This window comes from Rhamphochromis longiceps, linkage group LG7 (genome assembly GCF_057381845.1).
Source record: "Rhamphochromis longiceps isolate RC_006_pf linkage group LG7, R_longiceps_female_GT1.1, whole genome shotgun sequence".
NCBI lineage: Eukaryota > Metazoa > Chordata > Actinopteri > Cichliformes > Cichlidae > Rhamphochromis > Rhamphochromis longiceps.
The window spans coordinates 36,418,165-36,535,395 of NC_140563.1; the positions used below are offsets into that span (position 1 = coordinate 36,418,165).

Here is a 117,231-nt window from a genome sequence, read left to right on the forward strand (position 1 = left end):
TTTGATTTAATCCCTCTTACTTCAGCTGATTTGAGCAAGAGGAGAAAGAGGGATGGAGGGAAGGGAAAAGCCTATTACCCAAGCTCCTCTGCTCTCAACTATCTAAATGCTAACGATGTGAGGGGGCGAGAGAGAGGAGGGAGGGAGGGAGTGTAGGAAAATGATGATAGGAGGAAGACACCGAGGGGAAATGGAAACGAGAGTGCGGACGTGTTGGCAGGAGAGGACAAGACGCAGCAGAGGGGGGCTAATCTGCTGTAGTACTGGGTCTCCGGGATCAGTTTGGTTATTTTGAAAGCAGGTTAGCTGAGGAGAGAGACCAGTGTCCTGTGTCCTGACCTTTCATCTCTGGGGTCAAACCACCTGTTCTCGGCTGTTTACTTTCACTCGAGCAGTTTTGACACAGCAACACTAAGAATCTCCCGCCGTGTCTGTGCTCATTTTTACCTGCTTTCACTTTTCTATTGATTAAAACACCGGGGGAGCACGTGTGCGTGCCGCACTGAATCACATCTTATATGTGTCTGATTCGCTTTGGCTGGTGTAGTTGGTTGGAAAACACTGGGGTAAAAGCTGCGGGTCACCTTGAACTGAGTAATGTCTGTTTCGATCTGGTTCTCTGTAGCGCACCGAGGGACCAGAGTCATTTTCAGATTATGTCGTTATGAGTTTCCACTCCTTGCTCCCTGCCTCCTGGACAATTGTTTTCTTAGTTAGGCTTCTTGATACAGTACCCAGAGGCCCCTAAAAACAACTGAGTCAATATTTGGCAATAGCTTGAAATGATGATTATGGTTTGGCACGACCACACCGATGCAGTGTTTGTGCGCTGAGCTTTAATTGGACTACAAATTCTCCAAAGAGTGTGCGTGCAATTCCAGTGTTCCCCGTCTATAATTTCACTTTTAGTGAACTTTGCAATCATGCAGCGGTAGGTAGCGAATCACCTGCGTGTCACAAATTAATTGCCATACAAGTTCACACGGCAGCTCAGCTAATTTACAAGATGACATGAGGAAGAGAAACACGGTGCCACGTGCCACTCTTTCAACTCGAACAATCATTTTGATTTGTTTTCACTGTCTGGCACTCAGCATTTCAATTCATCTGGAATACACAAGAACAATGGGAGGAATTTGCTCGAAAACACACACACCCGTTTCACATCTCCCCGAGAAGCACTTATTCTGTGCATAACAACTCTACCCCTCAGATACTCCTCTTTCAAAAAAATAATAAAAAAATCCCATTTGATTTCACATTGTCCAATGAAACAGTGGAGGGTGAGAGGCAAGTGAACAATCAATCTTTGTAATGTGATCCATGGATTGAGCGTGGTGAGTAAATGTTTGCACAGGCATCCATCCAAGCCTGCAGTCAAACGAATTTTGCAGAAAAGGAATCTATCCAGGGCAGGCCTCTCTCTTTATCTCTCTCCTGCCCGACAGCAGCAGGGTATCAAGCACATTATATTCCAGCGCTCTGTGCATTTTTCATATAGGCTCGCCTTTTATGTTTTATGTACGCCAGCTCAGGGGAGAACAGCTGTGTGGGCGCCACATCCTCTGTAAGTTTAGAGGGAGAGAGAGAGAACTCATTTCAGTGGGAGAAGTGGAGCAGAATGCCAAACGCAGCAAGCGCAGTACCTGCGAACAAACAGGAGCTGCAGACCAAGGCCTGCCTCAACTATTACATTACCATAATACACGGAAACAACACCTCGCATGCTGTTACTGCAGTAATTTGAAAACAGATTGACAAGATTTACAAGTTCTCAGCTTATCTTCACCGTGACCTCTGTGACCTCCATCTTCGCTGTCAACTTTTGGAGTAAACTTGTGTGTTCGAGGCTTATTTGCAGACTTTTCCAGGATAATCTGGTATTACATATACAAAAGTAAATAGATTTTTCTTTTTTATCATATTGCATTTGATTCTTTGAAACTATATACAGACCCCTTCCCCCCGTCCCCCCCAAAAAAGAAGAGGAAAAAACATATACGGTAGTGTGATTTTATAATTGACCCTACTTGCTCTTCCATGCAGACTTGATAAATCCCCTCCGGCTCAGAGAATAATGCACTGCTTATATGGAAGAGCTCACTACAAGTCTTTGAGAGATTAAGCTGCATTGGAAATTAGTTTCTGTGCTGTCTGTACAAAATGTTAACATTTTTGTTTGCCGCTAATGCCAATCTGCTCCCAGTAAACAAAAGAAAAAATAAAATGAGACAAACATTGTATGTAAATAAGTCTGAAATGCAGAAGTTTTGAGGTTTCTAATATTATTTAGATTAAAAGATTGATTAAACAGTACAGTGGAGTATATTTGTATATCGATTATGTGTTGCCCAGCCCTGAGTACGGCATATCGATTATAATATGTCACAAAAATCTCTATTTTTTTAACAGTATTTTGAAGGTGAGGAAAACTAATTAATAGAGACTCGGACCCTGTGGTAAGGTCTTTTGTGGAATATTTTTGCCTCAGTTAAGCTTCAGAGTGGTCAAACCTCAGTGCCTCTCACAGACTGAGCTCCTCTGCTGGAGGCAGGAGGTGAAATCTTTCCTGTTTAGAGGTACACACTGCCACCCAGTGTTATCGGGTCTAAGGCAGGAAGAGCTGAAGTCCACTGAAGTTTGTCCAGTGTGCTACTCGTTGCTTCGGCTTGAGCCATCTCTGCTTTTATGTTCCCATTTAGCCCACCAACACTGACTGTGTGATGCTTATGTAGAGTGCATTTAAAAAGCTTCTAAATTAAACATCATACTTTGTTAGTTTTCTTAACGGATGTATTAACTCGTTGTCAAAAATGTTCATCACACATGAAGCGGCCTGCCAAGTCATGACAAGAATATACGACTCCATCATGGTTTAATCTTATAATGGGAATGTTGCAAGGTTGCTTCACATCATTTCATCAGTCTTTGCTTTCTTTTGGATAAAAGAAACAAGGTGACCTTTAGGAAGCAGTCATGAGTTTAGACAGTATAAGGAAAAATGTGGCTTAGCAGTTGCTGAAGCATTTAATTACCTCCATCTAATATTGTTTGGCAATTTGATTGTTATTAGGTGCTGATTGTTTTTGTTGGAAAACTAAAATATATGTGGATGTATGGATTATAGTGATATTAGAGGAGTACAGAATTAAAAGTAGGTCAGAAAAATGAAGAATAGTAAGTAATTATTTTTCAACCACATGATTTTGATTTTTCTTTGTTTTGGCTTCTCCTACATATAACTCAAGTCTACCCTGCTGACACAGGGCTTGTGGCAGGTTCGTCCATCACAGGATAAGATATTTAAATTTCAGTGTGCACAGTATCGCAGAGGTTGTTGATCAGTTTTTAAAATGCGCGTTCCATTTTATTTTCTGAATTTTTCTATGAGTGAATTATCAGCTCAATGCCTGGTCCTCATTTCATTCCATGTTACGGCCCTGGGCCTTGGAGAGAGTGAGACTACCCTTTTGTGTTTATGCAAATCTAAGTGTGCTAGGACTCGTGGATGACTGGCTGCTGGGAGTCCTGTGCCAGCCTTCTTTTATGCAGATCACAGTGTGCCAGACCTTGCGGACGATTGGCTGCCCTGGAGATCCCATGACACTCCGAGACCAATTGACTGGCTGATTGTCTGCACCTGGGAGTATAAAAAGGCTGAAGAGTCTTCACACTGTGGGGGATTGTTGTGCTGATGTGAATGTGCAGTGGCCTTCTTGTCTGCCTAATAGTTGAACTGTGTTTGTAACCTAATATACAGCTAACCTTAGTTTTATTAGACTCTTGTGTTTGCTGCCCACTTTAGTTAACCCTTAGCTTTTACTCTTGCCTGTTCTTTTCTTTGTGTATTAATTGTTTCCCCAGTGGTCTGTTGAACAGCCCCGTCGGTTTTCAGTAGTGATGGGCAGATGAAGCCCCATGAAGCACTGAAGCTTTTCATCCAATTGGTTCACCCCAACGCGAAGCTTCATGAAGCTTCATTTTCTCTAGCAGGACACCTACTGGACGTAAAAATAATAGCTGGCATGAATTTGAAGAGTGTGGCATTTTGCACACAGCCTGTAAATGTCAACAACAAAAGGAGTGTGTAAAACATGTATATTGTAGTGATGGCAGTATACTGTGTATATTTATAGTGGCAGTATGGGAAATGATTATTTGGAAATGCTTGAAATGGAAATGATCATTTACTGTGAGGTGAGGTGTGGTTGGGGTGTGGACAGTAGTTGTGCTTTTGTAACGTTGAGGTATGGACAGCTACACACTGTTCACATTTTATTCTGTAAAAACTACATTTTCACTGCTTTTATGACCTTTTTAGTGGGGAGAACATAGCTAGGATTTAATGATTTAACAAATCTTTTGAATCCTTTGTCCTCCACAATGCTAAATAGCTGGGAGTCCTCAATCACCATGCTGACCAGGTCTTCATCTATTTGAGATTGTTCTCCTGAGGAAAGACAATAAAGATAAAGCACAAATATAAATATCACACACGTAACTTATAACAGTTGTATAATATTGTTATATCATTTAGTAACATTACTGCATGCTATATTATCATGGCATTTGATGGCTCACCTGGTCTTGCTCCACAATCGGTGTCCCCCTTATTCTCATGCAAAGCTCTGTAGTGCCTAAGCATGGATGAGGTGTTGTTGTTGTCATATCCCAGCTCCCTGGCACATAGCAAACACTTCACCTTGTACAAAAGTCAAGACAGCTCAACATAAATTGTATTGCACCATCAGTATCATGAAAATACATCTTCTGTAGAAATTTACATACCTTGTTGGGAGGAATAAGATCAAAATGTTCCCACACAGGGGAGGACATCCTCCTCTTCTTAGCTGGCTCCATTCTCTCCTGACTTTCTCTCCTCACTCTCATAAACCTCCAAACGGTCTCCAAACTCTCACTAACCGCAACTCTCCATCAAACACCCACATTTTTGAATGAAGTCTGAGGGGTTTATATCGCTGTCATATCTCGCGGCAAAGTTCGAACCACTTCATGAACCAGTCACGTGGTACAGCCGGGCAGCGAGGCTTCGGACGTCATCATTTTCAGCTCCTCCCATAAATGAAGCAAGCCTCGATACGCGCTTCGCGGAAACGCCCCCTCCATTACTCGACACACGCTCCGAAGCCTCGATACAGAACGTCCCATCACTAGTTTTCAGTTTGTTTGTAATAAAACCCCTTATTTACTCTGATTTTGTGAGAGGGCTTGTGTATGTTTATCCCCTCCTGTCGCCTAGCAGAGGGGGTCGTAACATTCCAACTGATTAAAGTCGTTATTTACGTATTTATGTTCAGTCATGACGTTTCTGGCAATTCTGAGTTGATGTTGTAACTGTCTATCACTGTTGCATTCAAACATAAAACAACTGATGCCCCAATGGGTATATAAATAGCTGGAAACAAGTTGAAATACTTTATTCTGACTGGATCAGACAGTGAAATTATTCTTTATGGAAAAATATAATGACTGCTGTCTAGTCATGTTATTAATCCAAAGCCGTTTTCATTTGCTCATCAGTGTTATTCCTGAGATATATTGGCATAAACTACATAAATATCCATATATCAATAAGAGGATCCTCTGTACAGTGAGGTCTATAGCAATTCTCCTGTGCAGTGCGTCAGACAAACTATGCTCTGCTTTCAGTTTTTTTCTGTTTGTGCTGCACCAGCCTATGTTTGACGCCTCAGTTTGTATTGTAACAACTTGCCAGCTGTTTTTGTAGTCATATATCTGCCCATTCACTTCTACATCCAGCACATTTTTTTGTCATAACAGTTCACTCACTGCTCTGTGTGGCTGCCTGCTAATAGTGACACAGTGGATGAGGAACCACCTCAATGACCCCTAGTGGTCAATTATTAAATCGCTTACCAAACGTCTCTAGTCTTATACTTTTGCCTTATACTTTTGTTTATTTTTATTTGAAGAAAACAGTGCTACTAGGATCAAATGTAACATTTCCAGACAAGTTTTTAAAAAAAAACATTTATTTACACCTGCTACTTTTCATTTTGGATAAAGTCTGCAGGATGCTGATGTGGCTCTCTGTAATTTATAATTGATCACATTTCTTTGTACTGTGATACATCAAACTAGCTAATGTTAGCCCTATCTAGACACTTCAAGTACTTGTGTGGACTATTTGGATCCTAATTGATTCTTTTGTTCACCTTAATCCCCATCGGCATGAAGCTGAACCTCCATTATTGGCTAAGAAAAGGAGAGACTGAGAAATGGGCAGATAGAGCATGAAGAGAGATAGTTAGGGATGAGGAAAGATAACGAGGAGGACAAAGTACCCTGTAGGATTAGCAAAAAGGGTGGATAATAGGGAGCAAGTCTGGCTGCAGATAGAATAGCCTATCAAGTGAGAGTGAAAATGGGGGAAGGATTGGAAATGAGCGAATCATATGCTGTAACTTATCCTCCCAGTTCACCAGAGACCAAAGACACTTTGGTTTCAGCTGCAGGAAGCCCGAAGCCCAGGTAGCCTCGGGGAGATGGAGGGGTATTTTTTCACACATGAGAGGGTCTTAGCTGTACCTAACTGGCCACATTGGCCACCAGTCTTGTACACTGGTCCCAGCTTGGTGCTTTGTCAATGTGCTGTGACTAATCCAGGAGGGGTTCCACATTTTCTCTCACCCTAATTAAAAGAGGATTAGGTGAGGTGGAGCTCTAGACCACTGCAACATGCACAGCCACCATCCCTTAGTTTTCCCCAGGATAATTGCACTTTGCCTGGGTTTTCTGTGCATGCCACCACCTGAACTCAACAACCAGCTCTGTCACTAAAATGATTGGTGTTAATACTGAAGGAGCTTACAAATAAGGATTGATCCAAAAGAAAAAAAATACACTAGCACTTCGTCAACTGGTGTCTACATATGGTCTATACGCTCTAAATCTGCTCCAATTTTGTATTTCATTACTGACTGTAAAATTTAATCCTGATGGCTTTATCTTCATTTGTGCATGTTCTGTAGGGATCTGTAAAGGGATTTAAAATACCGTGGCCTATTAATTTTTCCTCAAAATACCGTTTTCTTTGATAATTATTAATTCTGATTTAGAGCAAAAGAAAAGAAAAAAATCCCAGTTTTGATGCATTCACATCCTTCAACATTTCATTATTGAACTCGTAGGTGTAGCAGTGTTAAAATGAATATAAAGATAATAAAATAAAGTAAGCAAACTTCAGTGCCAAATTCAGGATTAACTGCATAAAGATAATGATTCTTTCAGCCACAGATTATATCAGAAGTGTTCTGTGGATAAAACCTTTTCCAATTATTTGGTGGCTTGTGCAGTCTAGTCTTTTTTTTTATTTGTTTGTGTTTTGTTTTTTTTAGGATTTATTTTTGCCTTTTAATATTATTATAACATAAAAATAGAGCTTACAGGAAAGGACTCAAACCTGGGCCCCTGCAATAGTCTTTTGGTACATAGGTAGTCTTCCAGCCTACAGAGACTGACCAACTCTCATGTTTAGTATTCAACAGGTTTTTATGGTTGCTTTTTTTTTTAACCTGTAAATCAATCTCATGTCATTTTGAAGCATGTCTTACTTTCTAAAATGCCTCTGGAGGCAACAGTAACAAGTAGAGAGGAGGCTTACTGGAGAAGTTGTAATCAGGTATTTACAGATGTGCCCTTGGCAGAAATGTTCTCCATTGATGAAAGAACAATGCCAAAACACTGGAACACTTGAACCACGTCAGGTGGAGGACTCTAAATAGCTAAATAGCTAAACAGGTGTGCCTTTATCAGGTACACCTGTTTAGCTGCTTGATAACTGCTGCTTGGGCTTACAGAGAATGATCCAAACAATAGAAGATTGAAAAAACACTGCCTGGTTTGATGACTGTCGATTTTTACTGCAACAGTTGGGTGTTGGATCAGAACTTCGTGTAAACAGCATACAAGTATGGATCCATCCTGTCTTGTATCAACAATTCAGGCTGCTGGTGGTTTAAATGGTATGGCAGACTTTGGGCCACTTTTTATCAATTGAGCATTATTTAGACACCACAGCCTGCCTAAGTATTGGTGTTGACCACGTCAGTTCCTTTCAAACCACAGTGTACACATTTTCTGATGGTTGTTCCCAGAAGGATAACACAAAGCTACTGCAGTCAAATAGCAGATCTTAACCTAATAGAGCATCTTTGGGATTTTATGGAACAGGAGATTCACATGCACAGCCAACAAATCTGCCGCAACTGTGTGACGCTATCATGTCAACGTGGAATGAAATCTCTGACTGCTGTCGCATAAATTCACTGAAAATATTTCATTGCCTGGGTTATTAATAGAAGCTACTTTCAGTTGTTAGCATTACCCTCGACAGTAGCCTGTAAATAGCAGGTTAATTTAAATAGGCTCCAGCTGCCACACTGAGTAGACCAGGGGTGTCAAACTCAAATACACAGTGGGCCAAAATTTAAAACTGGAACAAAGTCGCGAGCTAACGTTAATATTTATTGAAAAAAAAATCTTCCTCCAGATTTAAGAATGAATCTTTTCTTATGGACTCAAATAAGTTTTGCTGGAAAACTGAATATGGAACAAGCAAAGCTTAATACTAAACAATATTAGCTGTATAATACCAGTAGGCCAGCTCTAACAGTAATTTGGTATGGCTTCGCGGGCCAAATGTAATTAGGCTGCGGGCCAAATTTGGCCCACGGGCCAGAGTTTGACACCTATGGAGTAGACTGTTACTTCCACTACATTTTTTGTATGTGAGGAAGCCATAAGAAAGTCAACCTTGCTGATCTTTCTTTAACCTCATGAGGCGGTGCAGACTACATAATGTTTTTAAGCTCATTTGCAGTTGAATTGTCTGACAAGGTCTATTGGTGTATCAGACCATCTTAAATAAAAAATGTGAGCTCCAAGCACTGAGCTCAATGTCTCACTTAAAGGTTCTGCCATTTTTTTTAAATATTCAACTCATCTCATCTCAGCTTCAGATGCCAACACCTACATGCACATTTTTAAGTCAAGCACATATTTGTGACATCATTAATGCTATATATTAGGCTTCAAAATGTAAGCAAACAGTATAATATTGGAAATACAGTATAAATATTGGGTCAAATATGCTTTGGACTCAAAAGTTAAGTATTAGCTTTTGGTGGTCACAGGATACTTTGATCTGTGTGAAAGTCTAGAATATGAGAAATTTTTTTGTTTCAAACCAGAGGCGATGCTTATACATCTAGTATAAATATCTCCCCATCGAACTGAACACATTCAGTTTGACTTGACATGTTTTGTTTCTTTTAATGAGACTTCAGTAGGGATAAGAATGACAAAGTCAGGACAGATCAATCAAATTAGTTTTACAAGTCTTGAGCCACTCCTCACATCTTTATATTTTGCTTCCAAGGACCTATAATTTGTTGTAATTTTTTTCTTATTTATTCCTATTAATTTTTAAGCAATGTTTTTTCAGACTCTAAAATGTTTCTTTTGAAATTAAACCAGTAGAAAACAAAAGAAAAAGTGTCGGGCATAAAATACTTTCTACAGCAGATAAACACAATCTGAAGGTCTTACAGAAGGGCATTAGGGAAAAGATTGTATCGGTATGCCAAATTGCACAAGAACTCGACCAAATATTAGCAGGTCTTATTGAGTGATGAATCCAAACTTGACATTTTTGGTTCAGATCATTGTTGACATGTACATAAGAGGTCAGGAAAGAGGTGCAATAGTGAGCGTCTACATCAATCTGTAAAACGCAAAGAGGTCCTGTGATGTAATTCATTTAAAGCCTATGGTGTTTGGGGACCTTGATAAAATTGATAGTATTGAATGCAGAAAAGTACTCTTAGATTTTGATCCACTATGCAATGCCTTCATTTTTTTCAGTGCGACAGTCCCAAACACATTGTCAGTGCAGTGAAAACATACCTGGATAGAAGAAACTCACAATGGAAGTCGATGATGGATTGGCCTCCCCAGAGCGCGGAACTCAACATTACTGGCATCATCTTGACAGAAAAATTTAAAAAAGGAAGTCAACATCCAAAGGAGAGCTCTGAATGTCCAAGAAACTAGGAGAACTATTCCTGAAGACCACTTAGAGAAAATACTGGAAAGCTTTCCTGAGAAAGTTCACACTGTGAAGAATGACTGTGGTCACACCAAATATTGACTTTCAAGGTAATTAGAACAAACTGTGTTCACCTTATACTCTGTTTGTTTTGCCGCATATATTTAAACATTTCTTAGCAAAACATTAAGAAATGAGAAGTGACTCCAGACGTTTGTATAGCATGAACAATAGTGAACTGAATATGAAACTTCCTCGTTCTCTTCTCCGGGTGGTTTTTCCAATGTTTTCTACAGTTATGGGGTCTTCCAGGACGTGGGATGGAGCTGGTCTCAGCCACGCCCCCTTGCGTCAGATTACTGCAAGTAAAAACTTGGGTAAACGTCACCTCGCACTAACTGGCTGTCGCCCATAGTGAATCAATATATCGCTATCATTTCCTGCTGTCACTGTTAGTTATTTATTATTTGGCCGGGACTATGGCTGACGACAACGAAGATGCTGAAATGAAACGAGCCCGAAGTCGCGAACGGCAGTTAGGTAACGGCTGCTTAATTTTCTACGCCTTTTACTGATAGCTGGACAGAGATGGCTTCATAAAGTCAGTGAACTTTGGCCCAGCCGAGTTATTTGGCTTTTTCTTTAAGTCGGCACTTAGCTGAAAGTTTTACTTTTAGATTAGCGTGAAATTTCTAATTAAATGTTGGTAGAAGTACATATTTTTTTTAGTGATCATTACTTAAAAAACGAGCTAGCTAGCTCTGACCGTTAATAAGCCGTTAATAAGTTCCACTCACACCTTAACCGTCCAGTAATGTTTTACAAGACAGTAGCGTTCAAGAAACAGTATTAAACCACGTAACATACATGTTAATTACTGTAAAAAAAAACACAAAAAAAATTATTGTAAGTTAAGTATAAGCCGTTCATGGCATTCTGACTTCTAATTTTGTCTGTTGAATGGATTGACAGAAGTAGAGAGCTGATTTCTTAATTTGTTTGCGTTACATGTTTCAGGTTATCAACAAATTTTCAGATTAGATAAAGAAAACCACAGCAAACGCAAAATGCACTTTCCATTTATGTATTAAGGGGGAAAAGCCATCCAAACCCTACCTGTCCTATGTAAAAAAGGAATTGCCACCTAAACCTAGTAACTGATTGTGCCACTCTTAGAATCAAGAACTGCAGTCAGGTGTTTGGATGACTGGCCACATGTGTTTCACACAAAAAAAGCCTTTTTGTTCAGCATTGTGTTTTTTCCTTGGCACTCTTGCTGATATCCTTCTTATTGTTGATTCATGAATACTGTTCGTTAGATGTTGTTTTATATTCTGTTGTGACCTCGTAGATGAATCGTTGATGTGCTCTTCCAGTAAATTTGGTAGGCAGCCTCTTCTTGGGAAGATTTATTAACATTACAAGTTCTCTCCATTCATTGATAGCGTCTTTCAAAATGGTTTGCTGGAGTACCAAAGCTTTAGAAATGGAGCACTTTCCAGAGTGATAGATTGTCAATCACTTTGTTTCTTTAGATTGTGGCATGTTGCATTGTTTTTTTGTTTTTTTTTTTAGATCTTTTAGCTTACCTGCTTTGTCAGACAGGTTCTGTTTAAGGGATTTCTTGATTCAACTATTTGAAAGGCTGAAAGGGGGCAATTACTTTTTCACATAGGGCCAAATAGATTAGGATTTTTCCCTTCCATTTTACCTTTGAAAAATAAAATAAATAAAAATAAAATCTAAAATATAATTTCTTAGCATCTAGAAGAATATACATGCAGATATGTCCAAATATACAAGATTCACTATGCATTAATATATTCTCATAGTTGGTACAAACCAGTTGAAATCATGCTGTCTGTCTTCTTTCCCCAGCTTTGGAGAACCCAAACACTGACATTGGCTTTTGTGGCAGGATTCTGGTTGGGCTCTCCCTCATTTTCCTGCTGATTACTCTGCCCATCTCCATATGGATGTGTATTGTGGTCAGCTACTTAAATTACAGTGCTATTTGTTTTATTTTAGAAACACCTTTTAAAAGCTGGTGACGCATGGTTGTTTACCATTCACCCAGATAAAATGCATCTTTACTTTACAGGAAAACTCATTTCTTTTTAAAAGTAGCATGCATAAGAATACCTCCATATCTAGCTGCAAGAAAAAGAAATTACTCATACTTACTTACATATTATATATGACCTTGGGGTTGTTTTTCTCTGTATACAGATTGTGAAGGAGTACCAGCGAGCTATTATTTTTCGCCTGGGGCGCCTTTTGTCAGGAGGAGCCAAAGGACCAGGTAAGAAGTCATGTTTTATTTCTTTTTCTCTTTTTATTACACCATCGTGTTTTTTTTTAAATAGTCATCTAAATATACAGTTCCTTTATTGAAATGTTAGTAGTCTTTAACTCATAGATAATATATTTTTCATGCTCAGCTGTGGTTGCATGGATCATCATTCAAATGTCCTGACATTTCTTTGCAAATGTCAGTTGTTGGACATTTGTTTAAGTGTTTCAGTGGCTCACTTTTAGCTACCGTAATACAGAGCTGCTTCAAATGGGCGGGAGGAGAACAAGCACTAGTCAGTGTCCTGTTACCAGCGATTTAGATTGTCCGTTATTTTAGATGCAGTCAATAAATTTAATATTGATTACTGCTTTTATTGGCAGACTTAATGACATCAGTTGCTATCAGCTGAGCTTTAAATTGGAGGGTTTTTTTTCTTGCATTAAATTCAGACAAACAGTGTAGGAAACTTACCCATCGTCACACAGCTGACCACAGTCACTGGACTGATTGACCTAAACATAATTTTTTCATATATGATGTGTATTGTTGAGTTACATTTTTTTCCACCCTTTGTTTTGTAGAGCACACCAGTTGTTTGGTTGCGGTTACTTTACTACAAAAACCTCTAATTCTATCAGTCTGCAAGGGAGCGCAAAAAGTTACATAATGTATATCCAAGTGTCATTACAGTGTGGTTGTTAAAATGCCGACGTGAAGAAAGTACTGATTAGATGTATGATCCGTTTTGTTCATATAGCAAAGTATTGGGCAAATTATGCACCCTGATGATGGCACCAGATGACAAAAAGAGTCATGAAATCACAGAAGCAATTGCTGTTGATTCTCGGGGCATATTAATGCGTGTACCAAATTTCATGGAAATCCACTTAATGTTTTTTTAAACAACTCGACTCAAAGTCGCAGAAGCCAACTTCATTTTGGGGGATCACAGAAACATTACCATGCATCATCTGGTAACCAAATGTAGTGCCAATTCCTCCAGTAAATCCTGAGGATTTCTCATTTGGGGGGGGGGGCACGTAATGTGTGTTACTTACTATTTTGTGACAGTCCATAGTGTAGTTTTTGAGACACTGATTGACAGTCCAATATTTGTGTTGTTAAAACCATGAAAAAAAAAAACCATAGGAAGAATCAAAGAGAAGCATGGGGGCAGTGGGTCCTGTTGTGTTGTGTTTACAAGAGCGTTTTCTTCCTGCTGTTGGGCAGAATGACACAAGGCATGTCATAGCTAAAAATTAAAATGTGATTTTTTTGGTAGGCTTTATAGCAACAAGACCACAGACAAAGTGGGCATGGGTGCAGGTTCACTCAGGCCCCACACAGGGGCCCGAGGGAACCTGCACCCACAGAGCTGTTCAAGCGCTACAGCATATTTTTCTGAATGCCTTATCCATGCGATCAGTTATGTAACTTGTGTTTTGAATGGCAGCAGATTTGTTAGAAGCATAGAAGTAAAAAATACAGACTCCCACGAGGTACAATTTGCATACACCTCACAACTCACTGTCTCTTTATCTTTGATTTCTTGTTGTACTAGATCTAAAAACCAAGCAGTGTCCTCTCAAAATGCTGAAACGTGGCTCCTCAGAGAGCCCCGGGCTTGAGTTTATGACAACATGGGGTTAATAATAGCACCTGCAACCTGCAACTCTTGGCTTCTCTATCTACGGGCTCACAAAGAAAGTGTCACGGAAAAGAGGGACCCAGGCGCGGTTCTTGCTCACAGAAACACAGTGCGTTTATTTACAGTGAAACAGATAAGTCCAACAATCCATTCAAAAGTGCAATTTTCCAATCGTGCTCGTCCCTTGCTCCCAGTGCGTTCCGTGTAGTAACTCCCTTAGTGTGTGTGCTCCCCAACTCGCTTCTCCGCTCGCCCCTCCTGGAGGAAGAAGGAAAATCCAGCGTTAGCCACACGCTAGCCGAATAACACACTCACACTGCTCGCACAGACTATACCAGTTCGGAGTAATAATCCCACGTCGACTGTCGCCGCGAGTCCAGGTTAAATACCCCTTTCTAGCCTGGAGGAATGATTACCAACCACTGGTCAGGTAATCAGCTGCAGGTGGGCCGGCAACAGCGAAGAGGGACTCCCAATGACGACAGTCGCCAGGACACGCCTCTCCCACGGCGCGCACTTCCGTAAACAACCCCGAGGGCCAGGGAGGGAGAAGCAAACATATATACAGAAAACATAAACACAAGCAGGGTCGTCCGGAAAGGGCCGTCCGACCGTGACAGAAAGTTTACTGTAAAATCTTTCATTCTGCCTGAAACTGAGATTTTTATCGATAAACATGCTTATGTGCATCACAAGATGTTTTTCAGACTGTATTAGACCAACTGGGACCTTTTTACTTGTCTGACTGAGAGTGCTTCAGATTTCATGGTGGAAGTGGCACGGGGAGACTGTTGTTATCATCATTGCCCCTCCTGAACAGATGTCTGTGATCTCACCATTTAAATTTACAATATCTTGACAGGAATGGCATCCAACCACTCTCTATCCGGTGTGGTGTTAATGTTTGCTAAATGATTGCACACCTAGCACATGTCTATTTCACTACTATTGTTTGATGCACTAATTCAATCATAGTGACTTGAAACAGGCTAATGAAAGCTGCAAATATCCACGGCTTTGCCTTGCTGTCAGTACAGCTGCAGTCTCATAAAGCGAGAGCTTGACTTGGCCTCCTGCCAGGATCTCATTCATCCTGGTCTTTTCAAACATTTGTGAGGAAGCTTCCTCATTATTGTGTTTACTGTAGCGTTAGTCTTTGTTGAAACTATTTGCATTCTTGTGATTTCACAGGCTTGTTCTTCGTCTTGCCGTGCACTGACAGTTTTATTAATGTGGACATGCGCACCGTCACCTTTAACATCCCACCACAAGAGGTACGACATGCACCCTTCCAGTTACATTAAGCAGATCACTTTCACTGGAATTCAGCTCATGTAATAATAACTGTGCGTAGTTATTTTATTTGTAGTTTTTTAGCTTATTACACAGTATTGTGTAAACACTGTTCTTCTCTCAGGTTTTGACCAGAGACTCTGTGGCAGTGTGTGTTGATGCCCTGGTCTACTACCGGGTCCAGAATCCTACTCTGGCCGTGGCTAATGTCAGTAATGCAGATGCTGCTACGCAGCTTTTGGCCCAAACCACCCTGAGGAATGTTCTGAGTAACAAGAACCTGGCAGAGATTCTGTCTGACTGTGAACACATTGCACATTTTATGCAGGTAAACTCCTTCAGCTTTTCTCTTAGCTGTAACTGTGACCCCAAAACATGCAAGAAATAATTATATACTTCCAAAATTTACTTCTTTTTTTTTTTTTTTTTTTTACATCGTTTACATTGTCCAATAAGCCTTTGAGCTGTCACTCTAAGGGTGTGTCCAAGGGTATGACCTTACACATTTGTTATATGTGGTATATCCAAAAGGTATTCCCTCATCTCTGTGAAGTCCTTCTGTCTCTATTGGCTCATTGTTAAGGCATTTTGAGATGCCATCTTGCTCTGAGCCTTGTTTACCAGGTGCATAATGCAGCTGTCACCCGAACTGTGTGTTACTGTTAAACTAACAAACTGCTGTAAACTGAGTGAAGCTTAGCTAATCCCATGTTTCTATGACGAGTCCAGCTTTTAGTTTGCTTTAGAATTTAATTATTTATTTTTTCCATTAAACTTTTACTTCCAGTTTATGCTGAGCTGCTGTAAATGATTAAATATTTATTTCTAATTCAGAGTCACAGAGACAGTGATCAGGAGGTACTTCAGGAAGTGGACAAATGTCTGTGACCACACCTCTTACTCGCTGAATTCAGCAATGCCGTTGGATTGTTTAGCTGGGTTTGGCCTGCGCCTCTTACGTCCACTTAAGGGAAATCTCACTGGTTCAGCTTAACAAGACATTTTGGACAATTCTATGCTTCCAACTTTGTAGGAATAGCCTGGGGAAAGACCTTTTTTGTTACATACTGTGCCCTAGTATACAAAGCAAAGTCCACAAAGGCATGGTTGGATGAATTTTGTGTTGAAGAAGCTGACTGAAAGTCCACTGAATACCACTGGGATGAACTAGAATGGAGTTTGTGAGCCAGGCCCCTTTGTCTAACACTGGTGTCTGACCTTACAAATGCTCTTCTGGATGAATGGGCAAAAATTCCCATCTTTGTAGCAGTAACAGCTTCCACTCTCAGAAGAGTTGTATAATCATAGTATGATCAACAATGACCAATAGACACTTTTTCATGAATTCTTTTGCTCATAAAATGTAAAAATAGACATGCAGTGTGTGACAGTGTGTAGATGTAAAATGTGTGTCTGTTTCTCTGCTTTGTGAGAGAAACGTGTCACCACTGTCAGCTCCATCTGCTGGACAGTTCTGAAAAATGTAAAACTTTGAAAGATGAGGGACATCCTTCTCATTCATTTAAAAACTTTGCGATAAAATCTATTGTTGTTGAGGGTTTTTTAAACATACGTTCTATTTTTACAGATGTGGTACTACAAACGGTATATTGCATGGCTGTCTCCTCAGGTCACTCTGGACAATGCCACAGATGACTGGGGAATCAAAGTGGAGCGGGTGGAGATCAAAGATGTGAAACTGCCCCCTCAGCTACTGAGAGCCATGGCATCTGAGGCTGAGGCCACCCGTGAGGCCCGAGCCAAGGTAAGGCGGTTCTACATCTCCATATCACTGTCTAAACACAAGTCTTTTAAGGGAAATGTCTTCGAGGACCATCTGAGAGACGAAATGCTGCAAATTAGCAGCAACTGAATTTCAAAATAAGATCAAGTGGATTGTCTGGCCATTCATTTCCTAATGTGTGGGAAACACTGACCTATTTTGAAAGTATTCAAATAGCACTCAGCTTTTTGCCTTCCAGTTTCCTGTGTCCTTCTTTTGCATTTATCGATTGTTGTTATTTTTCTACACTTCAATTTCATAAAAAGGAGAAAAAAGTAACATTGGGAGATTTATGTAGTTTGTAAGGTTACATACTGGTCTAATCCTTTTAAACAATAGGTTATTGGAGATTTTAAAAATTGGTTTAAAGGAGATTTACAAATAAAACAAGAAATCTATCGCAACCCAGAAAAAAGGAATTCTGCAAGATTTTGTAATAAGAATAGTCGTAACTGTGGGTGTAGAGGCTTCTTCCACTGGGCTGTGAGATCAAGGCGCTCTTTTCATTTTCTTCCCTCCTGTTTCTCCTCTTAAGGTGATCGCAGCAGAGGGGGAGATGAGCGCATCGCGGGCGTTGAAGGAGGCGTCCCTGGTGATTGCAGAGTCTCCGTCAGCCCTGCAGCTGCGCTACCTTCAGACCCTGAACACCATCGCTGAAGAGAAGAACTCCACCATCATTCTGGCACTTCCACTGGAGATTTTGCCGAAATTCGTCAATACATGAGAAAGTGTCTAAAAAAAAGAAAAGAAATGCACATACTCCCAGCATGCATCACTGAGCACATATACATGTGTAATCAACTTCATTGCCTCACCGTCATTACATCTGACAGCAGCCAGCTTATTTTCACATAGGTTTAATTTATAACTTCTTTTTATTTTTTTCCAACTTTATAATCAAAGAAAAAAAGTGACACAATCTAGGGTATCATCTCCTAGCCCACAGGCCTTCTTTGAGAATTTACCCTTTATTACAAACCTGTGAAATTTAGCATATTCTCTGTTTATCAGAGCTGGAGTTGAATATTTGCTTTGCCTCAGGTGCTCTGGCAGCTGAGCGGGTAGCTTGAGCCAGCAGTGGCAATGCCCCGCAGTCATCTTGGTGTGTTTGCCAATAAATGACCACTGATTCAATATATTATATAACATATATATAATAATATGTAGTATGAGTTTTTAGTCTTAGCATAACCTTTAACTTGAAGTTTTATTTATTTAATTGAGTTTTCTTTAGTTTTTGTTTTAAGTTGTTTATTTATTTATTTATTTGCAAGTTTGTTCATTTAAAGCTTCAGAAAGTGTCCAAGTATCAGGAAGCTGAAAAAATGAGTTATAATTGATCATATTCTTTCTTTCAGCGTGTAAATATTTAAACATGTTTGAATTTATATATTGTGAAAATGACACGTTCTGTTTTAATCTGTTGTTCTGCTTTCCTACTTTTAACATAAGTGTTTGGACTGTTTGACCAAGAAGTGATTTTTGCCTACAGCCACATGTTGTTGTTGCCACACAGAAGATTTCTTTGTTAGGAAAGGGAAAGGTTGTTCGATTTTACTTTAGTAAGTCGTATAGGTTTCTGTTGTGGTAACAATAGTGACATTTAGGGAATTTTGATACATATGGAAACACAACCAGTGGACAACACTGTGCTGCTGTGTTCTCTAAAGACTGTTTGATTGATTGTTGTCCAGTTTACCAGTTTTCATTGTAATTTAAATGAATTTGTTTCTGTAAAAAAAAACCTCAGACACATGAATAACTTTTTGAAGTTTCGTTCAGGATTAATGCCTGTGTTTGCTTTGTTGTTGTTTGTAGCACACATTCTTTTGTGCAGTATGATTTGATATGATTTTATTTTGAGTTAAGTGTATATGACTAAATAAATCTGAAAGCATGTTTGTGTTGATTTTTTTTCTTTCAGGTCAGTGTGAGAAGTTAAGTGTTTGTAAAAGCAGAGGCAGAAAACAGCTGGTATATTTTAATTTGGTTTATTGAATTGATTACAGGAAACCTTAGAAATTGCCACAGAAAGTGGAGCTAATAAAGAAGCAAAGCAGTGGTTTTCCACTAAAAGACACCGCAGCAGAACACAAGCTTCCTGGGTTAGAATCTGTGGCATTATTTTAAAATAAATATAACATCTAAAGGTACAAAAACATCAATAAAGACAGTACCCTTTAAAAAACAAGCTTACTGTAAGCTCAAGGAAATCATTCTAAGGCATTGGTTGTATTGCTTTTTATAAGCTGTTTTCTTGGCAGTAGCTTTTGTAATATTGCAGGAAAACCAAACTTTAAACTGTCTTCTTTTATGTTTGTTATATTTTGCTAGTAAACAGGTTTTTATTGTCAAACATGGGAAAATCGCCTTGAATGAGAGTCGTAGTTTGAGGCTATATGTAGTGCAAATCCTAAAGGAAAGCCTGTGTATCTGTTGAAGTTCTATTTGTACTGGATGATTTCACTGGTTTCAAGGCACAACAGTAGCATTTGAGACAAAGTGAAAAAAAAAACAGTGATTCGTTAAAAAAAGAAAAGGGCACGTGTAGCTTAAAAAAAAAGATCTTGCTACACGGTGACAGGTCGGGGCAGAGAGGTGGGAACAAGGGAATGTTCAGATGTTCAGTTCAGCCATAGCGCGCTCCAGAGGGTCGGTGGTCCAGTAGTCGTAGTCCCAGCCCAGGAACCAGCCAGTGAACGTGGGCGGCTCGAAGCCCTGCTTGATTTTGACAATGGGCGTCCTCGGGTCTCTCTTGGCCGGATCTGTCTCGATGTAACGGACCGCTGAGGAAGACGAGTTTGAATTAGTACAAGGATTAAAAGGGTAGCAGAAGATGCTTTATGCTTTGACTCTTGGTGACACTGCTGCTCTAGTTATGGGGCACTTTGCTGTTAATGCATGTATCAGTAATTATGATGTCTTTTAAATAAATACATTCTGTTTTTTGATTAAGTTTTAATTTTTTTTATCTAATGATTGATGTTGTGTTAGATAATTTGCAATGCCAGCTGTATTTCTCGTCTCCTATTCCACATGGCATTGTTCTTTCTCCTCATATTTGCTCACCAGATGCCATAGCTTCAGTCTTCTCCTCCTCTTGGGCCTCATTTCCAATCCAGACAAACACCTAAGAATAAAAAAAACCCCAAATAAATAAAGGTTTATTGTGGAGTTTATTCTTTTTGTGGGCACTGATTCTGCTCTGAATGCATATAGTACAGCAAAGGCAGTCAGCTTGTTTTTTACCTGCTCCCAGGTGTCCAAGATCATGACATCATCAGTGGCAAGGTCATCTTGGGTCATCTCACCTGGTACCTCCTCAATCTAAGAAGAAGAAGACGGATTTAAGGGGGCTTTATTTTTATGTACACGTAACGACAAATAAAGACACAGTGCACTGTTTTCAGCAGGTACTTTGAAATATTCTTGACATCCTGCACATGCTCGTGCAATACCAAAGACTTGAAAACTCGAGTCAGAATAGGACAAAACCAATCCAGCAGGAGAAGAAAACGTACTATAAAGTTTCCAGTCTTATTGGAACAAGCAAAGAGACGGGGTGGATGAGCATCCATCTTGTCCTTGAGTCTAGTGGAGGTGCGATACTCCGTCTTTCCACCCAGAGCCTCCCAGAACTGATCTGTAAAACGACAGAAACACTTCAAGCTATTACAACCATCAGAATTTGTAAGAGGGCAAAGCAATAGTTTGACATTTGGGTAACTCTGTTCCTTTTTTGTTGGTACAAAGCCAAATCAGGTTTTTAGTTTAGCATAAAACCTGGAAGTAAGCCTGGTTCTGTCTAATGGGGAAGAAAACAAAATGCTTGGTTTACATTATCAGGTTATCGCTATTTTTAACTGAGGTAACTGCTAGAAGTATCTGTTAGTGGACAGATGTTCCAGTGATTTCACTGTCATCACACACAAATTCCTCTATTTGCACTGGGAGGCAGTGGGATAAGAGATGTGCATGTGGGAAAATGTGTTCTGAAAATTTCAGGTCAGCCAGTCTGACACTTAAATCCCATTTCTCCCCAATCCTGGCTCTCGCTTCAAATTCCAACACATCATCTTGACCATGCTTTCATGCCTATATGCACTGAGTTGCTGCCGTGTGATTGGTTGATTAAATATCTGCATTAACAACCAGTTGAATAGGTGTACCTAATAAAGTGTCTGGTAAGTGCAATTGCAGTGTTTCCCCACACATAGACTTTAGTTGGGCAACCTTATTTTGCTATTTATTCATTTTATTTTGCCCATGTGGAAACTGGTGGTTTTCGTCAAGTGAGCAGTGGTTTACAGGTGAGATAAGAGCACTGAAAATGTCAGTGCTGTTACATCACCTGCCATAGACCAAAAAAAAAAAATACCTGTAAACATATATAAAGAATGAAACAAACCAGGAGCTAAAAGCTTAATGGACCTGCTGAGGTGTTTGCAATATTGTGTAGTTTTTGTTACAATTATTCTTGCCCTTCCAGCTATACAGCTATTTAATCAATTTTTAATATACAAAATTATTGTTAGAGCACCTTTAAGGGTAAAATAAAGCAAAATAAAACAAAGTGTAAATGTAAATTTGCAACCAGCATCTGTGAAACAGCAGGTACCTGCACAGTACAGCATCAATTTTGAATAGAAAATCTTTTCAACCATCAGAAATAAAATGGTGAATTTCTCGTTTGTCTTTTGCGAGGCCCCATCCGAGGCCAGTCCTCAAAAGCAGGGTGTTTATGAAAAATTGAATCTGTTATGTTGTAGCCTGAGGTGTTTTTATATGTGAACCTGTTAGCAGGGAGTTTCTTCTTCTTGAGCTTGGAAAGCAAATAGCAAGACTTCTGACAACATCAGAAGGGGTGATGCAATCAAGTCTGCTTTGTTTCAATATGGATGAACATAAGCGCTTAGCCGAAATACAAAAAGGGAGCTATTTAGCCTCGCATTAAAGCGCTATTTTAACAGCCAGACCACACTTTGTAGCTGACACAGATACAGTTCTGAGTATGTTAACAGCTGTTGGGTTTCAGCTTGACTTAAATGCAGCAAAAAAATTAAATAAAGGAGAGAAAATGATAGTGGAGGTAACTGTGTTTATCCTGTTTCCTCACCGCTCTCTCCTCCCTCGGACAGCTCGGAGACAGACACGCCCAGGATGTCACACAGCTGCTGAGCTCCCTGCTTCTCTGTGTCGCTGGCACCCACTCCCACCCACAGGAAGGAGTTGCCGGGGGTCACCAGAATAAAAGCATCATTGGAGTTTAGGTTTGATGCCTGCACGTCAAGCTGCATAGAAACAGAGATATTGCAAGTTATCATGAGGAGCTGTTGTACGTTGACCTTCTTAAGTGTTGGTGGTTTTTCATTTTTACCAATATTCATGCTAGCATAATGCTTTATTTGACATTTTATGCCCTCTAACACCAATTCGAGAGGATATTTTAAAGGAAAGGACATCGGTGTTTTCCATTCTTACTATGCATTTTTCCCTTTTCCTCTTAAATACCCTTCAACCATTTACTGAATACTTAAAAAAAACTTCAAGTATGAAGTGCTTCTGCTTTCCTTTAAAACCTCTAATTGTTACTTCATTGTTAATGGACAGTGCTTATTAGATTAGAAAACAAATATTTCAGAAATCTGTTAGAAACTGTTTTGCAAAAGAGAGAAGAAAAAAATTAAATAATCGAGGAATGATTAAATTCAGGTAATGAATGAGACGTTTCCTCTCACCTCCACAGCTCGTGTGTGTCCTGCAGAGTTGGAGCGCACCTGGAAGAGTCGAGTCTCAGCTGGAGCGGACTGACCTCCTTCTCTGGACGTTCCTCCCTTGTACACAATCATGGGCTTTCCTCCAAACAGACTCATCAAATGGGCCGGCTCTTTCCCCTGCACCACCCTCACCTGATACACAAATACCGAATTTAAATCTCTGCATCTAATGAAGTTGTTGTCACAGCAATTCATATCGAAAAATACCTCATGCATTTTGATGTTACAAGCGGTGCTACCAAATCACTGCAGACACATCCTCCCTAATTGTGTCCTGTGAAATATGCATCAACAAGGTGTGGAAAAAAAGTCTGCAGCAGTTCCCACCACTGACGCAAGATGGCAGCACAGAGCCAAATCATGCCGTACCCTGAGGTGAGAGTGAGATCTGTGATATTAGTAACCACGGTGAAGATAAGGTATGTCGAAAACAGTCTGCGGTTTTTTGTAATAAACAGTCATAACTCTGAGGTGTTGCAGTCAGTGGTTCCTCTAATTCAGTAAGCACTGCACATTACACTAATCCTGAGCTTGCTGGGGCAAACAGAGAAGAGATAAATATTTACTGATGAGTTTACAGGGAGAAACTATTTGTATTACATGAAGTTTAACATAGAAAGCCAACATGCTTTTTTATGTTCTGCTGTTCCTTCAAATATTTGACATTTGATGCTTTTGGCTTGCTGCAGTTGCTGATAGATTAAAGTTGAGTTCATAGACTGTATATACAAGTGTGAAAATTCCTTAATGCTTATAAATGCATTCTATTTAATGGTCAGAAGGGGGCAACTTCTCTTAGTGAAAAAAGCCTCTAAAATCTATGAGAAACCAGCACTGCTCCTCAATTTGGATCCACTGGGACTTTGCTATGACCTGAGTAGAAACTTTCCTGACAAGGTTTTGGACAGCGTAGCAAGTCTTACTTAACATAACATAATGCTCATTATCATTATTAATGTAGCATATGCATCTCGTGATTGACAAGTCCCTGCAATGGGAGCGATTTCTCAAATGAGACAGAGGTGAAAGAAAAGCTCAAACTCTGGCTTCAGGCCAGAACTTGACCAACAGGTGACATCACGCTTGCTATGCTCATCCTTAAGTACAGCCTGTGATTCAGTTTAGTTTGACAGATGAGCAAATGCAAAAAGTGTTTGGTAATTGCAAGATGAGGAATCAGGAACATGAGGACAAATAACTGGGACTGCTGCTGATTCCTACACACAAATTCAAACACATACAGAGTCGTGCCACAACACACGGACAATAAGAAGGCCGTACATGCACACGCGAGGAGTGAGCAGTGAATGACCAAAGACTCGTATGAGTTCAGAGCCACTCATGAATATTTAGGCCTCACAGACAGGCTAAGGCATCATAATGTTGGTGTGACATCAGTTCAGGACAAAGGAAAAAAGTAGTGTGGCTTATTTATGCTAGCAGACCGAGCTGGCGACAGAGAAGGAGGGAGCCTCCCATGAAACTCCACAGTGGAATGTCCTGTTTGTGTTTCAACGAGTCGTTTTCATTTGAAATTCACTTTAGCTCATTATTACAGTCACTAAACCTGAAAGGACTTCTCAAAAATGAATAACACAATACCCTCCAGTAATTATAAAGAATGGGAGAATCGAGAGAATATGTCCTTGTTGCTTCTATTTTTGCTGTGGCTCTGGACACGAAACACATGAGTCCCTTAGTGAAGATGAGGAGCAGGGAAGGAATGAAGGAAAAATACCTGAGTGGTTATAGGAGCGCCAACAACCTGAGGAGATAGAAAAGGCCAGAAACCAAGCAAGTGAGGAAATGAGCAGCAGCACGGAAACCATGAGGAAGAGGGAACACAGTGAAAGGATGTAAAAGTCAGACAGGACGTGCTAAGGAAGCCAGACGTGAGCAGAGTCGTTGATGACAGGGAAGATCAAATAATATATAAGCATATGGAAAAAAAACCCAGAAGCACGCTAAAAGAACAATATGTTGTACCTGCACAGGACCGCCGCCGAGTTCTTCATCCAGCTGTGCGCCGAGGATCGCAGAAGCCCCAATTTCATCCTGACTGGAGTCCGCTCCCTGCCTGGAAAACAAGATGAGTTTATCAGCTCAGCATTCAAACATAACAAGAGGAACTGACTTGGACACAGCATATGCTTACAGCCCAACCAATAAGATTTATGACTGTGATTAATCTAATATATATCAACTTTGTGTCTCTCGCTGAACTTTCTGAACTTCACACCTTCTCAATCTTTCCTCCGCGTACTTTTCACAGTGAAACAAAAGTGCAAAACTGAACTATGATTTGTTTATTTCCAGTGACTATTACATTAAATTCAGTGCTACCAAAAAGAAAATATATCCCCCTTTTTATAGTATTGAATGACTGATACTTAAATTTGTGGCAACAAGTTTAAGCTCCAGTGACTGAACTAGCTCTGAAAGGGGGATGCGATGAGTGCAAAATAACAACTTCATAATGTATAAATTTCTGTGTGAAATCCCTTTGTGCTTTACAAATGTAATGTACCTACAAATTTATTTCTGACTCCTCAGCCTCGATGTTTGCTTATGAATCAGTAAATCTGATCAGACCCTGCTAATTATCTAAAAAAAATAATACTCCAGCTCCACGCCGGCTGCTTATATTTTAGTGCTATAGTCTGATGACAGGTAACTTCACGATACAGACTCTAATTATGGTTCCACAGTCTTGACAAATTTATGTCTCACCACATGTAGATGATGTGTCCCTGGCGCCCTCCATGAGAGTAGTTGTAAAGGATGATGTAGCTGTCTCCTCCATAGAACTGTCCATAAGTGGATGGATCCACTGGGACTTTGTCAGATCCCTCTGTACGCCAGATCTAAGAGGGGGGAAAAGAATAACATGGAAAACGTAAAATTAAAAAAAATCACATTTAGTAGGCTGTAGATTTCAAGGTGCACCTGCTCCCCCTACTGGAATGGAAAGTAATGACACACACAGGCAGCACTGAAAGCAAATCTGACACATAATCACAAGCTGAATGACAAACCCCCACCTGTTTCTCTCCGCTGCCATCGTCCACCATGCCATGCTGGGCGGCCATGGCGGAGGATTCATGTAGGGTGGCGGCATCGAAAGGCACCTTCTCAATCTTTGCGATGCTGTTAGCGATGTAGGCCACACCCAGGCCCACAGTCTCATCTTTATCGCGCCAGTCTTTGAAGAACTGCTTGAAGAGCGGCGTCTCGCCCATCTCAGGCAGGATCTGGACCTGTGTGTGTTTGGGGTAACCCATCTTCTTGATGAATTCGTCTGCTGCCTTCATCGCTGCTTTCCGCTCTTCCATGTTGGCGTCTTTGCCTGAAGAGAAAAGACATTAAATACTGGAGAACGAAATGGAGAAATGTTACTGAAAATCAAAAAAGGAGGCCAGAAATTATTTCTAAACCTGGGTGAGAAAGGTCATTTGGTGCATTGACTTCAGCACTAATATAAATATTACAAAAGAGTTCTGAAAGTTGAAGAGTTGGTAACGAGAAGGTAAATAGTTTAACTTTTGTGAAATGCACGTATTTGCGCTTTTGCTAAGAACGATATGAGACAGCTGTGTTGTCTGCAAGAGTGGAAAAAAGCAGCTCAGCCAAGAGCCATTTCTTGAGTCCGCTGCACCACCCTGCACTGACCTTTCCAGAGAAAGATCTTTCCATCAGAGCCGTGGTCCAGGATAAAGCAGTCACCAGACTCCAGGGTGCTCTGAGCGAAAGGGTTCTCTGCTGCCACGAGAGTAATCGACATGGCTCCGGTAGCATTGGACACCTGCAGGGGAGGATGGGAAGGAGGATGAAGGAGCTGCCAAGCAGGGAAAAGTACCGCTTTTCAGGAGATTGAAAGGCTGCTGTAGACGCTGCTTCCTCTTGATCTTTTAAGCCAGGCAAATATGAGCAAGGGTTTTATAAAAGATACGTCTCTTAATTGATGTCAGCTGGCAATTTTACTCTATGAATCTTAGAAATATGACGCTCAGTACTTTATATTTTAACTGATGAATGATCACAAAAAAGGGGCTGCAGTAGGAAACATTTTGGGGGTTAGTTTAGAAAAATTTTATATTTTTCTAAAATAACCCACAAAATGTTTCCTACTCTCTAACACATTATAGTTTTACCTTAATTATTACCTAAATGTGTATTCCTGATAGGGAGTTTGTATTTTTGGACTATATCGATTTACACTTACTAGTCACTTTATTAGGTACACTTTCCTTTTACTGGTTTGGACACTCTTTCAGCAAGGTACTGGAAACATTCCTCAGAGATTTATTGGCAGATAGATTGGTATGACAGCATCCCATGATGGTGACTGTGGAGGTACAGTGAGGCCTGCCCAAGAAACCACTTTGAGATGATTTGAGCTTTCTGACATGGGATGTTACCTTACTTGAAGCTGTCATCAGTTGATGTGTACACTAGTAATAAAGAATTGTCAGCAATATATCTCAGGTATACTGTGGCTTTGTGGTGTGACCTTCTGCTGCTCTAGCCCACCTGCTTCAAGATTTGACATATTGTCTCTTCAGAGATGCTCTTTTGCATACTTTGTTGTGCTTATTTGAGTAACTGTTGCCTTTCTCTCAGCACAAACATTATCCCTTATTCAGACCACTCTCTGTAAACTATAGAGATGGTTGAGTGGAAAAATCACCCCAGATCAGCAGTTTCTGAAATACTCGTACAAACCCGCCATATTTAAAGTTTAAAGTCACTTAAATCTTTTTTCTTTCTCATTCTGATGCTTCAGCAGGTCGTCTTAATCATGTCTACCTGCCTAGATGCATGCAGCTGCTGTCTGGATTGCCTGATTACTTGTGTTAATAAGCAGTTGAATAGGTGTACCTAATAAAGTGTGAGTGTATATATGTGCAAAATTAACAAAACATTTACTACATTTTTTTTAATCTACTTTATTTTTAGTACTTTGGGTGCATCGTTCTGGAACTAAACTAAAACGTTTGTGGTCACTTGTAAATTGTTGTTGTTCACAATGAATCATGAATATATTAATTCATCATAAATAACTTTATTATCCTTTTATAATGAGGTTTCTGTATTGGTGTTCAGAGGCCCATTTCTAGCAACCAACATTTTTTATGTTGAAGAAGCCACATAATCAGCCTGTGCACAAACACAGGAACAAAAACTTTCCTTGCTCATGTGCCAGGCACGTTTCTAAGTGAGTGAACGCCATGTTTGTTTCTGTGTTGTTGCTTTTTTCTTAACAAATCCATGCTCTGACCTTGTAGAGTTTAGCCCTCATCCTGTTTGAAGCATCAGCTTTGATGTCATCCGAGTCTCCAGCTGGTAGATCTGGTTTGGGACCTAACACCTGAGGACAGAGGCAGAGATTTTAATAAAAAAGCGACGCCTGAAGACCTCAATTTGATCTCATAATGCACTGATCGCACCTCTATCATCTTCTCTCTCTCCACCCCCTCATCACAGACATAAACTCGAGACCTCCCACTGCGCTCATTATCACGGATCCCCTTGGCAACCTGAGTAGCCTTCAGCTTCTCAAAGCGGTTGCTCTGGGAGCCACACCACTGGTAAATCTCCTGTGGGGTGAAAGGAAAGACAGTGGATTGAATGAAGAAGAGCTTTTACAAGTCATTTTTTAAGATAAGATCTATGTATAAGATTTACATCTCCCAGGTCCAGGATGAAACAGTCTCCCGTGTTGAAGCTGTCCCAGCTGACCGGCACCTCCGTTGCCCTGACCACGCGGCGTCCTTTAATCTGGAGCACTCGCTGCACCGACACCTCATTGGTGACAACGTGCTTGAAACCAGATGCCACGCCTCCTTTCTGCAATATGAGCGTCGCATTTAAAAGTGAAATAAAATAAATAAATGAAAGTAAAGTCACTCCAACTGTAAATAATAAAATGTTTTTTTGAGCCCTGTTCTCTCTGCAAATTTACTGCCCTCTTGACACATCTGTGGCAAAAACGTACATACACATAGAAACTGTATAGAAAAATCCTCATATATCAATATTTCACTTACACAGCTTGAACCCTTATCAAAATGATCAAATCTTCTATTTTTGCACCTTACAGTATACTATGGAGCCAACTACGGGGATTTGTTTCTATGCATGTGAAACATCTAAATTTACAGCAGATGTTTCATGTAACAGTGAACGAATAAAGGAACTGAGATTCTGTTTCAAAATATGTGATAAATATAAAGTATTTCTTTACATGAGCCTGGTTTTAAAAGCATCAAAAACATAAAGGAAACACACCCCTCTAATCATTTATCATATCGTTAGCTTCATAGCATAATTGCCTAAGTCATTTGACTAAGTCAATGACTTAGGCACTTATGCTATGAAGCTAACGATATTCCTCTTAGGTAAATTCAAATGTTTCTGCTAGTTCAACAGTGACATCTTACCATGTATTTGATTCCAGACTTGAAGTAGCCCAGAAAGGTTTTGGACTCGTGTCCCTGCACCTCACGGTACTGGATGGGTTTCCCCCCGAGGAAATCGTCCATTTGGACCGTAAAGATGGCTGCTGAGCCGCTCTCATCCTGGGTGCAGAAATCACCTGTGCGAGAGAAACCAAAGAAGGGATCCATCTTAAATCCAGCCCTCACAGTTCTGCTGAAAAATAACCCAGTTAGCCATATTTTGTGTCTGACCAGTTCTCCCAGTGAGGACTTCAGTCAGTTAGGAGATCAATATGTAAGAGCAGCAGCGGGTCACATTAATACATGTAACATTGTTTTATTTATGGGCACACAGTGTAGTCCATCAGCATGTGGGTGGATTACATCACATCCTGCTTATTGGTAAACTGTCTGTGCCAAGATCAATCAAGCTTACGAAAACAAAATAAAATTAATAATCTGACTCAGCAGTGTAAATAATGCGTTACCTAGTAATACCCATTTCCCATTATTAATACCAACACACACAGCACAGATACAAACAGTGACAACTAACTGGGATTTGAAATTGGAAATGAAAATGTTTGGTGATTAAGATGATTATCTTACCAGAACATCAATGTTGGTTTGGACACATCCAATACACAATTATAACTTTTGCCCTGTCTCCCTCATGTGCAATGTGCACACAGACAGGGCAATTTTCCCCATTTTCCCTATTTAACAAAGTATTTTATTCTATTAGTACAGTATTGTTTTCTATTTGTATAGTACTTATTCTATTGTATATAGTATTCTTTCTATTTTGTATAGTATGTTATTCTGTTTATCTTATTCTATTCTATTGTTTTTCTCTTTTTCTCTTAATTTTTTACTGCTCTTGTATTTTCTGCCGTGACCAAAAATTTCCCACGTGTGGGACTACTAAAGGTTTATCTTATCTTATCTTATCTTATCTTATCTTATCTTATCTTATCTTATCTTATCTCCCAATTTTAATCAAATAAAGAAGTATATAGTATATAATTAATTTAGTTTTCTCTGTAAAGCTCCTAGTGCTTTAAAATTTTCCCTTGACATAAAGGTTTTTTTTATTTTAAACCGTCATAAATAGTTATACATTAAACTGTATTGGGTAAGTCGTTGGTGAAATAATCTACAAACTTTTGCATGCACGGTTTAAATTTTCAGCACTTCAATGTAAGACATTATGTTGCATTACTGGCAGCACTTCCTCCTCTTTCCTCTGCTTTTTTCCCCCTTTCCTCCCTCTCGGTTTTGGGTTTGCATGTGTGAGTGTTATTGTGCATCTGGGAATGACACCGACTGGTCATCTCTCCAAAACACCCGCTGGCTTTTCACTTCACACTCAGCCAAACAGATCGGCATCCTAAATGATAGTGCGCAATAGTAAATGGTTATACCAAACTCCTGTAAAAATACAAGAGTTTGCACAGCAAATTCTTTGTGAATACTGGTAAAGGTGTGTTTTTTACAATATGATCTGTGATTGATTTTTATTGCTGTGGATGGAGATGTAGAGCTTTATCGTAAAATCATAAAATCTCTATGAATATTATGTATAATAGGAGCTAATTGTGTTAGAAAAGGGAAACCTGTAATCTATACAGCAAAGTCTTCTTTCGTTATGTAAATGTTATATTACCTAGTGGCAGATAACAGCTGACACAACCAGCTGCCAGTACAGTGCTGTACTGTAATTTAACAGGCAAATTCTCATAGCATGCAGTCAGGCTACGTTTTAGTTCTCACTTCCAGGTATTTCAATTTCCAGGAATTTATTTTCCTTTGCACCTGTGCACCAGGTCTTCACGTGGTATTCAAAACCAATTATCTGCAGGGTGGCTCCACCTGTCACATTCTTCTTTGGCTGACCTGCCTCTCACCTTATTTGCTCTTCCTACTTCAGCTCTCCACTCTGGCCAAGATTGCCTGGACTCCTGTGCTCACCTTCTCACTAACATCAGGCTGACCTCCTCTACAAAAACCACGAATCATTTTAAATATGCAATAAAGTAAAATAATTTTCATAATAATCCTGTTTATGAGTTCAAACTCATGTTCACTAATACTTTAGCTTAAAAGGTCATCTTTTACACTAATCAGCTTTTTTAGGGATCTCCATACTTCATTTGTCACTGAGAGTATCTACATTTAGGTTTTAAATGCATGAAAAAAACATCTACTATTAAACACCAACCCTCATTCATTTCACAATCTGATAGAAATGATACAGCTTATTATCTGATAAAACTGTTTGCCAATGAGCCATGTGGCTTTCTGTTGCTTTATGGCACATGACTCACTGTCCTGACTAGTTTCAGCCTCTCCACTGCAGCAGCAACAACGGGCAAAATTATTTTCCAGGGCCTTCATCCTCGTACTGTTCCTCATCTGCTTTGCAAGTCAAAGAAGATCACACTGGAAAACTGAGATCATCTTTATTTTTTGCCACATCACAATGGAAACAAATACAAAAAGGCATGTCTCCCATGTGCTACTAGGGGTTTTGTGCTCAGCCTCAGTGTGACCTGTGATATTCGTGGTTTACTTTCACATTTGAATAATCCAAAAGAAAGAACAGCACTGTATGGTATCCCTTCCAGTTATAATGGTCAACTCTGAGTAATAACCCAGAGATCATTTCCCTTTCACGGCACTCACCCAACCAGAAGTGGAGGTCGTACTGCAGGCTCCCGGAGCGCTGTTTGATAGTATTGAGGATGAGGTAAGCATCTCCGGTGTAAAATCCCCCGCGCAGGTTCTCAGGGACAGGCACCAGGTCAAAGTTCTCCACCCTCCACACCTGGAGGCCTGGCTGCTGTCCAGCTCGCTCAAATTCTGGGTGGTGCGCTGCCATCCTGCATTCAGGGAAGTCACAGACCTTAAGTTAAGGGCTTTTGCTACTGCACAGGCCAAAAACAAATGCAGGTCAATGAGCTAAACAATAAACTTAGTTGGTCAAAAGGCTACTGCACCAATAAAACTTGCAGAGGTTGTAATAACTTTACAAAGTGAAGCAGACACTGCCCACATGAGAGCTATAAAAGCCACTCCCCTTAAAGCTCAGTGGTTGCCATGAATATAAAGATAAAGCTTTGTTCTAGTTAAGTATTAATACAGAGCAGAGTGATTCATCCACTGTGCTCAGGGTATTTCCTCTAGAGAGCAGCAAGAGGAAGCCATGGCAGTTATGACTCATTGTTATCATCATAAACTGTTAGTGATGGTTGGCAATAGAAACACTTCTGTGTTTCTGTATAACTGTCTATTTGTATATCCTGCAACCAGGGGTTTAAAAAAGCCTTTAAATGTGTCTTTAGATAACTACATAGTGGACAAATCTGCTCAGAGACATCTGTCCAATCATAAACACACACACAGACACACACATAGACCCATTCATTCATGTCTGACATAATGCCACCCACAAACAGTTTCAAGTAGGTGCCTGTGCTACACTAGATTACTGCCTACTGCCTTCTGGAACGCCTGAGCGGATGTCTCAGATGCTAAAATGAGAGCGGGGCATCCTGTTTAAAAAAAGAAAAGTGGTTAAAATTTGAATAGTTTTTCACTTTTTGCAGCTGTTATGTTGTTTGGGTAAAAAATTCTAATGCCAACAACACAATTCATACCACGACGAGGCAATAATTTAAACAAAATTATGCTACAAATTCTGCAGTAAAGATCAACAGCCCACACAGTCACAGCATCCTATACCAGCTGCTTGTTACGACATAAACACTACAGAGGTAACATTTTTTCTGCAGTGGAGTGGAGTAGTGCTCTAACCCAAACTACAATATCAAGTTTAGATGTTATAAAACTGTATAAACTAGAGTTCATGCAGTTCAAAACAAACACAGAACCTAGTTTTCCACAGGAATGCTGCTCGTGTACTGCCTTTCAATTTGCATGCACACTGAAGCAAGAATCGGCCATTCTTCTAGGCAGGCGCCTGCCCACAAACATGGCAGGAATCTGTTATTGACCCGGGAAGAGGAAAGTGGCTCCGAATTCATGCAACCAAGCCAACAAACGTGGGGCTTCTTTCCCCCCCATCTGTGCTCTCTTCTTATGTCAAACTCAGTGCACATTACTTTGTAGCTAAGGAATGGTTTGAGATGGAAAAGCAGGCGGATAATTTCACAGTGAAACACATGCAGTCAAAACAGAAGCTTCCTGGAGTCATACGAGGCCAGGCACCACCTGACCTTCCATAACTACACACAGGTTTGGCTGGACGGGAAAGATCTGAAGCCATGAGGCGATGCCATCACAGCATTATACACAGTCCTTGTAGATTTCCCCTTGTGAGAAGCTTGACGGTCACAAAAACCATAAATGATGCTTCTTTAGCCACATAAGAAGAATTAACTAACGATACCAATGTTGAATAGCCAGTTTCTGAAAGCTTCAACACACATTAGTGGCTTGGGTCATAAAGTTCTCATATGTTTTATTTGATAAAAAACAGTGTAGAGAGTTTTCATAACAATTTCACAACAAAAGTGACCCAGAAACTATTTCTAATTTGGATTTTATCTGTCTTGGATCACCACATGGGCTAACCTCAGTCTTTCTACTTAAGCTGTCAAACACGAGCCAGCCAAATTTCCTACTGAATTCCTGTTTAGATCTATTGCTGTGGTCTGGAACATCAAAATGACACAGTTCAGCCTTTACATAACCAAACTTTTGAGTTCAGTAGTTTCTGTAATGCTGTTGTTCAGGCTATATAGTGAGAGTGTATATCATCAGTACCTTTTGAATTCGTTCTTGCTTTCTTTCCATAAATATCATAGGAAAAGCTGAAGGTTTGCAACTTTTTTGGAGAGCTAGATGAGAGTTTCAGAGAGCTACCACTTCCATGTAGCATGTTGTATCCTGGCCTAGCATGATAATTTAAAGCAATGGAAGAAGCTAGCGTAGCTCTGACGAAATTAAAAATGCAGGGCGTTGTAACTTCCTAATGTCTTATTCCCACACTGAGGTTTTCCTGTACCCCCAGAGGCTGTAACACCCCCTCTAAGACCTCAAATTTCTCTTTTAACACTTTCCCAGTGTTTCATAAACTTATTATAGCACAAAGCCAAGCGTGTCTCTTTTCTTTATGCTAAGCAGCTAATCATCACCTTGCTGCCAGTTCATCTAAAGGTTGAAAAAGAAGAAAAAAAGTGATATTTCCCTCCCCAAAAAAAGTTTGGTTATTTCTTAGAGCTATTTTTATTATATCAGTGAGCCCAGATAGCATCCTCAAAACACACCTGATGATTCATATTTTTCAATTATGTATTTTCAAAAGTCATCTAAGTGCAGAAGCAAGCACATCCTCCCAAGATGGCTACTTCCTGGCAACTAGCAAAACACTGTAGTGACATACAATAACACTGTGCTCTCATGCAGCTGGTAATAAATCTGGTGCAATGCTACAGCATTTCTTTAATGAAACCAACATACCCAGAAATCTGCAAACAGCTTCACTTTAATTTGAAATCAAGCGGTAAAGGGAATATTTTTACCCCAAGCTGGCCATTACACAATCATTTAATATTCTCATGTAGAGGGTGCAAGTTTTATGAGCGGTTACCTCCTAAATCACATTCTCAAAAACATACCTGAAAACAAAGCTAGGTTTCCTTAACAACTGAAGGGTTTTCATTTAGTAGCTGCTGAGTAGGCTAACTTCCCTCTTAAACATACCACTTGTGGAAAAGACAGTATCACTTCTGTGCAGCTTCATATTCTGAAGATGATCATCTCTGTGGCACTAAATAAACATGACTGGCTGTGACTGTGATCTTCTCCTCTGATGGAGAAAAATGTTCTGTCTTGTCTCCTGCACATCAGAGCTCTTTCATCCTAGAGTTAGGTACGATCCCTGACTTAATAAAGCAAACATCAGAGGGGATACACTCAGCATCTGAGCAACCTTTGAAGAATCAAAGCCAGTAATGGTGAAAAAAAGAAGACGAAAACTTACACGGGGAAAAGGTTAGAGAATGAAGTTTAAGGCACAATAAGACTCTTACAAATACAAATGTTTTTGCTTGTATGAGGGGCAGCAGCTGACTAAAACAGTCATTTACTATTCAGGGTTGCTTCACACTGGATAAAGTGACTCAAGGAACGGTGGTTTGTTGACTCAACACAGCCTAAATAGAACCGGTCACATGACCTGTGGTCAGTCACGGGCATGCTGAAGAAGGGAGGCGTCTGCCACCAGCCGCACACTGGCATCCAGTCAGTTTGTACCCCCTCATCTGTGGACCCACCCACCACCCCTTCGCCTCCTAACAAACAGGGAATGAGAGCTCATTCCAGCTCCAGTTATCTGATCCCCTCCCCCAATCCTCACCAACCTCTCTTTTGTGTCTGCCTTCGCTCGAGGCCCGAGTGAAAACTCGAAACTTGTGCAGGTCACAGCATTGGATTCATATGACAAGAAATAAACTGTTACATAAGCCCTTGTGATTTGTCTGCTGGTGTCCATTCTTCAAAAACAAACTCAAAATAGCGTTATCTGGAAAATCTTGATTCTTGGGGGCCATGGCAGCATATCATTCCTGAGTTTCTCCCAAATAAAACAATATTCCTCCTTCAGGAATGGTGTGTGTGTGTGTGTGTGTGTGTGTGTGTGTGTGTGTGTGTGTGTGTGTGTGTGGGGGGGGGGGTATTTCTGGTGACTCATTTCCTCCATGCATGCCACTTTCAGCCTCTTCAGGGCTGCTGAGCTGCCATGTAGCTTGTTCAGGACACATCAGATAATGCTCTGTACAGACTCTGTAATAGCCACTCTGCTTCCCTACCATCTGTTGACACTGTGTAAGACAAGGAGAATCAAAATGGCTGTTTATGACTTTGTAAATAATCTCCCTGATTTATGGATGGCTGTCAAATGATATGAGAAACTTATTTCAGGAACAATCAATATGTGAGTAGCCATAGCTGAAAAACTCTGTAACCACTTCTCTTCTCATGTAATGTGCAGAAAGTTTTAAAGATGGGATTTCACTCTGTATGTGCGCATATGAAGTGAGTTCTCCAGTGAGTAATTAAGTAACAAGTAATGTGTTACACATTACTTTCTTTTTCAATTATGGCCCCAAACAATGCAATTTTACACTTTTAAACAGGAACATTCCTGATATTGTGTGGTCAATTTCACAGTAACAAAACTACAGTAAAATGTTTGCTTTATGTATCAGTTATAGAGAAGTCATTATGATTGTGGTTGCACTGCTGCCTCAGGAACTTGGCAGTTTGCAATCATTCGTTCATCTGTGCACTTAAAGTACCCAAAGACAACATGAGGCAGAAAGCTGAAGTTAAAAAGTAAGCTGACCGTTATATTGATGATCCTACAAACATAATTACATCCACCATGAAATCATTCAAAGCTAATAATTGGAGAGTTAGAGGAAGAACTACGAGAACTTTGCATGTTTAAAAAAATCAGAAGCCATTGTGAGCTACACATAAGACTTACAAGAAGTCAATGCTGCTTAATGGGACAAGACTGGCTTCTGGGGCTTGAGGTGTATTCACATATATTCATATACAATGATGATCACTTTCACAAGTCTAATTTAAATGGCATTTAAAATAAAATATTTTATAAAATTACCTAGATCTAAACTTAACTTTAACTTGTGGTTGAAGGCAGCCTAGATATCCCTAGTCGTGTTTGATTCATTTGACAGTCAAATCATAAAATAAAATTTTGCGGTGACTGAATGCCAAACATCCATCCATAGCCACCATAGCAATGCTTTACAACATTGACACACAATCTCAACTTTGTAAAGAATGGGACAATAGTCAATACTAGACTGCATGACCACAAGAGGCAGCTGGTCAGGAAATGGATATTTAAAAAACACAAGACATGCTCTCATTTTTCATGCAGAGTCAATCTGCCAGGTTGTCTGAACTTAGCAGCTTACAGCTCTCTTGGCCTTTTCTGACATAAAAGGTTGTCTTTTTCTATTGGTTTTGAGCCTCAACAATGCAGACTGAGTGCCAAATTATAATAATAAAACTGCTATTGAAATTATTTTACTTTAATCCTACTGAATGGGGCTGCCCGGAATGTGTAATTTCTATTAAATCTCACAGGACCTTTATTTTACACAGGTAAAATATCCACTCCTGCTTATCTTAACAGTGTTATTAATTGTTAATTGAGTTCATGTTTGCAATGAGTTATAAGTATCAGACACTTTCAGTGGTTGGGGCACTCTTACTTTGACGGGCGCTGCAGATTTAGCATACAAAAATGCTCTGCTATAAAGACACACAGTACTCTCATTAAAGTAAGATTCTGTTAAAAGTTTGATATACAATATAAAATTTCTAGTGCTGTCAACGTTAACGGGCTCGCTCCATGCGAGGGCTGCATGGCATCAGCTCGTTAATGCGTTAGCGCCGTGTAGCAACTCGCATGGGGCGATCTGCGTTAACTCGCTAACGGAGATTTGCCGCGTTAATGCGGTTATGGCGTTAACGTCATTTTAGCGAGATTAAGGCTGACAACACTAATAATTTCACAATGAAATGATTTCTGAGTACAAATAAAATGTTTATGATCTATTGCACAAATAAGACTGTACAAAGATTAACATTAGCCTGTTTTATCCATTCCAAAACCAGTTTTCATGTGTGTTTGGGAGCAATTGTCCTGTTGGAACATCCAACTGTGACCACGTTTCAATTGTCTAGCTGTTGATTTGAGGTGAAGTTGAAGAATTTAGAGGTAATCTTCTTTCTTCATCATTCCTTCCATTTCCTGCAATGTACCAACACCACTGACAGCAAAACAGCCCCACTGGTGATGCTACCACCACCATGCTTGACAACTGGTACCGTGTTCTTGAAATCCTCACTTTTACTCTTCCAACCATACCTCTTGTCATTGTGGCCAGATAGCTCAAAATTTCTCTTATCTGAACATAAAACTTTTTTACAGAAGGCATGTGGCTCGTCCATGTGGGCAGCTGCAAGTTTCAATGGAGCTTGAAGCTGTCGATTTTGGAGCAGGGGCTTCTTTCTTGGTTGGCCCCTGGTCAGTCCATGGCGATGTAAAACTCGTCTCACAGTGGACAGTAATGGTGGTGTACCAGCAGTTTCCAGTTCATGGCAGGCTTGAACCTGCCATGAACTGGTGAGTCCTGAGTTATTCGTGAACATCTGAACTAATTTCCTTTCATCTGACGGTGACAGTTTGGGTCTTCTTCCAGACATCAGCAAAGTGGTGACACATCCGAGTAACTTGTACTTACATACAATTGTTTGAACTGATGATCTTGGAATTTGTAGTTCTTTAGAAATAACTCCAAGAGACTTTCCCAACTTGTGTAAATCTACAATGCTCTGTTTTAGATCTTCACTGAGTTCCTTGGACTTTCCCATTGTTCTGAGTATTGGTCAATCCAGCCAGAATTTTTGCCAGAAGCTTGTTGATGGCTACCAAAAACATCTGGTCAAGGTGGAACTCACTAAGGGACATTTAGCCAAATATAGTGAGCGTAAATACATATTTGAACCTGTATATATATACTTTTGACTCTGTGTGCAGTAAAGAAATCCAAAATAAATTCCAACTTGTGCACCCAATTCTTGTTTTTGAATGGTATTAAAGATGTATGCTGTACAATCATTCCACCCTGGAAAAAGAACAGTTCAAAGACATCATTGAAAGCCCAATATTACCATAACATTCATGCCCGGGATAAGTGTATGTAAACTTCTGACCACAACTTGGTATGCACTCATTCTTGTTGTTCCCCAGATGAGCCCTAAAGAAAGCATGCACACTGTTGTTTAAGGCGTATAAATTTGAAGTAGGGTGTAGTTCAGACACCACTTAATCTCTGGAGTGAGGAGCTGACTCAGTTCTTTCTAACTTCTGCACACATCATACAGTCTGATGAACTCAGTATATGCTCGCTACAACTGTCACGAAGAGGATGTTGTGACGGATCTGCTCATAACTGTTTCGTCATTTCTGTGGCAACCACAGCACAGTAACTAGTGTTTAGGACAGACGGGTACACTCAGTTTAGTCCACGGGTGATACATAACCCATTTTAATCTAAGACCAGTAAAACTTTTTGTATAATACTGCGTTTGTGTGTAGTGATATTAGCTACACCACACCATGAATAACGGTGCACTTTATTAATAAAACTCAAATTGTTAAATGATTTCTGTAATTTTCATGCTTTGCAACAACCAACCTTTGGTCATATGTTCGACACTCCAGCTTTAGGATACAAAACTGCTAGGTAGAATCTCACAGTTTCTACCATAGATCCTGAAAAACAGCATGTTTCTATAGTAACATGTTGTTTGGGTTTTTGCATCACATCATGAAAGTCACTCTAAATACAGTCAGACAGAGTGTGACGTCAGTTTTCATCCACACTGCATTTTCAGGAAACATTTCAGGTTTCCGTCGACTTGTCCTTATATGGCAACACTGCCTTGCATTATAGCTAATTAAAAGCTAAGTTTAGCACTTTTTCTATTTATTAGATAAGAAGAATATTGGTTAAAGTATAACAAAAACCGTAATTTCACCCTGTAGGTTAGTCTCTCTCTGTTAAACCTATAATCCAGACAGAACTAACGGGCGTTAAATAACGCATCAAATTACCATCCTGCAATCTGTGCGTCAGGCTACATATTTTCTTCGAATAACGTGGGTTAATAACACAAACCTTACCTGAACGCGGAGGTTGTGATCTGGGTCTATAACGTACGGACGGGTGTGGACCTGAGCTGCAGCAGGAGCACAGAGTCGGTAGTTCAGCAGAGCGCAAAGCAGCTTTTTATGGTCTGGCCCGGGACTCACTATATGACACACCCTCTCCGCCTGTCTGCTGCACCGCCTGCTGCATATCTGTCTGTCTATGTATAATGTAGCTGGGACAAGATGCACAGAATAACCGGTACAAGTAATAGCTGCTTACATATTTAGGGGTTCAGTACTGGCTTGGCTATTTTAATATTTTAATTTATTTTAATATTATTTATGAAAGAAAAAGAAAAAAACAACAACAACAGCTTACAAAGGTGTTTTTGTTTGGTTGATTGGTTTTGTGTGCCTGTATGTGAGACAGTTTATTTTTATTGTATTTTTATTTATCTTTTGCTACGGGTATTATAATAGAATCTCTGCCATAACTGTAACTTCCGGCCACGACTCACTCTTCGTTCAGGAGAGGGCTTCTTAAACAACACTGCCCCTGTCTGGTACTACTATACTACCATACTATTACCTATTCTACTAATAAAAGCTCATCAATGGCCCTCTTGTGGCCTAAAAAGCAAAGAGCAGGCTAGTTTTTAGTCCCCTAACTGGCATACTCAGACAAAGGTTGTTTGAGTGACTGAGCAAGAAAGGTGGTTGGCTGGGCAGTTAGTTTAACTTTTGAGTGATGTTTAACAATAACAAACAGACCTTAGAAATTTCCCTTACTATTGTTAATATTATTATTCTTATTGTTATTATTTACTATTCTAGGGGATATTTAGACACAGTTTATGTTGAATAAATGTTGTGATAATGAGTGCCTGTAAATAAAGCATGATTGCTTCTCGTTCACACTATCTAATATGATGAACATAGTTTAGCATCAAGGCAGCATAAAAATGTGCATCAGCCAAAAAGTGTCACATTTCACAGCAAAATCTCCAGTGTTAAATTAACACTGGAGAGTGTCTATATGGGTCCACACCTCTGAGTGTTAAATACAACACTGTTGAGTGTTAAATTAACACTTTTGACAGTGTTATATGTTTAAAAGTAACCTAGTCAGTTTTGAAGATTAACAAAGACTAACACTGAGCAGTGCTGATTTTCTAACACTGGAAAATAACTCAAAATGTTAGAAATATTCCAGTGTTAGAAAATCAGCACTGCTCAGTGTTTGTGGATGATTCTTAAAAATAGACTTACATGAAACTTTGGCTGCCAGCTGGTCCGTGCAAAATCAGAGGCATTCACAAGGGGTGTCCATTACTCCCATCTGCTGTCCTTAACCTCCCCAGTTAAACTTTCTTTGTCTCCTGCTTTCTGATGAGAAGGTCAAGCAAACAGATGCACTTTCGCTGATAATAACTGAGATGGGGTTTTAACTGGAAATGTCTAATACCGGGCTTGAAAACACTGACAGGTAAAGTGGGTCAGAAAGAATTGTCTTGCAAAGAACTGACAGCTTCACTAAGTCTAAGATATTATATTTGGCAGTAGTGTCTCTCTCCAGCTGAACAAGCATTTAGAAACAAAATATTCATTTCAATCTCTTTCTTCTTCAGGCTTGTCTTTTGATGGTATTTCTTGCGTTCCTGAATTAGCACAGATAACGGAATGGTGCATTTCTATTTTCTTCGGTAGGCATACTTCCCCTGAAGAAGATAAAGGATCTCAAGGATCCATGTAGGTGGTGAAACGATCTCTTTGCCATCTGAAGGCCTGTGTGTTTGCAGTGCTAACAGACACTGGTTCCTTTACAGTACGCATAACTTACTGAAAAAATAAAGGAAGAGGCAAAGAGAAAGAGCTTGTTTTGAAATTTTGACTGCAGTAAAATTTGCTGTGAAAAAGAAATTTTGAAATACATTAGTCAAGACACATAAAAAAAACATTTATAAAAGTAGAAGCAGGGTACTGTCAATATATCAATGTCCAACACCTCTGCACCTCTGCATCTAAATAATTACATTTACTGGTTCCTCATGCTTCCATGCATCCATCCATCCTCTTCCACAAAAGCAGTGATTAATTAGTTGCTAATCCGAAGGTCACCTTTCACCTGACTGTTTCTCTGTCTGATTTGGCCTGCGGTAACCGGGTTTCCTACTTTAGGTGGGACTGTAAAGCAGTCTGCCACATTAACTGCATGTCCTCGTTCACTACATCTTCTGAGGCACTCCTATTTTCCTGTATATCCACTTTTCTTCTTCTGTATATGTCCAGAACATCTCAACCATATCTCGCTAACCTCATCTCCAAACCTGCATTCCCTCTGAACCACTCATTTCTAATCCTGTCCATTCCAATAACTTCCAGTAAAAATCTTAGCATTTTTAAAATCTGCCTCATACCTTTTTGCAAACATCACACATGGACAGCTCTTGCTACCATCTTTCTTTCCTTTCTCTACCTCCCCTTTCATTCTTGCTCAGGTCTTATGTCTAAACTGTGATTCCCTCACTGAGACTGTAAGTCATATTTTCAGGAAATGTACATATATATTGACACAAGTTGTGGCAACACACATTCAGAGTAATCGTATTGGGAAGTGATTTATTATTATTATTTTCATAAGATTCAACCTGCATGCTGATTTGATTCAGATTTGGTCATCCTTGTAACGGAGTACAAGGAACTACAAGAACTATTAATACTTCCTTAAGGTTTGTATCGAGTTGCAGTATTAATGCAGAATACGTTTATACCCTCTTCATCCAGATGTGAGTACGCGCGTGCCCGTGCATCTACTTTGCTGTGTGCGCGCGCATTATAAAGACCTTTTAGTTCACGTGCGGAAGAGACTGTGGTGCGGGGTGGGGAAGAAATGACTTGTGGGATGCGAAGTAGCCGGCGGCAAGAGAGGCAGAGGAGGTTGATTGACACACAGAGAAACGTCAGGGAGCGTAGCGGGAAATAAAATAAGGAGAGTTATAAAACATCCAGCTTTACGGTTAATTTAAAGCCTCGCAGACATTTCGATCTGCGCACACAAACAGCGGATACCGAGCGGAAGAAAAAAAAAGTTCAGATCCCACGAATCAGCGCGTGGGAGTGGGAAGCAGGATCGTGACTGACTGAGGCAAGCTCCACTGTCTGTCTCGTTATGGCAGGTAATTGACTTTAACCGTTACACATAAAATAATATGGACGGGCTTGAGTCTTTACAGCGAGACCCCGCTCCTAGGAGCTCTTAGCTGCGGTAACTGCGAGATTTCGCAGTCGAGTATCGGTTTAGCTAACGGTAGCTAGCTAGTGCTAGCGTTAGCTAGCCAGCTAACTCAAGTGTCATCCTCCATCTGGCCTGCCCTTACCGGCTAATGCTAGCTAGCTAGCTAGCTGGCTGTTTACCGGCCCGGGACCATTTTCGTAAGCTAACTGTGCACGCCGTATATGCTAGCTATCCCCAAAACCTCAGTGCTCAGATTTTTAGTCTAAGGTTGATTTTTTTTTTTATTTCGAGAAGATTAAACAAATGCCCAGAAGGGCAAATTTTGCCTAGCATGCCGTAATTGGCTTCGCTCGAACTTTGACATTACCCACATGCAGGCTAGCCCTCCAGGCCCTGCTGCAGACTGAACAGTTTTTGCGTAAAATGAGTTAAAAGTCATCAGGCTTGTTTTTTTTAACACGCGCATGCTCGAGCGGAAAAACGAAGAAAAAAAAAAAAAAAACAACCTCAAAGCGAAAGAAATAAAAGCACTATGATCTAAACCATGACTCTGGCAGAAATGGGTTTATTTAGCGCAGTGTTGATTTTCAGTTCATTCATCAGCTCAGTAGTTGTTTGAAATCGTGTTGGCCTTTAGCTCCCCCCGTAGCCAGACGGGACTGATCTTTGTCTTGCAGAAAGTGCAGGCACTGTGAAGCTATTACATTTTGTCCAGATCAGTACTTTTATGATTCAGTCCAGAATGTATGTGTGTGTGTGTGTGTGTGTGTGTGTGTGTGTGTGTGTGTGTGTGTGTGATGAATCCGTGGTGACTCATAGATGTCCTTCATTTTTCTTCAAAGCGCGTGTGTTTCAATGTTGTTAAAGACAAATCGGACCAGTTTCCACTTAACCAATAAGAGAAACGATCATCTGTGGAAAATATGCCAAACATTTTTGTTGTGCAATGAGCTATGCTGATGGAGAACCTGTTGAGGCAAGTGATTAGAAGTTATTATTGAATCAGACAGCAAGTTTTGTCTTGTTGATATAGATTTTAAAAATAAGAGACGGCATTAGGAGACCATCTGCCTCCTCAATTGACCAGGCCTAAAATAAAGAATGTGTAATTACTTTCACATCCAGACCATTTGCAGTTTAGTTGGTATTTGTGAGATTTGAACCAGACTCTGTATCTCAAAGTGAGAAACCACTACCAACTAATCATGGCTTAGATCTAGCATGTTTATATTTATTTAAAAATCGCCGGTTTCTACTTGTTGCTTAATGTGCCTGTGACCCAACAGTAATATCTTTATGTTAATGTTAGTTTGGAGAAAAAATTACATTTTTGTCTGTTTTCTTTGAGGCTAGAATTGCAGAAGTTGTGAGAGGATATGTGCACATCTGTGACCACACGCATTTTGCAAGAACCCTGTCTCTTTTAATTTCTAACATCTTATCAATTATCCCTTGCTGTCACAGGCAGCAGGGGACACTCAAATGATAAGTTTTCTTAGGAACTTGTTTACATTGTTCAGAATGTGAAATGTTATGTAATAAACCTGCCACCACCCAGAACTAAATATTTATAATTGTATTTCTGTAGGTCCTGGAGGTGACATGCAGTGGTGCTTCTCTCAGGTGAAAGGAGCAATCGATGATGACGTAGCTGAGGGTAAGTGATTTGATTAATTCAGACTAATGGATATTGCACAATTTAGCCATAGTGGGGTATGCCTTGGTGAAAATTCAGACATTTTTTTCTGTTTCCTGTTGGCAGCATTATGCAAAATCTACCAGAGAGTGAGTCTGAGGCTAAGGCAGAATCGACAAAATATTGGTGCTGATGCAAATCCCGGTTTTTCTTTTCATAATTCAGTCATACTAGAAGCTTGTGAACAGACATTCCAAGCAGCTGTGGCCCCAGGCTTTTAGGAGACCACCAGGAGCTGACAAACTTTCCTCCTTTAACCAATCAATCTAGGGATGTGCAATGATATTTCTGTAAGAAACCTCCCCAAAGGGGCCCCACATGGGGGTGGGGGGTGCAGAGTACACCAGCTGTTTCAGAAACCGTTACATTGAACTCATCTAATGTTGCTCCTTTCCTGCTCAGACATGTGTGATGTAGTGATTGTAAAGTCTGATCGGACTGTTTGCCATGGTAAAGGACTGTGCTTTTTAAGTGCCCTTCTAGTTTCCACTGAAGAGATGCAACCCAAACACTTGATGCTGCTCCTGCTTTACATTAAAGGCTTTCCATTGGTGAGTCACTGGAAAGCTCTTTTTGAAAAAGGCAATGCAGACATTTAGGTTGCTGCTGGAAACTCGCTACTGGGTCCTTCTGTACCTTCTGTACATGGATCAGCCACTAGATTTGGAGGTTTTAGCATTTTCAAGAGGAATGCTTAAAAAAAAAAAAAGGAGCTGAGTCAGGCGTTTGGATAATTACCTGCTGATAATGCAGGGCCACTTGTGCTGTTCCATGCACTCTGTTCTTGGTTGCTCATTGTGGGAGTATCGTACTTTTCGGGAAAATTGGAAAACGGGACCTCCAGATGGCTGATGGACAAAAGCTCAGAGGCTGAAAGGATAAATCAATAGCTGTGAACCACTATCAGATGCTGTAGAGTGGTTTGCACCTCTGTTAGATGGGATTTTTGGTTAATTATATCATATTATAATCTTAATTTTTGTTAAATAATTTTGGTGATGTAGTTATATGGAAGGTGAGCATCAATATTTGTATTTAATTAACTGGTAAGTGAGTGAGCATTTAAAAATATATATTTAAGTCCGTCTTTCTTTATTGCCCCCAGTATTTTGCGAGAGCGCTGTAGTGTTACATATTGTTGAGCTTGTGGGTAACTTTTGTATCTAAAGAGTTCGTGGATTGTTGCAGTCTTTAAACTGTGTGGTAAGACTCAACAGCAATGGACTCCTATAAACAAGTCATTGATGTCAGCAAAGTAGGGGAAGGCCATAAAAAGATATGAAAACACTTCAGCTCATATTTACAGCTTTTAAAAAAAAAAAATTATTTGAAGGAGGAAATTATGGGCAAATGTGGAAGTCAAAACAAGATGGAAGAGCAACATGACTGCATGTTTCCTTTTCCAAATGGAAATATTATTGCACAGGCAGGAGTTGCAGGAAGGTTTAGCTGAGAGATGGGTGGACTGTACAGCACTGGTGATATGAACTATGGGCCATCATATAGAAATACAAGAAGAGTTTTCTAGCACAAACTCTAAAGGCACGTTCGAAGGAAAAAAGGAGCAGGATTTGATTAAAAGAGCACTTAGTCAGATGTTAGGCATGTGGATGGAAATATTCTGTTTTGAGGTGGGAGGTCAGTCTGAGCTTGTTTTGCAGGCAATGGTGGAGGAAACAACTAAATAATAAGCTTATTGTGGAAATAACCTGTAACGTGACATGGCTATCACAGATATGAAAATGATGGATAATGAAAGTCAATATATATCCACACTGTATGCAGTGAAGTGAGAAATGTACTGTCTTTACTGACAGAACATGTGAAAGGATTGGGAGCTGTCAGACTGCTACAGAGTTCCACGTGAAGCATGTTGCCATTCTCTAGATGCCAGGTACATGACCATGCCTGAAGTTTTGCAACAAAAAACATACAGAGAATACCATAGTACTGATATAGTTATTTCACTGCTTTACAAGTAGCAGCATGCCCAAGCTTTTCAGGTCATTTCAAGCCACATTCTAACCTTATTTTAGGATTTGGCATTTGTATTTTTGATGTCTTTACTTTAAAAATTAACCAAATACAGTCTGTCAGAATGATTTGCTTGGATATATTAATCCTTACTCTAGGCCTCAGGGACTGTGTCGTTAACAATGACCACTCGCTGCAATTTCTTGGAGCATTGTCTTTCTGCTCCAGTGGGCAACAAAGGGTTAAACAACTGTCTATGTGTGAGTGAGCTTCAGTGTATAAAGCAGCATACTGCTGCTGGGGGGGAAAGTGTAATTCTGTCAGAGTAAGAGGGAAAGAAAAGATGAAAACTAGGTTAGCAATCGTTTTCATTCTGCCCGACGTGCTGTGACATCCTCCTGCATCTTCAGGGCCACTTGCCTGTCTCCTCTCTGATTCTCACAAAGATAAATCCAGGGTTAGTTGAGAATAACTAAGTGGTTTCCTGGTGTACTTTCTGAGTAGTAGAGGGGCACATCTGTCTTGGTACGCCACTTTCAAAATGTTAAAATTGCACATGTAATCTTATGTCCTTTTTATTTTATTTTTTTGCAGCGGACATTATATCTACAGTTGAATTTAACCACACAGGGGAGCTGCTGGCCACAGGAGACAAGGGTGGACGCGTAGTCATCTTCCAACAGGAAATCGAGGTACAGCTGCGTCGTGGTTAACTTCTGCCTAGTTTGATTCCCACACATTTTAGAAAAGGTCATCCTCTGAATTTGGTGACACAAAGTCAGAACAATTATTCTAGTTTTTGGAAGCATGTCTGTAAACAAACAATAGTGGGCTTTATTTAAAAGATGGTTTTGTCTGTTTTCATACAAAAAACCCTTTAAACAAATTTACTCATCTCTGGTTCTCAACAGAACAAAAATCAGCCTCAGTTCCGGAGCGAGTACAATGTTTACAGCACTTTTCAGAGCCACGAGCCAGAGTTTGACTACTTGAAGAGTTTGGAAATAGAAGAGAAAATCAACAAGATTCGCTGGCTTCCTCAGAAGAATGCTGCTCAGTTCCTGTTGTCAACTAATGGTAAAATTCTCTCTTTAATTAAGCTGATGATCAGATATTTAACAACAGTCTGCAGTGAGTTTAATTTTGAATACAGGCATTAAAGAGAAATGAGTGACTCATAGACCCCGTCACACTTGACTCAGATGTGAAGAGAACTAGATATTAAAACATAATATTATAATTTCCTCCACAAGATGGTGAAATTAATGAATCTGCTTGTTAGTTAAGAGTAGTACTTTGTCTATCATAAAATTGCTACCTGACTCTTGTGAAACCACCATCGCATGTATGTAGACACCATACACTTGCATTTTATAGACGGCTCTGAGCAAAAAGTTCATTATTTATAGCACCAGGTGAAAAGGCAACTTTTTCAGAGTACAAACAGTTTAAGAAAGTCTGCTGTATATTGACTACATGAAGACCTGAATTGCTTTAAAAAATCTCATAAATCTATAAGAAAATAACATTTCCATTTAGTGTGCCCGACAGTTGGTAATGTCATTTAAAATGTCTTTTTTTTTTTCCACAGATAAAACGATTAAATTGTGGAAAATCAGTGAACGAGACAAGAGGCCAGAGGGCTACAATCTCAAAGAGGAGGATGGGCGCTACAAGGACCCTAACACTATCACATCTTTGCGGGTCAGTTCTCAAATCAACCACTGGCTGGTTCAAGGGTGTGGTTAGTCAGACAAACCAGTAGTTCTTTGGAAGCAAAACTTTTAAAACCTGGGTGTGTCAGAAGTTGGGAAGGGCTACTGGTTTGTCATCCTTTGCTGTTGCTGATGGTAAAAATGACTGTTATTACTAATCCGGGCTGTCTTTTTAGAACCTTGTGTAACCTGTTATTGCAAAGCTAAGACTGTGTTCTGTGTTCCTGTATAAAGATATGATGGTGCTTCTTATTTTCATCTAGCTAATAGCTTGATGTTGTTTCAAATCTGTGAAGAGCTTTGAGCCAGCTAACTCTCACTGCCTTTTCTCATCACAGGTACCAGTTTTAAAACCCATGGACCTCATGGTGGAAGCCAGTCCACGGAGGGTGTTTGCCAACGCTCACACCTACCATATCAACTCTGTCTCAGTCAACAGCGACAACGAGACCTACCTGTCTGCAGACGACCTCCGCATCAACCTCTGGCACCTCGAGATCACTGACCGCAGCTTCAGTATCCTTAGATGCATGCGGGCATGTTTGTCTGTGCACCTGACTTGTGCATTAACCTGTCTGTCATCAGCTTGACGTTTTTGTCCAACTGGGGGTGAACAGTGAACATAAAAGCATCATTATTCCTACACCTCAGCACAAACCGGCAGAAAGGTTCTGCCTCACTCACTCTACTGTGGCTGGTTTGCGTGTGTGCTCTCACCTCTGACACAGAACAGAAAAGATGGGGACTGAGATGTAACCTGGTCCATTGTTTTCTAAAGTCTTGCATGGAAAAACATAGCTGTAGCCATGTCCAGTGGCTAATATGACTGTCCTTTGTGGGTCTTCAGTGCAATGGGAAAACGGAAAAGACAAACCAAGAAATCTTGTAGTTCCATGAAAAAAACATTTCAGGACCTACATTGGGTCACACTGTCCTGCAATGGCTCTGCAGAGGTCCCAGAGGGATAGTTCCTGCAGTTCCAGCATGCACACATGCAAGGTACAGGTTGCCCTGAAATGGCCCATTAACTCTTGTGGTAGTAAACCAACTGTAATCGCCCAGTTTGAAAGTCACTTCAGCTTCTTTTGGTAGGTGTCAGAGTATGAAAGACGTTATCCCTCCTTACCCGCATGCTCCTCAGATATTGTTGACATTAAACCGGCTAACATGGAGGAACTTACAGAGGTGATCACAGCAGCAGAGTTCCACCCTCATCAATGTAACACCTTCGTTTACAGCAGCAGCAAAGGAACCATCCGACTGTGTGACATGAGGGTTTCAGCTCTATGTGACAAGCACTCAAAGTGTGAGTACCTACTCATCATACTTTTATATGTCCCTTCTTCTACCCTGACAGGCAGATTAAGTACTGGATTTGTTATGCAAAGCACTTTCATGTCACAGTAGACCTTTTGGTGAACACTGCAGTTGGACTTTTTTCATCTTTCTGTCATCCAGTGTTTGAGGAACCAGAAGATCCAAGTAATCGCTCCTTTTTCTCTGAGATCATATCATCAATCTCAGATGTTAAATTTAGCCACAACGGACGCTACATGATGACTAGAGACTACTTGTCTGTAAAGATTTGGGACCTGAATATGGAAACCAGGCCTGTGGAGACATATCAGGTGAGAATGACAAATAGAAACTAGTGTGTGGTGTCAGGTTTACTACACAGTTATGAACAGTTATGAAACGACTGGCAGTAGGTTCATACACTGATGCCCTGGTTGCCACAGAATCTTCAAATTGTGGCGATTAATTTGTTAATAACTTTGTGATTTTGCTGCTAATATTTTACTATCAAAATGATTACAGATCATTTATTGTCATTATTTTGCATAGGAAATAATAGCATATAGATTTTTTTCATTACTGGAATGTAATAATCTCAGGTGGGCGCTTACTGTTTGCTATGTCTCTCAGCTAGAAAAGGCTATAGGCATATTTTAGGAAATGTGATTGAGAGGTGATGCATGGAAAGAGGAAGGAGGATTGACACCTAATATTGTCTGATAGTGTCCACAGCCTGTTAAACTCTGGTTTTCATATTTACTCATTTGATTTTAATGTACTTTTAGTTTTTATTTTATTATATGCAGTGGTAATTCATGTCACAGTTGGACAGTGGCCATTCTTTTTTCTTTTTTTTTTTGCCCAGTCATTCCTGGTAATGTAATATAGTGGCCACTAGGGGGAACCCAACCCTGAAAGATAGGGTTACAGATAATGACAGGCATTTTAGATGTTCTTTTTCACAGATTCAAGCACCTTCTGCTACTTTATGAGGGTGCAGGAGATTTTGAATATTGGAGGTTTGTCTTTTGGAAGTCTCATTTAAAAATTTCTTATCATCATGTTTCTGCCCCCCCCCCCCCCCCCCCCCCCCCACCCCCCACCCACAAAAATCATTACAGGTCCATGAGTACCTGAGAAGCAAGCTGTGCTCGCTATATGAGAATGACTGCATCTTTGACAAGTTTGAATGCTGCTGGAATGGCAATGACAGGTAAAAGGTTTGAGACACACAGGGGGTAAATGCAATAATAACACTAGGAAATTACATAATCTTTCAGGTAGCACTTTGTTTATTGCTGTCATGATTTTAAAGATTACACCCTGCAAGTTTTTTTCCCCCCACTCTTTCTTTTTGGTTGGTGCACTGCACATTTGGCCTCGATCCATCAAACCCTGTTTGTGTAGCACCTTTCATTCAGGTTCAAAGTGCTTCACAGATATCTGCCAAAGCTGATAAGACAGAACAAATATATAGTAAAACTAATAATATGCAATGATAAGCAATTAAAGATAAATTAAAAAAAAAAAATCAAAGAAATGTAATAAAAATGACTTAAGTGCATAGAGATTGCATAATTTAATATATTTGAATGAAGAAACATGAATGGAAAGTACAGCTAGATAAAATGCAGTAAAAAGATAAAAATGATAAAAGGTAGGAAAAATAATATGCTATAATCATTGGATATAAATAAAATAAACCAACGCAATGGTACATAAAAATAAAAAGCTTTCAAAGAACAAGTGATAAAATGATTATTAACCCTTGAACACTAAGGTGCGGTTTTTGTAACACCATCACTGATGTTTTCTGTAAAAATATATTAAATATATACACAATGGATGGGATTTGTTTGTTGCTTTAAAGCTGATTGACTTTTCAGCCTCCGGTTGCCTATGTAACCCTATAACATATTTATTACCATGTCATGTGTCAGTCAGAAGTAGTCTTTATCCATTGGTAGACGATTCAGTGACTTGCCAGGTTCTGCCCACTTTGTATAGCCAGTGGTCATTTCACCCATAAGCCTGGTTGAAGTTATCCTTAACTTTCTTATGATTTCTGGCAACCACGTACCTGGGAATCACTTCTGATGTGTAAGCAGTTTTAGAGTTGTCCTCTAATTGCCCATCACTTGTAAACTAGTGGTGCACAAAGTTTAAACTTTATTTTCTAATGGACATTGTTTTTGGATAACTTGATTTGATGACTCTCACTTTTCCCACGTCTCCCCACCTACTCTGGGCAGTGTGGTGATGACCGGCTCATATAACAACTTCTTCAGGATGTTCGATCGCGGCCACAGACGGGACGTGACATTGGAGGCGTCCCGTGAAAACAGCAAGCCCATGCAGGTCCTGAAGCCCCGCAAGGTGTGCACAGGCGGCAAACGCAAAAAGGATGAAATCAGCGTGGATAGTTTGGACTTCAATAAGAAGATCCTGCACACTGCCTGGCATCCCCAGGACAACATCATTGCAGTGGCAACGACCAACAACCTCTACATATTCCAGGATAAAGTGAACTAATTGCAGGGTGAGCTTGTCACATCTGGCGCGGGTGATGTCATTTGTAACCACCCGCAGCCTCACAGCCTCATCCAGGGCCATCTGTGGTGGTAATGCCAACAACCAGCATCCCTGTCCGGCCCTACTGAGTGACCAGACTTTGCCACTAGATGTGGACAGAGGAGGACTTGCTTTTGCCCATCATCAGTCTGTCTGTGGCAGAGTGATGCCTGCCTTGTTGTTAAGTGATGTTGTGCCAATTTCTTTCTCTTCATCATCTTTTTTTTTTTTTCTTTTGCCAACCCGCCTGCCCTTTACTTTTCTAATGTGGGTGAAACAAGTTTAATTTCCTTAAATTTCTGAATACAGACACACTTATTTTTATAAATACCCCGTCCCCTAAAATGGTAGAAAATGAAAAACACCTAGTTTGTCCCATTATTATCCTGTGCCATTGTAGTGTTTACTTTTCTAAGAAAAGTTTGACCTTTGTTTTGTGTACACTTTTTTTTTTTTTTCACAAATTCATCAGTTCTGCTGTCTGTTTTTGAGTGTCTTCACATTTCCTTTTTTTCATTAAACCATACATTCATCACAACTTGCTGCTCATCTTGGACACATCCAGGATTTTGAGAAGTACAGTGGTTTTTTCTTTTTTTTTTCTTTTTTTTGCTGCTTTCTGGGGGTTGTTTTTTTGTTTTGTTTTTTGTTGTCCGCTCAGATTTGGTCCAGTGAGATTTTTGTTCTGCTTGCTGTTTGTCACTGTGCCTCAAGCTCTGGTTGGCCAAACAGGCCCAAACTCAGTAAGAGCTCCTCCTTTTTTTTTGTTTTTTTTTTCTTGTTTTTCTCCCCCTTGGGTGTGTGTGAGTGTATCGTGATATTTTTGTGCATCGGCTCCTCTTCCTCCTGTTTTGTTTTTTTCTTTTTTTTTCTTTTTTTGTTTTCTCTTGTCTTCAATAATAGTCAGGTATCAGAGAAGGCCTATTCAAAGATAATTATGATGGTCATATTTATATTAAAAAGGTTAAAGAGTCAACAGGTTTGTTCCGTCCTATTTTGTGAGATGAAGCCTAACCTCGAAACGTGACTTTTTTTTTTTTTTTTGAGGGGGGGATGGCTTTTTACCCCCCCAATCCTGTACCACAACATTCAGCTCAAGCTGCACTTCACAACAGGGAAGAACATCTAATTTGATACTGGACTTTGTTGCTGCACCAACTCAAGTATTTGGATGTCTGTGATGTGAGACTGCAATTTTTTTTTTTTTTTTAAAGAAAAGATTTGAGGCATTACAGTGTTTAAACTACTGCAGACATAACTGATACTGTAACTGTGATGGTGCAATGAGCCTCACAGAAGATCTGCAGCACTTGGATGTCTCCACACCCTATTTAAAAAGTGGACACTTAAGAGTATATTGATGCCTCTAGTAATGTATAACTACAATTTTAATCAATGACAGTGGGGGGTGGGGGGGAATAAAGGAACTACTTTTTGCATCCTTGTGAATGCTTGGTTGTTGGTGGGATCTCATCACTGCTCAACTGATGTTATGCTAAGCGTTACAGCTGGATTATCACAGCATTGTTGTTGACCTCATTAAACTCCTTCAGTTGGTAAGGGGACTTTTTTTTTCTTTTTAAAGCTGTTGCCCCATCATTCACCGTGCAAGACGTACGTGCAGTTGCGATTAAGGGAATACTTGATGAACGTGATAAAATTCAGCCGCTGAAAGTTTATTGAAATCAGCTGAAAGGGTGTCCACTTGCTGAAAGCCGGTAATAAACATTCATCTGGCTCGTGGCTTGACCGCGTGTGTACGTGGGGGCATACACGTCCCGTCCTGCATGGCAAACGCAGAGCCCGTGAGCAACAAATCCCGATGCTTAAAAAAAAAGAGAGAGAATTTAAAAAAAAAAAATACTTCGGATCTTCTGTTTTCCAATTATTGATGCACGTAATATCCTGAGCTTTTGTTTTGTTTTTTTCCGCCTCGTTATGTCGACTCGCCCTCTCTTCTCGCTTATCAACGGGAGGCTGTGATGTCATCACCCAGCTTCCCGGAGAGAGGGAGGGAGCGAAGGCGTGAGCGGGCTCGCGGGGAGACTGGCTGCTTCCAGACCAGCTAACGCTCGAAAACAAGCGACAGCTGTGCTGTAGCTTAGCTAGCTGCTGTCCCCCTCAACCCCCATCTTAAAGAAAAAAAAAAAACAAAAGGAAAAAAAAGAAGCACACGACTCGGGTCTATTCTCTTATTACAACTCTGAATGTGTGCAGCTAAAACACTGCGCCTTTTGCACTGACTCGAGCCTTTTATGCAACCCATCCTGCTCGCCAGGCACGACGATGTCCGACGCTAACACTACTTCTACAGACAACAACGGAGACTCGGGGCTAAACGGTAAGCTAAATCCTAACCAAACTGCTCAACTGTGACAGCTACCCGGTTTATATTCTTTCTAAAATAATTTCTGGATGTTTTTATAGTAGGTTTATTGCAGGGCTAACCAGTAATTTTGTATGCTTATGTATTTTTTTTCACGGCGAAGCTGCCTACAAGGGGACGGTTTACAGAACGGTATGTTCCGTGTGTTTATTGACACTGTTTGGGCCAATGGTGTTTTAGTTGTACGCGCGATTGACAGGATCCTAAGCCAATCAGCGATTGGTAGGTAGAACGTAGACGTGGGGTTTAAGCTTTGTCAACAAGGCTAGATCGAAAAAGTTCAAAGTGGCAAAAATGGGGAAATGCATTTTGGTAATTTAACCTGAATCGTTCGTGTCGTGGAAAGTAGCAAAAATAAATTTAGAAGACTTAAGTACTGTCTTTAAGATTTTCGTTTGCTTGGATTTTTGAGGTTACTTCTGTCGTTCATGTAACTTTTTTCCCGTCGACATAAGTTTTTGTTGATAAGCGGAATTAAAACTTAATATTCTTTCCTTTTTTTTCCCCCTCTGGTTTTCATCTGCTTTAATTTATTCTGCCAAATAAATGTCTGTTTAAACATTTGCACTTTGTTTTTTTTTTCTAAACTTTAGTTTCGTAGTTTATTAACTAAGTCCATTGGTATTTATAGAAAGATATGAAATAAATATTTTACTTAAGACCATTGTTTGCATTGAAATCAGAATACTTTATTAATCCCAAGGGCGAATTGTTTTGTTACAGATGTTCATTTATACAAATATGGAAAATCTCTAAATATATAAAAAAAAATTCCAAAAAATACCCAAAAAAAATTAAGTAAAACTAATGTTAAATTAAAATTAAATGTCCCAAAGTTAAACTAATGTTATGTACAGTATAGATGTGATATTATAAGTGGAAAAACACCTAGGTTTCATCAGGAGCATTTATAAAGTTTGATTTCCTGTGTTTGAATGAGTCTTTTGCTGAACTTGCCTCTATGGCTCTCCATCTTGTGCCTAACAGCTACAAGGGTGTGAAGGATTGTCCAGTATTGACCGCAACTTGGCTAGCATCCCTCTGTCTAAAACATGCCCTTAAAGGTGGTGTGATTAGAACGCTGACACTCCGGCTTACTTACTTGAGGGGGGGCTCTGCCTAGACAGCTTTTCTGATTCAAGTTTTACAACATAAATAGCATGCAATGACTTGGCATGCCATTTTTGGCCACAACGACAAGGGGACAGACCTTATACACATGACGAAAGAAATTGGTTGGGGAGGTGAGGAGTATGATACAAGAGGCAGCATGTAAGAACACAGAGGCTGCTTAATTTTAAGCCAAAGTCTGCTGGATAGGAAACAAACTTTCCAGCTGGTTTTCACACACACACATCATTTTGAACAACCAGTGGAGATTAGCTGCTTCTAAAAAAGGCTAGAAAATTGCCAGTTTTTGGTCACTGGATGGTAAATGTATTCCACCCGAGTTCATGGCAGACATTTTTAATATATATATTAGAGATGGCACGATACCACTTTTTTATGTCCGATACCGATACCGATATCATAAATTTGGATATCTGCCGATACCGATATGAATCCGATAGTGTTTTTTAACCAACAAAACTGTTTTTTAAATTATCTTGCTGCATTTTGCAAGTTCATACTCAAGTTTAAAACAACAACTACACTAAAGCTATTCTGTTATACCTGTATACAAAAAAAATATTTCATAGTTCAGCAATACTGATCAATCTAATAAACTTAAACCTACACCATCCTCCCTATTCTGGTATTTTAAAGAGTACTTAGTGTAAATATTAAGCAACCTAACTAATAGGGTTCCAACTCCCAGCAACAACAAAAATAAATAAATAAAAAATAGGGAACCACCCCTCACGCTCCACCTCATGATGCTTAATTGACGTAATCAACCTTAATTTGATGCAGTGCGAAAAAAAATGCACAGAAATCAATTATTTTTCAAGAAATATTAAATGGATTCAACATCTTTCTTCAACAAAATTGCAGACTGCACAGATGGTACCTTCCCAAAGTAAAGAGTACTATAGCTTACTAGGGTGTATATATATTAGACTTAATAGTCACTATATACAGTAATTGACTTCTATTCATTTTACATCAAATTAAAACTTTGGGTGTCAGATAATTATTTATTAAAAGCTCGACATTTTAAATGAGAATAAGAAAGAAAAGTATGTCTTTGTGCCCCCTTTTCCCTGTTAATGCCCTATCGGCCCCCCTGGCTAAACTTTGCAAGATCCGCCCCTGCACAGTTACCAGCCGTCAGCTACGTAGAAAAAGATCCTGGAGTAGAAAGTAAGATTAAATAAATTCTAACAACAGCTTATCAAGCTTAAACGTTCTGCTGTTGTTCAGCCGCTGGTTTCCTCTTTCTGGTGCAAAGTGGGCCAAAAACAAAGACGGACTCGCGACAGAAAAGCCGATCAGCTGATCATTAAGCAGTTTCATGATTGAAGTAGCAGCCGGAGAGCGAGAGGCAGTCGCTCGTTAAGCTTAACGCAGGAATGCTTTACAAACATTCAGAGATGGACTTACACACTTGCTTTACTTCTCTCGGGGATAACTTTGTCGGAGATGAAATGCCGGGTTGCTAGCGAAGCTCCACATGCTATCCAGACCACCGACAGGTCCCGCATGCCACAGCTGCTCTATCACGTGATGCATACTGCTCCGACGTGCTAACGTTCTGAGGTGAGTTACGGCGTGTTGCAAGTTTTGTGAGGTGCTTTCGTGATATTTAATGGATCGGATTACATTTTTTATTTTTCTCCGATATCCGATCCAGTAATTTAGGTCAGTATCGGACCGATACCGATACGTAATATCGGATCGGTCCATCTCTAATATATATGAAACAGCCTGTTGAATATCATCTGCCCAAATTAGAAGATCAAAAAGAAAAAAATGTGGATCTTAGTGCATGTACTGTTTGTGTTGTCACAGAAAAACCTGTGACACACCTATAAGGACAGCTAGCCCTTGTGCTTATCACAAGGGAGAGGCCAGCAGTGCACTTTGTAATCTGATTCTTTTTAGGTGTTTTCTCACTCACACCAGTGTCATAAATATAGTTATGTAATCCCAGGGGTCTTGAGTCCCAACATGCGACCATGGATAAGCTTTAGCCTTAACATCATGTCTCACCCCTATGAACCCCACCAACAGCTGATGGCTGGGCTGGGCCAGAATGTTCGGATGCATCAGCACCATGGTAACGTGGTTTTAGTCCACAGAGTGGAGACAATGGCCTGTCAACAGCAGCTTGGCTTGCAGTCCACCGTGTAATCTGCAGGATGAGTGTGAGTGCTGAGTCGAGGCCTGTTAAGAGGGGGGGGAGGGGTGTGTGTGTGTGTGTGTGTGTGTGGGGGGGGCTGCACCCTTTGCTTTTAACTGACCTGTTGTCTATGAAATTCTATGCCACATGGTGTTTACATACTGTAATGGTAATATTTATGAGGACTTCTCCTCCTTTTTTTTTTTTTTTTTTTTTTTTTTTTTTTTTTGGTGGAGTAGGAGGAGAAAGTGTTTTAAAGCTGCGTAAAGATTCCCCCCACCCCCTTCTCAAAATTCTAGACTTGGGTAATCTGCCCCCCTCTAAATTTGTAACTCATCTCTGACATGCTGTACTCTTTAGTTACCAGTTCATGTCAGACATCACGTACAAATGGGGACAGCGTCATATATCACAGCCACAGCACATACTGTACACTAGGTGCTCTTTCACCACAGGGCTGTGAAAATGACATTACTTTTTAACTTCTTCAACTGCCAGTTTTGGGCGCCCAGCTTGTCTCTTTCCAGGAAATTCCCCTCAGGAAGTGATTGTTGACATGCTCTGTCTTTGTTGTCTTGCATGTTTTTGCTTGGATTTCCTAGTAAAGGCCGCTTTACCTTAATCAGAGGGAATGCTGTGGCTTTGTCACACCCTGTACCAGCCATAAAACAAAAGGCAAATATTGTGACAGGTCGTGGCAGGATAACAACAGGTGCAATTTATCATCTGAATAACCAGTCAGATGCCAGCTGAGAGTAATGTCTTCCAAGGCTCCAGCTAAAACTTTGCCGCTTTCCCTAGTAGTTCAAGGAATCTGTCACCCTGTGGGTGGCAAAGAGACTTCTGTTGTCATAACAGACATAAATCGGTCAAATTCTGACTAATGTATGTAGACATGCAAAACTCAAAGATTAAAAAAAAAGAAAAGAATAAATAATAATAATCAGTGGCTTTAAAGACTTCCCCGTGTCTATGGGGAAAGGCCTCCCAGACCTGACGTATAAGCACTTTCCTGATGACTTGATGGACTCAAATGGTCATTTCAGGTCACACTTGTTGTAAGTTTTGGTCACTCACAGCCCTGGACCTCGTTCAGACATCTCTATTTAAATTATTATAATAATATCTTTTTGATGATGGTTACTTGTTCTACACTTTTACTTAGTACATATGGGAAAAAATGTTATGTCATTATAAAACCATTCTTTGCGTATGTTACTGTGCTTTCCATATTATCATGATTGTGGAGATAAATTATGATTTGAACAGGTTCTACAGGCTTATAGAGTGGGAAATTTGAAAGCTTACAGTTGATTCACTTCCTCTTTTTAAAAATGTAGATGATGAAAAATTAAAGCCATCGATAACTCCACAGTTTCGATAACCATCGAAACTGTGGAGGAGAAGGGAAACAGTTTTCCCTTCTCCTCAGGTTAAGAGCCTTGGTGTCATCCTGGACAGTTCGCTTTCCTATAAATCTCACATCAATAATCTCACCCGTTCTGCAATTCTCTTTTGCATGGTCTCCCCCAAAAATCCCTCCATAAGCTTCAACTGGTTCAGAACTCTGCTGCTCGCACTATCACCAGAACCCCCTCCTACCAGCATATCACCCCTGTTCTTCAGGAACTTCACTGGCTCCCTGTGAAATTCCGGATAATTTTCAAACTTCTTCTGCTCACCTTCAAGGCCATTCATAACCTCGCTCCTCCTTTCTGACCTGTTAACCACCACCTGTTCTGCCCGTTCACTTCGTTCTTCTTCTTCTATCCAGCTTGCTGTACCTTCCTTCCGCCTCACCACCATGGGAAGCAGAGCTTTCAGCTGCTCTGCTCCCAGGCTGTGGAACTCTCTGCCCCCAGAAATAAGAAACACTGGTTCTCTCCCCCAGTTTAAATCCCAACTCAAAACTCATCTGTTCAAATCTGCATATTCACTGTGAATCCACTGTTTGTTAATTTTATCTTGTGCTTTTATTTTATTGTTCTTATTCTGCAATTGTTTTACTAAGTGTTTTATCCTATTGTAAAGTGTCCTTGGGTGACTTGAAAGGCACTCATAAATAAAATGTATTATTATTAGAACTGTATTTAATATGAGATTTCCTTTTAACAACTCTCATTTTTCTATATGAGGCTAATTAGGAGAGAGTTGATAGCTGTATGCTTCTATCAACACACAGTGAGTTGGTAACAAATAGTGTTTACGGTTTAGAACAAAACATAAATTTTTAATGGATAAAAAATGTTCTGGGGCATTAGGTATACCCATATATGATATATACTTTTATGGCTTGAATGCAATTCAAGCCCACACCAGACTTCCAGGTTTTTCCTGCAACTGTAACTTGAGAGCAGGTGAACTACCCCCATCCCATTTGAACAAAACTTCAACTATCCATTGTTGTTTATCTCTCTACGAGCAAAAAAAATTTGACAGTGGTCTGCTCTTTTTTTCTCTCCTGCTCTCTATTGTGTGGTCAGACCTGCTGAGCTGTTTCCTCATGGAGAGCCTGCTTGAGGTTCCTCTTTAGCTCTGTGCAAGCCAGTAACGGGTATAAACAAGTTTACTTAGAACCAGCAACAACTCGAAACTCATTACTGGGCACGGCAGTGAGTTTCAAAGCCTAAGAATGCTTAACTTTAATCAGGATAGTTAATGACCTATCCCGCACAGCTCTAGGATCTGGCCTGTTAACTGCAACCCATCAAGGTTTAGGGTTGGGTTTTATTTCATTCACAAGCTAAAAAGGCACATTGTTGGAAATTTACATTTTAAACATGTCCTGTCATTGTGTCTGGTTCGTTTGTTTGTTTTAAAGTCTGTAATTATTTTATAAAAAGTGGTGGATGTTAACTTTTTAAAAAACAATTTGGTTAACTGTTTGATAACCTGAATACTTGTTTTCAAGTCCATGCACAGGGAAGCATGTGCACGCGTCTCCCTTTTTGAAAAGCAATGCAAAATTTAATCTAATCTTTAGCTTAACACATGTCCATAGAGTCAACTGGATTTCTAAAAATAGAAGCTGGCTCATGTTTATACAAGAAGATTTAAGATAACAATGGTTCTCTTATCACAATATAAACAATCTTTTTGTTTGTAATTCTAATAGAAAGAAAAGATCCAAGAATATTTTACTGTTATTTTTTTGCAAATAAGTAAAAGACCAACAAATGGAAAGTAAATGGTGTTTCTTGAACTATAACTTTGGCCATTTAAACTCAAAGTTCTTGTAAATTCAGAAGCCGCTAGTTTTCTATCTGCTTGTTGCAAGAACACATTTTATGAGAGATTACAGTTAGCCTAGCAGCAAAACTCTTCTCTGTTTGAGTGAAGATGTTTTAAAATGAAGCTTTAACTCACATCAGAAAGAAACAAATACTGAATAATATTTCTGTGTTTTCTCCCTCAGGGTCCTGGGTGGAGTTGGAGATGAACAGAAATCACCAAGCCCAGTCATTGTCAACAGTTGACTCTGTTTCGGGCCTGCTGCCGCTCCCTCAGGTGGAGGAAGAGGAGGCCATAGTGGGAGGCTTGGAGCATGTCCCATCCTCTTCTTCAATCCACAACGGAGACATGGAAAAGATCCTTTTGGATGCCCAGCATGAATCAAGCCGCAGCAACTCGTCCTGTGACAGGTACTTTTATGAACAAACATCGCTCAAGCTCCTCCGTATATCTCTAACCTATTCAGTTTATTCTTAACAACAAAGTTTCATTTTTAGTGCAAATATTAAAACTTTCAGAATAAAACCAGCTTAGTTGCAAAGCTTCCTGTATTCCCAGATCTGTTTGACATTAAACACAGATTAGGACACGGGAGTTTAATCACGATCAAGAGTCAAGAAAGTCATTGGTTCATAAAGGCCTGTATTTATAGAAGATTTAGTCACATGAGGAAGTTGATTCCTCTCCAGCTTTTTCCTGTGATTTTTCTCTCAGTGTAAAGCTACATGCTTCAGAAATGCAGATTTAAAAAAATAAAAGAAAATTATTTTTTGCTAAAGCCATATGAATTGCTAAAATAAATTTATGCATATTTATGTTCTTATTACGTATTATTCTTAGAAGTTAAAAACTGGAAACAGTTATCTTAAATTGCACAATTGAAGCCCTTTTTACACTAACCTAACAGGCAGCATGTATTAGCAAGTCAAATGCCTCTGAAGTAATACTGGGTTTTGGCTATGATGACCTTATTTTCACCTGATTCTTACCAGTGACATGCTATGACAGGGAATAGTACTCGATGAAGTGTTAGCTCACTGTGCTAACAGCCTATCAGATGTGATATCTTCAGGGCACAGTGTAAACACACCTGTCACCTGACTAGCATGATGGTGTTAAACCAGAAACTATGCTGCACTTTTTTTTTTTTTTCTTCTATTGTTTTTCCTGGCATATATTTATTTACAAAACCAGCTTTTATCTGTGCATTTTGGTGTGAAAACCCTACAACCCTTGAGAAAATTGCTTTTAGGCTCCATTAAGACTTTGTGCAACATAAAAACTCTTACAAGGTGTTAAATACTGGGCAGTTTGCTTCTAAAAGCTCGTTGGGAGCGGCTTCTCTGTCACAATAAATCAGATTCAATTCAGAGTTGAAAGGGTCTCAGTCGACTTGCTTCTTCTTTCCTTAGCAGACTTCACAATTTATCTGGCATGTAAGCAACAAACTGACCCTTTGCCCCACAGCCACATCGTGTGCTTGTGTGTAATGCTCAAAACTGTGATAAAAGGGACCTTATCAGTCCGCTGTCAGCAAGTCACCTGAGCACGATTTCAGATATTTGAGCTGAGAGCAGTGTATCAGCAAACCGCTCAGAAATGATCAGGGACACAAGCACTTGACATATATTTTGTCATAACACTCTCAGAGCAAGGCTGGTGTCATTTTGCTCAGAGGCAATTAGGCAAGTGTTTTCTTTACTTATCTTTCTGAGATGCTTTGCACACATTTCATCAGAGGGGTCAGAGTGAAGGAAGAGCAGCACTTTAAAGGACTTCTAACTCATAGCCAATAAATACAAGCTACAAGTTGGCATTTTAATCCTGTTATTCATATTAAGTGATTCATTTGTTTAATATTTCACAGATCCATGATGACGATGCATTTATAGTGCTTGTGGTACGGCAAGGCGGATGTGCTGTGGAATAGGCTTTAGTGGTATTTGTTTATAGATTGTGTGAAGTACACTTTAATATTGCAATACCACCCAAACCTGGGGGCTTTTTTTCTACCCCAAGGTTAAAATAATATAGGGAGCCTTCATTTTTGGATTTTGTTGTCTTGGGTCATACGATCCAGTCCAGCCTAGTGTTGCAATGTAAACTAATGCATAAAGACTGTGTATTGCTGTGTGTCAGATCAATTTGATAAGGATCCGCCAGCTGGTACTGGTACAATAAATGCTGATATTAAAGTAATATTTTTTCTGTATGTAGAACACATTACCACAGCATATATGCGCTTTTGTACTGCTTTGATAACTGGTGACGCAAAAACATGTACATCACTTGTTCACTTTAAAGTTACATGAGGGAATTGTCAAGTTGTTGTTGTTGTTGTTGTTGTTGTTGTTGTTGTTATTATTATTATTATTATTATTATTATTATTATTATTATTATTATATTTTTTTTTTTTTTAAAACCACAGCCCCCCACGACCTCACTCTCCCCAGGATGAGGGTCAGATCATCTTTGACGCGGAAAGAAGAGACAGCCAGGTAAGACGTAAGCATATGTATGCCTATCATATGCTTCATCAGTCTGTTGCCATGGCAGCTTCAACCACTGGCCCTGGAGGGGGATGACAGCCGTTGCCTGCCTTTAGTTTCCATGGAGATGGCTGCCACACCCAGTGTGTATTTCTGTATCGTCTGCACAGCCTGTCATCAGCATTATAGTTTTACTTATGTGTTTTCCTGGTGTCAGACATCTGAAAACATGGCGTGCACATGCTCAAATATTCCAAACAAGTCTCGTTTGTCCTGACAGACAGGTTGTGAGGGTCCTAAAGGCTGCAGGCTTTTATTGCTAAACTACATGTTTTTATGCCTTTAGTCTGAAGAGGATGTCTTGGACAAGGAGAAGGACATGGACATCTTGATGAAGGACGCAGATTGGGTTGCAGACTGGTCTAGTCGACCGGAAAACATTCCCCCCAAGTAAGTCTGAACTCTGTAAACATCAGCCTTCTGCGTGCAAATGATCATGCTCAGCTGCTTGTTTGTGCAGAGAAAGGAAATGATCATTATGGTAATAAAGTCACTCTAAAGAACAAATACGAAGCCAGCTGCTATAAGGTGTCAGCTCTGATGCTGGAATAAAAACTATATATTACTTAAACCCTTGAAAACCTAAAGGTTTCTGTAATGTATCTCAGATAAATGTGCACGACATCTGTGATACAACCTAAGATCTCATGCATACATGACACATCTCTTTTAATTGGTACCAGCTTCGAAAATGCTGTGGGATTAAAACTAGTTGATTAATCACTTAGTTTTCTTCACATCACAGTGTTTTTCAAATTGCTACTTTTCTCCAACACGCGAGGTGTTTTAAGGTGTGCAGGTATAAAACAAAGAAAAGGTGCAAACTCTTACCCAGAAAGAGCTTGCTTGCTTCATATGTGACTGAAAGTTATGTTTACAGCTATATTTACCTTTTATTGAGAGGCATTAGGTTATGAAGCAACTGTTCTGCATCTATAATGCGTGTGTTTTTAAACAGGGAATTTCATTTCCGGCACCCCCGACGCTCAGTAACGCTCAGTATGAGGAAGACTGGGGCCATGAAGAAAGGAGGCATTTTCTCTGCCGAGTTCCTCAAAGTCTTCATCCCCTCGCTGCTGCTATCACACATCCTCGCTCTGGGGCTGGGGTAAGAATCAAACACCACAGATCACCTGTGCAGCGTGTGTTATGTCTAAAGCAAGACTGACAGTAGTTAGTGAAATTTGCTCAACTGATTTATTGATTTATTTTTTTAAATGTATGTCAAAAAAGGATAAAATCTTAAAAAAAAAAAAAACATGTTGTTGTACATAACCCCAGCAGGGGGAGCTGTATAACCACAGACGAACATCAGCTGCAACCACTCTTTTGTATGTTGGCAGAACAGCTGCAGACTAAAAGGCTGCACACCTGCTGCTTCATAGTGACACTCCCAGGGGTTCCATGTGATAACACATGGTACAATAATCTTGGCTCCCCAGTCAGACACAATCATTACACAGCATTAATACTTCAGACATCATTTGCTGAACATGATGTGGTATTCAGTGGGAGATATTAACGAACCAATCATATTGGGGGGGGGGGGAATATGTCTGCTGGGCATTTGCATTCAAACTAAAGGGTTGGTTTTAGAGCGAAATGTATCCAATGCAAAACAGTATTTAGCATTAAATCTGCAGATTAAGCAGTCATTGTGGCTTGGCAGTCTCCAGGAGTTGCTTTGGGAAGTTGTTTAAAGCAGTAACTAAGTAACGTTATTATAATGGGACCCTTGAAAGCTATAGTTCTAGCACTGTCATCTACCTTCCCCATAGAGTTCAATTCAGTTTGACTTATGTAACACCAGTAGTTTTCAGTCTCGTGTGCAGCTGCTTGTTTCATATAAACTGGCTCTCCCAAGTTTGGAACCACTGGTTTAATGTCCACTTACTTTCAATGGATTCATTGAAAGGTGAGAGAGTAATTGAGGTACCCCTACCTCAGATCAGGCTTTAGGCACCTTGCCTAGCTCATTGATTAAACCACCACACCCAGTCGTGTTTAACGTCATTTACCTTCTTTTCAGGGTCTACATTGGCAAGAGGCTGACCATGCCACCCACCAGCTCTTTATGAGAATGAACATGAAGAAAAGTGCCTCAGAAGTGGGCAAGCGTCAGAGGAAGTTTTTCTGTCGTGAGAAGAATGCTTGTCTCTCCTTCCTGTCCTGCTTGCCCCTATTACCCCTCCTAAACCCTGAGATATGACATGTTCTCAGGCAAAGTGCATCCTCTTCCTCCTCAGCCTCCCCTCCTTCCTGCCTCTTGTTTTGTTTTTGTTTTTTTCTTGATCTACTGTTCTTACTGTCTGTTGATACTCCCCCTACTCTTGACCTCCCCAATATCTTTCACTAATTTGCATAAACTTTTCAGAAATGAAGGTCATATTTCCTTTTCCTCATCAGTTGGAATGTTTATAATGCATGGGTTTCCAGGGAGGGTTGCAGCATCAAACCAAACTCTTCTTCTACACATGCTGTTTTAGTCCCCTTTTGACTAACTGACAAGGAGGGAGGACTGTTATAGAACTGACCAGAGATTGTGCCACCTGCAGGTGTAGCCCAGTACTCGACCTTGGAAGCAAATTCAGACTTGGCTACGCAAACTAAAAATGTGACCATGCCTTTTTCAGAGTAGCCATTTTATTTAGATTATTATTTTTTTTTTTAAAATAATTTATTTTGTAATGATGGTGGTTTACTGAGAAGTTTTAAATAATGAAAGGCGTTTCCACAGTGGCCAACCCATACCGCAAGCTCTCATGAAATTCACTGGAGGAGTCTGGCTCTGTCTGCCGTTAGATTTATGTGACAATATGCAGTTATGTGCATACGATTGCATATTTTGCTTGGTGACAGGAACTGGAATACAGGTTGTAGATGGAAAGGCAGGCAGCGCGTCCCATTCGGTGTGTACACGAACAGTATTTTACATACACCAATATGGTTGGGTAACAGTGGTGTATGTTTCAGGAAAGGTTCATCTGTCTGTCCAAACTGTGAGCGTCCAAGTTGTCCTTTCAGTGAGCCTCCTGGTTTCTGTGGAGCATAACTGATCATTTCCTGCATGTGTGGTGTTTTTTTTTTTTTGTTTTTTTTTTTAACTCTAGACTGGGCTGGACTTTACGCGATTATAGTTTCAAATTAGTGCACGCGTTGTATTGTTCAAAGGTTCGATACCAAAAGGCCTAAAAGTGAGATTTTGATTTGAGATTAAAAAAGAAGTTAGATATTTTCTTTGAGAACATTTTTGAGTGTTTAGAGGATATCTCATGAAACAAGTTACTTTTATACATGGAAATTTACTTCCAAAGATTTTAGAGCCATTAAGGAAAATGATACAGCCAGCCGTGCTTCCTGACACTCCAACAGGTTTGCCAAAACAAAAAACGAGGAGAATTAACTTGACGCTGCAGATGAAGGGATCAATTTGGATAGGCAGAAGGTACCCAGTGGTTCTCAATCTATCTCTCTTTCGTGATGCTGCAGCAGCTTCTGACTGACTGGAGGAAAGTTTGTGTAAACACAGGCTCTAATGTTAGGACGGCTGTAGCATGCATGGAAAACTTTATCTCTGAAGCTGATCAGTTTGTCTGAGCCAACCTGGGTCCAGATGACTTGAAGTCAGTTAGCGTTTCTGCAGAGTTGATTTGGAGTCGATATGCACTCCACCTGCAGTAAATGTTTTTTATTTTGTAATTATTTTTAGTCATCGAGGAGTAAGCTGAGTGCTTTTAAGTTTTCTTCCCCTTATCCACTTGCTCCGAGTCTACTCTGTTGATGTTCGCGTATCAGCATATAGCACCACAATGAGTTCCTGTAAGTCGCCACACAACACGTTTGCTTTAGCTTGACCGTTTCTTCCCGTTTATGACACAAAGTCAAGCATAAATGCAAAATGTTAACAAGGACTTGTTCCCTTTTCAAAAATGAATTTCATTGTGAAATTTTACGGTACAAAAGAATAACATACAAAATCTTTAAAGGATACGGGGACAGTAAAATTTGACTCCTCATCATGCATACAAGCTGATTCAAAGACTGGCTAAGAACCACTTGCGGGGTGTGGATGTTCTCGTTTCAGCCACAGAGATACTAATGTTTTTCTTTCTGCCTATGTTTGTATGTGCAGCATTTGAAAGTGGTAATCCTTCTCTCCTGTGTAGTTTGTTTTTGAAATGTTTTTGTTTTTTTTCTCCTCTCTTGGTGTTGGACAAAGATTGTGAACGCACAGGAGTCATGTTGGACCTGGATCATGATTTAAAGTGTGAAAACAAAAGACCTCCATTGTTGATGGCAGGGCCTAATGTGAATAGAAATGGAAGGAGCTGAAAGACTCGTGGTATGAAAGTGTTTATTGTAATGCTACATTTGCTTTAATCTCTTTTTCCCCCACTACATTGGAGAAGATAATGGACATTTTCGTCATTAAAGATTACCTGAATGAAGCAATATGATTGTATTGTACTTTTTCTTTATCTTGAAAGTTGACAACCTGAAGTTTAAATTTTATTTTCGGAAAGAGGAACCACCTTGCAGTTCTTACAAACCTCAATTGAATATTCAGATAATTTTCAACTGCTTTGTTTTGATGTTGGCTTTGCAATATTTAAATTAATCTTTTGAAGCTGTTTAAAGTAGTCTAATCACCCAGTCACATGGCAGCAACCTACTGCATTTAGCCTGTACATATGATCAGGACCTGCTGAAGTATAAACTGAGGATCAGACTGGGGAAGACAGGCGATTTAAGTAACTTAAACCAGATGGGCTGGTCACAGTATCTCTGAAACTACTGAGCTATTGAACAGTTTTTACAACCAAGGCAGGTAGAAGGGCATATCTGAATGCACAATGTATTGAACCTTGAAGTGGATAGACTACAAAAAATCTATACCAGAAGTTTGGAAAAATGTTGGCTGGTTTGAGTCTTGATCTCTGCTGTGATGTTTGGATGGAAGGGTCAAAATATAGCGTAAACAACATGAAAACGTGGACCTGCCTTGAAGTTTCAGGTGTAATGGTGTGATGCTATAATACCAGCCTTGGTATTTGGTGAGCATCATGTAAATGTCACGTCTTACCTGAGTATTGTTGCCGACCATTTCCATCCCTTTATGACCACAGTTTTCCCATCTTTTGATGGCTGCTTTTAGAAGGATAACGCAACAAAACTCACGTAATCTCAAGTTGTTGAACATGACTATGAGCTCACTTTACCCAAATGGCCTCCGCAGCCATCAGATCTCAATCCAATTGCGCTGCGGGACTGTTTTGATCACGCGGACTGGGAAATGTTTCACGTGGCCGCCAGAGACATTGATGAATACACAGACTCAGTCTGTGGATTTATCAGGAAATGCGTGGAAGATGTCGTCCCATCCAGAACAGTCAAATCCTTCCCAAATCAAAAACCCTGGATTAACGGAGATGTTCGCGCGGCACTGGCGGCACGGAGCACCGCCTTTGCCTCCGCGAACACATCGGACTACAAACACGCACATTACCAACTCCGGAAGACGATCAAAGCAGCCAAACGTGAGTACAGGGACAGGGTGGAGCAACAGTTTGACAAACCTCGGAGTATGTGGCAGGGACTAAACACGATCACAGACTTTAGAGGGAAAACCAGCACACCGCAGACCACGGCCTCTCTGTGTGAGGATCTAAACGTATTCTACGCTAGATTCGACACAGCGAACACCATGAGACCGGACAGTGTGCGCACCGCGGATGACGTCAGTGCGCACACTGTGTCTGAGGAGGATGTGCGGAAGTGCTTCAGGAAGGTGAACGCACGCAAAGCTACTGGTCCGGACGGGATTCCCGGCCGCGTCCTCAGGTCATGCGCGGCTCAGCTGGCTGGAGTGTTCACGCACATCTTCAACCTTTCCCTCTCTCTGTCTGTAGTCCCAGCCTGCTTCAAAATGGCCACCATCGTCCCTGTACCCAAATCCTCCACCATCTCCTCATTGAACGACTGGCGACCTGTAGCCCTGACCCCCATCGTAAGCAAATGCTTCGAGAAGCTGGTCAGGGACTTCATCTGCTCTGCACTACCCGACTCACTGGACCCTCTACAGTTTGCATACCGCCACAACAGGTCCACTGATGATGCCATAGCCCTGACACTACATACTGCCCTGTCACACCTGGAGAAGAGAGACACGTATGTGAGAATGCTGTTTGTAGATTACAGCTCAGCATTCAATACCATCGTTCCCTCGAAGCTGGACAGGAAACTGCAGGATCTAGGACTGAGCAGCTCCCTCTGCAGCTGGATCCTTAGCTTCCTGTCTGACAGACGCCAGGTGGTCAGACTGGGCAGCATCACCTCATCCCCCATCACACTGAACACTGGTGCTCCACAGGGGTGTGTACTGAGCCCTCTCCTGTACTCACTCTACACCTACGACTGCACAGCCACTAACAGCTCCAACATCATTGTGAAGTTTGCGGACGACACTACAGTGGTGGGTCTTATCACCAACGGTGATGAGACGGCTTACAGGGAGGAGGTCAGCGCCCTGACCCACTGGTGTCAAGACAACCATCTCACCCTCAACGTCGCAAAGACAAAGGAGTTGATAGTGGACTTCCGGAGGTGCAGAGAAGTACACACCCCCATCACCATCAACGGCGCTGCTGTGGAGAGAGTGAGCAGCTTCCGGTTCCTTGGCGTACACCTGGCTGAGGATCTTACGTGGTCAGTACACACAAACAAAACAGTGAAGAAGGCGCAGCAGCGCCTCTTCTTTCTCAGGAGACTGAAAAGATTCGGCATGAGCCCCCGCATCCTCAGGACCTTCTATCACTGTGCCATTGAGAGCATCCTCACTGGATGCATCACCACCTGGTATGGCAACAGCACCGCCTACAACTGCAAAGCTCTCCAGCGAGTAGTGCGGTGCTCTGAACGGATAATTGGAGGTGAGCTTCCCTCCCTCCAAGACATCTACAGGAAGCGGTGCCTGAGGAAAGCGGGGAGGATCATCAAGGACTCCAGTCACCCCAGCCATAAACTGTTCAGACTGCTTCCATCAGGAAGGAGGTTCTGCAGCATCCGGTCCCGTACCAGCAGACTGAGAGACAGCTTTTTCCATCAGGCCATCAGACTGCTGAACACGTCATAGACACCTCAGCTTCACTACTGGAACTTCAACATTATGCACTCCATACTGTATATAAATGCCACTTGTTTTGCACATATTCAACTCTGTATATTTTATATATTTTATTATTATTATTATTATTATTATTATTATTATTATTATTTTATTTTATTTTTTTACTATTTAATTTGTAAAAATGTGTACACACACACACACACACACACACACACACACACACACACACACACACGTAGGAAAATATTTAGTATACACATCCAGAAATGCATACACTATTATATATTGTACATATATTTATTAGTTTCAGGTTGGCCATTCTTGTATCTTGCTCGTTTGTGTTGTTGTGTTTGCACATCTCTGTTGCTTGTGGGGCTCGCACACAAGAATTTCACTCGCATGTGCTGTGCCAGTGTGCCTGCACATGTGATGTGACAATAAAAAGTGATTTGATTTGATTTGATTTGATGGAATGGGAGTTTCCCACCTTTGATGTGCAGCTCACAAATCTAAAGCAACTGTGTGATGCCATCATGAGGAATGTTTCATTGCCTTGTTGAACCTGTGCCAGGAATTAGGGTAGTTGTGAATTCAAAAGGGTGTCCAACCTGGTATTAGGTCTACCTAATGAATTGGCTGTGAGTGTATATTTTTAACTTCAGAGGACTCAACTTTGCTTGTCTTATTTGTAAGAATAAATTCTAGCTAGAGTTTGATTTTCCTCTGACTTACTGTACTTCCATAGACAGCTACTATGAAAAGTCCACAGCTATTACTTTGCAATCCAGTCCAAAAACTGTGCTTTCCTGATGAGTTAGCACACGTAACTAAGACCTGGGGCATCAAGCTTCTCTGGAAATTCCTTTGAGCTCTTGACCATTACAGTGTTAATATTCTCAGAGCAGAGAAAGAAATGTGGCTGAGGTTGCCTTTTAAGAGATAATGAAATGCCCCAAACTCAAATTTCAGTTAACATTTTGGTAAATTATACATTTAAATGCTTTTGGAATGTCTCTCCTTGTTTTTAAATGTGCATACCTGTCTATTAAAAGTCTTACCAATCAGAAGATATTATTTCTTTAATTTTTCTTCTTTGAAACATCATCTGGATATTTTAGCTGCACAAAGCAGAAGCAGGAAGACCTTCCGGTTTGATTTTAGTGATTAGAAACAGTCCCATAGGACCCCTGAAGAACACAACTTTAAAAGCTTGAAGCTCTGCTCTCGAGTGGGAGGTATTCTGCAACAGTTTCAACAATCTTTTCCTCAGTAGTTTAGATAATACCACAGTCAGGGTACATGAACCTCATAATCTTATCCATCTGTTTGTTTAAACTGCTTCAGTGATGTCAGATGACCAGCAGTGAATATCATCAGCCATCACGAGGTTTAAATGTAAGAGATCAGTTTTAGTTCTAAAAATAATCAATCAAAATTCAGAGTTTGAATGCGCTAGTCAGTTGCGGCCTTTCTCTGCAGAGTATGTTTTCTCTTCTCACAGTTCAAAGCCAGTTAGCTTAATGAGTGATTCTAAACCGACCTTGGGCATGAGCCTGCGTGGCTGTCTTGCCCAGTGGCAGCTGGGATATGTTCCAGGCCGACATGACTTTCAAGGATAAAGTAGGTTTAGCTAATGGATGGCTGCATTTCTTTGATCAGGGCACTTAGTTACTGTAATGAGCTTCTGAATGACTTAGAATAACCTAATTGACATAAAGTAACTTAAGTAGTAAACATACAGAAGTGCACTTAGCCCACTTAATCAGTTTAACATCTGGGAAATTTACTAGTTGTATTTACTGGTTGTAAAGGGAAGCTGCTATTCTGCAAAATTCCTACTGATCTGTGATGCAAAGACATTTGATTCTCCAGACTCTGGTTCATGATCAGCTGATTGAGAGTCAGGATCTGGTTTCAAACTCCAGCAAGAAGATGCTTACACACAGACTGTGTATGGCATCTCCTGTAATGAAGCAAAAGTGTCAAAAGTAACACAAGAGAAGATCATCTCATCCTGCACACTTTATGAAACACAAAACGGGATGATGTGGCACTCTACAGGTTTCTAAGGGATATTTTGGTCAACCTGTAGAAATACCAGAAGTTTGGATAATCCAAAGTAGCAGAAAACCCCCCACACAGAATAATCACAGACAATAAAATAATTGATCTGAAGGCAGCCTCATCCACCTCAACCCAATAATGCTTCCACCGGTCCTCCTCCATCTTCCCTATATGGAACCTCAGCACACCTGTTCCTAGCCAATCCGGACACAGTGTGACACATAGCCCCTCCCACTGCAGCTGATGGCGTTACCATGGGTTACAGGGTGGTGGCCAGCTCCATCTCTCCCTCTTGTAAGGAGACTTTCTTCCCCTTCTTCTCAGGATTCAGCAGAATACACTGCAGCAGCACACAAAGATACTGAAACAGAACAAAACACAGCCCAACAGGTTTGATCAGGGTGCCTGTTCCTGCTTGTTTCCATCAGTAACTCATTTCCACTCATTTCCCACTTCCAACTGAAATTACCTTTTGTACTTATTGTAAGCATTTTTATTTTCTTATTTTGAAAAGGAAAAAGGTCTTCAGTAAGCAGAAGGCTCCTTTAAGTATCTGAATTGTCTGATCTTATTTATGTTCATATACTGATACGAAGGGGATTTCCTTCGAGTGGTGGGGTCCCCTCCTGATCCCACCCACTGATATTGGTCTAGAGTATTGTTAGGCTTACAATGCCCCAAACTCCCAAATAAAAACACAGACAGAATCAGAGGTGGAATGTAACTTATTAAAGTACGTTACTAAAGTAAAGTTTTAATGTACTTGTGTTTTATTGAAGTATTTCCTTGTTAAAACTTATCATTTTATTTAAATAGGATTACGAGATTAACGTCTCAGAGACATCAATGGGTTGTTGCGTATGATTCTGCTGATAAGCAAAGAATAAGCAAAGAATAACGTTCAGTGACCGAAAAGCACAATTTTGCTTACTTCAATCTACAATTCATTAAAAAACAACAACAAAAGACCTCTATTACATCAGTGTCTGTGCCTCTTCAGTGTAAGATATCAACCTGGCTGCTAGGCTAACATTTTAATGGTATTTGTACAGTAGATGAAAATTTTTAAAAAATGAATTCTCTTCACATAACCCTTGTAACTTCCTTCTACTGGAATAATATTTTCCACTGGAATAATATTTTCCTGTGTAAGTTGCAGAAGTTCTGTTGTAGCAGAAAAACAATGAGTGTTGAACTTTATGGAGACATTTTGAATGATTCCATAGACACAGAGTCAACCAGTCCCCCCAGACCTTCCAGCTTCTCTGATTTCATTTGGACTTTTCTAAACCTACTTCATTACACTGATGCTGGAAACCATGTCATTTGTAGAGAAAACTATGCAAAATCAGGCAGCAGATTCTTCGCCTGTGCTTTTCTTTTTATGATAAATTAGCACCAGCTCAGTGATGACCCATGCTCAGTGATTTGGGTTTCCTGAAAAGTCTAGGTTTCCATTCCTCCCCCATAGTATCAAACTGGCTGCCCTCAAAACTGACAAAGTGCTGTGTAAATTGAACTGAACAGGGCTAATAATCTAATCCAATAAGTATGTTTTGGTTGGAGCAGCCGATTCCAGAATCCACTCGTACTGCTGATCTCCCTGCTTGTCCTACATTTGTTACTGGATGCCAGAGCCGTGCCCTTCCTGTCCAGAGACCAGACTCTCCCTGTGCCTCTTCCAACTGTTTATCGGGCACCCCGCCAACTTTCCCTTCTAATTATCTAACGCTGCCCCCCCACCGCCCGCCCCTTGCTCTGCTCTCAGCAGGGGACTTTTTTTTTTTTAGTGTAAAGACAGTTCAGGATAAAGGCAGGAGGTGTACAGGTGTCAGGGCACACTCTTGGCCTTCAGGTGTGTCTGTACCCCAGGCATGTTCACCTTTCAGAAGCCACTGCTGGCATTCAGAAATCAGACTTTGCCATCTTCCTGCAGGAATGACCACCCGCCCACACACACACACACACACACACACACACTGCAGCCCTCTGGGAGAGGGAATAGTAGCAGGAAAGCCATTTGCTGCCCACCACGTTGTTATGGAAACTGCGCGGACACGGACTCTTGTGCAGGAGAGCTTTTGTCTGTCATGCTTGAAGTCAGGAATCAACAATGTGTTATTAGAATCAGCTGTTACAGCCTGGTCTTATTGATCACCATGCAACACTGATTTATTTATATCTCAAACACATCTGTTCTCTGTAAGGCTCATCTGCAAATGTTCTTTATAACCCTTCACTTAACCTCTAGCAACACATATAAAGGTCATATATATAAATCTGCACAGGCTACCTGACTGTTTTTCATGTGACTTCACTTGGTGAGTTAAGTATGATATTTTTAAACCACACAATGTCCCGGTGTTGAGCTAAGCCACACTTTATAAACCACACTTTAGTCATGCGCTTGCGTTATCTATAATTACATTTATGACTCTTTGTAGTGTTAAAGCGTTTGTTGCTGTGTTGGTCGGGAGAAAGAAAGGTCTTTATGAAAGAAAAGTTATTACTTTTATGTATTGTTTTCCAATGTCCACAAACAGCATTACAAGGCTATTTATAGGTAAGTAATTACTGTACATACTGACATCTAATATTTAACCATGGGAGTTCTACGTATGGCAAGTACCCTATGCTAACCCCCACCCTGTGTTTTGGAAGAAAATACTAAATAACTTTTTTTTTGGAAGAAATTTAAACTGCTTGTTTATTTGTTTGTTAGAGTCATCACCAAAAACCTCAGAAAACAATTTTCAAGACAGCACAGCGTTAGGGGATTAAACCTCAGAGGATTAACCCCTTAAGTGCTGATTTGGAATTGGACTACCCAATGTGAGGCAAAGGACATTGGGCACAAGAATCCTGCATTCATTTTAGTCATTGTAGTGGTAGGTGGCCCCCGACAAATACCCAGAACAATGGGCTTTCAGGAGAACCAGGTTACATACTAATACATACTGACGATGATTTAAACCAAAGGTTTTACATTTGATTTCACTCCTTAGACCTGTTGATACTGACTGCTGCTACTTTTTCAGTACAGAGATATGCTGAGTTTTGAGCTAATAGCTCTTTGGGAATCACCTTGTTGGTGCAGAACTTTTTGTGCCAGTGTTTTCTTTGGCATTTTTCCTACATTCAGATGAAGAAATAGGAACAAAGTAGGTTTTTTTTATGACAAGTTGTTAGTAACAAAGTATTTAAAAATGCAATTTAAACTTGGTTCTTTGCTGAGTTGTCTGTGATGTGTAGACACTGGTTCATCTATTAAGAATGATTCAATATTTTTCAGTGCTTCAGTGATTCAGAAGTCTGAAAATGGTCAAGTACGAGGACTGGACTGAAAAGGAGTGGAAAAATAGACAATGTCTAAAGAAGTACTTTGGAAGAACTTCAGAAATCATGGCTCTATCTATCTATCTATCTATCTATCTATCTATCTATCTATCTATCTATCTATCTATCTATCTATCTATCTATCTATCTATCTATCTATCTGTCTGTCCGTCCGTCCGTCCGTCCGTCCGTCCGTCCGTCCGTCCGTCCGTATTAAGCTTTTAGTACAGTGTAGCTGCAGATTGATCATAAAAAAATGCAGTAAGCGAACCAGGCTGTCAGTCTCATGCATCAAATGAATGTGGTAAAAGACAATCTGAAAACATGCTGAGTATGGAAAGTTTAACACAAAGTTTTGCACTGCAGATTTTGCAGGGGTAATAATCGATATAATAATATTGGGGTTATTGTAGGTGCAGCATTTTCTTACAAATGTGACCGTGTCTCTGGCATTGGGTTTGATACCAAAACATGCCAACTGGAAGAAAATCATGTTATGATCATTTCCAGGCAGAGTGGTGCGAAGAGTAAAACTTAAATCCAAGCGGAAAAGACAGCAGGAACTGTTATTTTGATTTCCTCTAGTTTAAGTTCCTTCAACACAGGACACTGATGATACCTTAAGACACCTTTTGCAAAACTATGCACAATACTTCAACTATGGTTCTCTACAACTCTGCATCGTATTTATCTGTTTAGCTGTTGGGATATTTGAGCTTCCAACAGAGAATTAGCTATGTGCAGTTTGAATAAAACATTACAGGCCAGTTTTATAGAACAATAATATCATCCCTTTCTAACAGATTCACCTTAGTGAAGGATGTGTAACTTATATCTAAAGGCTTAATATAGGTTTGATAAAGTATTTTCTTTTTTTCATCACATTATGAAATTTCAACCAACAGCTGAATCACAAGGCTGAAGTTGTGGCAGAGCTGAGAAAGCCATCATTACCCTTGCGTTAAAGGTGAGAAATTGGTAGTTTCGAAACAAAACGTGGAATTCTATCTTTTCTTAATTGAAATTGTATTCCTCTATATGGTTCTGGTTAGTTTTGAAGGGGTGGGTCTTACATGGAAAATATGATGTCACACACTCTACGTACATTACGTTGCTTGGGGCTGCCATATGTCCTGTAGGAAGTGGTAAAAGTAAAAGAAACAGATAAAAGACAAACTAAATAAATAATAACAGCTCAAATCATTTAAGTAACTTGTAATACAAGGGAGAGAGCGTCCACATGTCCCCACTTCCTTTCCCCTTAAGTGGCTGAACTTTATGATTTGACTACAAATCAAATGGAAGCTGGAGTTGAAACTTGAGCAAGTGCTGGACACACCTGAGGGGTGTGTGTGTGTGTGTGTGTGTGTGTGTGTGTGTGTGTGTGTGTGTGTGTGTTGGAGCCCGGGGTGTGGTGCTGAAGGGACAGCTATCCTCATTGTTGGACTGGGTGTGACTTTGAGGAACTCTCCATGGTGCTGGGCCACTCTTGACCTCAAACATCCGACAGAGACGCCCTGCAGAGACATTTAAAGACTGCACGCCACGCTTTAATTATTACATTACACAGCTCTCTGGCGGGCAGGACAGCTGCGAGGACACTGTCTCCGGGTTAAATAGAGCTACAGCGAACAAGTCTTCAGTTTGGACAAGTGAGAGCGCAATATTTCCGGACATTCAGCTGTGATGCGCTCCCGATAGTGCCAGTCTGGACGGTTTCATTCGGGCTACAGGTAATCCCTCATTGGGAAACATCCTCCTCCTCCACCCTATAGGATCTCTTTGTGACAAAGCCAGACTTTAGGTCTCTCCCTCATATGCTGATTTATAACTCAAACAGCTGTGGGCAAGGAGCTAATTTAGACTCATGAGTAAGCAAATCAGAATTGTTGCTGATCTGTGGCGGAATCACTGACAAGCAATATAGCAGAAGGCTGTCTCACATCTTTCCCTAATATCAGATATTACGTGGATTCATTTTGCACTTCTCTCTCCACCGTGAGAGTGTGTGTGTATCTTTTTTTTCTCGAGCAGCATTAGCTTTACTGATTTTTTCCAGCTTTGGTCACAGTGCGACCACCTGCGATTGAAAACCGGCAAAGGCGGTGGCTGTCCAAGCGCACAGCGCTGAGGGAAGGGGAAAAAACCGGACAACACAACAAGCTGAGACTCCGAGCATCTGTGCAGCTACACACCGCTAAACCCAATCACAACCAACCGCCTGGAAGGGATGTCGACCGCCGGGGAAATGCCAGCTTTCTTTCAGAGGATGGGCTCCGAGAGCCCGGCCAGGCCCAGGCAGAAATTCTGTGGCGTGTTCTGTCCAGTGGAAGGTTCCTCGGACAGCAAGACGCTGGACTTTGATGCACTCTCGGCGTGCAGGGGCAGGAGTGACGGGCGAGTCATTGACCGACAGACCGACATCTCCCAGCCGAGGAAGGTAGAGATAAGGGAGAGCACAGGGAAAGAGGCTCTGCAGAATCTCGATGATAAACGGGTAATTTTCTCCGATTTTGCATGCCGATTGTGTATATTTTACACCTCTCCTTCCCAGTCTTCCTCCTTTTGTCTTTCTTTCTCTACATTTATCATTCCAGCTCTCATTTATTTCATCCAACATTCAGCTTTTTGCACACACCCGCGCCATTTTTCATCTACAATCGCATCAGTCACAGAGCCTTTGCCACTCAGCAGAGTTTGTTTAAGCATACACATCCAGTTTATGCCAGACAACTTGCCATGACTACATTTCCCAGAAAGCACTATGATGTAACAGAGTCGCTGGCCCTCAGTTAGAGGGCCCACCATGCAGAAATGCCAGAGGGAGTGGCTCTGTTAGTCAGAGTCCTTAACAGCACAGTGCAGCTGGCTGTTGGTGAAGGAAACACTGTTAACAGGTCTGCACGAGAAAGAAAAAATAAACATATGTGTCATCTACCATGGCATGATTTAAATAGGAGGCACACCTTTGTGAACACATCAGACTGGTTGCTTTTGCAAGGTGATGCAGGGTTGGACCATTGCAGCATTACTGCCCTTGAGATCTCTCGTTCTTTTAACAGCAGAACTGAGTTGATGGACAGGCTCAACCTGACCTGCATGACTTGCAGGAAAATCTATCACGTCTTTTACTGCTGCTTCAAGCAGTTATTCAGGTTTTAGTGATTGGTGGTCAACCCACATCTGTACTTCCTTTACTTAATACTCAAGCACTCAGGATGCTGTTAAAAGCTTTGGGCGTTGGTGTTGAGCCCTTTTATCATGTTACATATTGATCGGAAGCATTCGCCACACAACCCACTCCCTACTCTCTTCCATCTCTTCAAGTCATATATGATTAGTTAGTTGCTCTTCACTTTTCTGATGTGAGAGCTTACTTCACAAACACAGACTTCACAGACTTAATTGATGTGATCTTCAATATCAGTGATGTCATTATTACAGGAGATGCATTTCAGCGTTGCGTTCTTCAAAAGCAAGCTGACATTTTAGGACTGTGGTGGATAAAATGCGACACAACAGCGCTGCAGTGCATGTTTACTCAGCTATTGTGTGTAAATGTGGGTTCGCTGCACTCGCAATTTCTAGTTTTACTTCTGCTCCACTCAATTTCAGAGGCACACACTGCACTTTGTAACCCACACCATTTATTGTACACTTATTGTAAAGTAAGCTTTACAGACTTAATTAATAACACGTTAAGATAAAACTCTATTGAATTCATGTAAATGTACATGATTTTTTAGCACTGATTTCCAGCTCCATGTTTGAATCCATGGACTCTACTAGAGTAGGTTTGCACAAGTCACAATTTAGAATAATCCTTCTCTATCTCATATTAAACCTTTGTGCAGATCCTCTGTCTGAAACAAGGCATGTAACTCCCTTTAGCCTCCTTTTAAACCAGCATTCCTCTGATTGGCGATCAGTGGTAAACAGAAGGTTTGAAAAGCAGGTAGGTGAAGCTGTTTGCCTAAGATCACCATATTTTGGATAACAACTCTCTATGATGTCATACGGAGCCAAGAGCATAAAAAACTGTCTGAAACATGTTGTTAGAGCAGTCTGAAGCCTGAGCTTTTGTCTCATGGGGATTACATGTACTTACATAACATGTAAACTCATTATGTTAAACTTTGGCCCTCTTTAATATGGCTATTCAAATTAAGAAAATAAGAAAAACTGAGTTTGTGACTGAATTGACAACTTTTACTGTGGTTTTACAGACATTTATATAACAAATGAACTTTAGATAGCAATTTCTTGCCTTAAGGACTTTGTTTGCAGTTGTTTTTTAATGCACCTTGGGCAATCTGATTACATGCGGATGGCTAAGAGGCATCACTGTTTACAACTGTTTATCACATGTCTCCAAGGCTTCTGTACATATTTCACAACCGGCTTCGTCACTTCCACTGGAAGGTTAAAGGACACTGTCCCTTTTCTCTCCCTTGCACATTAAGAAAACAAAGTAATGGTTATAGCAGCTGTTGAGACTGGCAGGAAAATGTCATCCGTGTCCATGGCATTAAAAAAAAGAAACACCACATGCTGCACTAATGACATATTTTCCTGTTACATCCTTGTCAGGGACACATCAAGACAAAAGCATTACAGACTACTTTGGTAAGTCCTGTGGCTGATCAGCTGCACATCATGATGTGAATCTACTGTTCCACAAAGAATCCTTATGCCTAGCGGAAGACCGTGGAGGCCATGCTTTAAGCGTATACACCAAATTGGACCCTAACATTTGGATGTCACAGCAGAAGTCGAGGCTTATCAGTCAAGGCAACATTTTTTAATCTTCCATTGTTTAATTTTAGTAAGCCAAACTGTAGCTTTACCTTCCAGTTCTTAGCTGGCAGAAGCAGCGTGGTCTTCTGCTTTAAAGTTTGATGCGTTCTTCTCAGATCTCTGATTTTTTTTCTGTTTTTGGACTATTCTCTGTAAACCCTGGAGATGGGTTTGTGGGAGTGAGCAGTTTTCTTAATGCCGATACCATCCTGTCTGGCACCAACAATCAAAGTCACAAAGTCACTTAAATCACCTTTCTTTCTCATCCTGATGCTCGGTTTGAACTTCAGCAGGTCATCTTGACCATGTCAACATGCCTCAGTGGGTTGACTTGCTGCCATGTAATCAGCTGATTATATATTTGAGTGAACAAGCAACCGAACAGGTTTACCTAATAAAGTGTCTAATGAGTGTATATTTGCTGCTGTCTACTAATAATCTTATTTCCCAGAATGCATTTTAAAATCAGGTGTAAACACAGACATAAAAACTACAAACGGTTTTCAAACTTTGGTCTTAAAGGAACTGTGTCAGTTCAAATACATATTTTTTCTATTTATAAATAAGCACAAAACAAAATTTAGCGGAGAGCCTCTGAGTACAAAATATATCTGGTTAAGCTCAATTGACTACTTTTGGTAATCTTACACTGCTTTAACCTGTTATAGATAAATAATAAAGTTAACTGTGTACTGAGGAAGAACATTTTAAAAATGAAAGCAGAGTTTATCACATTTCTTTTACTATGAAGTGAAGTCTTCTCGATCGGTCTTTGATTAAAAATAAAAATGCAAACACTAAGTAAATCTCGAACAATGTCGGACTATTTTGTCTGTCAGCATTTGCCAAACACACAAAAGGCCAAATTTCCATTCCCGTGATTCCAGGTTTACCCATTTCTCAAATAGTGCTGTAATCCCAATTTGTATTGAGAACCATTCAAGTTGATCAGATCTGGAAACAGGTGAAATCACGTCACCCTGCCTGAGCCTGAGCTCTTGCTCGCTCTAATAACACCCCCACCTTCAGACACACAGCAGATAATATGAGGTAAGATGGCTGCTGGCTGTTTCTTCATTTGTTCCTTCGGTGGATGTTTGCAGGCTGCACTCCCTGCTTGCCTGCCTTCCCTAATCCGGCGAAAGCAATTGATGGCATTAGTGTGCTTCTCTGCTGTCAATGGAGCAGGGCGAGGCTCTGCGCATGCTCCGTGGGGTTCTTTTATTGGGAAGAGGCTCTCGAGCGGTCCCTCCCTCCCCTCTTGTCTGACTCCGTCTGGGAAGGAACGGTTTGGTGCATCGGCGGAGACCGGGAGGCTGCCAGGATCCGGAGTTGAGCGATAGTTTGATTCTTCACGTCTGTGGCCTCCTGCAGATCACCCGTGTCTGTGTAGTCTTCCCCCCTATTTATCTTCATCACCATCATCCTCACTACAGCCCGGCAGCCAGCGGTAATCCGTCCCGTTTGCATTTCTAGCGGTCTGCGGCGCACACGAAACACCGGTGAAGATGTCTGGCTACCAAGGCAAAAAGAACATTCCCCGCATCACAGTGAGTGCTCGGGTGTTTTCACGTTTGGAGTGGCAGTGAGTGGGTCCAGCCTGGCTGGTGTGGGCCTGCGGGGTGTGTTTGCAGGATGTCACCGGGGCGGCATGGTCCCTGCGCCGCTGCGCTCCTCGACGATCCAGGGCAATGGCGCAAGAGTTGATCTCCTAAAAGAAATTCCAAAATAAAATAAAAGCGTTTTGTAGATGGTTTTCTGTTTCGCTGTGAGATCGAAAGCACACGAGGGTCGAGAAATCAGTGAGGCCAGCGATAGTATGGTGAGGCTGAAATTTTCGTGTTTTTATTTATTTATTTATTTTTTTGCAGCATCTTTGCGACAAGTGCTTATGTCCGGATAAACCCGAGCTCTCGCTTTACATTAGAGTATCCATTGTTTGTGCACATTCACTCCACCCCTGCATTTCTTCTTCCGTGCCATGCATGACAGTTGAGATTTCACGCCGGTGGTCTTTGTTAGACTGTGTCTGGTGGCCGGGTATCACTGCACACCAACTGGTGGAGCAAATGCTTCCCTGCATCCGCTCCACGGCTCAGTACCCGGCTGTTTCTTTTAACCTTAGCGTCTTTTCCTTTTTTAAAGCCATCCTTGATATATATATATATATATCTATATATATATATCTCTATATTTAGATATATATATATATATATATATATATATATATATATATATAGCCGTTTAGAAGGCACAAAAGGCTTTAAGATACATTCAGTGTGTCATTGTGGAGCAGATTATTTCCCCGAATTCATAGCGAAGCTGCAGGGATGTGGTGCTTCAATGGAAAGTGGAGAATAGGGAGGGGATGGGAGGGGAGCCAGGGAAGGGAGGGGACAGTGGGTCCTATTTCCTTCCATGCCTGTCTTTCAGCTGTGTAATGAAGGGAAGATGCATATAGGCAGAGCTGATCAGGGAGGAGGTCACTGCCTTTTCATCCTGATGTCAATGAGCTGAAACAATGGTGAAGAGTGACCCAGAAGAGCCTGTTTGAAAGCCATACAGATGGATCTGCACCTTCTAATTGTGGACTTACTAAACAAAGCATTCAAGCAGCAGGATATGAAGCATCATTATCCTGTTATCTAGCAGGCCCACGCTCCCCAAAGGTTTCACCAAGCTAGGAAAACCTCTTCAGTCTGAGGAGATCATAGCACAAGCATGATTATGGTCACGGGTTGTCTCTGAGATATGTGCTGATTAGTAGATTATAAGAATTGTTTTATTCAATAAAGTTTTCTTTTGATCAGCTAATCGATTGATTGGAGCTTTCTCTGCCAGAGTTATTTCAGAGCCACGGCCTGACCCACATTATGCAGAGCTGTTAGCCTTTTGTGTCATGGTAGCCAAAGCAAACTGTAATTGGAGTGTCTAAGTGGTTGACTGTTCATGTAGCTCTCATCAACTTCAGATTTAACTGAAATAATAGTTCTTTAAAAGAGACACACGTCTCTATGTACGTACACTGAAGCAGATCCACATCATGGAAAGATTGATGCTTAATATATATTTCTAGCAATAATATGAAAAATTCTCCTCTGTGTTAATATCATGCATCACTTGGTGATAACTGGCAACCTCTCACGTGAATAATTTTCCTCAGTTCTCTCTCTTAACTGCTTGAGACACAGCAGATGGATGGTGGAAAGATCAGAGGATTAGTGGGTGTTGTAGTCAGACCTAACTGGATAGACTGTCTATTCTTAAACAGAGCATGAAAGACATAAGAAATGAGTCAGAGTCAGAGGGGATCTCTTGAAGATCTAGCAGAGGGATCAGAGGAGAATGTGAGGAAGATGTTACTGGAACTGTAAACTGTAGATGCTGGAAAGTAGCATTCTGTTTGGTTCCCGTGGACCTGAAAAGGCATTATTAGGATGCATGGATGACCTTATTAAACCAAAAAGACACTCAAGAGGAAATGAAGGTTACACTGAATTAAAAGTAAACAGCAAATGCTGAAGTAGATGCAAATGAGCCCCTTGCCTTCCGCACCTTTCTTCATAGACCACTCAAATCAGTATGAATTACATATTTTACTGAATTTGAATATTTTCATTGAACTGGGTGGAGCACTGGGCTCCATAGAACAGTTTAGCCAGATGGACATGGGTCAGCTGCACAGACAGGGACAGACTTAGGGCGGCTCTCATCAAATATGAATGAACCTCTGCAAGTTCACCACCTGGACTTGGTGCTTCTGTGTGACTTCAGAACCAGATTCATACAACAAGATCATTGAAACTGAACAACTAGCCAAGCAGGGCTGACACTGTTTATTTTTTAAAATGTTATTAGCCATTAAATATGAATTTTGGAGTCTACAACATATCATCCACTCCTTCAATTTCTGATGGGTTTAAGCAGAGATGCTCAGACCACCTCTCCCAAGCACCGGCTCTAGCTTTACTAAAGCATTGCCAAGCCACCTGAGAGAGATGATATCTCCAGTGTGTCCTGGGTCTGCCCTGATCTGGGATCTCTTACCAGTTGGACATGCCCACAAAACCTCACCTAGGAGGCACCCAGGAGTCTTTAAGATGCCCGAACCGCCTCAAATTTAAAGACGTTCTATCACTTTCTACAACTGGTATTGTCACAGTTGACAGTTTTGGTGGTGAAACAGTTAAATATTTAGTCCGTCAACAAGTTGTGTCATTTATTAGGAATGTGATCAATTTATAAAGTTCAAATGTGCTGATTCTGCAGTCTGTTCTCTGTTTTGTGTCACTGTGGACAGACTATATTTGGCCTTTAAACTGGTGCTTGAGCAGAACCTTTAATAGATGCTTATCACTCTTCATGCTGGCATTCGAAAGATTAAACCCAGAGTCGATCCATCAGAAAACAAATGAACAGATTCAAAAAGAATCCCTGAAAAGAAAACCGGAGTAATGTTTGCACTTGAGATGCTGCAAGTGGAAAAATATTTTCTCATTTTTGCTTGATGAAAACATAACTGATTAGTAAGCAGAAAAAATGGTTCAATCAGTTACATTTCCTTTGATGCATTTATTGATTGATTGGCTCTTTCAGCTCTAGAATGAGGGTGAGTTATTTCAGTGAAGGCTATAAATACAGATAAAAGTAAATCAAGAACAAGAAGGCTGTTTAAATGCAGCTCCAGTGAATGAGGTAAAAATAGAGCGAGGCTATTATAAGACTGTCCTGGATTAAAGTCTCAGTGGCTACAATCCTCAGCAAATGAAGGATCATTAAGTAGTGTGCTACTATAACATACCTTTAGTAGAGCAGTGTCTCTGGTGACAGTGCAGTGCATGTGTAGTTACTTCAAACGTGGCTGGAGTGAGTTCACGCAGCTATCTCACCCTGCAACACAGCCCGGAGTGCCTTCTCTTCACACATCACACTACGCTCCTAATCAGCCACCCACTGACTCAACCTTGTTTTTTTTTTTCCTTTTCTTTTATTCCCCCCACCTCTCAGGATCATCCCGAATTCCCCCATTCATAAAGCCAGAAGTCAGGGAGACTGTACAGCATGTATCAACTCTGCTGTTATTCAGCTGCTGAGCAGAGGGGAATGCTGTTGAGCAACAGTATCGCAGCTCCTCCGGCTGCGCTATGTCACAGGAAAAAGGTCAATGAATGTATTCTTTTTCAAGTTTGAGATTAATTAAACAATTTTGTAGTCAAAGAGAAAGTTTAAATTTAGTTTTGCATTTCAATTGGGAATTTAGGCTAGTTTACTTTCTATTTCAGTGGTAGGGGTTTGAGTTATGAGTTAGTGGAAAAAAGTTTTTAAGTCAAATTTTCAGAGAAATAAAGAATGTCATATTTTCATTTCCTGTGAATGTGGGAGGATAACAGAGCAATTTAAGAGACTTTTCAAACTAAATGAGCAAGTTTTAATAGCAAAGAAGAGTGTTTTTATGGATTAAGAGGCTAAAACAATTAAAAACATGGTGATCAGTCATCATGAAAATAAAGTAAAAGTGGAATTTCTTGCATCAAAGGAAGAATCACATTCATCCAATGCATCAAGTGTGTTTTATAAATAAAACAGAAATGACTACTTAGAAAAATTTTGTATCTGTTTTTTCATGTCATTAATGTGCAGATGACTATTTCTGGGAATTACTTTATTTCCTGTTTTGCACTTTATTTTGAAGGAGCAGAGTGTTTTCCCAGTGGTTGGCTGAACATGTATGGAGATGATTTTAGCAGTGGGCTGTTTTTTGACTAATCCAGGACAAATATAAATCATAATGCTGCATGTCTGACCTGGCAGCCTTCTCCACCTGACTTAACTGTTTCCAGGATATCTTCCATTTGGACAACAACATACAATGTTGCCGGGTTACGTCTAACACTGGCAGACGTTTTCACTGCACCCAAGCTGATTTTGCCCTGATTTTATGAAAGTCAGCAGTTTGAGTACCCAGGCTTCTCTTCTCTTCCTGTGGAGGGTCTTAGTTTTCCTCCGTATGGTGCTGTGGTTTATTAATGTCAGGATTTTAATAATCGCAGCATTTGATTGATGTTGGTGATTTAACAAAACCATTACCTCTGCTTTCCATTATACCCAGTCTGTTTCTTTTTCTTAAGCACAATGTTTTACGTTATTAATAATACCTGTAAAAATTATAAGGATCTCTCATAACCTCATGAGAAGTATTATGTAAATCTACACTTCTCCTTAGCTTCGTAGAGCTTTTAATTCATTGTTTTTACGCCCCAAAGCACTGCAGAGTCCATACCCCTCTAACTAAATGAGAAAAAGGCCCATCTAGTGATCATCTGGTGAGTAAAGCATACATTTAGCAGCTAAACATAACGACAGAAACAACATTTCTGAAAAAATTTATCTTTAGACACAGGCTTTCCTGCTGTGCTGATAGTGTGACAGAGAACAAGACAGATTTTTACTAACCTGTCTGTTTTATACTTTGTTATTTTGCTGATGGCTAACCATGATATGCAGAGTTTACCAGCCTTGCTGGGACTTGTTTCTTGATCTCTTTCCATGTAAAATTCAGTTTTATTTAATCCAATGTGAATCCAGCTGATATACTTTAATGATATTTAGAAACAGAGTGTATGAGATATTCTAAAGTGATCCCTACTGGATGGAAAAACTGATCCACAATATACATCTCGGGGTTAAAGTGCTAACAACATGCCTGCAGATGGATTAAAAATGAGATATTTCTATGTTAGAGCTATTTAAAATCTAATGCCAGCAATGTGTTAACAGCATGGATATTAAAAAAAATGGACATAGTCATCAATTGTTGGTTTTCGACACTGTTAAGCTTCAACATCAGTGTTTTGTCCATCACCATGTTGGGTTTTTTTGGAACTGGAAGTTACCTTATGGATCAAAGATTGGAGTCATCAAAAGTGTAAAAGATGAAAGTAGCTGCTGCGATGTCATCTATTGCAACCTTACTGGTTAATGATTTATGATTGTCAACAAGCGTGCCGCTTTATACCATATCAATGTTGATGCATGATATGACCAATACTTACATAACAGATTTAATATGACCCAAAATACCTTTTTTTCTCTCGTATACTTCTATAGAACTGGAAGTCTTTTCTAATGGCTTTCAGATAGAATCCATCCAGCTTCTATCACTTATCTAAGTCCAGCTTGTGGGGGCAGCAGTCTAATTAGAGAAACCCAGACCTCCCTCTCCCCCAGCAACCTCCTCCCCTTCAGCTGGCTCATATTAGTGTGGAGGAGTGGCTGCGCTACTCTTTGTCTCTTGTGAATGACCAAACTCCTCACTGTATCTCTAAGGGAGGTTATTTGTATGTGCGATCTCATTCTTTTGCTCAGTCACTACCCAGAGCTCGTAGCAAAGTACACTGAGGGTACATTGGCTAATTAGCCCTAACTAGACTTTCACTCAAGAAGATAAGTACAACCCCCCCAAGAACTTCTGGTATCGTCAGTACATAATAGTGAGGGTTAATATTATTCAGGTATTACATTACAAAGGCACCAAATGCAAACACACACCCAGATAGATGATTTACAAAGAAATTCCTGCCACTCAGAGTTGTTATGAAGGAGGAAGGAATCCATAGAGGACAAAACTATATTTTGTACCCAGCTGTAAATGTGCACTTCAGTTCTCTAATATAGAAGTCTGTGGGGATTGACTCGAGCCTCAGGAGGCACAGAGACGAACTGGAGTTGTTGTTTCAGCTCTGGACGTTGCCCCTTCCAGTCACAAGCTCTTATAGCTAAGGTAAAACAAATAAACACAAACAAAACATTAGTCATAGATATCTAAATTATCCACACTTCACAGTAATTAAAGTTGCAGACAATCTCATAATACTTAAGGAAATAAATTTGTCTAAAACTGACACTTATCATTAACAAAAGACAGACAACACAGCAGGCTTCTGAGCTTCATTATCCCACAGTTTGAGTCACGTGTTCACTCCTGTTTTCTGGAGGGCTCAGTTTTAGGCTCTGTTGATACTGCGTCCCACTGCACTGCAGTTTTTTGGCATCTATCAGCAGATAGAAAAGGAGCCATGAACTGTTTGCCCCTTTGGTGTGGGTGGGACTTATTTATGCTCTGTCTCCATGCTCCGCCCACTATGCCGAAAGTATTACACTAGTCCAGGATGTTTTGTTTGAGGAAACAGAGGTGAAGGAGGTTGAGGAAAGTTACTGTGTTAAACAAAATATTCAGTGATTGTTTTTATAAGTGTCCTAATTACGTTACAGATCAGGTTTTTTTTAATGCTCATTGAACTGTTTTTGCCTTGTATGCAATCTCAGTAAGGTTGTAGCCTGGAATGTAAACACAGTAGTTTAGTAACAGTGGGCCCATTGAGCTTTATCCACATCCTGTTTGTGAGCTCTGAAAAAGTTCCCACGAAGGAAAGGTCACTGTCATGCTTGGCACAGATCCAGTACAATCACACGCTCTGTCACACGACCCCTGCGAGCTTTAAAACAATTGAATTATTTTAAAGCACGGTTCTGGATTCAGGGACACTAATTGTTCTGCAAATACAGCTCTATATGAAACAGCGCAATAGGTGCAATTTTGTGAGAAGGGCTGCAGTGTCTTGGCAAAGTTCAGTGAGTAATGTGATAATGACAGTCATGACGGGGCGCATGATGTAACGGCATATTTCAAAGCAGTTGTTGGGAGGAAAACGGGCCAGCAGCGGGCTGGAGCGAAGCCAGTCGCTCAACCAGAGCACTCTGTTCCACACAGATCGAAGATTACCACATGATCTATCTGCATTAGTTCCATCACTGCTGTCAGAGTGTGGCCACACCTTTCAGATGACAACTGCAAGGCATTTTCCAGAAGCTGCTGCAGTCAGCTGAAGTTGTTTTACTGTGTACTTTACTCCATTCTATATTTCATCCAGAAGAATACGGGGTATTGCTAATATGTGAAACGTTAGTACACATGTGAGGAAAAAAATGCTTCAAAAGCAGTCATAAGGAAATTTGGATAGGTATATATATCTGAGATCATTGTGTGAGGACTTTGTTTTTTCCTATTCAGGGGTACTACTGTACATGGAAAAGGGTTTAAAGCTTTTGTGGCTCCTGAGGGAACTGCGGATCTGATGGACATCACTTGAGTCAGTGGCCGTCAAAGCTGAAGACTATGAAACTGAAATTATTGGGCAGCCATCTTGAGGCTGCATTTACCTCTGCTAGTAAAAAACAGCTGAGGTCCTTCACACTGGGGTCTGGTTATGAATGGCATTGTTGGTCCCAGTCAAAATTTTCCCCCTGCAACAGCACTAAAGTTATGCAAAAGAAGTGCATATTTATGGAGCGTTTCTTTGCAACATCCATCATTTTTTTTAAACCATTAATCTGTTTATATTTTTAAGACTTTCCTGTAGTAAATATTGAATGTTGGTCATTAAAACCACCAAATAGACCAACTTAGTCTGTTTACATACTAAGCTAAAAGATATTCAGTTTATTTATTTATTTTTTTAAGTGAGCTAAATAAGTTTGCGTTATTTCTACATATGTGGCTGTGTTATATAAACAACCTATTAGGTAATATTTTACAGAGCTGGCTTATGGTTTGTGCTGCCTGCAGCACAGCAGTTGTCCTCTGGGCTGAAGCTGCTGGCCTGGCAGCAGCCAGTGGCAGCGCCTCAAACAGAGCAGCCTTTGTTAGAAGGGGGAACGCTGGAGCCCTTGTGACATAGCTGCCACTCCCTTTCTTGGAGAGAGGGCCAGGGCCTCCCCGGGGTGGCTCGAAGGAGGGACTGTGGAGGTGGTAGACTCCCCCCTCCTCCCCGTCCTCTCTCCAGCATAGAGACAAGTGGCACGGCAGCAGGCATGGATGATTGATTACACGCTCAGTGGCCTGATTGGTTCTCTCTCACGTCTGTTTGTGCGATAATTCGACCACATGAAGGGGGCAGATGGGTGTGTCTGGAGGCGGGCTGCTGTCTTTATTGTCCGAGCAGTGAATGATTTCCCTAATTTTGCTTTTAAAGCAAAGATCAAGTGATCCACCAGTGAGAGGAGCGGTGATGAAAATGCACTGGGCCCTCTCTTTGCTCTCAGCACAGGGATCTAGAAGTTTGTTGTTCTTCTTAATTTGGAGATAATGCTTTGTGTACTGCAGATGTTCACTAATCCCATTTTAAAGCAGTCAGACTGTTTGAATCCAGTCCCCTCCTTAGATTAACGTCTTTTCTTTGTCCGTATTCATCTTCTTTTCACAATGTCTTTCCACCGCCAGCCTGACATAAACAGTGTCACAGTGAAAACATCCACACACAAAAAAAACTGGTGCTGGTCCAAACATCCCAGCTCTTAATACTCTTTTACCCCCTGCCCCTCCAATCAGCCACCCCCACCGGATCAGTGTGTTAGAGTATTAAGAGTGTGTACAGTGTGTTTACAGATATCTGTATGCGTGTGTGTTTGCAGAATAGGAAAGCCAGTGTCAGCTGAGAGACAATGCACAGCCATGTGTTCCTTATCAGACGGCAGCCTAAAAAGGCCAAGCAGAGCCAGTATTTATGTTTTGCTGTGATTGTTGCCAATCCACTCCTTGAAGTGACATTTCCCAAAACGTCTTTCATCAAATGCCCTTAATCCAGCATCCAGTTGAGCCAAATCGGATACTCACCCTTGTAAGCGTATTTTTATAGGCGGCTATAAATCCATGTCTTTTACAGGGTTGTTATTCCTACAGATTAACTCAAGCTGTTTTTTTAAACAAAAATGTGCAGCAATTCACCTTCTTTATTGTTTTCCAGAGCGACCGTCTCCTGATCAAAGGGGCCAAGATTGTGAATGATGACCAGTCCTTCTGTGCCGACATCTATATGGAGGATGGAGTCATCAAGTGAGTTTTCCTTTAAGCTGCCGGCAGTTTATTAAAAACCCAACTTTTACCATGTCCATGTTTGAAGCTCTCGGCTGAATCACTACAAACTAACTAAGGGCCTCCTCTGCAGCAAGTAGAGTTTACTACTCATCTCACCATAATCTCACTATGATATACAATTACCTCTAAATAGCACCACAAATAATACATTCTTCTTGCAGAGTGAAAAGTAAACTTGTCATTATTGCCATATAAAATCTTCAGTGTTTAATGTCAAAGTTACCAATAAATGAAACCAGCACTGCCATACTACAATTCTGATCACTTTTTTAGCTTGTCATTATAACTTTTCTGTAAATTCGTTAGGTTAATCGTCATGAAACTAAGCTGTTTTAGTGCCAAAAGTGACTGAGTAGGATGATTTATTTATGATGATGAGCTCTAGCAATGCAGGACAGATATTTTTTCTCAAGTCTGGCTTTTATCAGACGGCCCTGGAGAAAGCTGACAATGCAGTCAGTTTTTAGTTTTGACTGTGTTTGCTATACAAAACAGGAAAAGTTGTGAGTAAGAAGTTAATTACTTTTTTGCAGAGCGTAATGGAAACTGCCACAAAGAAAATGATGAGCATTGATACATACTCAAAAACTACTACCCTAACCCATAAGTATATGAAACCACTAATTACTAAAAAATAGTAAATGTAATTAATGAAATTAAAATGACTAATTCATTTGTAATTCTGCTTTCTAAAATTACTAAGGGTGGTGTAATCAGCAGTTTAAATGTTGCTTTTCTCTTTAACTCAGACAAATCGGGGAAAACCTCATTGTGCCCGGTGGGGTAAAAACCATCGATGCCCATGGTCGGATGCTGATGCCCGGTGGCATCGATGTGCACACTCGTTTCCAGATGCCCGATCGGGGCATGACCGCCGCTGATGACTTCTACCAGGGCTCCAAGGCGGCGCTGGCCGGAGGCACCACCATGATCAGTGAGTTGCTGAGCACAAAGCCCCTGCTGTCTGCAACAGAAGATTCAGAAATGGGTTAAAGTTGGTGTCTGAAAGCTTTGTGTGAGTGAAAGGAAGCTGAGTGTGTCTGTGGTGGGTTTTTCCCCGCAGTGATTCTTCATTTACTGATTGGCCCTAATTGAACATGTCTTAATGAGAACAGGAAGCGTGCCAGGCCTGCTCATGAGCAAGCCAAAATATGAACCCATCCATCTGGTCGGAGCACTCTGAGCCATGAGGTGCTGATTGCTGTACATACTGTGTCAGGAAGTTTCCAAAGAGACAGACAGACTCTGTAGTTTGTTTGCTATTATTTTATACACCCTGTTTATGTAATTTTGGCCTGTTGTAGTTGTAGTATTCTGAATTTCTTAATGGTGCTTGCAAAGCCCAGATTTTCTTCTCCTTGGGCTCGTTTCCCTTGCACTTCAAAGTCGTTAAGCTCAAGTTAAGAGTTTAAGCATTAGTTGAAAACTTGTCCGCAGGAATTTCTTTCTACTTCCTTTGAGTTACCATCTATCTGTAGTTTTGTTATGGCTTGGTTTGTCCTAGACATAGTTTTTAAACAGGGCATTGGAGTCAGTTTCAAGTTGTACCCAGATTTAAAAAAAAAAAAAACCCAAACTCTTACCCTGTGTTTTATCAGTGATTTTTTTTTCTAACAAAATATCGTAAATATAATGTAACAGCAAATCTTGGTTCTTACATTGGTTTAATGGTAATGTTATTTTTAAATTTACATACAAATTTAAAGAGTTGACGTAATGAGCAAAGAAAACAAAGCTAAATGAAAACTTGAACTGTAAATGTCACACTGGCCCTCCCTCTGCTGACTCAACAGGAACACCATCCTCCTCCTGGCAGCAAAACATACTCACACTGCATGCCTTTTTTACCCCAAGCTAAAAGCCGATTGCTGTAGCTCCTCTTAGGGGCTTAGTCAGGTCTGGAATTGGTGTGTAACATCCTGCAGCCTGGTGACACTTGCCAAATAGAGATGATTTCTATAATGAAATGCTCTATTCAATGTAGTTTAGGCTTAATTAAAGGCATCTGAATCCAATCTTAACTACAGACTACATATAAAAGGTACATTTTAGCCACCTTGACACCACTCACTCACTGGTAATAGTCATGTTAGGTTGTTGGGTTTTTCTTGGAGCCAGTAGGGACAATGTTTTGGAGGGATTTGTGATGATATTAGTTAGCAGGGCTTTCACACAATAGATACCTGCTAAATCGTAAATATAATAGTATTAGAATTTCACTCACCAAAACTCAAACATAGACTTCTTATATTGACCTTGTGAGCGTTGTTAAATTTAAACGCGAGTTAAAAAAATTCTATTAATTCACTTTTATTTATATCGTGCCAAATCAGAAAAACAGTTTCCTCAAGGGGCCTTATATTATATGGTAAAGACTATAATAATACAGAGAAAATCCCAACAATCAAACAACCCCCATCAGTAAACACTTGGCGACAGTGGGAAGGAAAAACTCCCTTATAACAGGAAGAAACCTGTGGCAGGACTAGGCTCAAGGAGGGTCAGCCATCTGCTGTGACCATTTGGGGATGAGAGGAGGAACACAGGACCTTACAAAGACATTCAGTCTACATACATATGTATCAAAGAGGAAAAATAGCAAATGTAAAGTTGGGCATTTTAGCATTGAACTCTATTAAGAATGTGTTTTGGGGAAAGCCTAAAGTGGCCACTTCAGGAACTGCAGTTTCTGCATTCACTGTTTAGCCCTGGAGTTTGCATCTTGCTCTAGATATGAAAGGTTTCTAATCAGACACGTTTCATACAGTTTCAGGTCTGACTCTGGTGTGTAAATATGATCATTTTTAAAAATCAGTTTGTTCCACATGTTCATACAGCCAGGCGTGAAATACATCATTGTCCATTAGGCCTGGATACTACATAACATAAAAGATAGATAAAATACAAGACAGCAGAGTTCCTGTATTTGTGTAGCTGTTTAACCGTGTGTGTGTGTGTGTGTGTGTGTGTGTGTGTGTGTGTGTGTGTGTGTGTGTGTGTGTGCGTGCGCGTGTGTGTGTGCGTGTGCGTCTAGTTGACCATGTGCTACCTGAGCCTGGCACCAGCCTTATGTCAGCCTTCGAGCAGTGGCGTGAATGGGCCGACAGCAAGTCCTGCTGCGATTACTCTCTGCATATCGACATTACCGAGTGGCACAAGGGAATCCAGGAAGAGATGGAGACGCTCGTGAAGGATCACGGTACGTCTCACGTAACCACAGTCATGTTTGATTATCTTGAATTAAAGATTTGCGCGTTGGGAACGTGATTGGAAAAATTAATATTTAGATCTGTTCGATGCAAAAAGATTAACATCAGTCAGTATCAGTCCTGTAACCTGAGTGCAGCAGCCTGCACGTGATGCATTTAATGCAACTTTTTAGAATGAAAGCATCAGAAAGAGATGTTCTACTCACTTTTTAGCAAGACACACGCAAAAACCCACAATAAAGGGTCTTATTTTACACAATAGTTTTCTTGCATTCAAATGATCCAAACTTAGGGTTCATCATCTACCAAGGAACTTCGTATTTAAGTTGGTTAATGATTAGTATTTTTTTCTGCTTTAAACCTTTCAGGTGTTAACTCTTTCCTGGTCTACCTGGCTTATAAGGATATTTTCCAGCTTACTGATGCTCAGGTAGGTTGTCACTGAATTTTTCAGCATATTCTGTATTGTGCTACAATAAATTGAATTATGCTACAGCCCTTCTGTACAAACTCTTTTAGCTTAAAGGCTGCTTATACTTACAGCGGTGATATTAGATATACTGTTGTCCGATCGCCAGGGCAACAAACAGGCATTAAGTATTGACCTAAAGAGGAAGAGAAAGAGATTGAAAGCCTACAGTAAATCTGACCTAATACTATCATAAAAGTCATATCCTACTCTTGATTTTGGCTCACGCGCTCACTCTACAGCGTGACTTACTGTGCGAGTCTGTTTGTCTTGGCTAGGCTTCCCCTCGTGCTGATTTTCCTGTGTGTTTCTCTTGGGAGAGCGACAGGATAATGAAAGCCACAAACTCTCTTTCTGACTGAAAATGAATTAATCCCACCTGAAAGCAGTTTTGAAACAGATCTGTGATGATCTTTGCACCTGTGTGAGGAATGCTGGCAGTTGGGTGCAGCCAGAGTTTATCATTTTCTCTTCCGTGTCAAACTCTGACGGCTTTTTATTGTTGCATGTTTAGCAGTCCTGGTTGGGGGGATGATGACTCGTTCATCACCACAGTTTTTCTTCTGTCTGTGAACTCGCTGTGTTTCCTAAACTTCAGACTGTGGGAGACTCGCTAATAAAGATTACTACACAATCAGTTACCCACAACTGATAGTGGAAAAAAGAGCTTATGTTTGCTAAAATTATTCAATTATAGACTTTAAATCCATCTTTTAAACCAAATAAATACTAGGGTAGACCAAATGTTAGCCCTTTTTCCAATTAGTCACATTCATTCAGACAAAGACATTGTCTGAATGACCCACTGACTTAAAAAGAAAAGATTTTTCCAATATATCACTGCTGGAAATCAAAAAAGCAAAAAAAAACCCCATGCTGTGAGTTCCTCTTCATCTAAAACAATTGATACAACTAGACTTTAGGTCTGTGCTGGAGTTCAAAATTTTACTGTCTTTGTCTTTGCTGCAGGTGTATGAGGTTTTCAGTGTGATCCGCGATCTGGGAGCCATCGCCCAGGTTCACGCTGAGAATGGTGACATCGTAGCTGAGGTATGACTCTTCATACCATAACAAGATGCCATCTGGAGATGAACAGACATGATTTTTCTGCAGGATTTTTGCATTAAATGGAATCTTAACGCCCTAAGCTTTGAGGGTTATGAGATACCGCTTGAAAGCTGGACTTTGAGCTCAAAGACTGTGACACATCAGTTTCTTCTCAGTTGTGACGAAATGTTCAGTGCTAAGCTGTTAATAGCCAACAGATGAGGATAGATATTCTCAGAGCTGCTTAGTTTTCACTGCCAAAGCCAGTCATGACAAACATTCGTCCACCTGCACATGACTCAACATCTCGTATTTCCCAATGCGCTTTGTGTGTGCTCATGTGCGTGTGTTTAGGAGCAGCGCAGGATGCTGGAGCAGGGGATCACTGGGCCTGAAGGACACGTGCTGAGCCGCCCTGAGGAGGTGAGTCACAGCTACAACTCTGTGAAATGTTGCTTGGACTTTGAGGAAAGCGTATCGGTTCATCTCCAAGTTGTTGGGGTTTTTTCGCAGTAGGGGATGTGACCTTTACGGGCTTCAGCGTTGCTGCGTCTGAATCGTTGAAAGTTTTACCTTGAGGCTCTGGATTTTTCACTTCTTTATAATCTTTGTAACTTTCTCCTTTTCCCATGATGAATGTAGATAATCACGCCCTAAAGCCACTTTAATTGAGTACATCCTCCCTGCATAAATCAATGTTATTTTAAAATCAGTTCCTCAGTTTTTCTTCTTAAGGTTTTCTGTATTTTTCTAATTATCATCTGATGAAGGCAGTGATTTCTTAGGGGCCTTAGGGGAAAAAGCACAAGTTAAATTGTCATGGCAGTGCTGCTCCTGCTCAGGTTAATCAAATCTTGACCATTTTCCATGGTCATACATGGAAAAAGAGACATAAAAATAATGAAAAATACCTTGAAATGTTGCAATAAATTGACCTAGAAAATTTTAAATTCCATATTGCTTTTCACCTCGGAACATTTTCTCTGTCATTTAATCTATCAGAAAACGTCTCCCTTCAGTGTTTAACCTTGTTGTACCTGCATTGCTATGCAAGGAGAATATGAGTTAAATATGAAGCTACAGCTCGCTGCTGAATACTTAGATATTTCCTTAATATTTAGCTTAAATTGATTCACCTCATTTATTCATTTTATATACTATATATAAGTTATTTACCTTTATAAATACATGTGATATCTAAAACACCAGGGCATTGACATACTGTTGTGCACACATTAAAATGACGAAGACTGAAATGAAGAAGAGAGGAATAAGAAAGGTCATCACCTCCATCTATTAAAGTGAACTCTTCTGTATTCCAGGTGGAGGCGGAGGCCGTTAACCGCTCTGTGACTGTAGCCAACCAGACCAACTGCCCGCTGTATGTCACCAAGGTGATGAGCAAGAGCGCTTCTGATGTCATCGCTCAGGCCAGGAAGAAGGGTGAGAACTAAGATAAAGATACTGCCCATCGTCAGAGAGGAAAAAGACAATATTAGTGGATTTTCACAATAATATGAAACTAAATTAAATTTAAGCCCAATTTTATGTTATGATTAAGATTAATTATAGAGTAGACTTCACAGAAAACGGTAAAATAAACACAGATAAGTACAAATAGATGCAATGAAGCTTTTGCATGAGTTCGCATGACATGCACGTGAGGAACATAGGATCTTATGCTATGATGGGACTTGTCTTTATAGGCACTGTTGTCTATGGAGAGCCAATCACTGCAAGTCTGGGAACAGACGGTTCACACTATTGGAGCAAGAATTGGGCCAAAGCGGCTGCTTACGTCACCTCTCCTCCACTGAGCCCTGACCCGACCACACCAGACTATCTCAACTCCCTGCTCTCCTGGTAATTGGATGCAAACACGTTATAGGCAAAGTTAAAAAGAAAATGTCAGCAGTGCTTTTTCTCTGAGCATGACACAGTCCTGTCTGTCTTTTTTGTACTAAACTTATTACATAGTGGAGACCTTCAGGTGACAGGAAGTGCACATTGTCCCTTTAACACTGCCCAGCGTGCTGTGGGCAAAGATGACTTCAGCTTGATTCCTGAGGGTGTGAATGGCACTGAGGAGAGGATGTCTATCATTTGGGACAAGTGTGTGGTGAGTAAATTTTGCTTTTGGGTGGAGTTCACAAGACCCTGTGCAGTCCTGTGAAAACTCCCCATGATTCAGTAGCTTGTAGAACCACCTTTAGCAGCAATAACTTGAGGTAATCATTTTCTGTATGACTTCAGTCTCTCACATCATTATAGAAGTCTTTAGGCCAAGTTTGCTTCAGTTCATTGAGGTTTGCAGAAATTTCTTTATGACGATGGTGGCATTGTGTTAACACTCACCTGAAAGCTCCAGACCAGCAAACTGCCAAAACTTCTGCTTTTATAGAGGTGCTCACACTTTCTGATGCTCAGTTAATCAGGCGCATTTGATTAACAGCACCTGGCTGCTACTTACCCCCTTAATTCCCATGGAAGCGGTAAGGGTGGACTTATTCTTTCACAGGACTGTGTCTCACAATACACTAAAGGCGTTTTCACTCTTGGCTCCATTCTTCCCTCAAAGCAGCTCAGAGCAGTTAGTCAGCTCTTTTCACGTTTATGTTAACACTGTAAATGATGTCAGACCTCTTTTAGGCAAACTGAACTGGGACTCATTTGAGAAGTGTTCGGTTCACTTCAAGTCCACACTGCGGTCTGTTTAACCTGTGCATTGTAAACAGAAACTCACTGCCGGTGTATTATAGGTCTCTCGGCGTCTCTAGGCATGCTGTTGACAATAAGCATGCAACTGCTTAAAAACCAAATTGACATATGGAGTGAAGTAAAGCTTTACTCCAATTTACATCCAGCTAAAAGGGAACGGCTTTATTGGGAATACATCACCGAGCTGTAGGAGTTGTGCCAACCCTAAAAATGTAATTAAAGGGGAATGAGGTGATTTTATAAAAGTAATCTGATACCATCCTTTAAATGTACTCTGTTACAAGTAAAAATGCTAGATTTTGTATCATATTAGATTAAAACTAACAGTACTAAATGAAAAAAAAATTCGCCCCTTACTGTCATTCTGTTAAAAATCTGTCAAAACAATTAGCTTGTTTTTTATTTTTTGTTTTTTGGTACAATAACTTCTTCCAGGATTATTTTCCATGTTGCAGGTCCCCAAAATACATATAAATGGCTCAACATTTTCCAATTTTTAAATTATTACTATTTTCCCCAGTAATTCTAAGCTGTGATAAGGTCAAAGTCACACCCCAGCCATTTCAGTTTGCATAAATACAACAAATCGATTTCAAACCCACTCTAATGCTAAACCTTGTTTCTCTTCAGTGTTTCTGCTTTATCAAACCACATTTGAGCACCAAAATCACAAACTATATCATGAACTATATCATAATAGTAGTATTATGATAGTAGTACTACTATTAGTGGTTTAATAGTAGTATAATATATCATAATAATAGTAGGAAAACACCAGTTTAATGCCTGTGACATTAAACTGGTGACATTAAACTATTTAAAAAGTACACTTTGGATAAACTTCCAAGGGTCATAGCCCCAAAAATTCCACCCACTCCTATGTACTTTGAAGGCCAAAAACAGTGCTTTGTCCTCTATCAGATCTACAAAAAACAGAACAAAAACAAGCTAAATTTCTTGGTGCAAGAAGAGGATTTAGGAGGGTTGATCTTGATTAATTCAAAAAAGGGCCGTATGTGAATACACGTGAAACGGACAAAACACAAAAGAGGTCACAAGCTTTGGTAGCTTTCTCACTCTCAGCTCTGACTTATTTCAGGTAACGGGTAAGATGGATGAAAACCAGTTTGTGGCCGTGACCAGCACAAACGCTGCCAAGATCTTCAACCTGTACCCCCGCAAGGGCCGCATTGCTGTGGGCTCAGATGCTGATCTGGTGCTGTGGGACCCTGACGTCACAAAGATCATCTCCGCCAAGAGCCACCAGTCGGTATGGTCCTCAATTATTTCTACATAACTAGCTATTAATACTGACACAGAGGTCTCTTTTCTTCGCTAATGAAAGCCTACCATATACTGACTTTAATTATATACGCTGCATGTGCCAAAAGTTTGCGGGCATTCCAAGCTGCTAAGGAACTGTTTCCTGTTTCTTTCAAACAATACATCGTCATAGCAACAGCGTTAGATGAAAACCAAAAAGCTTGAAGGTCTGAAAAATGGAGCTGTCCAAATTTTGAGTGGTTCTGGTTAATCAGCTAAGAGTAGTTTATAAAAATATAGGACAGCGAACTTCCTGTAAGTCTATTGTGTTGTGACTGTGGATCGGTTTGGGCATGTTTATATTTTAAGAACAGGACTTTTTAACAAAAACTGGAGTCCAGTAACAAAAGTATATATTATCATATTAAACCACTGATGCAATTTAAAGCAGCAGTGTTAAATAAAAACCCACAGGCTTCAAAATATGAAGATAAGATCGTGAAAATACAACCCCTGGACTTCTGGTTTCCTGTAGGTGGCGCTATGACAAAGACTCAGTATTGGAATGCAGATATACTCCTACTTGTAAAAGGCTAGCCTTGAAACTAGCCATTTTGGTAACTCCTTATGAATGAGGAGAGAGCAGTAACTTTAATGACCACTTCCATGACCACAAGAGCCTCAAAACTACATGTATAAATTAAAATCTCATTGTCTCATTCATTTCAAACTGGTGTCAGAGTTCAGGATCCACAGAGAATAGATTATTTAGATTTGGATAAAATTCAGGTAATTTCATCAAGTGATTAATACTGTTTGATAAGCTTTTAATTTGCCCTTGTTAAATTGCTAAAACAAAATATCCTGCATTCTAAAATGTGGACCTTCCTACTTTAACTCTTTCTGAAAGAGTAAATGTAAAAGCTGGTGTGTGACTACTGAATCACTCAAGAGGTTCTTACAGACTGCTCACGGTCTTAAAATGAACAGATCCCACGGGTCAGTTCTTTTCCTGGCCATGTGCATTTTACTAAGCACATGGATCATAGAGGAGAGCTGCTGTTAATGGGTGTGGCTGACGAATTGCACTTGCAGAGGATAGCGGGGCTGACATCCGGAGGTCTGGCAGTTAGGTCCAGGCGTGTCTCTCCATTCCTGATTCCCAATCCAGTTCCTGCATTACCTGTTGGGGAACACGTATATAACATTTGCTTACATATTTACTATGATAACCAGTAGATTTTTTTTTCTACAACCGCAAAGTAGAAACTGTTGCAACGCTATTTTGGGGGGCTTTCTGGCACTGAACAATTACTGTCTTTATGTCTTTGGGATTCTTCTGTGGATTTCTGTTTAGTGTTCTTTAATTGGCAGGTCTCTTCTATTAAATTTCAGAAATGCAATAACATGTTTTGTTAGGAATCTGCACCACAGAGAACCTTAGATGTGACTGCTCTGCTTAACTAGCATGGAGGAGTTTGTGAACGAGCTACTGCTGCTGTGCAGAAATGCCACAGTGAATGACTTTGGGATGTGGGGGTGTGGCTTTGTTGTGGACATGATGCACTTGCCCACCAAAGTTAATATATGCATTTGAAAGCTAATGTGGGGGATTCAACTTTGAAGTCTCTCAGGGGGTGCTATCAATCCGTATTGCCCCATCACTGCCCATCAATGTTTAATGACCTTTCAGTCACACTGAGGCCCTCAAACACACTATTCATTCTTCTAATGCTAATGACACTAATTGTTATGCATGTAACTGATGACATTCAAAATAAGTGGTTGATAACTCTTTTGTTGTGATCAAGGACTCTTGTTTTATGGCAGCCTGACTGCTGAAGAGGGTGTGGGCCTCACACAGCGTCGAGGGAGTGATGTCATCATTAAAATCTGCCAGAGAGCTGGAACACATCATTTCTGATTGTTAGCAGGCCGGTCACTGTGCATCTGTATCCGTGTGTGTATGCATGGAAGACAGAGTGAGCTGTACACACTCATGGAATCTGTCTTCTTAATCCCGTCATGTTCTTCGGTTTCCTTTTTGTTCCGCTTGGTCAGAAAATAACGGACCAGTGTTCAGGGGAGAAATTGCTCATTTGGAGTGTGTATGCATGCATGTGTGTGGGTGTCATAGGATAACCCAATATACCAGTGATCTCATTTTAGGCTCTGTCAGATTGCCATGACCTCAGCTTTAGCTCAATAAGCTTTTTGGGAGAGGAGTCGTAGGGCTTTCAAACTGGTCACACGGTAACCTCCACACCCTCCATGTCCACACACAAGCACTAAAACAACACCTTCTTCTTCTCTCAGCCTGAAGACTAATGCCTCTGTACTCTGCATTAGTAGGCCCGAGGAAACACTTTTATGTGAGTTAAATCAGTTAAGCTCCTATGAAATTATAGAAATTTTACACAGTGAGTCCTACAATATAACTCTGGCAGCTTTTCAAATAAACATTCAGTGCGAGCTTCATAAGTCTGTGAACTAAAATGGCATGCAGAATGTGCAACAGGAGGTTACGTCAGCCTTATGATAGCGGAAAATAAGCGGGGGGAAGTTGAATGACTGCATCTCCGCTTTGAAGGTATTTCTGTTATGATTTAAAGTGTCGGCATGGCGTTAGGAGGAACAAGCAGCTGCCATAAAACATCACAGGAACACAGCTGTCGGGTGTCAGACAAGAACTTAAAACCTGTTTCAAATCTAAAAGCACCAACAAAAAGGCTTATCTTTAAAATGTCGTACGTACAGTGCAATACAGTTAACAATGCGGGAAAATGTTCAAATATGTAAATACACTCAGATCCTTCAGTCCTTATGTTTGGAATTATATGCTATAATAAAGTAGTGATGTTTTATATTGTATGTTACTTTTGACACTACTGCTGTCCTTCTCCCCACAGACTGTGGAGTACAACATCTTTGAAGGCACAGAGGTGCGCGGCGGGCCTCTGGTCGTGATCAGCCAGGGCAAGATTGTTTTGGAGGACGGGAACCTCCACGTCACAGAGGGCTCAGGACGTTACGTGGTCCGTAAACCTTTCCCTGACTACGTCTACAAGAGGATAAAAGCTCGCAGCAGGGTACAACACTCCTCTTTGTCTGCTAGGGTTTGTGTTTAACCGTTTAATCAGATGGTAACATACTGGAAGTCATTTTGACATTAAAGTTGCTTCCCACACCCAGCAATTTCTTTTACGATTGGTAATTTGTGGAAAATTGGAGGGATGTTACATCTTGTTAGGAATTGGCCAAACTGTCCACACATCCAGCTCCACAGTGTGAATCTTTCCTTGCTAGTTTCCAGTGCTGTGACTGGCCTGTGTCTCATTTCCAACAATGCAGCTGGCTGAGCTGAGAGGCGTACCCAGGGGACTGTATGATGGTCCAGTCTGTGAGGTGTCAGTCACTCCTAAAACCATGACTCCAGCCTCCTCTGCCAAGACTTCACCTGCCAAACAGCCTGGCCAACCCGTCCGCAACCTGCACCAATCTGGCTTCAGCCTATCCGGTCAGTTGTGTTACCATCAGTTCTGGAGTCATTTTTGGGATGTTGAAGCACTGAATCCATTTTGGGGAGAGATTTAAAACCATTTACCTTCTTTTTGTATATCAGAGACTCAACATTGATGAGTCAAATTTTGCACTAAATTTAATCTGCATGAAAAGCCTAAACTAAGGGATTCTTTCATGACATACGGAGTTAAACACTGCATGCATAGCCCCATATTGCTCTCAAATAAGCCATGCATTCATTCAAGTGTAAGGGGCAGACTTTACACTGAAATTGGGTCCTTCTGTTGGACCGTGGCTACCTATCAAAAATAAAATAAAAGAGGCGGTTGGATACTATGCACCAGAAAAATCTTTACATTTGTCTTTCAGAGCTAATAATAATAATACTTGGTAAATTTGCGTGAATATTCATTTCCCATTTATTTTGTTATTGCTGTAGTTTTATATTTATTTCTGTGCATGATTGACAGCTTAAAAAACCTTGCTACAGTATCTCAATCTATCCACTGTCTGAGCCGAGCTGTTTTAGCTACTCTCCCTTGAAGGCCATTTCACTTCTCTTATTGGCTGAGGGACATGTGGTATCTGGCTCCACTGACACCATAAATACCCAAGAGTGGAAAAAGGGTCTGGTACCTGAGCAGTCACTGACCTCATGAATTAAAAGTTTGGCCGCATTAAAAATGAGCAGCCACCATATACTATAATCAGTATATAACACGTCCACTTGAAGTGTGTTGTGTTATGTTTTGTTTGTCTTTTAGTTTGTTAAGATTTTGCATCTTAATTTTGTGTATTAATTACACTCAGACCTCAACATCGCCCACTTTTTAAAGGACAAAATATTTAAAAAGTAGATTTTATTATGCTGGCTGAAGTTTTTCAGCCAGCTATGAGGTAAATAGTAACTGTAAAAATAAGATTTGATTTTGATGAAAAAAAATAAAGGAAAATGGGGGAAAGAAAAGGCAAAGCTGCATATTTTACGTTTCAGTGTTGAGGAACTACTCATCCCACGATGCATTGCAAATTTCAGCTTCCGTAACAAATGGCTTCCAGCCTTCTCAAATTGAATCGTTTTTCGTTTACATGTGTGTGGCAAAGTGTGGCCTTGTTATCAATACATTACGGTGCTTCATTCTGGACTGCAGTCACCAATTGATGTTTTGTGCTCACATTTACATGGTAACAGCGACCTCCAGCAGCAACCTCCAACAATGTCTCCAATTGGAGACATTGCTGTTTTGGATTGTGGGTAGAGTAGTTTTTCTGCAGTGTCACAAATAAAATGTGTTAGTGTTAAAACAAGGTTGATATCATGCAGACAGGAGCACAGACCATTGTTTCACAGTGTCGTAGCTCGTAGTAGGTTTACTATGGATGGCTATGGCTTGTAATTAAAATCACTGTGGACAATGTGAAGGGGAATTTATGTTTCCTCCTGTGGTTGACTTCCCAAAGGAATTTTTCCTGCCACTTTCTAGTATTACAAAGACCAAAATTCATAAAACTAATCCTTTCCATTCAATCACACAGGAGCTCAGATTGATGACAACGTTCCTCGCCGGAATACCCAGCGCATCGTGGCGCCCCCAGGCGGCAGGGCAAACATCACCAGCCTGGGTTAGAGCCCCATCCTCAGGCGCTGAGGAGGAAATGAGGATTTGTGGATGTATGGCCAGCAGGAGCTGAAGTGGTGGGGGGTGAAGAAGCTACAGCATTACACCAAGATTCAAACTCTTCACAACACCTCATCAGGCCACCTGTTAGCCTCCAGCCTTCATGTCCTCCTTTGCTGCTTTTTTCCCCACTTCTCCCCCAAAAACCTGTTCCTAGAGGACAGAGTTAGGAAAAAACACACAAACAAAAAAGAAGGTCTGCCTCATATGATGAAAAAATTGACAAAAAAATTGATAACACTCCTTATTTGAGCACTTTTGACTGCATCATTTCATTTTTATACTGTAATTTCTCCCTCCCATGTATCCCTGTGATATTTGCTTTGCTGTTGTTTTCATTGAGGGGTTGAGTAAGACTAACGTGATGTTATGCAGACGATGATGTTGGAGCAGGATGTCTGTTCTTTTTCCATGTTTTTTTTTGCATTTTGTGAGGAGTTAGAATGAAGCATGGATATAAAAACACACTAATTTCCTTTTATTCTTTCTCGAATAGGCCAAACAGTAAGTTGCTTGAAATTGACCAATTTTGCATTTCATTCAGCCAAAAAGAATCTAATACTTCCTTCCAGCTGTTAGAAGTCTGTGATTTGTATTATATCACATTTCAGTCGCTTCATTTTCCAGTCCATTGCTGTCTCTCATACAGTGCCACAATTGATATTTAATTGACTATTCGCCACGAAGACGGCCTTAACATTTGAAAAATTGAACATGGTAATGCTGTACTATGGGTACAGTCTGTTGGGAGTCAGCTGGAGAGTCCTGTGGAGCAGAAGGAGCTTTTGGCACGTAGTAAATAGAGCTTTATTCTTCATCTCTGTGTGTAAGGTCATTGTTAAGTGGGATTGATTTACAGGGGGAAAGAGAAAGTTGTACTTAATGTTACTTCCGACTCGGCCTTTCCTTGCCTTACTTTCTCTTTAGTGCCGTCCTTTTAGAGAACTTTTAGGAGTGTGGGGAAGGTGCCGTTCACAACGCAGCTACATGTTTTCCCATTTGTTTACATTCCCAGGAATCACAAAGGTCCAAATTCTTCATTGACAGCAGTAGAAACATCTGACAACCGTCCGTCACCAAGCAGTGCATTTACATACAGAATGTCTCTCCTTCCAAATGTGACTGTTTTATACTCCCCCCTCCCCTCCCCTCCACACACACACCTCATTTTCTTTCTACTCTTTATGTGCCTGAACCCACAGAAGTTGTATTGATAGTCAGATTTTAGCTTCTTGTTTTGTTATTGTTTTTGAGGTAAGTGAAGGATGTAAGATAAAAAGATGTAAAATAGCCAGGATTAACCGATTCAAAGGTGCCAGATTTTGCGCTTTCATTGGGCCTATTCTGAAGATAGAGCCCTGTAAAGATGAACAGTGCTTGATATGTTGAAATGTTCTGTTGTTTTATAGTTTTGAACTTGTTGTCAAACTGCTTTTTAGTGTCATTCTGTAACTAGGTGCCTAAGGGCTGAGCACTATTGATTTATGCTTGAAAGTAGACATGAGCTAATGTACTTCTGACTAGTGTGCAGTGTTGATGTGTGAGGAATGGGACACGCACAGCAGGCTCCTGTACAGCTCTCAGTATGGCTGTGGAGTTAACATTGCTTCAGGCTGTACTGCAGCTGTATGCATTGTTCTTCTCCCTTTTCTTTTCTTTTTTTTAACAGCACAGTCTGGTTTTATTAAGTGAAGCAACTGATTTTCACCAGTAACCATCTTTCTGCCTGTGACTAAACGCTGAATAAACTTGACATGAACATAACCAGGGGCACTTATATAAACTGGGCTTAGATTCTTTAAATGCGCCTGTCTAGTTAACATAGTGACAGCAACTTAGGGGAAACCAAAGGTGAAACACATACATATTCCCTACCACTAAAAGGGTTAGGGATCACTTTGAAATACAGTACAAAATAGTCATCAATGTAATATTATACTGGTGGAAAATTGGGTCAAATAACCTTGTCTTTCATTATAAACCACTGATATATATATATTTTTTAGTGGAGATAATTTATTTGAATTTCAGGGATAGGACTACACCTCAAACGCACCACCCTTCCGGTTCTATATTTCTGAGCGCTGTGCCTCCACTACCATGCCAGGGAGCCGTTACCGATCCACACTGTGGCCTTTCCTAAACTGCAGTCACAGGTCCAGGTCCTTGCTCTCTCCAAACGCACTTCTTTCAGTAAACCTAATCATATTTGAGGTGTGATCCCTGCTATTGAAATGAGATATCCTAAGACAGCATGGAGAAGCTCAATTCCACCAACCATGTCTCCCGTGGTCAGTGGGCACACTGTTAAAAAAAAAGGATGTTTTCATGTAACGGTGTGTACTGCTCCCTTCACACACTGGTGCAAAACTGGCTCTGAAAAGTGGTGGACCTGGATGCTCGATTGAGTGAGAGGACATAGTCTCTTGTTTGAGAAATAGGCATCTAATAGAACTACATATGGCAGCTTTGTTAAATAGTAGCCCTCAGAGCTTCATTGTGCTGGTTTTTGAAAAGACTAGTACACACTGTTGCATGAAAACTCTTTGTGGGGCATTTTGAGAGTGTAAACTAACACAACTGCCCTACCTGCTTGTCTAGCCAAATTTATGGCTTCTTTAGTCACCACATTGCAGGAGGTAGCACTGTGTCACTCAAGCACAGTCTGCTGAATGTATGCCTAGATGGATGCTACATGAAAAATCAGTGATTAATGGCTTCTCATTAGAACAAATGCGCAAAAAGGACATTCCCAAGTAACCCCAAATTTCTGAGTGGTTTTGTGCATAATGTAGATATTAAAAGTTACACTTTCAGCCCTAGTGTTCCAGGTTTTCTCCCCTCTGAAAAAACAGGAAGTCTGTAGAAGGCAGACTCTTTCAGCATTACAAATGCTTTATGTATTTAAAGAATCCAAGGCAGACGGGAATGTAATAAATGCACGTCTCTGAAGCATTCAAATATGTGACGAGATAGGAATGTCTTCAAGGCAACTTAAACCTCTGCAAGTCAGAAGTGGAGAATTTTACTGTTTCACAGTTTCTTAATTCTTTTGATACTTTTCAAAAACTTCTTCAACATCCATGTTAGCATTCTGCTGCAGCTTGTAGTAAATCCAGTTACCGCTTTTTCAGTTTGGTTAAAAGTGTAGGTGTGGGTGAGGCCCACAACACCAGCACAGTCTGGCTGCATCTGCTCCTTTCGCTCTCCCTTTTCCTTCTTTCTCTTCCTCCCTTCTTGGCTCTTTGGTTGTTTCTGGCTGTTGCCGTAGAGACAGACCCCTCCACTCTCATGGGGTTCTTGCTTTTTTTGTTTGTCATGGCAACGCTTTGTCAAATTTGAGGTTGCCATCAGCAACCCGTCCTGACCTGGAGCTATTAGTACAGGTTTTTGTGGACACACACACACACACACACACACACACACACACACACACACACACACACACACACACACACACACACACACACACACACACTTTTTTCATTATTCACTTAGAGTGCTGAAACATTACTACATAATCCTGTGCTGGGTTATGTGGAATTCAGAATGCTACCATAGTTCACAGTGCACTGCAGACTATTGAGGAAACACACACACACACACACACACACACACACACACACACATACACACACACACACACAGACTCTTAGCACACTAAAGAGCAAGGAGCCGTTGCTGCATTGCAGCGCCTGTGCCTGAAAAAAATCACTCGGATATTAAATACTAGCTGTCATTATTGGCATCCTCTTCGTGTCCCATGCCTCCTCAGTTTACACGCATACACACACTTATACTCCTTTAATGCTCTGTCAGCTTGGATGCTTTTTCTATGCCATATTATTGCTAATGATATACGAGTGATATGTATGTAAGCAACATGCTGCAGATTGAGAGGAGCTTCTTTCCATTCTGAGGTTGTTGATGCTGTCAAACATCTCCTTTGCCACCTGCAGCCCCTCCGTCGCCCTCTGTAAGCCTTTAACCTTTGTGAAAGTGAAACTCTGTGATGGTATTTGTCTTGGTGGCTGTGGGGTTTCTGGGATGCTTGCTCACTATGTCAAATCCCACGGATGGTGATGTAAAAAAAAAAAAAAAAGGAAAAAAGAAAGAAAAAGAAAAGAAAGTAACAGCGAGGACTTCAATGAATTAAAAAAAATGAGAAAAAATGAATTAAGTCTGTGTGTTTTTCATTACCTATTATGCGTTGTGTTAAGCAACATGTTTTCCACACAGTGCACCACACTGACTTTGATGTAGTAAAGGAAGGGATAACTATTAGACAGGTGAATTAAAGGCCCTAAGGCTTTAAAATCCATAAGAAAATAAAAAGTCATTTGGTCCCTAAATAAAATAAACACACTTATCAATAAATATATATTTCACCAAATCATTATTTATATAGCAGTATCCTTCCTGTTATCTTGGAGAACCACCTTTAACAGCAATAATGTGAAGTTTTTTGTGTGATTTTATCAGTCTCTCACATCATTATGGAGGAATTTTGGCCCACTCTTCTTCACAACATTGCCTCAGTTCATTAAGGGCATTCTTTTATGCACGGCTCTAAGTTTTCCCACCACAGCATCTTAATCGAGTTGAGGTCTGTGCTTTGACTGGACCACTGCAGCGCCTTCATTTTTTTGTTTTTTAGCCATTCTGGCACAGATTTGCTGCTTTGCTTGATATCACTGTCCTGCTGCATTTCAGCTAAGTTTTAGCTGTCATCTAGGAAAAGAGGCTTTCTCCTGGTAACCCTTCCAGACAAGCCATGCTTGTTCAGTAGAAACTTTGTGCAGTTTCTCTGAGCATTGCACAGTCTGACCGTGACATGAATTTGCTGGGAAATCCACTCCTGGGAAGACTGGCAACTGTTTTGAATGTTTTCCACATGTGAATTATCTTTTTCACTACAGAATGATGAACTTCAGATTGTTTGGAAATGACTTTATAACTTTTCCCAGATTGATGGGCAGTAACAGTTGCTAACAGTTGTTAACACACACACACACACACACACACGCACGCACGCACGCACGCACGCACGCACGCACGCACGCACACACACGCACGCACTTGAATGCTCCAGACCAGCAAAATGCCCAATTTTGTAGGAAAAAATAAAAACACAGTCTAATATGTGTAATATGCCCTTTTGTTGTTCATCTGAAGTTATATTTAAAAAATTTTAGAACTTGATGAGGGAAGGAAAATCCTCCCCCTCTACCCTTATGTATAAAACTTTCGACTTGAAAGAAGCTGTACTTTGTTTTTATATTACGGTATTTATGAATAACTGTTTTAGGAAACTGTGTTTCATTTAGCCCAATCCGATCAGTTAAGATAGATACCTCTCATTGCACCTCTGGCATGATCTGTAACCAGTCCTTAATCACAGCAGAAGTTTTAGTTTACATGATTTGAGCGCCCTCTGTTGGCATTAAGTAGGTGTGATCGGGTAGTGTTTACAATTTTTTGCACTAGAGAGACACGGCCAAGGAAAAGGCCATACTATTTCACAGCACATTTAAAAAGCAAAAAAAAGCTAATAAATAAAATAAAATAAAATAAAATAAAATTTAAAAAAAAAATACACATTCTCCACATTTGTGTATTACAGGCTTTTCATAGACCATTGAAGGTTAGAGAGCTACAAATAAAGGTAAGACATGATGCACAGTTTTCTTTAAAGAAATAGAAACAAATGTAAACGCTTAGAGGTTTTTGTCATTTAAAGGTGTAAAAAAATCACCACTCAAGTAAAGTCTTTGTAAAATCAAGTGGTGGATGTTTTTGCACTAAATCTTATGTTGCCTTTTATCGTTCGTCATCCTTTTAGAAAGTGAATGATTTAAGGTCCCAGCATGCTTTAAAGGGAAAAACATTAAGGACTGTTCTGAGGCCTTGGCGTAGAAATAACATCAACTTCGATACAATTATCTTTTCCAAAAATGTAATCAACAATGCGATACCATATTTAAACTTTTTCACTATCACTTGGCATTTCCCTCTGTTAGGGATACAAACCCTCTATTAAACTGCACAGACTGCAGTGCTAACCTGATGGATGGCAGCATTACTCTTTGCTCTCTTTATTCAATGCAAATGCCAGCACCTATTTTTGGAACAGCCCTTGTTAAAGAAATTACTGATGTCACCCTTGGCTGAACATGCGATGGGTAACAAAAGTGAGTGTGTGAAGAATGAACCCATGACTCATCTGACTGTGCAAAGCACTTTGCTGTCAGAGAAATGCTGTCAGTGTAGTTCAGACAGACAAATGAAGGTGCAGTACTGCAATGCCAGAGACTGACTGAATGAATTTTTGGATTCAGCTAAATGTTATGAATTCATTTCCAAACTCTTGTAGAGCACTCGAGTGGAAAGGTCCTGTCTCCAACCCTGGTTGAACACCTGAGACCTGTCTGTTTGCAGTCTGCATGTTTCCTCCTACAGTCAAGATGTGCACATTAGATGACCTGCAAAAATTAATGCATGCTTCTTGCTGAGAATCTACTGGCCTTTCCATCTGCTGGAGGTAAACCATGGTGCACCACACCTTCTGCTCATTGCATTGGGGAACAGTCTCCAGCAGTCTGCAACACTGAATATAGAAATCAGTCATACAAAGTTTATGCAGCCTATTATAGTTCTACCTTGAAGCAAAGACACATTAAATTCATGCATCCTCTGTTTCTTCACACTCTTGCGGAATGAAACTCACGAGGGTAATTTTATGTGTAGAAAATAAAACAATTACCTGATGCTATGACTGTTAAAAAACTGGGGTGTTTGTGATGTGCTTCTTTTTTGCCGTTTGAAGTGAAGACATGCAAGAGGAAGTTTGAGAACTGCTGCACTACAAAGTGAATGCAGTAAATCTTCACCAGGAAGCATGCATCAAAACTCTTTTACACTAGGTGGCAATGCTGTCATCCTGTTCGCCTTGCTCTCTCTGCTATGGAGTGTTTGTGGGATTTCCTTTTTCCAACTGGTGAATGAAAAAAAAAAAATCTGTTGCTCTCCTTGCAAATCTCTCATGTTGGTGTACAAACTGCTTGAAAGAAAAATCACTTAGATTGGCACAACATTAGTGATACAATCAAAATGTGGTGGTAATCAGCAATTACTACAACTACCTGCAGGGCCTGTTCTCAAGAGCGTTAAAGTCAAAAGCCATCATTTCCTGTAACATAAAAGGCTTCAGAGGTGCTTTTATATGCTCTCCTCAGAGGCACATGAAAAAAATGTGGGGAAAGATCTCAAAAAATATAAACTGAGTAAAGAACGGATTGAAATTTAAATTCTGCAAGGATTTCCTCTTCAGGTACAAGCCCTGCTCGCATCCTCTCAAGGAAAGTGGGAAATGTTTGTTGGTATATAATAAAATGCAAAGGAGTGCCATGTTATGTCACACAGAGCCCCCTGGTGGCCACTTCATTAAAAGACTTTGTATGTCTATCATAAGGCTGACACATACAGACAGTCCAGAGTTCCCAGACAGTGGAAAGTCATTTAAGGTAAGTGTCATATCTTTGGGCTGTAGGAGGAACCTGTATCACCTGTAGGAAAGCAACAAAGATTGAGATTGAGGGTGCACATTTTTGACAAAATGTTCCAGTTAACCACATCCTCTGAATTTAATTCATATACAGATTCAGTGGGCACTTTGTAAGGTACACCCAAGTATTACTTGGACCCCCTTTTACCTTCGCAGCTGGTAAAATTCTTCATGGCATAGAGTCAGATGGGTACATGTTGGATATGGTCATCAGCGATATTCAGATAGCCTGGTGTTGAAAACTATTCTCAGCTAAGGAGCCCAGAGTGTTCCAAGAAAATATCCCCCACACCATTACACCACCACCAACCTGAATTGTTGATACAATGCAGGATGGATCCATGCTTTCATGTTGTTTACACCAAACTCTGATTCTGCCTTTCAAATGTTGCAGCAGAAATCAAGACTCATTAGATGAGGCAACATTTTTCCAATCTTTTGCTGTGCAGTTTTGATGATCCCATGCAAACTGTGGCCTTTATGGTTCTTAGCTGACAGGAGTGATACCCAGTGTGGACTTCTGTTGCATTTGGAAATGCTCTTCCGCATACTGATATTGATGTCTTTTTGTTCTCTTCTTATGTTAGAGGGAAAGATGGGACATTTTTCAGTTTAAATAGACTGCCGAATTGGAAAGGGTGTGTTTGGAATATAGATATTGCCAGCTTAGAGTTCTGATTATTATAACAGATTTGCACAAGGCTTTCTGTTGACGATATTACGATGGATATAGGCACTATGACCGATTGGTTATTGAAGTCCACGCTTGAAACCTGGATGTGAGCGTTTTGTTCGAGACCCTCTTGGTGTTTTGAAATGGGACGTGACTACTGAGGCAGATCTGACCGAGAAACAGAGGACACTGCAAGTATGACTCCAGCTCGTTTTCAAAATGAAGATCTTGTACTCAGTAAGACGTGAAACAAGCAAGACTGTAAGCCCATCAGGAAAGTTTTTAATGAGGTCATAGATCAATTAGTATTGTTTTCCTATAGAATTTTGTACAACTGGATGAGTCACCCGTGCTGTCCATGAAAAAAAAAAATCTAGAATAAATGCACTTCTACAGGCTTCAGTGTTCAGGCTTTTCGGCTACTGCTGTCTTTTATATACAGTATATGGAGCTGGCATTTTTTGTTTTGTTTTTTTCTTTGATTCTTTTGTGGTTTTTCTCTCCTTTTCTTCCCGTCTTTGTCGGGTTCTGGCTGCTGTCATTCTTTGATTGTTTCCACCTGTCCTCTCCTACCTCAGTGTATTTAGCTGCGTGTCTCGCCAGCTGTCATGTGTTAGTCAGTCACTTGCTGTTCGGAAGCTTCCACCAGTGTTGAAGCTCTATCAGCAAACTGTACTGGTGTATCAAAAGTAGAAGTGTGTAGAAACATGTCCAAAATGTTCATTTAGATTAACAGTGATTCACAAACTCATGATACCTTACACAGTTTAATTTTGAAGTGACAGACAAAGGGTCAAGCCCCCGCCCCTAAAGAAAATGTCATAAGAGACACGATGAACATTATTTGAAATGCAAACAGAATTATCAGATAGCAACAGTACCAAACAGCTGAATGCAAGCCTCAAACAGTTTCCTTCATATCTGTGTTTTGAGCTGATTTTTAACAATGGCTTGATTTTTGTAAAGCAGTCAGGCTGAAGAGTTTTCTTCTCTTTCTTCTCATTTTCTAAGAAATGAAAAGATCCACATGAAGTCCTAATTAGCTTCAAAGTGTCAAGGTTGACATAAATTATATTCACAAACTTGCTACATTTCCTAAGCTCCCAGCCTTTATTAAGTGGCAAACTGGGACGCTACCACTGCTGACAGAAGTGTATTGACCTTTAGATGAATCCACTAACCTTTTAAAGATTGCTATTTGGTGGCTGAAGTCAAACTGTGGTTACACCACAGATCACTGCATTGTGTTTTTTAGAAGCCATAAACCATCTTTTTATGACACTAACATCACTTTCCTTCCTTCTGAATAGGAAGAAGACCTTCAAATGCATCTCTCCATTCAGTTACTGTGAAAAATTGCTCTTTAATTTTTAAAGCTTACAGTAAAGAGATTTTATGTCCATTCCCACTAGACTTTTGGATAAAGGCAAAAGCAATTTCAGTGAACTAGAAAGGATCAATGTGCCAGATGTCAGCTGCCTGCTTTTAAAAACTAGTGTTCAGTGACGCGAGTATTAAATGCATCTTACATGGTATCAGCACCTTTTCGTGTGCAGGGGCTTTAAGTCCTCTCTCGTTAATTTTCATTCATGACTGCCAGCATTCAAACCAGTTATTTTAAGTCCACAAACACAGGCACAATAGTTCCAAATGCCAGCACTGAAAAGGTGTTAGGAAGAGATAAATTATTTGAATAATTCATGGAGTGAATATGGGGAGTCATTCAAATGTTTTTGGATTTTTAGATTGCTTTTATAGAGTGTTTTAATTTGCTCAGATGTAATATAAAAATGCGGAAGCAACAGCTTAATTTTCTCGAGCACCAAAAAAACCCACCGGTACTGCAGACCCTAACTACAGTATATTGATCTGGCAGCTTGTTTGTATTCCTTCACAGACTGTGTTCAGTTCTGGCACCGTGCCGGCAGATGCAGTGCCTGCTTCACTAATAGTAGAGCAGCTGCAGGCTTTGTTGTTCTTTATAGATTTTCAAGTTCCTTCACTACCACAAAGGTCTGCTAGTTATTCTGGCTGATTTAGGCTTCTGGAGAGGTTGAAGTTTAAGAAGCTGCAGAGCTCTGAAAAACGTGAGGGTACAAAACTCAAAGTGAATAATAAAGATGCATATAAAGATGACAGTCAAGCTCTGTCACGGTGCCAAAAGAGAGGTTAAGTCAGGGAAATATGTAAGAGCACCTGTGTTGGTGCGTGGTGTGTGGATGTGAGATAGCTTTCATCTGTGCTTACTTGTAGCTTGTCAATGAAAACGCATGTTAAGAAGGAATACTCACTAACACAAATATAACACCAGCCAATTACATGGAGGCAAGCTAATGCATCCAGCCATATAGACATTGTCAAGGCAACCTGTTGAAGTTCAAACCGAGCATTAGAACAGAGGGAGAAAAGGGTGTTTGAAGATGGTATGGTTGTTAGTGCCTGATGAGCTGGTCTGAGTATTTCAGAAACTGTGGATCCACTGTAAGTTTTCATGTCTCTTAGGTTTACAGAGAATGGTTCAAAAACGATAAAATATCCAGTGAACAAAGGTCAGAAGAGGCAAATGGCCAGACCTCTTCCAGCACAAACAAATTCAAAGCTTGGGTCCATCCCGCCTTGTATGAGCAGTTCAGTCTGCTGAACTAATGGTGTGTTTTCTTGGCATACTTTGGGGCCTTTACTACCAACTGAGTATACTTTAAACATCACTTTAAACATCACAGCCTACATGAGTATCGTTGCTGACCATGTCCATCCTTTTATAACCACAGTGGACCCATCTTCTGATAACCGCAGCCAGCAGGATAACATGCCATGTCACAAAGCTCGAATCATCTCAGCCTGGTTTCTTGA

The 117,231-nt window shown here is 40.4% G+C and overlaps 6 protein-coding genes across 8 annotated transcripts; 4 read left to right on the forward strand and 2 right to left on the reverse strand.

The window, feature by feature from the left end:
* Positions 1-3,895: 3,895 nt before the first annotated feature.
* Positions 3,896-5,178, reverse strand: LOC146665779 (uncharacterized). Its single transcript, XM_085411211.1, has 3 exons — positions 4,789-5,178; positions 4,582-4,702; positions 3,896-4,450 (listed from the first exon to the last, which is right to left on the reverse strand). The coding sequence occupies exons 1-3, from the start codon at positions 4,888-4,890 to the stop codon at positions 4,290-4,292; spliced, it is 384 nt and encodes a 127-aa protein (XP_085267337.1). The 5' UTR covers positions 4,891-5,178; the 3' UTR covers positions 3,896-4,289.
* Positions 5,179-10,519: 5,341 nt separating this feature from the next.
* LOC146665780 (stomatin-like) lies at positions 10,520-18,932 on the forward strand. The gene is made up of 7 exons (XM_085411212.1): positions 10,520-10,630; positions 11,969-12,078; positions 12,320-12,392; positions 15,226-15,308; positions 15,452-15,655; positions 16,958-17,092; positions 17,646-18,932. Exons 1-7 carry the CDS (start codon positions 10,570-10,572, stop codon positions 17,832-17,834), a joined length of 855 nt encoding a protein of 284 aa, XP_085267338.1. The 5' UTR covers positions 10,520-10,569; the 3' UTR covers positions 17,835-18,932.
* A 155-nt stretch (positions 18,933-19,087) lies between these two features.
* gsna (gelsolin a) lies at positions 19,088-40,229 on the reverse strand. Of its 2 annotated transcripts, XM_085413534.1 has the most exons (17): positions 40,075-40,229; positions 32,010-32,206; positions 29,328-29,482; positions 28,573-28,734; positions 28,335-28,484; positions 28,166-28,255; positions 26,557-26,689; positions 25,929-26,233; positions 25,618-25,751; positions 24,874-24,964; positions 24,626-24,652; positions 22,849-23,019; positions 22,227-22,401; positions 20,632-20,753; positions 20,360-20,437; positions 20,180-20,240; positions 19,088-19,896 (listed from the first exon to the last, which is right to left on the reverse strand). In XM_085413534.1, the coding sequence occupies exons 2-17, from the start codon at positions 32,203-32,205 to the stop codon at positions 19,727-19,729; spliced, it is 2,220 nt and encodes a 739-aa protein (XP_085269660.1). In that variant the 5' UTR covers position 32,206; positions 40,075-40,229; the 3' UTR covers positions 19,088-19,726. The 2 variants fall into 2 exon arrangements, with proteins under 2 accessions (XP_085269660.1, XP_085269661.1); XM_085413535.1 differs by lacking the exon at positions 24,626-24,652.
* A 2,679-nt stretch (positions 40,230-42,908) lies between these two features.
* ppp2r2ab (protein phosphatase 2, regulatory subunit B, alpha b) lies at positions 42,909-52,838 on the forward strand. The gene is made up of 10 exons (XM_085413536.1): positions 42,909-43,217; positions 44,865-44,933; positions 47,541-47,638; positions 47,858-48,023; positions 48,538-48,650; positions 49,000-49,177; positions 49,803-49,967; positions 50,120-50,289; positions 51,079-51,170; positions 52,210-52,838. The coding sequence occupies exons 1-10, from the start codon at positions 43,211-43,213 to the stop codon at positions 52,487-52,489; spliced, it is 1,338 nt and encodes a 445-aa protein (XP_085269662.1). The 5' UTR covers positions 42,909-43,210; the 3' UTR covers positions 52,490-52,838.
* A 1,691-nt stretch (positions 52,839-54,529) lies between these two features.
* On the forward strand, positions 54,530-67,078 carry bnip3lb (BCL2 interacting protein 3 like b). Its single transcript, XM_085413537.1, has 6 exons — positions 54,530-54,869; positions 61,613-61,838; positions 63,858-63,927; positions 64,265-64,368; positions 64,937-65,086; positions 66,008-67,078. The coding sequence occupies exons 1-6, from the start codon at positions 54,815-54,817 to the stop codon at positions 66,054-66,056; spliced, it is 654 nt and encodes a 217-aa protein (XP_085269663.1). The 5' UTR covers positions 54,530-54,814; the 3' UTR covers positions 66,057-67,078.
* Positions 67,079-78,334: 11,256 nt separating this feature from the next.
* Positions 78,335-109,622, forward strand: dpysl2b (dihydropyrimidinase like 2b). Of its 2 annotated transcripts, none has more exons than XM_085413538.1 (14): positions 78,335-79,001; positions 92,104-92,192; positions 92,984-93,168; positions 95,269-95,433; positions 95,812-95,873; positions 96,882-96,962; positions 97,314-97,382; positions 98,282-98,402; positions 98,666-98,822; positions 98,937-99,078; positions 100,777-100,947; positions 103,850-104,029; positions 104,292-104,457; positions 105,999-109,622. In XM_085413538.1, exons 1-14 carry the CDS (start codon positions 78,735-78,737, stop codon positions 106,088-106,090), a joined length of 1,947 nt encoding a protein of 648 aa, XP_085269664.1. In that variant the 5' UTR covers positions 78,335-78,734; the 3' UTR covers positions 106,091-109,622. The 2 variants fall into 2 exon arrangements, with proteins under 2 accessions (XP_085269664.1, XP_085269665.1); XM_085413539.1 differs by lacking the exon at positions 78,335-79,001 and adding an exon at positions 82,527-82,851.
* The last annotated feature ends 7,609 nt before the right edge of the window (positions 109,623-117,231 follow it).

Coding starts and splice junctions, on each gene's coding strand:
- LOC146665779 (XM_085411211.1), bottom strand. CDS start 4,890: ATGAGAGTGAGGAGAGAAAGTCAGGAGAGAATGGAGCCAGCTAAGAAG. Junction 4,703..4,788: donor ATCTTATTCCTCCCAACAAG/GTATGTAAATTT, acceptor CTTTTGTACAAG/GTGAAGTGTTTGCTATGTGC. Junction 4,451..4,581: donor CGATTGTGGAGCAAGACCAG/GTGAGCCATCAA, acceptor GTCTTTCCTCAG/GAGAACAATCTCAAATAGAT.
- LOC146665780 (XM_085411212.1), top strand. CDS start 10,570: ATGGCTGACGACAACGAAGATGCTGAAATGAAACGAGCCCGAAGTCGC. Junction 12,393..15,225: donor AGGAGGAGCCAAAGGACCAG/GTAAGAAGTCAT, acceptor GTGATTTCACAG/GCTTGTTCTTCGTCTTGCCG. Junction 17,093..17,645: donor CCCGTGAGGCCCGAGCCAAG/GTAAGGCGGTTC, acceptor TCTCCTCTTAAG/GTGATCGCAGCAGAGGGGGA.
- gsna (XM_085413534.1), bottom strand. CDS start 32,205: ATGGCAGCGCACCACCCAGAATTTGAGCGAGCTGGACAGCAGCCAGGC. Junction 24,653..24,873: donor TCGGCGGCGGTCCTGTGCAG/GTACAACATATT, acceptor CTATCTCCTCAG/GTTGTTGGCGCTCCTATAAC. Junction 22,402..22,848: donor GACACACACGAGCTGTGGAG/GTGAGAGGAAAC, acceptor GTTTCTATGCAG/CTTGACGTGCAGGCATCAAA.
- ppp2r2ab (XM_085413536.1), top strand. Junction 44,934..47,540: donor CGATGATGACGTAGCTGAGG/GTAAGTGATTTG, acceptor ATTTTTTTGCAG/CGGACATTATATCTACAGTT. Junction 49,968..50,119: donor ATGTGACAAGCACTCAAAGT/GTGAGTACCTAC, acceptor TCTGTCATCCAG/TGTTTGAGGAACCAGAAGAT.
- bnip3lb (XM_085413537.1), top strand. CDS start 54,815: ATGTCCGACGCTAACACTACTTCTACAGACAACAACGGAGACTCGGGG. Junction 54,870..61,612: donor CGGAGACTCGGGGCTAAACG/GTAAGCTAAATC, acceptor TTTCTCCCTCAG/GGTCCTGGGTGGAGTTGGAG. Junction 64,369..64,936: donor CCGGAAAACATTCCCCCCAA/GTAAGTCTGAAC, acceptor GTTTTTAAACAG/GGAATTTCATTTCCGGCACC.
- dpysl2b (XM_085413538.1), top strand. CDS start 78,735: ATGTCGACCGCCGGGGAAATGCCAGCTTTCTTTCAGAGGATGGGCTCC. Junction 93,169..95,268: donor CGGAGGCACCACCATGATCA/GTGAGTTGCTGA, acceptor GTGTGCGTCTAG/TTGACCATGTGCTACCTGAG. Junction 97,383..98,281: donor TGCTGAGCCGCCCTGAGGAG/GTGAGTCACAGC, acceptor TCTGTATTCCAG/GTGGAGGCGGAGGCCGTTAA.